Source organism: Myxocyprinus asiaticus, chromosome 22, assembly GCF_019703515.2.
Source record: "Myxocyprinus asiaticus isolate MX2 ecotype Aquarium Trade chromosome 22, UBuf_Myxa_2, whole genome shotgun sequence".
NCBI classification, from domain to species: Eukaryota; Metazoa; Chordata; class Actinopteri; order Cypriniformes; family Catostomidae; genus Myxocyprinus; species Myxocyprinus asiaticus.
In genome coordinates, this window is record NC_059365.1 from 13,424,436 (window position 1) to 13,568,614 (window position 144,179).

At 36.5% G+C, this 144,179-nt stretch overlaps 5 protein-coding genes across 9 annotated transcripts; 2 read left to right on the forward strand and 3 right to left on the reverse strand.

The window, feature by feature from the left end:
- Positions 1-13,602: 13,602 nt before the first annotated feature.
- On the reverse strand, positions 13,603-25,543 carry LOC127413286 (sulfate transporter-like). Its single transcript, XM_051650290.1, has 4 exons — positions 25,394-25,543; positions 19,241-19,846; positions 18,319-19,058; positions 13,603-17,889 (listed from the first exon to the last, which is right to left on the reverse strand). The coding sequence occupies exons 2-4, from the start codon at positions 19,826-19,828 to the stop codon at positions 17,121-17,123; spliced, it is 2,097 nt and encodes a 698-aa protein (XP_051506250.1). The 5' UTR covers positions 19,829-19,846; positions 25,394-25,543; the 3' UTR covers positions 13,603-17,120.
- Positions 25,544-32,845: 7,302 nt separating this feature from the next.
- Positions 32,846-57,694, forward strand: LOC127412950 (shootin-1-like). Of its 4 annotated transcripts, none has more exons than XM_051649682.1 (18): positions 32,846-32,892; positions 33,034-33,092; positions 34,680-34,740; positions 42,761-42,855; positions 43,102-43,264; positions 43,398-43,495; positions 43,766-43,847; positions 44,506-44,600; positions 45,051-45,197; positions 47,227-47,380; positions 48,565-48,724; positions 48,902-48,972; positions 49,079-49,182; positions 49,848-49,862; positions 50,506-50,571; positions 51,797-51,917; positions 53,347-53,623; positions 55,612-57,694. In XM_051649682.1, exons 1-18 carry the CDS (start codon positions 32,862-32,864, stop codon positions 55,748-55,750), a joined length of 1,938 nt encoding a protein of 645 aa, XP_051505642.1. In that variant the 5' UTR covers positions 32,846-32,861; the 3' UTR covers positions 55,751-57,694. The 4 variants fall into 4 exon arrangements, with proteins under 4 accessions (XP_051505642.1, XP_051505641.1, XP_051505643.1 ...); XM_051649681.1 differs by having other exon boundaries at positions 32,855-32,892; positions 33,031-33,092; XM_051649683.1 differs by having other exon boundaries at positions 32,855-32,892; positions 33,031-33,092; positions 50,509-50,571.
- Positions 57,695-61,196: 3,502 nt separating this feature from the next.
- LOC127413299 (THO complex subunit 3) lies at positions 61,197-66,186 on the forward strand. Its single transcript, XM_051650307.1, has 6 exons — positions 61,197-61,397; positions 61,753-61,909; positions 62,010-62,214; positions 64,549-64,710; positions 65,037-65,137; positions 65,329-66,186. Exons 1-6 carry the CDS (start codon positions 61,218-61,220, stop codon positions 65,490-65,492), a joined length of 969 nt encoding a protein of 322 aa, XP_051506267.1. The 5' UTR covers positions 61,197-61,217; the 3' UTR covers positions 65,493-66,186.
- A 9,942-nt stretch (positions 66,187-76,128) lies between these two features.
- On the reverse strand, positions 76,129-108,803 carry LOC127412961 (complexin-2-like). 2 transcript variants are annotated; one of them, XM_051649698.1, is made up of 4 exons: positions 108,680-108,803; positions 86,925-87,080; positions 78,218-78,393; positions 76,129-77,237 (listed from the first exon to the last, which is right to left on the reverse strand). In XM_051649698.1, the coding sequence occupies exons 2-4, from the start codon at positions 86,953-86,955 to the stop codon at positions 77,040-77,042; spliced, it is 405 nt and encodes a 134-aa protein (XP_051505658.1). In that variant the 5' UTR covers positions 86,956-87,080; positions 108,680-108,803; the 3' UTR covers positions 76,129-77,039. The 2 variants fall into 2 exon arrangements, with proteins under 2 accessions (XP_051505658.1, XP_051505659.1); XM_051649699.1 differs by lacking the exon at positions 108,680-108,803 and adding an exon at positions 108,533-108,542.
- Positions 108,804-115,793: 6,990 nt separating this feature from the next.
- Positions 115,794-121,747, reverse strand: LOC127413293 (solute carrier family 25 member 48). The gene is made up of 7 exons (XM_051650300.1): positions 121,416-121,747; positions 120,627-120,670; positions 120,393-120,464; positions 119,375-119,627; positions 118,865-119,140; positions 117,598-117,731; positions 115,794-117,104 (listed from the first exon to the last, which is right to left on the reverse strand). Exons 1-7 carry the CDS (start codon positions 121,459-121,461, stop codon positions 117,000-117,002), a joined length of 930 nt encoding a protein of 309 aa, XP_051506260.1. The 5' UTR covers positions 121,462-121,747; the 3' UTR covers positions 115,794-116,999.
- Between the last annotated feature and the right edge of the window lie 22,432 nt (positions 121,748-144,179).

A 144,179-nucleotide genomic window follows, 5' to 3' on the forward strand; every position in this document is an offset into this window, starting at 1 on the left:
GCTCTGGGATGGTCGAGGCTACAGGCGCTGGCTCTGGGATGGCCGAGGCTACAGGTGCTGGCTCGTGGACCATGACAGGCGTGGGTGCTGGCTCATGGACCGTGGCAGGCGCGGGCGCAGGCTCGTGGACCGTGGCAGGCGCGGGCGCAGGCTTGTGGACCATGGCAGGTGCGGGTGCAGGCTCGTGGCAGACGCCAGCACTGGCTTGTGGACCGTGGCAGACACAGGCTCGTGGACCATGGCAAACACAGAAAAACACAGAAACAATACAAAAACAAAACTCAGGAACAGAACAAACATCATATCCATGAAGGGTAAAAGGAACAACAACTGACAAAGACTGAGCAAACACAAGGACATTATGTACACTGGGGCAAACAAGGTAAACGAGACACAACTGGGAACAATCAGGGCAGGAACCAAGAACAGAGACACAAGAAGGTAAACACAAAACTTCAAACTAAAAGTCACTAAACTCCTAGCGACCTCTGGTGGCCGCTAGGGCAAAAGTCTCAGGTGTTACAATATGACTAGTTGCACTATACTATTAGCATTTAGCATTGTTTTTTCCACTTGATGCTAACAGAACATACCTGCAATGCATTTTGGGGTTGCAACCCACCTTTAAAGAACCAATATATTAGAGTACTTGTATATCTCAATATTGGAGGTAATGATTTTAAACTGAGCACTTGAACAAGCAAATAGAAGAGATTTGAGTCATTGTTTTCTTTGTTCTTGATCTGACTCTTTGCTTTGTTCTTTACTTGATGGATGACTTTAGGTAGAACTTTAAATGGATATTACCACAAAGTGTGAAGGGAAATCTAGAGGCTGCCCAGCTGTACATACCAAAGGACAGTCGTGCACAGTAAAACTTGAATAGGAATGACAACATTTAATTAACAGAACTCATTTTGTCGTGTACGCCAAGCTGTTTATACTGAATAAACCTGTATTACAGGCCATGTCAAGTGCTCTTACCGACCTGCTCCTTGTGGGGTTTTTATGCAATCATATTAGAAAGGACTAAACCAGACATCTGTTCCAGCCTGGTATGGATGTATCTATCATCAGAGACTCACCACAGAGAGTCTCTGATCCTGTGACGGCACTGTGCTTCTGGAGGACTCAGATATGAACAAGGTGATGAATCATCTACAAATTATTTCCCTTCACCAAATACCAGCAAATTGCTTGAGAAGAAACCTGTAGGTCAAAATACACTTGACAGTAAACAGCAGAGATATGTGATTGAATAGCCAACTCTTTTGGGAGGGAATTTGATGAAACCCTGTTGTTTCCACACCCCTCCACCCACCCCCTAACAAGGCCATTGTGGACAAGAATGCCTACCCTCGCCTGCCGAATACCTAAATTGATGTAATCTGGCCCTTTAGTATGATGTTTCACCAGGATGTTTTTCTTATAATCAATCCTTTGTTGTCCTGGAGACAAACTAAACCATCACTGCCCAAAAAGTGTCATGAAGCAAAGGCAATTTTGCTGTGTTTACCCTCGCCTTGCAGAGCCAAGGACAATATGACACATTAAAGTGATGGCTCACAACTCTGAGAAAAGATCAGAATAAACAGTAAATTGTGTGGCATAAAACCAGACCGAAAGCTCCCCAGTGCCTAAGGAATAGACTGAGCTCATTTAAAAGGTTTGTATAGTTGTTTCTCAGACCTACATGGTTCAAATTTATTTAAGTAATGAAAATCTCACTGCTTTATCATACCAAACATTCTTTTCAGCCTAGTACGCTACTTCATTTTCCCCATAGAGGCAGTTCGATACACATACCAATGTGATAACATGCATTCTTCTACTTAGCGATAATTACATGCACCAAGTGGAAGGATTATGCTAAATTTAAATTCCATCATGTCCCAAGATTGATTGCACCCAGTGCATATGATCTTCCCAGAAATGTATCCTTGATTGCAACACTGACAAATCATAATCATTCTGAAGACAAGTGGGAGGACAGAGCGTGTTTTCAGACGGAAATTTTGATGGAGATCTCCATGGTCCTGATATTCTTAATCCTAAAGAAAATCATGGTCCAGAGTTTTGAAGGATGGTGAAATGTAATAGAGCTGATCTCTGTAATAGAGAGCCACTTCAACCTGAAACCAGTCTTAGAAAGTAATAAGACCGCTTGAAGTTGACTGCTAATGAGCACTGTGGACTTTCCATTTGAGTTTTAACTAGACGTAAAAGAGCCCTCACCAGCCAATTCGCACAAAGTTCTAGAGGATAAGCCTTGTGATACAGAATACTGGCAACAGCTCTGGCAATTCGCTAGATAACTTAAGAGGTGACATGCCCGTTTTGCAAGGAGGAAATTGCATCACAACAGGAACAGATTCCCCCACATTTAGCACGTAACAGTCTATTTGTTCTCAGAGTGGACGGAGTAAACTTTGGACACTGTCCATAAATCATAGTAAACTTTCAAGGAAAGTGGAGCATACTGACTTTTTGGAGAAATAGCACAACACAAACCCTCACAATGTTTCCCTACATCGTTAAAAGAATAGTTCACCCAAAACTGAAATTCTGTCGTAATTTACTCACCCTCATGTCTTTAAAAACCCAAATGACTTTTTAATATGTGGAACACAAAGGATATGATTTAGCACTAAGAACAGCTCAAGTTCTTTGGTGAACATGCATGCGACAGATAATTAGCTTCTTTCATTGAGCTCAAGAACACCCAATGGACGTCAAGAAATTTTACTGAAAAATTACTTACATTTCAGGTTATCACCAAAACCTTAAAATCAGATGCTTTCAGAATACTTGAAGTATGACTCACAAGTCACATGGACTACTTTAATGATAATTTTAGGTCCTTTTTTAAGCTTTAAAGTGACTCACAATTAGGGTTGCCAGCTGTCCCATATTAGCCGGGACGTTCCGTATTTTGATGGAAATAAAGATGTCCATACGGGAAGCCTATTGTCCTGTATTTCAGCAGGAAGACGCTTGAGCGGGACCCCAATCAGATGGCGAAATGCCCTGTATTGAATCAACAAAATGTTCAAAGGGGCTCAAGCGTCCTGTATTCGTGTGACAAAAAGTTGGCAACCCTACTCACAATCAACAACCATTGTATTTAAAAGATGGACAGCAATAGTCATTTAAACATCTCCCTTTATGTTTCATAAGAAAGAAAGTTATACAGGTTTACAATGAAATACAGTACAGTAAGGGTAAGTAAATTATGACAGAAATTACATTTTTGGGTGAAATGTTCTTATAGCTCCTTCCTGAGATAAAGTTCCTCAAAGAATCTCAAATTATTTCTAAACAGCATGATTTCCATTGTACTACAAGTGAAATATGCCTTTAGTATCCTTCTGGAACAAGAGCAAAGGTTACATTTACAACTTCCTTGATGACTGATTCTCTCCACTACAGTTAATCTAATTAAAATGTCAGGTGGGGAATTATGTTGTGTAATGGGGCCTCATTGTCGATAAGCAGACCTGCAGTCAACTGAGAATATACAGTAGAGCCGCTTGAAATACACATCTGCAATGGCAATCAGGGCAGTTACCTTGTATTGGAAACAACCACACGGTCCTTTTGCTCTTAAGACATCTGAGCTCTGTAGGCCACTTTTGTAGCTTTAATTTTGCTTTGATTCTCTAAGGTTATGAAATTATAAATAATGTAATGTGCTTAATTTTATTTAATCAACAATTGCTTTTGAGATTATTTTTTTATCTGATATTTTTTCAAAGACATTCATATTTAAATGTTAAATCAGAGCTACAAGAATGGAAGCAAAACGTACCCACGAGGATGAAATGAACACAATTCGTGTAGTCAGATTTTTTTGTGATTAACCTCAGCGTTAACCCACTGTAACATCGTTTATAGACTACAGTGTGCTTAGTCATTGGTACCAGAATAATTTTTCTCATTACTGCAGAGCAGAAAAGAGTCTGACACAAATTTACCTGATATAAAAGTTTTGGAAAAGCCTTCAATATGACCTGTGAAAACTGAACTTTTTGAAATCATTATAAGTGAGACTTCATGATACTGAAGACACTTAATATCATGCTTCATACACGCAAGAAATAGATAGTTATTTCTAAAGGGACATGAGAATGTAATGTGTGAAATGGTTCTTCTTAAGTACAGTACTGCTGAGCAGATGCTTTGGGTTTCAGCTAAGCAAAATCATTGATAATTAGCTTTTGGATTCAGACTGCCATAGTGCCTTGACCTATTTGGACAGGACTAGTTTTTCCCGAAGAGGTTAAGTAAATTCGTGTTTCAAGTTTCGGCACAGTTTGTGATTTTCATCCCATCTTCATTGAGTATGCCTATATTATCCTTAGAAATGTTTTGAAGCAAATCCTGTATACTGTTTTACTCTTATTTACTTTGAGAAATTTTTGTCTCACCTGGATAGAAATCTCTGTGATTGCAGAATTGTATTTTATAATATATTTTAGCTATAATTTCCTCTTGCGCTGCATAAGGTAACTTCATTATTAATTTAGACCTTTTTGCCAACTTTTTGGGTAAAATAACAGTTGGTGGTTCAGTTGCTGCCTGCTGGCATTCCATACAACATAAAAAGAAAAATCAACAAGAATCCCGGAAACTGCTCAAAATGGCCAATGTAGTTGCAGAGTCAGGTATGATCATCACCTTAATTAATTCCTTTCCTTAATTGCATTACTATAATGAAAGCAGCACTTGCCCTCACTTCAAATCACTGTATTAAACTGAACGTGCTGTGACAGATCTGGCTTGGACTGTACGGATTAAATCAGTCTCACTGAGGGGATGGAATGGGTGATTTGTCATCCCATTATTTAGGCATCATCTTAGTTCTCAGAGGCACAAAGCATGTTTTGCAGTTGTACGGGGATCAAAGCTAGAGGCTGCTGGCTGCTTTTACAGCATGTAAAGAGAGCCTCCAATCTGGCGGCTCAGACCACCTGTTAAGGTTAGGGATTCATTTCACAGGATGTGACTTTTATGAGCCACTGAGAAACTTCATGAGACTGAATAATGATGTTATACAGCAGAGCTCTGGCAGTCTAATGGACAGTGATGTGAATCACACAACAACATAAGTGGTGAGTGTCAGAAACTTTGACCAAGGGAACAGCAATTCAACCACTTAATATGTCATAGCTTTTCATTTTTATTTTCATGACCCTGAGGTCTCCCACACAGCAAACAGATCTGTGGACAATTGCTTTTAAAGCTGATGATGTTTATGCACTAATCTATAAATGAGGGAAATTTGCCAGAATCATCCAGTCCATAACCATCATATGCAAAGGCTGTAAACAAGTTTAAATGCACAAGATTGGAGAAACAGGGATGGCTACTTTAGACAGATTTTTATGTAAACATTCTTTACATAAAAACCAAGACCATATACCTTGGCGAGTTTCAAAAGGGCAAATTCAACATGTTAGGATTTGTTATCCCGAAGTGGTGAAACAAGTATCTCATGACTGCAACTTTGACCGCTAGTACCAGTAAATGGTCAGAAACTTGATGATGATAAACTGTCCAACAGCTGCTATAGAGCACAGAGCTCAAAACATCTTTACCCAACTGTTAATGGCAAAAACATTGAGGCTTCCTCAGCCAATGACCACATTCTTGCCCAAAAAGTAACCTGTGTGGATATGCGTGGATGACTTTTCCAGGAAAACTTGTGACGTGCAAAGCTGCTGGATCACAACCGCTCTAATAAAATCAATTTCTCATCCTGATATGAGATTGGCCACTGCCTTTCAGACCCACTGAACTGCAGAGAGAGCTCACTCTGGATTTTCCTACATCTAGATAATTCAAAATACTCCTGAGTCAGAGACCAAAATACAACTGCGTGTGCCTTTTCGTTTGTTTAATAGTGACACATTTTCTCTTCCCTTCAATCAAACTTCAAAATTATTTTTTTCTTCATCATTTTACTTTATTTGTATATGACTCTCTTCACTCATCCTGTCTCCACTCTCAGCAGCTGTTGCACTCAACCCAGTGCCAAAAGCATGCCAGCTGAAGACCTTGATGGACACATGAGACCCACGGCACTAGTCCTTCTACTGCTGCTGGGTCATTCCTGTTATGCAGTTCTATATTTTAGCTCTGTAACTTTGAAAAAAGGAATATGACTATATTTTAATTTAAGGAAGTATTTCAATAAAAGGTTACAGCAGACTTTTAGAAATATGCTCTGGTCAAGCTCAGGCACTTTATTAATTCTAACTTTATTATTTAAACAATGGCAAGAAAATTAACAGGATTTCTAACATAGATGGAGAAAAAATTGCTAAAGTTAGCATCGCTCAGTGTGTAATTGAGAGTTAGCTTACATAACAGATTATTTTCAATAATCTTTTGAAAAGTTGATAATGTACTGTATCTAATAGAATAGGGTAGATTTGTTTTACAATAAATAACCAACTAATACCACAAAACATCACACAATGCATTAAATCCATTGCTAATACTTACTTGTGTTTATGCTGTTGTTTTTTCCCACCAAAATGATCACACGGGAAGTTGACATATTGTTTTCAAGAGTTTCAGTACCCTAGGATCGGCCATATTATGCTGACTCACTGACAAGCAGCCAATTTTATTTACCTTCCCTTGTGGCATGACCGGAAGTGCATTGCACCAGCAGCGTGGGAGGCCTGGAATTGGATCCTGAGTAGAAACCAGGAAGTCATCAATTTAGCATAATCAGTAACAAGTACAATCAAGAGGTTGCGTTTTTCCTTTTAACATTAATTTTGTTATTCCACTAATGGTTAGGTTTAGGTTTGGGCTTTGGGTTGGGGTGTAAAGTGTATAAAATATGCATTCCTCATCAATGTATTACAACCTGAACAGCTAAAAACAACTTGCTTTTGGCGCCCCTCCGTGGAAATTACACACATAAAATGGAGCTCACTCATGACCATAAGCCCAACAAGACTTACCGCTTCGGCCACTGGGTGCAGTGTTTTGAATTTCGGTAAACACAGGCCCATTTTTGCCACAAAAAAAAAAAAAAAAAAAAAAAAAAAAAAAAAAAAACTGTGAGATCAGTCTGTTTGAACTTGAAGTCTAGTTAAACATCCGCTCATTTAAAGTAGTCAGATTTGGCCATATTGAACTCTGAGGTCCTTACATAGACAGATGTATGGAGATTCCATTGGGGAGATGGAATAGTTGGCCTTGCACTGGCCAACCAAAACTAGTTAATCAGCTGGCCCTTACTGACAAGATAAATAGAATAATTGGCACAGGGGTGGTCACTTGTCATATGCCACCATGAGCTCACACAGACTGTTGGCCAGGCTGCATACAGAGAGAACGGTTTTATCTAAAATTGCTCTAGAGGGAGCAGACCAGATTATAGATACAGTATTTGTGCCAATGGAACAGAGGTGCTAAAAGAAACTCAGCACTAAGTCTCTGCACCACAGTTCATGCCATTACAATATTCTGAGCACGACTTGCTAAAAGCCTCGCTGACACTTTTTACGTAGATTACAAAGAATAACAGTGGAGTCCAAAAGTCTGAGACCACTAGTCAAAATGCTTCTATTTTCTGCCTGATCTCATGAAAATTTTAATGCGACTGTGATTACATATTTGCAAAATGATATTACATGATTCCTTACTTGTATCACGACAGTTCCGAGGTGTAATGTCCACTGAGGAGCGCTAAAAGTGAGTTCAATTCTCTCCCATACAGATAAGGTTTTTAAAGGGATACTTCACCCAAAAATGAAAATTCTCTCATCGTTTACTCACCCTCATGCCATCTCAGAAGTGAAGGACTTTCCTTCTTCTGCAGAACACAAATAAAGATTTTTAGAAGAATATCTCAGATCTGTTGGTTTTTACAATGCAAGTGAATGGGTACCAAAATTTTGAAGGTCCAGAAAGCACACAATGGCAGAGTAAAAGTAATCCATATCTTCAGAAGCTATATGATAAGTGTGGGTGTGAAACTGATTCATATTTAAGTCCTTTATTATGATAAATCTCCACTTTCACTTCCTCATTCTTCTTCTTTTGATTTTGGCAATTTGCATGCTTTGTGCACATCGCCACCAACTGGGCAGGGAGGAGAATTTATAGTGATGAATAAATTAAATATTTATCTGTTTTCACCCACAGCTATTATATTGCTTCAGGAGATATAGAAGATACCTGTATATTTAACCACTGCAGTCTTATGGGTTACTTTTACACTGCCTTTATGTGCTTTTTGGAGTTTCAAAATGTTGGTACCCATTCACTTGCATTGTGAGGATTTACAGAGCTGAAATATTCTTCTAAAAAACTCTCTAGAGAGTTTTAAATCAACAAAACATAAATCAACAAAATCCAACCTTATTCAAGGTGGATTATGCAGATACAGCATTTCACAAAGGAAGATGAATGGAGATGCCAATAAGCCTTGCTTATGTCAACAACCTCCTTCAGAGGTTAATTTCTACTTAAAGCTATTTACACTAGCAAAGCATACAGAATCACAAAGCGAGATCCCTACATTTAGTCCTAGAAGAATTGTCTAGTGCTGAGTTTAAAACTGCTTTATACTTTACCTTTTGTTGTTTAGTATTGTAAGAAAGTTTTTTATTTATTTATTTATTTATTTATTTATTTTTATTGGAGGCAATGAGGCATAGACAAGAGCTTTCATATAAGTAGATTGCAGATGCTCAGGGGCGGATCAAAGACTTTACCCTCAATTGTGAGAACTTCAAAGGGCTGAAAGGTGTGGGGCTCAAAAAAAGTGTTCATTTAGTCATTTTTTGGGAAATTCTGTTTGGAACGACCCTACAGCTTGGCTACCATTATTCTTCTTCCATTGAAAAGCCCTGAGAAGGCATCATTTAAGCCTTTTCAAAGTGTCCAAAAAGTCCTCTAGACTACATTACATTGATCGAATGTTTAAATGAGCTATGAGTCTGTTTTTGAATGTTCAAAAATGTTTCAAACTTCAGCTGTCAAAACTTCCACACAAGACCTTTAATCTGCTTTAAGATGCTTTCTTTCTTTCTTTCTTTCTTTCTTTAAAACCTGTACAAATTTCTAACTTCAAGCATTTAAAACTATTTTAAACTTTCAGACAAGGTTTTGTCAGATCAACATTATAGTTTGTCTCAACAAACTTTACATATGTAGTTTAATCAATAGTTCTGAACCACACAAAGTAAAATAACAATATTTTCTTTTCCCCAACCACCTAAGCCTTTTATAACGCAGAGCCATCACGCAGTTATAGCAATGAATAGTGTAATAAATGTTTTTGTTCAACAGCCCTTTTATACAAAGAATAAAGCTTAATTATATAAAGCCAACTTCCACCACTAGTTTTTCTGTATGTGAAATGCTAAAAATGTGATAGCCTTTATGTAGACTCAGAGTTTATATATGTGCATTAACCTCAGGCTGTCAGTATTGGTTCCATAAGCTCTGGGTGAGTGCAAATGTGTTTTAAATCTTTTTTTTATTAATGCATATTGTTAATTTCATTTATTTATTTATTTATTTTTTCAAAAAGAAAAGCATAGTTTGTTGATGTTAGCTTATTTTTTAAACTGTTCTTGGTAACGTTTTTGAATACAACAAAATATAAATTTCCTGTATGTGTCATACTTGTTATTTTTACCATCTATTTTAATTTACGAGTAATCATTTTTTGTGGATTAGAGTACTCAACTACAGAATTACTCGAAAATGACAAATATTTTATATAGGTTCATTAGGTGTAATGGAATCTGCATATTACAATGCATACAGAAATACAGTGAAAACACTTTTGTCCAATACAAAAGATTTGCATTTTGCATTTTGACACAGGTTGTGTGTATTCAGAGCCCTCGTCTATCACTGTCAGAATCCAGATGCAAGAATAGACAGCTGCTATCTCCTCTGCCATCTCAACACCTGCCAATGTCATTGAGATGCACAGTGTCTTTGAGACATCCTTTCTCTCTGGCTGCCTTGGAGAGATGTGACAAAAATAAAATATTTTTGACAGGAGACAAACTGGCCATAGAATCGAAAGGCGTCATAAACTACAGATGTGCTGCCGCCCGCCACGCATAGTTCTCATGCCAAACTTCCAGAGCGGTCAGTGTTTCCAATAAATAAGACCTGTCAGCAGCTTCATAAAACTCTGGAATTTTGGTGCATTTTCAATCTGTATTACACTATAAATTTCGTGTCATGTCTCGGTACTGATATGTCAGCTGACTTGAAACGTTAGAGACGGGATGTACAATAACATGATATGCATTAGGTCAATGCTATCCTCTGGTGGTAGCTTAAAGTTAAAGCACCTTTATTGGAAGGCATTCACCAAACAACAGCGACATACACTGTTGCCAAATAAGGGTTAGGTTGGGTCTGTCTGTGAGGGATTTTTCTGGGTTAACCAATGTGTAAACCAATGGTGAAGAACTTAGGGGCACTCTTTGACAACTCTCTTAACTTTGACAAACAGATTAGTTCTTAAATGAAGAACACTGGCCTAAGTTAAGCCTTTTCTTTGTTCTGGCGATTTTGAAAGTGTGATGCATGGCTTTGTTTCTTCAATTCTGGACTATTGTAATTCTGGGCAGGATGTAGGCATGGGCAGGGTTGGGCTGAGCCCACCCAAACCTGAGTATTGCCCACCCAATCATACCAGTAACTGCATTTTCACACTGTTTTCTCTGAAAATCAGCATATGAGCCAAACTCGTCTGTCACAGGACAGATCATAGTCGGATACCTGTTTTCTGTCATTACTCAATTTTGCATTTGACTTTTGTAGGGCTTTTTTACTTTCTATTTAACCAATTAATCAGAATAGTCAAAGAGAAAGAACCGTCATCATTTAATATTATATTTTTACTTCTTTAAGCAGTTCATATTTTAGGTTCTTAATCATATATGATATTGATCTCTCCATCTAATATATTTCCTTCTATTCCATTCTTGTATCCACCTGCTCTCAGAGTGATTCATTCCACACAGACCCAGTCACATTTATCCTTGATATTTTTTCTCTCCACTCCATCCTTGCATTTGTGGGGACTTTGTAATTTGCTTTAAGGCTGCAATTGTAATTTCTCTGAAAGTGTATTTTTATTATTTGTTTCTTAGTAATGGGGATAGTATACCAAGAATAAAGCTGTCTGGGCCCACTTCAATCTTATGATTATATACAATGTTATTTTTTTAATTTTTTTATTTAAATATTTTTTAAGATGGGGAATAAGTGTAAAATATAGTTATAATGGGCCTTCAGATCTTAACAACTACGCCATTGTTATGCCAATTAAAGATATTAAATAAGAAGCCTGAGTACATCCACCCCCCAAACACAATCCCAAATGCCCACCTATGATAACCCCCAGCCCACCCTAGCATAGCATAGCATAGCCATTCATCTTTGTCCCAACTGAAAATGGTATTGTATCTCTACAATATTAACCTTTATTTATTGGCTGCCGGTCCATTATATAATTGATTTTTTGATTTTATTGTTTGTTTTTAAATCATTAAATGGTTTAGCGCTGTCCTATTTTTCTGAACTTCTGCATATACACAAGCCCCTTAGATCTCTTAGGTCCTCTGATTTGAGGATTTTTACTAAACCTAGGTCCAGGCTCAAGCTAGAGGGTGACCAGGTAGCCCCGAAGCTTTGGAACAGTTTATTAAAACAGCTCCAATGTTATCTTTACATCTTAAAAAAATTCTTTTCTCACAGGCTTTTGGTTAAACTGATTTGTCTTTTCTTTTGTTTATTTATGCATTTTCACTTATGTTTGTTATATTTTTTTGTCTTTTAAATTCTTTATTATTGTACAGCACATTGGTCAACAGTCCATTGTTTTTAATTGTACTTTATAAATAAATTGCCTTGTCTTGCCTTGCCTAACTCTCATGGTGGAGAAACAGTTTGCAGAGAATATTACTGAGCAAGTAAGTTAATGTCAATATATTTATAGCCACTTGCCTGAATAATAACACATCCAGTTAAGTGGCACAGACATTTAAAGATGCACTCAGTAAGTTTTTGTTGACGTTGACACTGGCGTGGGTGCAGCATCATTCAAACACAATAGATTTCAATTACTAATGTCTTTGAAGAAATTCACTATTCACAGCCAGCCAGGATTCATAAAATCCCTGAGTGAAAGTGTCCAATAACAGCTGTTGCTGAGATTAAGCAAGTGTTATCTGGCTGGTCATGTGATCCTTACATGGCAGCCTTTACAAGGGGGACCCTCTCCATGTAGAATAAAACTGATTTGATAAGGTTACTGATATGACTGGAGTCTTCATCTCATGTAAGTAGTCATGATTTTAGATGTTTCAAAATTACAATTAGTTTCTGTTCATGTTGCATATAGTATGTTTCGACCTTTATACTTTCTCTAGTGATTAAGGTGCAGAGGCTAGACTTTTTCAGCCACATTTTTGACGGAAGCAAGTGACATTGTATTATTACTGTACATTTTGATTGCTCAGTTTATTAATGAGTGTATGCTGTGTATATCAGCTTCTGATATGCATGCAATTAAAACTCGCCTTGGACAATGTACATGACAAAAAAAAAAAACTTTTTACAATATGTAAATCATGCACATTGGTAGGCATACTGAGTAAAACAACTGTTTTACTTGTATTTTTCTATTGTATTGCTTTACAGTGTGTTGTTGTTTCAATTAATTTTTAAATTTTTAAATTTTTTTTGAGGAGGCTCAGCCACCTCTGATGGACCGCAACCATAGACTATTTAGCAGAGACGGGCCACTTCTATTTAAATGAATGGGAGAAATTGGAACGCCCAATCAAGAAGCTCTAGTGCCCAACGGTCAACAGCTGTACAAAGGAAGTTCCGCCTTACAGGTAAAAGAGTCAATCACCTTTTAGATACAGACATCGCCTGTCAGTCATCCCGAGAACATGCACGCCCATTAGCTATACAAACCGGGAAAATTGCGTGTTTTAGTGTAATATGAGGTAAAGAAGCGCAATTTATGATTCCAATATTATCAAATTGTATTGCTGTTTTGAAATATATTCTTTGATCGTAATATTGAACAATAGTTTTTTGAGATTTCAGTATTCCCCCCATTCAAGTAGATGGGAGCTGCACTGGCATGATTGGAAATAGCCTCCCGAGAGCGTTCCAAAGATGGCTGACAGTGGACTGACTTACTAGAAATACTTAAGCCGCAGCTGAGTCCAAACAGTGAGTCAGCCTTACCCCTTACATTGAATTTAAGTATTTTTGACCAGCCAACAGCCAATCATCTGCAAGTCAAAACAGGTAAGATGGGTAATAAAACTGTGTGGTTATGATTACAGTACAGTACATTTACAGGTAAAATAGTGTGTCAGCAGAAGAAGAAAAAAAAAAAAACTATTGGTAAAAGGTCTACATTTGAAGTAACGCCAGCACAGTACTGCATGCATTTATATTATCTGAGCAACCCTCTAGCCTATCCTGCCTCAGTTGAAATGTATTGATTATGTTACTTTGTAAATGATATATTACATCTTACAATACATAGTAAATTAAGTTAGTTTCCAAAGACAAGCTGGAGCAGCAACTGGTTTATTTTGTATTTATTATAAGACAAATTATATTTCTGTGCTAGAACTAAGTCACATTTTTACAGTATATATAAAGATACCCATGTTTTCCTGTCAATATCCATGATTATAAACATTCAATATATAGTCATACTCTTATGATATAAGAATAACTGAATTTGTATGTAGATAATTTAAGAATACAAAATACATCTGTAACAATCATAAAAGTAGAGCCACTGAGACAATTCCAGTAATATTATATTAAAACAGAGTAATTAAGATGCACAGAAAAAGCAAAAAGCATGAACTTAAGACTATTAGAAAAGTTTCAATAAATATGAAATTCAACCTTGAAGTTCCACCTTAGTCACCATGAAGGCTAATATTAACAATACAAGTAGTTCCCAATTCTCACTACAAAGGCATAAAATATATTCAAATACACACATAATATTGTATTTTTTTCTTACTTTCTATCAGAAATAATATCTGGCACTATGTCCAGCACTGGTATTCATAACCATGCTCTAGTTCAGCCAACAGGAGGACAGACTGTATTCATTTCTCTGAGCAATGATATTCAGTTACTGTTGGACACCTCCCTCCCTCCTGAACATCCTGCTATGTATCCTACTCCATCAGACCTGTTCAACCGGTCAAACATGAATGCCATTTACAAACTCTACCTGAGCCCTCTTTGCTCTCTACACAGAATGAAAAAAATGAAAATAAAATAAAACTCTACAGAGTCAAAAAAATCCTTACCAAACTTATTATTTTGCCCCTTGAGAAAAGCCTTTAGTTAAAAAGATGCTGTTTCCAATCTGATTTCTTTTTTCAATGAAACACAAAGGGAGATTGTTAGGCAGAACTTCAGGGACTGACAGGTTATATATATACACACACACACACACACACACACATACATACATACATACTAAATTATATATATATATATATACACACAAACACACACACACATACAGTTGAAGTCAGAAGTTTACATACACTTAGGTTGAAATAATTAAAACTAATTTTTTAACCACTCCACAGATTTTATATTAGCAAACTATAGTTTTGGCAAGTCATTTAGGACATCTATCTACTTAATGCGCGACACAAGACATTTTTCCAACTATTTTTTTTTTACAGACAGATTGTTTCACTTTTAATTGACTATATCACAATTCCAGTGGGTCAGAAGTTTACATACACTAAGTTAACTGTGCCTTTAAGCAGCTTGGAAAATTCCAAAAAATTATGTCAAGCCTAATTTAGCTTCTAACTGGCTAATTGGAGTCAATTGGAGGTGTAACTATGGATGTATTTTAAGGCTCAGTGCCTCTTTGCTTGACATCATGGGAAAATAAAAAGAAATCAGCCAAGACCTCAGATGAACCAGACCTCCACAAGTCTGGTTCATCATTGGGAGCAATTTCCAAAAAGCCAGACTACAGTTTGCAAGTGCACATGAGGACAAAAATCTTAATTTTTCAAGAAATGTCCTGTGGTCTGATGAAACAAAAATTGAACCGTTTGGCCATAATGACCATCGTTATGTTTGAAGGAAAAAGGGTGAGGCTTGCAAGCCAAAGAACACCATCCCAACCATGAAGCATGGGGGTGGCAGCATCATGTTGTGGGGGTGCTTTGCTCTATGAGGGACTGGTGCACTTCACAAAATAGATGGCATCATGAGGAAGGAAAATGATGTGGATATATTGAAGCAACATCTCAAAACATCAGCCAGGAATTTAAAGCTCGGTCGCAAATGGATCTTCCAAATGGACAATGACCCCGAGCATACCTCCAAAGTTGTAGCAAAATGGCTTGAAGGTAAACAAAGTCAAGGTATTGGAGTGGCCATCACAAAGCCCTGACCTCAATTCGATAGAAAATTTGTGGGCAGAACTGAAAAAGTGTGTGCGAGCAAGGAGGCCTACAAACCTGAATCAGTTACACAAGTTCTATCTGGAGGAATGGGTCAAAATTTCAGCAACTTATTGTGAGAAGCTTGTGGAAGGCTACCCAAAACGTTTGATCCAAGTTAAACAATTTAAAGACAATGCTACTAAATACTAACACTGTATGTTCTGACCCACTGGGAATATGATGAAAGAAATAAAAGCTGAAAGAAATCATTCTCTCTATTATTATTCTGACATTTCACATTCTTAAAATAAAGTAGTGATCCTAACTGACCTAAGACAGGGAATTAATCCTATGATTAAATGTCAGGAATTGTGAAAAACTGTTTGAGTTTAAAATGTATTTGCCCAAGGTGTATGTAAATTTCTGACTTCAACTGTATACAAATATATTATATATACACACTACCAGTCAAATGTTTTGAAACACTTGACTGAAATGTTTCTCATGATCTTAAAAATCTTTTGATCTGAAGGCATACGCTTAAATGTTTTAAATTAGTTTTGTAGACAAAAAATATAATTGTGCCACCATATTAATTTATTTCATTATTAAACTAAAATTTAATAAAAATAAAAATGAAGTTTTTGAAATTGATGACTTGGACCAAATAATAAAGAAAAGCAGCCAATAAGTGCTCTTGAGACCTCAAGATGTCGGTTGAGAAAATGTCAAGAGTACATGTCTGCAAATTCTAAGCAAAGGGTGACTACTTTGAAGATGCTAAAATATAACACAGTTTTGATTTATTTTGGATTTTGTTTAGTCACAACATAATTCCCATAGTTCCATTTATGTTATTCCATAGTTTTGATGACTTTACTATTATTCTAAAATGTGAAGAAGAAAAAAATTAGAATAAAAAATAAGTGTTTCAAAACTTTTGACCGGTAGTGTGTGTGTGTGTGTGTGTGTGTATATATATATATATAAAAATGAAGGCTGCACTTTTTCAAAAGCTACTTTGTGATAGCAACATCACAGTGACAAGGCACAGCAGCAAACTTTCCGGTGCAAATGAGGTAAACATCTTGTGACTGGGTGAAAGAGTTCAACTTTTACTCACCCAACAACAATCTTTGTGTATCCAGACTTTATGGTAATTTCAACATTCACAACTAGCCATAAAGTTGGGTAAATGTCACAAATTATATTAAATAACATAATTCTGACTGAATATGCATAGCAAACTAGAATGGAATGGAGATCATATAAAGTAAATATATAAGCTAGATCTTGTCTAGCATAACATTTCTGTTCATGTAGAAAAGGGATTAAACCCTTAAATACTCTTGTACATAATACAACTATTTTAAGACCAGTACGCTTCTTGCGTTTTTGCTGGCCTTAAGACTAGAGAAAGGTCCTGAGATACACAAAGGATTGAAAAGTTATGGATTAACTAGTTTTAAAGTACTGCAAAATATAAACATAAAACACGTAAATTTTTTGGTTTTCAATAGCAATTATGCTGTAAACAGATGATTGTCCATTCATATTATAGAGATCTTAAAGAGCGAGTCAATTATATAATTTTGAAATTCAATTTCATCAATTGAAAAAGGCAAGTTTGTTCATAAATCAATACATTGCAGAGCATTACACAACAGTGTCACAATCACCATTCTGCGACATCAAGCTTTGGGCAAAAGAGATGGCATCACCAACATTGTGAAACTGTATTTCTTTGGTACCAGTCTTTGGGTCATAGTAACCTCCCCTCCGCAAGGTATCAATGACAGAGGTGCTGCATTGCGCCAAAAGTACACACACTCCCAACTCTTTGTAGTCCTTGTATACTTCTTTCAAAGCATTGACTCCTGCAGTGTCCAGAAACAGCACTGGACTGCAGTCTACGACCAGCGTATGGACGGTGGTATGCTGTAGCAGAAACACATTGGTGGACACTTCCATCTCTTGCTTATTCTCTTCTCCACCCTGCTGCTGCTGCTTCATCAGTTTCTTGCGCCTGGCCTTCTCTTTGAGTGGATCCAGGCCCACATTGCGGTACAGTGACTTCTTGAATAGAGCTTGGTTGGCGTAGTAGATGGGAGCCTCATAGCGGAAAACAGCTACCCCTGGATGGGTTTGAAGGCCCTTGTATGATGCAATGTCTTCAAAGATCTCGCGGTCCCCTGCTTGGCCAAGCTGGAGGACCTGGACACACTGAGTTTGGCCTAGCACACAGAATGCTGACACCAAAACTCCAACGAGCAGGCCTAGCTCTGTGTTCACCAATGCTGAGGTAGCCATGGTTACCAGCCAGATGATAGTGTCAATATGGTTCACATGCCACATTTTCGGAATGTCTGCAAACTTCCACAGTGCACCACGGAGGTTGACGACAATGATGACAGCCAATACACATCTGCAGAGATGAAGTGTACACAATTAACACTATTCAAAAAAAGAAAGACACAATTTCAGCATTAAAATCTCAACATAGTATGAAAACCAAGAAAGCACTTTACTGACATTACTTTACAAGTACATTTCCCAAACAAACTGTTCCAAATTATTTCATAAGTCAAGGTCTTAGGAATAATTCTAACATTGTCAGTGTAATGATACTAAGACCATGTCCATACTAATACATTTTCCATTTCCTAAGGTCTCCCAAAGTATGCGGATTCGAAAGTGCTTACGAAAAGTCACCATATTTGGTGGAGGCAAACGCTGTTCTAGTGTGGATGAGAGGCGTAAACGTAGCAAAAATCAATGTGTTTCCAACTGAAAATGTATTAGTGTGGAAATGGCCTAGGTTCATGCAAGTAAAATGGACATAATTCATACATACTTCTGCAATGAGTAGAAAAGTGGGGCAATAACAAGTAGGACAAGCAGCAGCACTAGAGCAGTCACCAACCCAGAGAGCTGAGTCTGGCAACCAGTTGACTCCTTCACAAGAGTCTTGGTCAAGGCGGCACTGGTCGTGAAACAACGGAAAAATGATGGAATGATATTGCAGAACCCAAGGGCATACATCTCCTGGTTAGGGTCCACCACATAACCATGCTTCTTAGCAAACATCTCAGATAAAGACACTGTAATGGCAAAACCAACAATAGCTATTGAGAAGGCATCAACTGCGATATTGGGTATAAGAGACCAGTTTGGTAGTTGTGGTGGCATGAAGCCTGTTGGAATGTCCCCAGCTACATCTGAGCCATATTTTTCATTGAAATGGCCAAAGTGGGAAGCCAGAGTAGCAGCAATGACCACAAAGAGCTCAAAGGGAATAGGGGCCTTGAGCTTTGTCTTGAGACGGTTGTTAAGCTCCTTGGTGGGTACAAGTACAAGAAAGCAGAGAATACTGGTTATGAGGTCACATATGTTGGTATGGCCCAGATTCTTCAGCAGACTTATCCAGGTTTTTATAAGCGAGCCCCAGCCTTGGACACGAGGAAGGTGAAGCCCCAGAAAGTACTTGATTTGGGATGTTAGGATGGTGAGAGAGGCACCAGTAGCGAAACCACTCAACAGAGAGTCAGAGAGGTAAACTGAGACAAATCCAACTTGTAGGAGACCCATCAACACCTGCAACCCAAGAGCAAAATATTATTACATTAGGATATTTTAAAGAATTAAATCAGTTGGGATAAAATAAGTTTTAAACAATTTTGCAGTTACGAGATAAATTTCTCGCTAGAAATTAGCCTCATAACTAAGATGCAAATGCATTCTGGCAGGTCTTTCATATCCTTACATCACAGACTAACCTGGTAGACCCCTGCTGTAAAAGTTAGTGTTGCTCCCACCATGATTGCATAGCAGCTTCGGTCACAGATCGGAACAGTGCTGTTGTCGATGTTCCCCAGAGCAGTCTGATTGGTTTCTGAGGGGTAGCCAGCCAGAGTAAGCTCCCTGTCTACCACCTGCCCCACCAGCAAACACAATACCCCAAACATCCCCACTGAGATGTGCTTGGAGGTGCCTAGCAGGGTGTAGATAATGCTGGCAAAGAAAGATGTATAGATTCCATAAATAGGGTCTTGTTCTGCCAGTAAAGAATAGGCGATGGACTGGGGAACCAACAGGATACCCACAATTAGACCTGACATGGCATCCCCAATGATCCAGTCTTTGAAGTGATAGCGTGGCAGCCACTTCAGAATTGGAAGGGAATCTACAAGCAGGGATTTGGCACAAGTTGCACTGCAGGAACACTTTTTCACCACCTTCCTTTTCAACACTGACTTCCAGGGCTCCTTGTCTTTCTCACGCACTTCCAAAAGGAAGGGAATATCTGGCCCCGTCTTTGAATCATCCTCTACGGAAACACGGTCACAGACCTCTTCAGCTGGCATAATGTCCAGAGGTTCTCACTGAAACGGGCAACAAAACACATTAAGCCTAAAAGAATGCAGTGAGACTTGATTTTATAGTTCATACCTGATATTAAGGAGAAAAAAGCTAGCTTGGCTTTTGGAAAGCTTTAAGCTGAAGTATGTCATTTCTGCGACACTATCGCCACTGAATGGAATTGCAAAAATAAACAATGTTTCCAAAACAGCTTTCTGAATACACACATCATCTGCTGTTGTTAAAAAAAAAAAAAAAAGTCCGATAGTCCCGCCCCCAGCTCATGCCATTGGTTAAGTTACGTTGCCTAAGCGGGTTGCTCAAAACAAACACAGGAATTTGTATCCACCTTTTTCCTGGGGGTCTTACCAGGGAAAAGAATGTGAGCACGACTTCCACCGGAAGTCATTCTATAGCATTCGCTAGCTCAGGGACAACGTGTAGTTTGTAGAAATGAAATTCCATATTGTCTTCATTAAGTTCTGTCAGGCTTTGCTTCCACATATAGATGTATAAATGAATGTCTAAGACCGCAACAAAAGGATGAATGGATATATGATGCATTAACAACTGTGTTGTTTACTTAACAGAAGTAATGCCCATATTTGACGCAAAGCATCACAGGGTGTAGGAAAAAGGTGGATAGTGCCACAGAGACACAGTTTTTGAGAAAAAAAAAAAAAATCTATGAATGGCTTACTTATAGTTGTCTTTGCATAATAAGCTAGGATAGGAGAAAAGTTTACTTTTTTTATATATGCACACAATACACAACCATAAAGCTGAAGCAAATTTTAGAGAAGAACATGAGTGCTGGAATGTAAAAAAAGACTATCAGGGCTTATGCAAAGTACTTTCCCCACACGTAATAATTTAAATTAGATGATTAAATCAGCAAAAAAGGAGAACATACATATAAATAACACTAGACAGAATTTGTGAACTACTCTTTTAAAAATAAGTGTCCTCAGTGTCAGTGAACTTAATACCAACTTCAACTAGCCACTTCTTGCTTCATCAGAGCAAGACTGTCTGGCTCAGTCTAGCTACTTAGCAAACAGAGCAAATGGATTCAAAGTACTTTCAAACTACCTTGAAACTACTGCTTTGTTGTTCTCATCAATTTGAGATCAATGTTGCTACTCTAATTTTATTTGACAGTGTGAATTGTTACACAATTCTATGTGTTAATTTCAAATTCACTTTGTAGTAACATACCTTCATAAAATGACCACAAAGGATTAATGATTACATACAGCAGTAAAACACTGCACTTTGATTTTATTGTGAACTTAGCAGTACAGAAAATGATGTGCCGGTAAAAATCTATGATGTCAATAGAACCCTAAGATTAGACTTAATTTGCAAACACTCAGTTCAATCAAGCAGAAAGAGCTGATTAATTGCTATCAATCAGATCCATTGGAATGCGGCTGACCATGCATGACCAATCAAAACCTCTCTTTAAGATTCTTTATGTTCCTACCAAGTCATATTAGAGCTCTTCATGTCTGAGTCAAATAAATAAATACATTTAGCAGAAAAAGAAAATAAAGCCTATTTTTGCATCAAGATATTTTGTATTGTGACATTTTCACAACCAGTATTTTGGTAGTATATGCTTCACTGCTTTTAATTTATGCTGATTTAAAAATTAAAAATTAAAATCATGGTTTCCGGACAGGATGATTTTCATCCCTTTTAATTTTGGTGTGAAATATGACCCAAACCTTCCCCCAGCATCCCAATGTAAGAGGAGTCCAGTCCAAATGCCATCAGGCCTCAGAACAATAAAAAAATTACATTGCCCCATTGTACCAATACCCAACATTAATTAGTGTCAGAACTTAATTTAGATTACTAAAGAACATGACTAGCTGAGGGAAAATGAAGAGATGCTGGCATTATGGTCACACCAACAAACCCAGCAAGGCACCGTTTGAAGGCAACCTGTAAGACTCGTAAGAGCTCAATGAGAAAAATCAGTCAATGAAAACTCTTGCCAACTAATGAGGTTCTGTACTTGAATCAGCAAGCAGGCCGCAGTCAAACACTGGTAAAGGTCACCAAAGTGATCTTGCGTAATGGAGAGCAAACACTAGAGACTTACCATTCTGGAAGAAAGCTCAGAACAAACAATCCATCTTCAAGTTTGTCAGATCCCTAGGCCGAGCACTGGATCAGGCATGAGAACCAGAACCATTTTAGTGGAAAACAATAAAATGTTCTGCATATTAGTTAGGACTGGCAGAATAAAGCTAAAAACAAAACAAGCTGTGAAAACCCAGATGCTGAGTAAGTTTAACTGACAGTAGAATGTTACAGTAACCTGGCTGCTGGTTTATCTGTGCCTGACGGGATAAAACTGGCTCAGTTTGTCTTCTGTATCCTGTCCTGAGAGAAAGCTTCCTGGGGGGAATTTTGTTGAAAGAAATTAATGGGATATTTTTTTCCTTGCCACTCTTGCCTTTGGCTTTGTGTTTAGCTTTGGCTAAAGCTGCTTTGAAACAAACTGTATTGTAAAAAGTGTTAAATTAATAAAACTGACTTGACTGGACTGTTGTTTGACTGTTGTTTTGCTCTGTCACATTAACTTATTAAGATGGGCGCAAGTACCCCAACTACATGCAAACATGCCATCACTGGGAGACAACCTGCATCATCGCTGTACACAGTGATTTCAGTCCTGGGCTACAAATAGCACTCAACGCAATATGGACAGGATTAGAGGGTGCAAATACAGGATGCATTCTTGCGAAATAGGTAGACAGAATAGAGCAACTGAATGGAAAAGAGCACATGGTTTTGAGAAGTGTTTAAAAGTTGTTTTTTTTATTTTGTTAATTTGACGCATTCTCTTAAAAATGCAACACTCATGCTGCTACACAAAGTGTAATTCTCGGTAGGTTTATTCAAGTTCGATGTTAAATAAGAGATAATGTACAGTCAGCCGGTTGTTATTGCAAAATAAACCCAGACATTGTGATCTTGTAACAACCTGAAGGGGTTTATTTTATTAACAACTGGCTGACTGTACATTATGCTGCTTATTACACTGCAAATAATCGAATAAATAAATAAATGGACATGAAGCATTGAAATTATGTAATTATGTGAGAAGAAAGAAATCACTGAACAGCTGAATTCCACCTCCGGTTTGCATCAGCGATCTGTTGGTGTAAATTTTGTAAATAATGACCATCTGACTGCTCAATATTCAGCTTATTACAAGAGTTGAAATCATTTTATTAGCTTACTTGTAGAGATTGCACAGTGATCCAAGAAGCAGAAAAGATGTCTCGCAATGCCCGGATGACTGGTCTGATATTTCTTAATCCCTGGATGTGCGGTTGTTACTCAGAAATGTCACAATGCAAGATGGCGCCATTTACTAGGCCTGTCACGATAATTATGTTATCGACTTATCATATGATATATGGATATGACCACGATCATTTTTGCTTACCTCGATATTGCCCATTGTGCTTACATGCATGTTTGTTTACATAAGAATGAATGTCAACAACATTTTAGCCAGTCGCGCTGCTTCTGTCCTCTTGTCTGCTCTCTGTGTCGGAGGCTGGGCTCAGGCAGCTCCACACACACAGAGCGGACAGCGACAGGTGAAGATTACGTGTACTCAAGGCTAAAAGGTGTTTTAAAAGATTGGAAAAATAAGTCCAAATGGACTTGGTTTCAAAGCCGCATTCCACAGCTCCGGTGTGGGGACATTTAGGCTTTAAACCGAATGAGAGTGGAGAGCCCATTAACGTGAACGAGCCGGTATGTCGACTTTGTTTAAAAACAACCTAAAAGCTCGTAAAACATAACCATCCCATCCAGTTTTCCGAGCTGGGAACAAAAACCGTAGTTGGAGATGGAGAGGGGTCTTCCCGATTAAAATTGTTTTTGACATTCCAATTCCAATGGCTGAATATTCTTAAGAATTAAAAGCTCAATGCTCTTTGAAAGGGTGTACTTGCATTATTATGCTATTATATTATATTATAGTGGCATAAAATGGTCTTAAAATGACAATAATATCATTTATTGCAATTATTTCTGGGACAATATATCATCCAACAAATGTAGTTATCGTGGCAGACCTACCATTGACCAATCAGAATCGAGTATTTCAGAGACCCATGTAATAATCTTTTATAATACAATGGGGTTCAAAAGTATTAGACTTTTATTTTTCTCAATCTAAAATAGTAATTAAACGTTTTATAAATGGCATTTACACATGAAGTCCACACACACACACACACACACACACATATACATACATACATACATACATACATATATATATATATATATCCCCCTTTTGGTTTAATGACAGTATGTACTCAAGCTTGTATGGACTTATCAAGTTTGTGCAAAACCTGATGATCCCTGTTATCCCAGCATGACATTCTAAAGAGCATCTTCCCTGATAGCACACTTACATCACCCACACATCAACCACAAGTCTGTTTTATGTGTGCGTTTACATCTGGAAGACGTATTTTTTACATTGTTCACTCATCTGCAATGCATTTATAAGATATACTCTATGTCAATAAGTAAGCTAGGCTATGCCTTGGATGTCAATAAGACATTCAGCAAATGTCTTTGAGATCTAAATCTGATCATTTTAAGATGTTTAGCAGATGTTAATTATATTGCGATGTTATATGGGTTGTGGGCTTGTGTGGAAGCAAGGAAACCTGACCTTTTGTTCAAAGGGTTTGATGTCCCTAAATTTGATTAGTTACCTAAACAGTAGGCTACATATTTATGTTTGCATTTGTTTTCAATTATTCAAAAAATTATTTTCAATGCGGTCACTCTTAGATTAATGGACCCCACTGTAAATATGGGCAATATACTGTATATATAGCCAAATATTTACAGACTTTGCTGTAAGACTAATTTTATTAGGTAAAACGTGACCAGTATTTTAGTAGATATGAGCTAAGGTTTTGGTTAAACGTGCAACCTTCTTTCCTGCGTTAGTAAACCCAACATATGTTCAGTGCAACATTTACCCAGCGTTGGGTTGTCATTTGGGTAAACTGAATTCAAGATACTGTCAAACAAATGACTTGTAAACTTTATACACTTTATCTTTATTTTTTGCTTATATTCCTTGACATTCAAATGCTGTCATCAGGTAATAAAAGCAAAGTTTTGTTTAGCACTACACAGAAAAGACACATTCCAGCAATCAGGTCTGTTTACTGTTCATTGCTTCAATCAGATGAGTGTTAGTCATTTCAACAGATGATAGGACAGCATAATCAGTATTCATGCACAAATAGCTTATTACAAAATAAAGCCAATATTTTCCAAACCCAAATCATATAAAGTTTCAAACGATTTCAATTATGATATACTGAAAGAATAATAATAGAACAATCGCCTAAAATAAATCAAGAAAATAAGCCATGCTATGTCATAAATACTGGAGTACTCTGGTTTTATGAATGGCACTATTGAAAACAAGACTGGCAAACTGCAACGTGTACAACTGAGTTAAGTATCCGCTTTAGGAAAACCGCATTTAAAAGTTGCTCAATATTTACCTCAGACCGGGTGCGCAATAGGATCGTCTTATTCAGTCATGATGACCACTCGGGAAGAGATAATCACCCAAAAGTTTCGACTTGGTGCATGTCCAAATCTGTAAGTAAGAATCTGTTCCGTGACATATGAAGCCATGCTCAGTTTGTATAATCACGTGGACAGCGAAAAACACTGGTCACGTGGCTGGGGCTGAAACTCTGATGGGATGAAACCTGAAAAAGTCCACTATATGAAAGGCATCAGGACACATTCCTGTGTGTTCAGGATGCAAAATTGCGAACACTAATAGCGAAGGCATTAATTCTTTAATATTTATCAAATTCGCGCAATGGGTCTTCCTGATTGGCTAAAATTCTAATGAATATTAATTAAGGGCTTCCAAGCAACGTTTGTATCTCCTAATTCATATTTATAAAGTAAACCTTCGCAATAGTAGGATTCATAAATTTGCGTGATTCCGTGTTACTGCTGCTGTTGAGTGACTTTATTGTTCTTCACATTTAAACTACTTCATTTATTGCAATCAAGGACTTGGCTGTATGAATTATAAATTCATCTTAACTCCCTCAAAGTTAAGGTGAGTTAAGGTTAAGTGACTTTGATTTAGGCCAACTTTTGATTTAACTGTCTGAGGAGTTGAATTAGGGTTAATGTTTAAAATGTTGATTGCTTAATGAGTTTTATTTTCTTTCTTGATCTTACATTTTATGACACCTCTTTCACAACACCACAGTTGAGAGCTTGGCTTCCTTCCCATTACAGATGAAGACCTTACTCTATTTGTTAAGTTATTTGTTAAACATATATATGCCTATATTTATTCTGTATCATATAATTATAACACATGATAACAGATAAAAATGTCTAGCATGATAAATCTGCACATGCTGTTGGAAATATATGCATATGTTTATAATGCTACACATTTGATATCATATGTGATTTTGTCAAATTATATTGTGTTTTAAAGAAGGCAGATGTAAGCATGGGAGAAGGCAGGCATGAGAGAGATTTGCCCATGCAGCCAAAACAAGAAATTTAAGAAATTTCCAGTTTAAGGCAGCTCTGTAACTAATCTCATCAAACACTCAAAATAATGCTTTGTTGTGACTTTTGAGAGGGCATATAACAAAACCAGATCCACTTTTATGTAATAGGCTACTACATGGGTCTGGAAAGTCTCCCTCTCTCTAAAACCTTGATTTTGAAACCAACCTGTAACAGGAACCCTTGAACCAACTTGCAACCCAGACAAAGTGAGACATTAATGCAAATCAGCAGGGATGCAATAGCATTCACACACACACACATATATTAGCTCCGGGTGAAAAAAAAAAAAACATAATAAAGGAAATGTCTAAAAACACTTCAAAAAGGCAATATTAACAAGTCATTTTCTAAACTGTACTCCATCTCTAATAAAAAGCCTTTCAACTAAAAAGCCAATAAACTATGATAGGTCTAACCACTTAAAATCCTTTCTCCACGCAGACTGACCTGGTAGAACCCTACTGTAAAAGTTAGTGTTAGTGGAAGTGCTCCCACCATGACTTCATAGTGCAAGCCATGTCAGAAAAGGGATGAAATCTACAAGCAGGGCTTGTTTGAGCAGGACTGAAGGAACACTTTTCAATATTGACTTCCAGGGGCCCTTCTCTTTCTCACATGCAGGCCCTGTCAGCATTATCCTCTGCTGAAATACAGACCTCTTCAACCAGCATAAGTTTTTCCAGAAGAGGGACAAAAACAAAAAACAAAACAAAAAAAAACAACAAATTAATTAGGCTAAAAAGGAAAGCAAGATTGGATTTTATATAATGACCGAAATCAAGAAACAGAATGATTTTTTTTTTTTTTAACTTAAGGTTACTAGTGAATTGTTGAAATACTAGTGAAAATTTTTGCTCCAAGGTGCAATCAAAGAATCACCAATCAAGCAACAACAACATTTGTGAAAAGGATAAAAAAAAAAAAAAAAAAAAAAATACTCACAGCTGAGTAAAACAGGAGGGATTATCAAGACGTTAATCCATCAATGTCAGTATCAGCGGAACAATGAAAGGGCATTATTTCACAATGGATTGAGGCCTTGTCTCTGGCTGGGCATCCTGATAATTATCGTCTTAACTTACATTGATATAATACACAGTATTATAAGATGGAGCAAAGCCAGCATGTAGACCACTCTTTATAAAATGGAACTTAAGTGCATTGTTACGGGAGCTGTTCATGGGTGCTGAATTACGGCTGAAACTTTCCCAGATGTCTTTTGGAAAGTCTCCCCTAACATGAAAATACTGGCAAACAAGGGTATTTCATAAAATGTAACTTATTAAACACTAAATCTAGTAAGATAAATTATTGTTCTGCTGAGACAGCATTTCAGAAATGCAATTTATTACTTATGAGTGGTCAGAAACTCTTGTTATGATTGTTTTTATTTACATCCTAATGTCTTTGAGAAATATGTCTTTAGAGATTAAAGGTGTTGTAAGCAATACCAGTCGCTTTGCTAACTTATGCCATTTTGCTAACTTCAAACCCGATGTCAGCAAATTTCAACATGCTTACAGTACATGTTGTTTAATACAAGAAGCCTTGCAATTTACTAGAAAGATTTACTGAGCACCTAAATTAGAAATGTGTTTATGTTCTATAGGGTAAAGTAGACCCTGTGGATCAGGTAACCACTGAAGAAAAACAAGTGCGCTACTGCTGGTAGACCACAGGTTTTAATCCATGAAGCCTTCAAATTCTACTCAGGCTTGTGGAAATTCAGCCGCACTCCTGCGAAGAAACAAAGAACACAGTGTATGAAAGTTCCTAGAACACAGGGAGGGATTTGATACTGTAGATTCTTGTGTAATCTTTCCATTCCTGAACATTTCGTGACAATAATTTGTGCACTGTTTTCATCAGCATGTCATTCTTAATTAATTTCAGATAAATACCACATTCATGTATGTATATGCCTATAGAACAGCGGAAGCAGAATTTGACTGTATATTTTTGTTAGCTTTTCATCTCTGGATATCCTTGTTCCTGCTAATTGTTCCATTACCATGTACCCTAGTAACCATAGTTTCTGCTAAAAGGACATTTTACTGGATAGTCAACAAATAAAATTCCTAACATCAAGATTTTAGGATGAAATTACATACAGTATAATTATAGGGTAATTATATTTTAAACTTGCTGGTCACTGTTTCTTTTTAAGAATTTTACAGTTTTCAATCAACTTTTAGTTTTGGAATCTCCTTCAAACAGCGTATACGCTTTCAGAATTTTTCTGCTTTTTATTTGACTTTTTTCTCTCTCTCTCTCATTTTTGATGGTGGTGACTAAAGCCAGGAAAGGGTACCATAATTGTAAGGGTTATGTTGGCATCGTTTTTTATTCTAAATTCATTAAAAATCACAACATTCATTAACCAAGTTGTTTGAATGAAAGATATTGTCAAGATAAGTTGTAACTTTATACACCTATTATCTCATTTGTAAAGAACCAAATGATATCCTCAAATGATTAGCACAATGATGAATCAAATAACAAAGGTTTGGTGTGCTCTTAACAGAAAACACCCATTTCAGCAGTCAGGGCTGTATCATGTCATTGCTTTCAGTCAGATGAGTGTTAGTTGTTTCAACAGATGATAGAAAAGCTATTTTAACATTTTTCAATCACAAATCAAGATCCAAAACTATTCAAATAACTTGAAATGTGACATATTAAAATAAAGATGGGATGTCAATCTAACAGTTAAATGGCCTAATTCAGTGGCATGTGGTGAACTGAAATGAAGAGGCAAAGTCCTCTCTCTTTTATTTTTAGTCCAATGTAAACTCATGTTCCAACTGAAGTTTATACAGTTTATGGGTTAAAGGCATATGGAATACTGTTTATCTTACAATTGGGACTACTGACAAGCAGCAACCAATACCATAATATTTTTGTCTGTTTATTAACATAGCAAACCAAAAGTAATTCCAAAGTTTCAAAGTTAATGTGTTTTTATTTTAATTATTTATTTATATTACATTGCTTAAAAAAAAAAAAAAAAAACTACAATAATGCAGTAATAAGGAGTGTATTTTGTATTTGTTGTTCGGCTATTATTACTATTATTAGTATTATTAATATTGCTAGTATTGGTCAATTTCTTTTCAGACCATTAGCAACAAATTCGCTGTAAACACCATGAGTGAAATGATAGTCACACTCGCAACCATGGAGGTGCAGCTTTAAATTAACCAAGCTGGTTTGACCCATTCAGAGCAATATGCTAACTGGTTGTGAACATGATATTCCAGCAGGGCCTTATTCCATTTACAGGGTAAACAGCCAGTCACAGAGCTGATCTATGAGGCACCATCACCTCTCACCTGAATATTTGCCTGTATTTCGTTGTTATAGATTGCAACAGTGCCTGCCCACTTTTTCAGCCGTCTTGGTTCCGGAAGTGAAAATGTATTTGAAAATCTGACAAAAAAACAAAGCTACAAAATGAGGGAATGAACTACAGCTACAATGGAAAAAATATAACTATTGAGTTAAAGTTGTTGATTAAAAGTATAGAATCAATATATTTAAAGTGTATTGCAAAATATTCAGATATATACAAATACATAAGTTGTTTGAGGGTAGACTCCACTGTGTCATTTGTAGTGCATCATGGAATGGGGAGTTGCAGCTGGGCTTTTCTGTCCTGATTCTCTGATTGGTGGATTTCCCCCATCATGATCATGGGTAGCGTAGTTCTTCACCAGGAATTCCACAATTATTTTATTTTTATTTTTTATTTAATAAACATTTTTAAAATTGAAAATTGAAGGGGGCCTGGGTAGCTCAGAGAGTATTGATGCTGACTACCACCCCTGGAGTCACGAATTCGAATCCAGAGTGTGCTTAGCCAGGTCTCCTAAGCAGCCAAATTGGCCCGGTTGCTAGGGAGGGTAGAGTCACATGGGGTAACCTCCTCATGGTCGCAATTAGTGGTTCTTGCTCTCAGTGCGGCGCATGGTAAGTTGTGCGTGGATTGCAGAGAGTAGCATGAGCCTCCACATGTGGAGTCTCCGGGGTGTCATGCGCGACGAGCCACGTGATAAGATGCACGGATTGGCAGTCTCAGAAGCGGAGGCAACTGAGACTTGTCCTCCGCCACCTGGATTGAAGTGAGTAACTGTGCCACCATGAGGATCTATTAAGTAATGGGAATTGGGAATTCCAAATTGGGAGACAATACTGTTGATTATTGTCTCATTTCCTTTTTTGCCTCCTCAGAGAAAACACCTCTGGCATGGTTCATGCAATGCTGGGCCGCATTAAAATAACCTGGTGCTCAGTCTCACGAAGCGAGACCTTTGACTAAAAAAGCAGAAGTGTTTAGTTCACAGACTGTGGGCTGTCTGTAGGTGGCACACTATATCTGAAGCTGAGACTTGCAGGCCCTGGCTGCCTGCATTGCTCTGACTTTATGAATGGCACTATTGAAAACATGACTTGCGAACTGCAACGTGTAGCTACAACAGAGTCAATGTAACCGGTTAAGACATAGCTGCATTCCATCTAAACCGATTCACTAAAACAAATCAGATTTTTCAGTGACCCACATGATAGAAAGAGGGTATGAGAGGATTTATTAGAAGAGCACATTTGCTTTTTGCCTCAGCTCACTTGGTTCTAAAGCTGCATGCAAAATAGCCTACAATGTGACACAAAATAACAATGTAGTTTTTTTCTCACTTCCCTACTTGTAGCCAACAGCTGTTCTAAAATCACCGCCCAGATAACACTCCCACATCTCCAAGATGTCTTTTTTAGATCTTTTTATCACAAAAGCATCAAAATCTAATGAACATCTGCCAAACATCTTAAAAAGATCAGATTTACAAACATTCTAAATCATAACCTTCTCAAATACATCTGCTGAATGTCTTGTTGAGATCCAAGACTTTTGGATACTTATTGACATACGTCTTATAGGCATGTTGTAGATAAGCAAACAATGTTAACAGTACGTCTTCCAGATATAAACACACACATCAAATAGATGTCGTGGTTGTGTACGAGTGCTATCAGGGCAGTTTGCCTTATACATTTTTTGGAGCTTGAACTAGACCTACAACTCAAGTTGTCAGAACAGTGCATTAACAAGGTTTTTGAGTTCTTTGAACTACACCTACTGACTTACTTACTGTGTAGGAGATAGGCCTACTTGGTAAAGAAAAATGTGCCATAAGAAGGGTCAAGGTTCCCACTCTTTTCAAGGCACAATTTTCCAGGACATTATCAAGACATTTTATGTCCCCAACAGGTGTAATATTTAAGCAAAAAGCACATGAGAGGTCATGATGTATATTGTGGTTATTGAATAGTTAATTTCTCTGAATTCATTTCACACATTCATTTTGAAGCGCACAGCACATTCAGATTATATATCTATTTAATTAAATCGCAGCCTTTTGCAGTTTAATAATCACACTAGGACATATCACAATTTAAATTTGATTATTTGTGTATTCAAACATTCTTTTTCGTCCCAAATATGTCAAATTCTGTACATTCCACGTTTTATAGCTAATGCCATTTTTATGACTGGATTGATGGATTCCATCCCTTCTTTTATTCTTGACATCACCAGCAATGACAAAACTATAAGAATTTGTGAATTTGACACCTATCCTGAGTCCCAGTCGTACAATGTTTTTGTACATGTAACAAAAATGTTAGCCACACAGTCATACAGTTTTATTATACCTAAATATTTTCCAGGACAAATTATTATTTTCACGGACACTTATGTATTTTTCTCATTTTCCATTGCATTTACATGACTAGGAAAATGCATTGCAAAATTCCAGATTTTCCAGGTTTTCCAATTCCAGGACGGGTAGGAACCTTGAAAGTGTTCAGTAGGTGGCACTATTGGATAAGCATGTGAGTGGTGGTGGTGGTGGTACCCTGAGTAGTTTCCCATCATTAAAATAATTTTAATAAAAACTCCAGCTTAACAACTTCCTGAAAAATTTGCTAAATGGTCCAAATTTATTATTCCTTTTTTTTTTTTTTTTTTTTTTTTTACATTATTTGTTGGTTGTCTGGCAGTCCAAGTGATTTAAGCATATTCTTTTTTTGGATGTTACAAATGAATCCAAGAGAGGTTTGTTTTTTCCATATAATGTTAAAAATCTTGACGGAGGAACCTTTAGTCCTGGATGAGAATATTAATTAGCTGATGTTGACGTATTCCCTCAACCTTCAACTAGCGTCCCACCATTTGACGTAAATTAATATTCTATTACAAATGAAGTAAGCATGCCTATTGGGCGAACATCGCGTACATGTATTAATATTCAAGATCCTTACCTTCACCATAGTGGGATTGGTAATTTGGGTAAGGAGGAGGAGGGAGCTCTTAGAGACACCCGGGTGGTCCTACACTCTCTGAGTCTGCCGTGAGGAGGAGAGATGGATGCGGGGCGACTATCTACCGGCTGTGGTACTGATTTTTTTAGCTCTACAAATTAGCTTAGCATTTTGAATGACAACGATTTTACTAGGGGAAAAAACATATATAGAGGGGTTTTTTTTATTTTTAATTTATTGTTGTATAAATGACTACCTTGTTCATTGTAAGCAGTGAGTGAGATGGAGGCCGGTGGAGATGAAGAGGGAGAGGCTCTGGAAGAGAGCGCCGAGGTGAGAGATGATGCATGCATGCTTAAAAGAATAAACCTCCACTGCATTCAGATCGCTTTATTATAACGCCCTCTATTCATGAACAGAAATGTTGAGAAAAAGAAATAAATAAGGCATTTCAAGATGCGACTGTGTGAGTTAATCGGCATTTTCATTTATTCGGAGGTTGACACCCAAACTGACAGCGTCTCAGCATCTTTTGTGTTTCGCATGAGAGTTTAACCAGTTCATTCAGGTGATGACCTTAAAATAAAGATGAACATTTACGCAATTCATTTATGGTCTCAGAAACATCACGCCCAGACAGAAACTATTGTGGCTAAAATTCATATTTGTTATTCATGAATGAGACCTTTTTCCAAATGAACTGGGTTTGTTTTTACATACAAATATAATTTTATTGTGGCTTTGAAAGGTCAAGTTCCAGTTAAGCACTGCAAATATTGTGTCAATTCAACACTGTTTGAATGCATTTGCGATAAAAAAAATAAAAAAATAAAAAATAAAAAAAGATCAAAATTACTTGACTTTGTGGGTCTAAGGAAAATAAATGACTTGTTGTCAACATAAGAGTTGTCTTCATTGGCTTTGGAGCAGGGTAGGCCCTAAGACAAGCCTGTTAGTTTTGAGCCACATAAAGATCCAGAATGACAGACAGATAGATATCCAGAATAAACTAGCGGGAACTAGTACATATACCATCACATCCACAGAATTCTGGTTTAGTGATTAAACCTTAAGCAAATGGCAGAGGAACCTGCAATGAACACTTTAAAAGGGATAGTTCACCCCAAAATAAAAGTTTTGTCATATTTATATAAATTTTTGTGTAAATTAGTTTAAAAATTGTGCCTTCAGAGGCATCATGGCAGGTTTGACATCACTGACGCCAAACACCACTGGTTTTCACAATTCGTGACCAATAGCAAGTCATATGGACCACTTTCTTTATGATACTTTTTTGTCATTTGTAGAGCTTGGCAGTATACATCACCATTAACTCTCATGATAAACAGAAGCTTGGACATTCTGCCTATAATGTCTCCTTTAGTGTTTCACAGAAGAAGCTAGTAAATGATGACAAAATTTTAATTTTTGGATGGACTATTCCTTTAAGAGAACCACTACACTGCTGGTTCTGTCATTTTCAGGTTGGAATGCAAATATGAAATGTTAAATGTTGTTTTCGCCACATCATCAGTCTGAAATCAGTGCCATTAAAGGAATATTCCAGGTTCAATACAAGTTAAGCTCAGTCGACAGCATTTGTGGCATGATGTTGATAACCACAAAAATAAATTTCGACTCGTCCCTCCTTTTCTTTAAAAAAAGCAAAAATCACAGTTACAGCGAGGCACCTACAATGGAAGTAACCATGCCATTCAGAATGGTTAACTTTTTAAAGAAAAGGAGGGATGAGTTGAAATAAATTTTTTTGGTTATCACAAAATTGTTCTTAACTTGTATTCAACCCGGAATATTCCTTTAAGCTTCTGTTGGTAATTACTTTTCTCTCGAAATGTGTGATTTGTCATATAATCCCAACTTTTACCTACCCTGTTTGTTAATGCCTGCTCTGTTATTTAGTGCCAGAGACTCGCTGCAGAGAGAGATGAGGCTGAAAGGCAACTCAAGCACATTAAACGAGGTAAGATAAAAAAAAAATCCTGACTGTGGTGAAAAATGAAAAATCGGCATCTGCTATGTTACAGATTTCTGTTGTTTTGAAATGATTGTCAATCATAATTATTGAAAGAAAGGATCATATCACAATGTGCAGAGTATACTGTGTTAAAATGTGTGGTCCACTGGTCACTTGGATGTGTTTAGAGGTATTGCAAAAATCCTCCCATTTTTTTAATCTTCTGTATAGACCAGTGGTCACACTAATCAGTGGCCCACAGCACATACCCAGATTCAGAATTGGGTCTACCTGGCCCGTGAATAAATTCTCATTAATTAATGCAATTATAAACATAGTATTTTTCTCAATACTGAACTGTTAGGCCATTTTACACTTCAAAATTGACACAAAAGCACCATCTGAAGTGGCATATATACCATTTCTTAATGTGGCACAGCACATATTGTGTTTGGGTGGTTTACTTGGACATTTATTTGGGTTACAAACTGGTAATTACAAGGGTATTATGCTATAAATGTGGTTAATGAATATATTTCTAGTGTCCCCATAATTTTAATCGCTTAAAAAACATACCAAACTGTGTATTTTTGAAAATGTTAAAATGAAGAAAGGTTTCTGTAAGGGTTAGGTTTAGGGGTAGAGTTAGGGGATAGAATCTATAGTTTGTACAGTGTAAAAATAATTATGTCTATGGAGAGTCCTTATTAGGATAGCTGTACCAATGTGTGTCTGTGTGTGTGTGTGTGTGTGTGTGTGTGTGTGTGTGTGTGTGTGTGTGTGTGTGTGTGTGTGTGTGATTATAGGCCTACTGGAAAAAGCAGCAGCCTTAAAAAGACTATTTTGACTATTTAGGACTTATTGTTTCTTCCTTTTTCAAGGAAGGTAATTATGGCTACCAACTTGAAAGTTTACAGTAAATATTAATTAATTTGCTTTTTTGGTTTAATATCCAAACTAACTGGATCCTGAAACAGTGTAAGTTATGATTGTTCGGACCTTTGCAGGGAAGGAATGATCAAGTTAGTTACTAAGTAAGTGAGAGTGTTCTAACAGTCATAGATTGTGCCCTCAACAATTTTCTATGTATCTTCTGATTTATTATTATTAGCTTTAAAATTTGTGAGTATAATTTTGTGTTGGTGTCCAACAAACTTAACTCCATTAATCTTAACTCCACATCACTTTTTTTTACACATAAACGAAGAGGTGAAGATGACCTCACTTGGCTCATCCCACTAAATGGTGTTGTCTTATCTCATTTCCTGTCACCTCACCCTCACCCATATCATCATGACATTACCTGGGGGCTCTTCTGAATGGTTGCTAGGTGTTAGCAGCTATTTCAGTCTCCATGGCTACTGGGAGCCAATCATGGAGATGCATTAGTGTTATGGTGACCTTACCTGCTTCCACTTTGTGATACGTAAGGAAACCCAGCCTGAGTTAATAATTGGTTAGCATCTTGACAACACGGCTGCCAGGCTTAGGAACAGAATCTGGACATTTTTCTAAGGTGAGAAAATGTTGATTAACTTCTGTAAGATCAAAAATAGGGTTTACTTCTGGAGCTGTTTGAAGTGTGTATGATCTTTTAGTATGTATTGGTGTAGTATCAGAATCATAATGAGCTTTACTGCCAAGTGTTCACACGTACACAAGGTTTTTTTTTTGGTGATAGGAGAAATAAGTGCACACAGAACATTACAGTGAGACACAGAATATAAAACAAGGTAAGAGTATAAATAGACATACCAATAATAGGACATATAACAGAATGGCATATGTACATGTGCAAGTGGTAATGTAGTGCAAGGTAGGGGTATGTACAGTTATTGAATTAAATATGTGAATTTACATGTGTACATAAGATATGTATTTACATTATTGCACTATGGGGGAGTCCTGAGGCAGTTTTATTGTTAATGTGGAAAATGGCCTGAGGGTAAAAACTGTACTTGTGCCTCGACGTCCTGGTGCTCAGTGCTCTGTAGTGCCAGCCAGATGACAACAGTTCAAAGAGGGAGTGGACAGGATGTGTGGGGTCCAGAGTGATTCTACCTGCACGTTTCCTCACTCTGGAGATGTACAGGTCTTGGAGGGTGGGCAGGGGGACACCAATAATCCTCTCAGCAGTCCTGACTGTCTGTTGTAGTTTCCTTCTGTCTGATTTGGTGGCTGAACCAAACCAGACAGTTATAGATTCCTTCGCCAGCTGAGGAAGTTCAACCTGCCACTGGAGCTGTAGACACATTTCTACTCGGCCATCAATGAGTCTGTCCTGTGTACTATAACTGTCTGGTTATGTATATATATATACATATATATATATATATATATATATATATATATATATATATATATATATATATATATATATATATATATATATATATTATTTCTGTGGAATAGCATGTTTTTTTTGTGTTCTGACTTTTGTACAGTCATTATATTTCATAGTGAACTAATACATGTAGGCCTATGCAGATGTGAGTTTATTTTCTGGAATATGAGAAAAAATATATATATTACATGAATTTGTGTACTTGAAAGTAGTGGAGATACACTTCATCCTAAATTCTTACAAGGTGTGCTGTATTAAGTGATAAAGTGTTCTTTGATTTTGAATTCTACATAAACACAGTATTTAAAACAACCATATTATGTTCTAGATTGGTTTAACTTTTTTCTGATGTGTAAAAAGATCCTTGCTGCTTTTAGGTTATGTGTGCACTCCTTTTTATTGGTGTCCTGGAATTGTCAGACATTCCCTAGGGAGCCAATGTAGACCATGCTGCATTCAGCTCTCAACACAGTCTTGTTATTTAACTAAATTATTGAAAATGTCTAATTATGAATAATTTATCAGTAGAAAATGAATAGGTGGCTGCTTTTCAATCTTCTGTTGTAGTTTATGCCAAACATCTCATGCACTCCCATATCATTTCTCAAATGAAAGCTAGTTTAAATTTCATATATTGTCATTTCATCATGAATTGCTATATATATATATATATATATATATATATATATATATATATATATATATATATATATATATATATATATTTGCCCGTTTTCAATTTACAAAAATGCATAATATTTCACATTTACTTTATTGATATTTTGCCAGTTTTTGACTTTTGCAACCCTGTGTTTTCTGTTTTGTTTGAATGGCAATACATTTTTAAATAACCACACTATAAGGCACACAGTTGGCTAACATGACACAGCAAATGTCACTGTTGTTTGGCCTAGTTGCTGACATACAGGACAATAGTCTTGTGCTGGTGCACGTGATTGGTTGGTGTTCTATTTGATGATTGGCTGCTTCAGGGGAACTGCTGTTTAGTATCTGGGAGGTACTGGATCTGTGTCTGGCAAAGCAGCTGTCTCCCACCTCCTCTTTGGGATGCCTGAGTGAGCTTCATTAAGAATACCCTCTGCACTTATGCACATTATAACACAGACAGTGTATTAAGCTGTCAGCCCCATTACTCGGCTTATTTACTCTTATGTTTTACATATCTTTGGGTTTACGTGTAGAATTTATTTATTTATTTATTTTTTGCATGTGAATAACATGCACTGCAGAAAATCATTTTTAATTGATATTTACATTTTTAATCATGCTTTTCAGTAAAAAATGCATCCTTTAAACTAGATACATTTACTTAAGAAGCAAATTTGTGATAAGATAAAAATACTTGTTTTCAGAAAATATGTCTTGAATTAAGGTTATATTTCTTACCCCATTGGGAAATTGCTTTTACTTGTTTAATTGTAAACCTTCCTAATTTGGTTATATTTATGCGTAAAACAAGAATACATACACTACCAGTCAAAAGTTTTGAAACACTTGACTGAAATGTTTCTCATGATCTTCAAACATTCAGACTTTTAAGTCTTTTGATTTGAAGGCGTATGATTAAATGTTTGAAATTAGTTTTGTAGACAAAAATATAATTGTGCCAACATATTAATTTATTTCATTATAAAACTAAAATGTAATAAAAAATAAAAGTTTTTGAAATTGTTGACTTGGACCAAATAATAAAGAAAAGCAGCCTATAAGTGCCTAACATAGATGGGAACTCCTTCAATACTGTTTAAAAAGCATCCCAGGGTGATACATCAAGAAGTTGGTTGAGAAAATGTCAAGAGTACATGTCTGCAAATTCTAGGCAAAGGGTGACTATTATGAAGATGCTAAAATATAACACAGTTTTGATTTTTTTGGATTTTGTTTAGTCACAACATAATTCCCATAGTTCCATTGATGTTATTCCATAGTTTTGATGACTTTACTATTATTCTAAAATGTAAAAAAATAATAATAATAATAATAAAGAATGAGTAAGTGTTTCAAAACTTTTGACCGGTAGCGTAAATAAATAAATAAAGTTAATTAAAAAATCTTATGCAATTTTTCTTCTCAATTAAATGTATTTTATAGGTATGTTTAGCTAGTTCAGCTGGAAAAAGAAGACAAAAATACTGTTTAAAAAATATTGTTTTTGCAGTGTGAAAGCTAACTTTTCTGCTGTTTGCATTTTAATGGCATCTTCACATTCTCCCTTGGTTTAGAGTAGATTATGGGTTGCAAGCACAGGCACAATTAGTACCGGAGTTGAAACAAAAATTGCCAGGTGATTAAATGTGAACCGTTAACATTTATTAAAAGAGCTTTGCAGAGGATGCTACAGCATTACTTTCAGCTTTGTCTTTGTTCAACTGATTCTGCAGAGCCATATTTTTACTAAACACAGCGTACTTGCTGACCTAGAATCTGCACACAGAAAAAAAGCCCAGAAGCAGCCCTTTCCCGGTCAATCGTTACAAGCCAAATGAGTTGAACAGATGAGATAGTAATGATGTGAGGGCACTAGAGAGCCACACCCCTTTCATTGTCCTGCTTTATTTTCATGGAAAGCACATGCATGCTTGCACACCCTGACTCATCTCTTGACAGTTTATGAATGACTCAGTCTTGCTTAGCTTAAATCAATCAGTCATTTTACTTTTAATTTTAACTCTCAAATTCACAAGTGCTAGTTTTGGTTACAGTATTTATTACTTGGTGTAACATATGCTTGAAGAATATAGTAAACAGTATGGATAATAGGATGAAACATGACTCAGTAATCTAGAAAATAGATTCAGTGCTCTACACTGAACCACATAGAATGCATTTTTATCATAGATTGTATTGTATGCACTGTATATTAACTTTAATTTATAAAATTAACAAATGATCAGCTATAAATTAAAAATCTATTTAACACACTAACCACATTTTGAAATAGAGATTTTATTTTGAGAATTTCTGTATGTTTTATATAATATATCAGTCCACCACGGGCACCCTGCAGTATGTTGGGCCACCATGAAATCTCTGGGTCTACTCAGTCCTAATTTGGATCCAAAAGGGAACTCTGATTTTGATGAGTGCTAGTGATCTTCTTGTCAGTATGTTCACACTTCCCTTTCAGGTCATTCTCTCATTGGCTTTGGTGCAGAGCTGCCCACTGCCGCAGAGCTGTCCACCCTGAATTTAGAGTATCTTAATCCTGCTGCATTTGGATTATCAAGTAGGATAATGCATCTTTGACACTTTTTATGGTGTAAAGCCTCATTTTTGATTATGCTCAGATTTTATTAAATTGAATGAATATGAATAATGTATTATTATTCTTTTTTGTCTGTTATATTAACATTAAGGAGACCTCTGCTGTTTTAACAGTTTGTTTTGTTTCTGATCATTTCTTTTAGTCAGGTTTTGCACATCAATTTTGCATGTTTGCTTTGTGCGCAGTGTCAAATGTGTCAAATCTTTTGAGGTGATATCAGAACCTCTTTCCTTGAATAATGGATTACAGTGAGGCCATGTATTTACAATCTCCTGCTTTCCATTCACACAATGTACAGTATGTCGCACCATTAAAATAAAATAGGGAGGAATATTTATGCCAGGAAGGGACTCCAGGGCAGACTGATGATGTACTCCACTGTGACTACATGCTGAGAGACGCATCATTCCTGAATAATTCAACACCCTTTTATATAAACGTATTCCCTTGCTCAGTTCCAAGAAAAACAGAACTACAAATGAGTCATTTACCAATATTTTATTGGGATATTTAATTCAAAATGAAAACTATTTTATCATTTACCCACCTTCATGTTGTTTCAAACCCTTTTTACTTTCTTTCTTTGGGCAGTATGTTACTCTCAATCACCTTTAACTTTCATTGTATGACATAAAGGTGCTATGAAAGCGAATGGTGTCTCAGACTAAAATACTGTCAACATCTTGTTTCTATGGAAGAAAGAAAGTCAGACATGAGGGTGAGCAAATAATGACAAACATTTCATTTGTGGGTGAACTATCCCTTTAAAGTAATTGTATACCCAAAAATTAAAATTTTCTCATCATTTACTCACTCTTATTCCATCTCTGATGTGTATGACTTCCTTTCTTCAACAGAACATAAATGAAGATTTTTTGAATAATTTCTTAGTTCTTTTGGTCCATACAATGCAAGTGAATGGGTGCCAAAATGTTTAAGCTCCAAAAATGACATAGGTCAACATAAAAATAATCCATACGACTCCAGTGGTTAAATTAATGTCTTCATAAACATTTAATAGGTGTGGGTGAAGAACAGATATTTTAGTAAATTTTTGCTATAAATTCTATTTCCTGCTCAGTCAATCTCCACTTTAAATTTCACATTCTTCTTCTTGTGTTTTTTGGTTATTCACATTCTTCATGCATATGCCCCCTACTGGGCATGGAGAAGAATTTCTAGCAAAAATGGATGTAAGTATTGATCTGTTTCTCACCCACATCTATCACATCGCTTCTGAAGATATTGATTTAACCATTGGGGTTTTATGGATTATTTTTATGATGCCTTTATGTGCTTATTGGAGCATCAAAATTTTGGCATCCATTCACTTGTATTGTATGGACCAAATGAGCTGAAATATTCTTCTAAAAATATTAATTTGTGTTCTGTAGGATAAAGAAAGTCATACACATCTGGAAGGACATGAGGGTGAGTAAATGATGAGAGAATTTTCATTTTTGGGTGAACTATCACTTTATGGCCTGTCACATACTGTACAGAAATACTCTTAATCTCCAGAGTGTTTCAGTCATGTTTGATTAAACAGTACTTAATTTTATTTTACCACTCCATAAAACACTCTGCTGCTTTTAATGTTTATTTAATTCTTTCTTTTTTTTATTTTTATTTTTTATTCAGTGCTTATACTGTAGAATGATGCTGTTTGTGATGCATGTTTTCTTTGAAAATAGTGCAGCACACTAAATCTAAGTGGCTTGTTTAGGAGATACTTTGATGTGAGCAGCTCTGACATTGCTATGACATCCAATCCTCTATTGGAGAGGCCAGTGTGGTGTCTAGAGTTACCGTGCTGGTGCTTTGAAACAACAATGCATCAATGGTACCCAAATAGTTGGAAAATGGCCCCCATTGTGAACATGTAACAGATAACTCTGACTCTCATCTAACTCTAAAATAGTTTTACATTTGATATAGCTGTAATTGTTATAATCTTGATTTTATATGCTCTTTAATAATATATACCTCATTTCTGCATAGCTTTCTTTGCATATATAAAATTGGCTGGATCATACAGCATTATTTCTTTCTTTAAAAATATATGCTGTACACTCCTATCTAAACAGTACTGTTTGTGAATAATTTCTGTGCATCGCAAGTTGAGAGATTCCCTCACTGAACTGTGTGGGAGGTAGTGTAGTATTCAGTACAAGAAATGCTGTAAAGAATATAGAGGGAATCATGATTATACTCCCACTATTATTGCCACGAACTTGTTATTATATATCTGCCTCAATGCTTGAAACCTGTATCTCTTATATACAGGACTGTAGATTTGAGTAGAGGACAAAAAGTTACTGCAAGAAGATTGGGTTGTAAATATGACCTTCTGTGCTTTCATCTACTCATTAAATTATCTTATGTATTTTATGTAGTTTCCCAAATGGTGATCGAGGAGGTGAACTTACTGCAGACTCAGCTTGAGATTGAGAAGTCTTGCCGGGAAAATGCAGAGGCTCTGGCAACCAAGGTGTTTGCCCACTCATACTGTATATGCATACTGTATATGCCTATTTTAACAGAAAACCTCAATGATTTTATTCATTTATCTATGTTTGATGACATCTTGTTTACTACTTAGCAATGTAAGCATTAACATTTCTTGAGACAGCATGGTGTCAATTGTTAAACATTATTTAATTGTTGTACACTGTTTAAAGATATTTGGCCTCTATATGTTGTATTAATAATTTTCTTGATTTTTGCTTTGTCTTAGTTGAACTGTGAGAACAGGAAGCTGAAGTATTTGAGTCTGTCATCACGGCCCTGTCTGGACGAGCTGTTGCCCAGTATTTCTGACTGCATTTCCCTAGAAGAGGAGACTGACACACAAGATCACAGCCCTGACCCATTTTCTCAGTACAAACAGCAGGTCAAAGGTACTTTAAATACCACAAAACTTTCTTATCTTTAACATAGATCTGCATTCCTTTACAAAGAATCTGTTATTATCGTCATCAACTTGGAACCACAGAGGCACGTCCACTGCAACACTTCAGATTTTTTCCACAGATCTCCAAGAAACAGTTAGTTCATTACTGGAGGAGAAGAAGCAGTTGGCTTGTCAGCTTCAAGAGCAGCAGAGACAGATAGAAGAGTTGACAGCAATTGTGAGTAGCAAAGCAACACTTTTACTTTTTTTGACAGAGTGAAAAAACACGCTCAAACAAGGTTGACAGCTGTGGATGGGGACCTGGACTACAAAGTGTCTCATAGTATTTAAACCTGTTTATGAATAATAAATGAGCTTGTAATGAAGCCTTAGTAACCTGTGGTATTGCTGATCCTAAAAGGATATCCGAGTAACAATGCCTAATTGAGTTCCTTTGCTGACATTTTCTCAAAAGCTCATATAATATATTTCTCATGCTACTTTGTAGACTGAAAAGGAGCAGGCCGAGATGAAGGAGTTTTATAAAACCATCGAGCAGCAAAGCAAGACCATTAAGAGGTTTAACAGGGGTGAGTATGGAGTTTATGAATGCAGACACTAACATTCAAATGCATGAGGCTGATGATGTAACGGTAGCCAGCTGGTACATGCTGTGCAGTGTGTGTAAACATCACTGCCCTGGCTTTAAGAGGCACACTAGCGATTGATGCTAGAGGCTGTAGCGTCCCATGCCAGAGACGCCGGTTCGAATCCCGCTCAGAGTGTGTCGAGCAGGACCGGTTACAATGACATCATCTCAGATGGCCTGCAGTGCATCTGTGCATCTGCCTCACAGGAAGATTAATGTTCCTCTCCAGCCCACTCACTACCGGCCTCCTGTCAAAGTCCCTGATCAAATAATCTGTATAAGATGCACCACAGGAAATCCATCTGTTCCAGCTGAGGGTGATGCTCTTTGGTTTGACCTACTCCCAGGTCCCTTGCTCATTTGTGTTATTGCTCTGACTGTAAAATATTGGAAACAGCATTGACTTAGGTCATATACAGCATTTACTAAAGCTGAACTGTTAAGCTGAGCGTGCTCAACATAGTTGGTTTAAATGTTCTTTATAAAATGAAATGTGATCGGAGTAGCAATGTTCTAAAATAGCCGATAACATTTAGTGTTTCAAGTCAGCTGTTCACTGATGACGATAAAATGCACCTGATGATGTTGTGTCTCCTTAGTGTCTATGATGGCCACTTATGAGTATGAACACATGAAGGAGCAGCTGGATTTTGAGCAGAGCCTCAGGCAGAAAGCAGAGACCTATGCACATGAGGTACAGCATAAACCCTCAAGTAAATTTACTACAATAAACAAAATTAAACAGGTTAAAAATTAGTTCTCTGCTCTGTCAGACTGTGTTCTTGGAAGTTCCTGGTCTTATTGTAACCAATTAATTGGTGCACTTTATTCCAAATATTCTGTAACTGGAAGACAGTGCAATGCAAACAGGAATTCACATTGACTTGAAAACATTTTGGAATATCAGCAACAAGCCGATGCTGCTAATTAAATGCATTTGCTGTTGTTATCTTTGTGTGCCGTTTATTATTCCTGGTTACCTCAAAATCCAATCCAAAGACAATAAAAATGTATTGATGGATTACTAAAGTGTTATGAACTCTCAATCATTTCTGAAGTAGTTTGGTTCCTATTCCTTGGTGGCTGGAGAAGGGAAATCATCTGAAAATGGAAGTGATTGTGTCATGTTCATTTTCTCCTGTAGATGCTTGTCAAGCAAAAAGAAGCAAACAGACAGAGCATGATTCTAATGCAGCAGGCAGATCCCAGCATTCAACTGCTCAAAGCTTTAGAAGATGTGACCAATGTGACCAAAACATTGGAAGAAGAGAGAATACAGCACCAAGAGAAGGTAGGCAACTTCAGAGTCTTCAAAAACATAAGCTATTTAAATACATATATCATTTCAAAATATATAGAACAGTGAAATTGTAATCTCATGCACGGACACGAATCTTGATTGGTAATACTGGATTACATGATAGGATTAGAAAATGGAATTAAACTGACTAAACCTCTATTCAGTGACTTAAATACTGTTAGCAAGAGCTTTTCATGGACAGTTAAGGCCCCAGCACATTTACGGAGAAATTATTTTTCGTTCTTCGTTCAGAGGTAAAAAGAAGTTCGAAACAGCTGAACGATTACACACTGTTTGCAAACATTCAGAAACCAGCCATGCTGCTGAGGGAGGTGTTTAGAGGACCATTTGAATATGAGGACACACTAGACTACAGTACCTGTAAAACATCAACTAATGTGACATTGAAATGTGGTATCAATTACTTCAAGCCTCATTCTATGAGTTCACATTAGATCAGTAAAAGAAGGTTTTTTTATCTACTTGATGATTTAAAGTAATATACTGTATATATGCAGTAGATATTGTGTAATTTGTCTTGTTTACATTCTGAATTCATGACGCTAATGCGCTAACACGCTATACACGGCCATAATATGCGCCGATTACACTCTGTTATTGTAATTATTAATGACACTGATTCTATTGCAAAGATGGCTGTATAAAGGAGTGTTCATGGGCAGAATAAAGAAAAAAGAATGATGGTAGGCATACCTTACTATGGGTAGATCTGTGAATGGCTTTCGGCTGCAGATGGCATGAGTGAATAGGACACTTAAGAGTATTTGAGTAGATTTGATTCCTTTTTTAGACTAATTAAACAAAAATAATCGCATGACATGGTCTTGGAAAATGTCTCTACACGAACGATCGTCCAGATGTAGGTACGTTTGCACCAGCTCGATAATAACTTTGCACACCAGTGTGTTCATGTTGACTGATCTTAACTGACTGAACGAGAATTAGTTGTCGGCATTAAAGTAGGCGGAGCTCCAGGTCACACCTACCGATGACCTGGACCAACAGCAGTAGGAAGGTGTTTAGCAGCCGATAAGAAGTTTTCCTTAAAGTTCACCCAGGCGAACAGTTACGAACCACCAAAACAAACTCAAAAACACCTTTTGGGCCAGATTTTGTTCTAAATTATGTCACACTCATTCATTCTTCGATTTCGTAGGAAGTATGCAGAGGCCTTTAACATAAAATCCTCTAATATTAGTTATGTTGAGCTGTGGTGTAAACAGCATGATCTCTCATTTGGAAACATACTGCATTTTCATCCGGGGTCTCCTTTGAAAAGTCTGTTCTAAATGTGCAGCCTCAGCAGTTACATGAAATACTTCTCAAACTACATTAAACAACTGCAACTACGTACAGTATATCAAACCAACTACAACGCAGATGCATCAAAGAATACAGCTGGAGGCTTGACAGCTCTCATGATAACATAGGAAATCATTCAGTAGCCATTAGTCATATATTAGCTGTGATAGCAATGAAGAACTCCCATCATCGGATACATTTTACATGTGACTGTAACCGCAGGGCATTCTCAGTGTTTGTGGTCTTCACATCTGAACTCTGCTGAGGTTGACCAACCAATTACAGCATCATTTGTAAAACTGCTTTTGGCGGCACATGGAGTTGAGTGTTGGTGAATTAGTAGGATTGTTGCGTAAACAGTCAATAAACAGCCGTGACCAACAACTGAAATATTGAGAGCCTGTATCCTAACTTCAGACGTCATGTAATCAAAATAGACTATGTTGGCAAAGTTTTGGTTACAAGTCATACCCTGCAAGGATAAGCTAATTTTTAACTTTTTAACTTTTTTAATGTCAGTAGATTATTTAATATACATAAATGTGCAAACATACACTGTAAGGTGCCTGAATGTACCTCAGATATCCTACTGAGTGCTCAAGAATGACAGATTTCCATATGAATAAATAATTTACTGTAGAACAGAGTTATACTAATTTTCACTGGTATTTTGGGGGTTATAACTTTTTTTCTGCAGGTAAAAGCTCTGGAGGCTGAACTGGAAGAATGTGCTTTGCATAAGCAGCTAGTTCAGCTACAGAGGCAACTAGAGATATTAGATGAGGAAAAGAAAGAGACAGAGGGAAGACTGCAGGAGGAAGAGAAGAAAAACAGCATTTTGGAAAATAAAGGTATGCCCAAGCAGTGCGGGACAGTTTCGTACATAGCTTATCTTAGATAAACATGTTATACTATATAGGGTAGCAAGATAATGACATTCCTGTTCAGCCATACTGTATATGCCATTTACAAAAAACGAATTCTTGCGTTCTATTCACGTTATTTTACAGCTCATTCGAGTCCGATATAAGACCGAGACCAGAAGAAGCTTAGACTGAGACAAGACTCATAAAGGCCTTATGCAATTTTAATGAATTTGTTAAATGTACAGTGTAAACACCTGTAAACATTGTGTCTTAAAGCTTGTAAACTCCTCAGGTACATCTGTATATTACTCTTTGTTTCAGTGGATAGACCAAGTCAATACCAAAATCTCACCAAGACAGGCCTTTTGACCATTCTCACACACAGCCGCAACAGCGAGTCGCAAGCTCTGATTTGTTTTCCTTCACCTTCTTTTTATTTATTTATTTAATTATTTTTTGATGGACTCAACCAGTCTCAGAAAAAAGTCAGAATCCACGCTTGTTCGAGTCTGAGTCAAGACCGAGACCGGAAAGGGTCGAGTCCATGACAGGACAAAGACATAAAAATATGCTATGGAGACTGAGGACAAGACCGAGTCCCGTCTCGAGTGCTACACCACTGTAGTTAACCTAAAAAGAAAGATTGTGTCATTTACTCCCAGCAATGTCAATTTTCAGTGAATAACTACTTAAATTCCGTTTCTCACACAAAGCTAGCAGAACACTTCTGCTATGGCAGAAGACTTATAGAATATAGTGCACACATCATATGGACTGCTTTTATGGTTCCCTTTTGTCGTCTTTGGTCCTTTTTTGGAGCTTGACAGACAAGGTCACCATGAATGGTCTTTGTATAGAAAAAATCTGCATGCAGATTATTTTTTGTGCTTCATGGAATAGCAGCTTAAGGGTTTAAAACAACATGTATATTAGTAAATAATAACAGAAACTTTTTTCTGGTGGGGTGGGGGAAGCACCTATTACATGCATTTAGTTCCGTTGTGTTCAATTGTATGACAGTTGAACTAAATGCTGTGTCAACACTCCACCAGGTAATACAGTATAGCCTATATATAAACTTGTGAATGAATCCTTGTAACTGTAAGAATTTAGACACAAACCACAGTGACCCACATAACATCCTCGCATCCTCTTGTCATTTGTCACAGTTAAAGAGCTGCAGGAGGCGAGGCAAAGCTGTGATTCAGCATCAGGCCCCTCTCCTGGGACGGCTCCTCCCCCTGCCCCTCTTCCTCAACCGCCTCCACCTCCCCCACCACCACCTCCTCCTCCTCCCCCACCTCCTACCTCCCGCTGCAACCCCCTCAGGTAACGCTCCACTTTACTCCACAAAAACCATGCTGTACTTGGCCTTAAATAAAGTCAAATGTTTAAGGGCTTTGTCTTCTTTTCCATTTAAAATGTGATTGTTCTTTTCTCAATAGTTGTTTCATAATAAAAGCATCTCTACATCTATAACTCCTCTAATAACATCTATTTCTGTAGCTCCTTAATTGCAATTATGAGGAAATCTTCCAAGGGAGGTAAAGGATCCCTGAAACTAGAGCAAGCCCCAGGTGAGATTCCCCTTTTCCCTACAATAAGAACAGTGCATTATATTCTGCCCTATTATAAGTACCTCTGTTGACCGTACCTGACAAATACAATTTCACCTTGGTGCAGCAAATGAAGCAGTGGATGATGTTAAAGTGAAAGCTGTCAATGAAATGATGGAGAGAATTAAACATGGGGTAGTTCTCAGGCCTGTGAAGGGTCAGGACACTAAGGTGAGACAAATGCAGCATATTTTAAACTGTACCAGGCTTTGGCAAATTTCTGAATCTAAGATGTGACTCCCTTTTAATTAATGAGTTGGAAATGCAGTTTAATTGGCCACACCCCACATGATCTTTATTTGGAATTTGAATTGGAATGACAGGAAGAGGAATTTACAGAATTGCAATTCAAAGTAATTCAACAGTCACAGATGAATTTCATTAGTCCAGCACAAGCGACAAATTAATTAAATATTTCTATATGTGGCATTTCAAAGTGATCATTAAATATCATCTAATGTTTCCGGAAATACCCAATATTTTGTGTGTATTATAACATGTTTCTGGTGAGTTCTTACTGAAAAATTGAATGTTTTATTAAAAACAAAACATACAGCAGTTATATTAATTTCTTTGAATTTCATTCCATTTTGATTCTACTTCTTTATATTTAAATTACAGTTACATTTCCTCATCCTGTCTGTTTCCTTAATTCGTAAATTTGAAATGTAAAAGTCATTCTGAATTTAATTCTTCCTGAATTCAGTTCTGACCTGTACTACTCTCAAGTGTCTTACATTGGTTATGGATATGTTATGTATCTTGTGTGCACTGTTTTTTTGGTTTGTAATGTTTTCTCTGTTCTGTACTGTCACCTGCTGATGACATCGTTGCAGAGATTTGGTACAAAGGTATGCCTACTCACTTTTTTTCAAATTACACATATTTTAAAAACAAAAGTAGAAGATAATTCACACTAGATCATGATTTCATGAGCCCTAGTGTTAAGCTGTTCAGATTACTCCATTACAATCAAAGAAAATCCTGTATTTTGCAACTAAGTATCATTTTGTCGATACAGAAACCCTCTAAGCATTGGCTCTAAGCATCTGATCATCCTCCCTGAGGAATGGTCTGGTCATTAAAGCATTTTGCACATAGACAGTTCATAGGGACAAACGGAATCCATCCTATTTAAGTTATTGATGAACCAAAACCACCATGATTATTCTAAAGCTCAAAGGGGCTGTATAACTTCACATCAATAGCTTTCCCCTATATTCATGATTTTAGAGATTGCCTGCTTCTTAATATGCTGTATAGGCAGAAAATGCTTTGTTTTTCTCTTACAGATATTACTCGTCTATAATGTAGATGAGTAAATTGAAGAAAAAATAAAACAACACATGCTGTTGTTGTTAGAGTTAGTAACCTCTTCAATCTGCCATAAAGAAATGATTTTATGTTCGGATAACCTATATCAGTTAATATTGTCTTTATTATATCTTGATACGAACTGATCATATAATACAACTTATTGTTCCTGTTTCACAGCAGCCGAGGCCAGTAGCAGAGGAAAAGCAGCAGGAGAGTGCAATGGAAGAGCTAAAAGGCATTCTGGTATGTTTTCTGATTAACAACTGCATGTCATTCAATCAATATCTACCCATGTGGGGTGTGATACTCACTTATTAGGTCATACATTGCCACAAGCAGTGTTTGCTATCTGACAGATTGGAGAAATTCATCCCATTAGCTGTTTGTGTACTAAAATAATAATGTGATGAGCATGGTGTTCAGTAGTGGTTGTAATATAAACATGTGTACAGCTACATGGGACTGCCTAAAGGAGAGGAAAATACAGTTGAGATCTCTTTAATATCTCAAATGGACTCAAATTGAGACTTTTGCTTAAAGGAATAGTTCACCCCCCCAAATAATAATAATAATAATAATACAAAAATTCTCTCATCATTTACCCACCCTTATGCCATTCTAGATGTGTGACTTTCTTTCTTCTGCTGAAAACAAATGAAGATTTTTAGAAGAATATTTCAGCTTTGAAGGTCCTCACAATGCAAGTGAATGGGTACCAAAAATCTGAAGCTGCAAAAGGAAATAAAGGCAGCATTAAAGTAATCCATAAGACTCCAGAGGTTAAATCCATATCTTCAGAAGCAATATTGTAAGTGTGGGTGAGAAACAGATAAATATTTAAGTCATTTTATACTATCAGTCTCGACTTTCACGTTCACGTTTTTCTTCTTTTGTTTTTGGCGATTCGCATTCTTCATGCATATCGCCACCTACTGGACATGGAGAACACTTTATAGTAAAAAAGGACTTAAAAATGTATCTCCTTCTCACCCACACCTATCATATCGCTTCTGAAGATATAGATTGAACCACTGGAATCTTGTGGATTACTTTTATGCTGCCTGTATGTGCTTTTGGGAGCTTCAAAGTTTTGGTACCCATTCACTTGCATTGTGAGGACCTACAGAGCTGAAATATTCTTCTAAAAATCTTTGTTTGTGTTCAGCAGAAGAAAGAAAGTTACACACTTCTGGGATGCCATGAGGGTGAGTAAATTAAATTTTTGGGTGAACTATCCCTTTAAGACTCTCTTCCTCATATTTTTCTCCTGATAAAAAAAGACATTAATCTCACATGTTTCCTCTAGAATTTCAAAAGAGATCTTAACTTTGTCAAAAACTGTGAGAAAAAGTCAGAGATTTAAAGTCAATCATTTCAATATGAACTCAAACATTTCGAACCTCCGAGCAGTACAATGTTCCTCTGAGTAGTAAGTGGAAATCACTGTGTTCTCTTTCTGACTGTGTAGGAGACAGTGAAGAAGAGTCCCAGTCGTGGATTCCAGGAAACCGTCCATGCTAAAAAAGACAGTGAACTGGAAGTGATTCTAAGGAGGAGACGCAAACAGGCCTTTGATCCGCACACAGAAGGTAAGACAAACACAATGCTTACACTGTTCATTTGTTAGCATTCTTTGACTATGTTCAGAAAGGCATGCTTCCTTACTAGTCATACTATTGCTTCAGTATATCTAGAATGTATACTGTGCACAGTATGTGAATTGTCTGTATGCATGGAATTCCTGGATGATTTACTACATTTGTTGAAATATGCATTATCAAAAGTGCTTACCTTTCCTAAAATTGCTTGAACTGGAAGTAAAATCAGCCAATTTTTAACATCTCTTTCTTGACTCATAATTTGATCAAATCAGACTGCCAAATATGATTCAAAATGAAAAAGAACCATTTTACAGTATTTCCAAGTCATGTGACAAATGTAGTGAGATCATGTGACAACAATGTAGCATACAACTGTTTTATGTCATTATGTTCATTTAAAATGTTTTGAATGTTTATTGTGGAATAATCTACTGTTTCACTTGCTATTTTTAATAAAATAGAAGGCAATAGATAGTGTATATTGTGCAGTATTTAGTAACTATGTAATAAGCTATTTTTCCATTCCAAACATAGCCACTTACTTTAAAGCTGAAGAATGTAACTTTTTCACTGTTAAAATACTTCCTTTTATCCCAGCTTAATATGCAGAAGCAACTATAGGTAAGCCATTCATAGGTTAATTTTCTCAAAAACTGTAAACACTGTGTCTCCGTGACACTATAAAAATTCCTGTGTTTGTTTTGAGTGACCTGCTTAGACCCGCCCCAACAATGTTACTCAACCAATGGTGTGAGTTGGGGGTGGGACTATCTGACTGTTTGAACAACAGCAGACAAGGGGAGTATTTGGAAAGCTATTTTGAAAACATTTTTTATTTTTGCAATTCCGTTTGGTGGCGCATGTGTCACAAAAATTACATCAGCTTTAAAGCGTAAGGTGGTAGATTCACTTAAAGTTATTAAATGGACTAACTTTTTAGGCCACATCCACACAAATTTGTTTTTATTTGAAAACGCATTGATTTTGCTACATTTACGCATCTTATCCATACTGGAATTACGTTTTCCTCTACCAAAAACAGAGAGTTTCGGAAACACTCTCTAGAACTGCATACTTCGGAAAATGATGTCATTAGTAAACTGAAATGGAGTTTTCAAACAAAAACGGATTAGTGTAGATGTGCCATAGGTTTTCAAATATCTAATTCCTAAACAAATTGATTAGCAGGACCTGTAAAGCTAGTGCAACAGTTCCAAAGTGATATTAGTAGTGCATGATGTCTATGGAAGATATGTTTAACGTAAAATTCACTGAAATGAAATGAGTCCTCTGGTTGGTAACCTTCTAAAATTGATTGTTAGACTAAATAAATAATGTTTGGGTTTAGGTTGAAAATGTCTGGACACATTAAATAACTTGTGCCAGTTATCATGTACATTTACCTGTTGCTATGCAGATGGTGGGCAGCTGAGTAAATTCTCCTCATCAAACAGCCTGAATGGTCGGCACAGTTCTGACTCAGGCAAAGACACAGAAGGGCCGGGCAGCAGTTCTCTCTCAGGCAGTGAGCGTGGATCGAGAACCAGCTCAGACTCTGGCCGAGAGCCAGCTATAGCCCGTCAAAGCTCAGATTCGGGCACAGAGTTCAAAGGAACCTGTCAGGCAGACACTGTTTGCAGATCTCTCTCTGAGAAAGAGTCCTCTGAGCCTGTCACCAACGGATGCTGTTCAAGGTAGGTTACACTCACATAACTTGTTTGTTCAGCAGAGAATCACTATGGATCGATTAAGAGATTGAGCACAGGGTAGTAACACTATGTTTTTGTTTTTTTTTTCACACTCCTCTTTTTCATGGCCTTCTTGAATATTTTTTATGATATTTTAAAATGACATAAGACATTAATTTACACAGTGGCCCTAAAAAGTATTTGGACACTTAAGACACACTTGAAAAATTGTCTTTGCGTTAGATATTAAAATATGAAATCAAGTGGTGTTTACTGTAAAGAAAGATAGCACAAACACAGTTTTTAAGTAAAACATTTGACCCAAAAAAGGTTTGTCAAGTTTTAAATAATAAAATAATAGGTATGCTGTTCAAAATGAAGCAAACAGTATTTGGACATTTTCTGGTTGTCAAACTTACTCTGAAAGGACACCTGTGTGAACCTCAAGGGGACTTGACTTCATACATTCACTACAAAACACTTTGTGACTATTTGGTTAAAAGTAGTCACAAAAAATGGTTAGTTCTGAGAAACGGTCTAGCATCATTTGTTGGTTTGTTATCTTATCCAATTAAAGGTGCTTTAAATGATTTTAGCCGTACTACTTCCACAAGACCAAGCCGTTGAATTAGCCACACCTCCTCTTTCCAAAACCCTGCACATCAAATATACCATTGAGGTTGTAGCAATATTATTGCATAGCCTACATTTAAAATTACATTCAGGGCTACAGTCTAAACAATTGAAGCCCCGGAAAAATGCCCTGGCGATGCCGATGGCTTCAGCAGTGTTAGGTGTAATCTGACTACAAAGTATTCTAATCTGATAATTTTTTTTGGTCAAAAAGTAGTGTCACTCATTACATATTTAAATAAGATTATAAGAAAATTACAGGCTTTCTTTTAAGGTAATTACTTTTAAATACATTACTTGTGTTACACATATTTCTAGAATATTATTTATGTATAATAGATTAAAAATATAAATTGAAAATTGACATTATTTGAATTTGTTGAGCGAAAAACAAACTTTTCTGTGAAAAGTGTTTTAGAAAGTAACTTAAAAGTAAATTAGTAATTTCATTACTTTTTTGGTTAAGTAATCAGTAAAGGAATCTTATTACAAATTAATTCGTAATTTGTAGTGGATTGCTTTTTTGAGTAAATGAATTTAAATTTCTAAATACTTTTTTGGGCAATTGTAAGTGTTATGGTGTGTGTTTGTTCACTGTAAAAAAAAATTTGAGTTTACAGTAAATTCCTGGCTACTAGTTTCACAGTATATTTTACAGTAGTATTTCTACAATTTATTACAATTAAAAGACAACTGTATACTGTGACTTTACAGTGAACAGGTCCAATAAATTACTGTAATGTAGCAGTGCTGTGTTGTAGAATCTAGTGTTTGTTAATTGTCACCATCATTGAGTTTTGTATGCTGAGCGTTGATATCTTGCGTGCCTGATAGACAACTCATGATAAAAAGTTAATGAGCATAAAATCAACCATATTATAGCCTAGCTTTGCAAACATTCGTTCATTGTTGTTCATTTAAAATGATACTATTTCTTTCATTTCAAATGCATCATATGGTGTAGTTTATTATATCATGGGCTGACATGAAGGCAATCACTAAATTGACCTTTTTCTCCATACATCATAGTACAATAAATTGTGTTCTTAAACACAATTGTACTGACTGAAAGAAATGTAATTAGAAATAAACAAGATAAGGTCCCATCCAAAGGGAACACTAAACACCATAATGGTGACTTCAAATGAAACATAATTTTCCCATAATGCAGTGTGATGTTCATATTTATTTTTTCACAGTAATTTGTTGTGTTGTGACAGAAAATGACCTAGCCTGCGTTGATTTTACAGTGAAATACTGAATACAGTTTTTTATCGTAAGCAATTACTGTTAAAACTTGTAAAATCCTGGCAATTTTTACAATGTTTATTTAATACAATTATATGTACTTATATACACAGTGAAGTGAAGTATGGAGATCCAGATAAGTGGGTGGGGCCCACTGGTCATACAGCTGCAAGTGATGACCTGCATACCACAATCAGCTCCTCTGCACAAAGCTCCAATGCAGCAAACAGTAGCACAGATGCCGAGTGTTAACAGCAAGAGGCCCTGCAAGCACAGCTGCATTATTTGCACAAAACCATGCTTTCAGAATTTATTTATTCCAAATAAAAAAAATAAAAAACAAATCAATTCATATTTTAAATGAAAACAAACAGATCATTTCACCATTTGCAAATTGCAGTTTTTTGAAAACCGAAGTTCCTTAACAATGGCACATTTAACAGATAAAGTGAAATCTGAAAACATTTACCGTATCTGCTTTTTGCTCCTTTACAAGTAAACAGGGTGTTAAGACATTAGGGACATCTGTCATATACTTTTCTACTTAAATTAAATTCATTCCACATGATAGTTGCTATGATTTTGGAATCATCTTGCCTTGGATTCATATTTTTAACAACTGAGTCACATTTCCTTAAAAATGCAAGTAAGGAAACTTTAACACAATGCAGCAAAACAATCCTGAAATCACTGCACTTCATATCATGGCGTCTTTGCTGTTACAAACTAGGCTCTATCCAAATTAATCTAAAAATGTATTTATAAGCCATGTGAGTGTTTCTTCTTAAGGATATACCGTAAAGAGGAATGATGGTGGTCTGTTCTACCTCTTAAACACACTCACCTCTTGAGGATTTGAAATTGTACAGATCCTACAGTATATGAAAATACCATCAAACAATGGAGGGCTAACCACCAATGTCTTCCTGTTTCCAAACTTTGCACTGCAAGAATGCACTAAAAGAGCATTTTGGCATTTCTTAATTAGAATTGTGCTCACTACTCAGCAATTTCATTGCAATATCATCGGCAAATTGTAATGTTGTGCAGGATGAGGCTGCCTTTAATAACTGCAAATATATGCCTTGTGACTCCTCTTGACTCTAATAAGTGGATCATGTTAATGTCAATGATCATGGTAATGTGGTCAACATTATGGCCTTCTCAGTTGTCTTGTTTTTGCTTCTGCTGAAATCGTCAGCTTTGGTACAGCATACTGGATTGGTTTGATATTTTGATATCAAGCTGAAGTAGGGCAGGTCAGCTTTTTGACTACTGAAATAATATTTGACATGGCCAGTAACTTTAAATGCTGAATGACTTGTGGTTGCGAATATGCATCACTTGTCAAAAAATTGGAAATCTCAAATATTTTATGATAAAAAAAATTGGTCTTCACACTTTCATCACAAAATATAATTTTTTTTTACACCACTGGAAAACAAACAACCCACGTTTCTGTGACACATTTACAATTTTTTTTTTTTAAATTCAGGAGACATCTTGATGAACTTAAAAATGCTCCTTAATTTCTCACCACCTCTGGAATGTGTTTTGGTCTTTGTATGCAACATTTCTTCCTTTTTGGCCTTTTGGAGTGTAGGCTTGATTTTTTATAGTGAATCTGAGAGGTGACTGATCTGACTTGTGATCTTAAAATGAGTGTTTTGAAGCTTGAAAACTGAGTGTACCTGTTTTTATTCAAATAAAATCTCCCTCTTCAACATACCTTTTAAACTCAACTGAACAAATAAACTCTCCATCTGTAGTAATATTTGTTTCCTTTTTTTAAACAAATGCATGTCAGCACCCCATTTCGACTACTGGTTGTATTATGAACCTGCATTTAACAGCACACAGTTGTACAGTACCTTAGTGTTAAATAACAAGCTCAAAACTTGCTTAATTTTTTTAAGCAGATTCCAAAAAGTACTTTGAGTCCAGTTAAACAGTGCAGTTAAACAAAAGAGAGTGTAAAACATTACAAAGAGTGCAATGAAATATATATGAAGGCATTAGCAGGTAATGCAACTGGATCTGCCAGTGCCAGTGAGAAACAGAACCTTGCAGTGTCAAGAATAGTGTGAAAGGGAACTGAAAGAAGTGACAGAAGAGGGAAAGGAGATGTCTCAATGTCTCTGTCATTGAATTTCATGATTTCTATCATTCTGCTTGAATTTATTTTAGCTTGATTAGTCTGTTGCAAATGGCAAAAGAATAAACAAGATTTTTAATATTATATTAAAGTATTTTTTATGAGTTGTCACAATTAAAAACTTTCAAGTCAAGTTAACATGTTAAGTTGTCATCAATGTATAAATTTGTATACTTAAGTTGAATGAACACCTTTCTTGTCAAGTCCACATTACTTAAATGAAATGGTTTTGTCAATTGTTATCTGTTGCCTCAACAAGACTTTTTATGTTACAAAATGTATATATTTTTTTATCAATATAACTTGAGTCAAAGCAGAAAGATAAACACAACTAACTTAAGTTGAGTCAATGCAATTTTTTACCTCAGAAAAATGTACTTATTTGGGGCAACGAGTGTCCATTCATTTTTTAGTTAAATGAACTTGTCCAGGCTTACGGTGCTTGCGGAAGGCTGTCCCTTAAAGAGTCTAAATTATGAGTTTTTCATTCTAGTGAGGCTAGAGTGAGATAACAGAACTGGTCAGAGAATTGGCCTTCCTCAGTTTGCTAGCTCAAGCACTTGGATTCTCCTGAGATGAAATTGCTCCCCCAACAGGGCACAACATGATGATCTCTGGGAACATCTGTAGATGCTTTCTACGTTGATGTAATATAGAAGTATAATGAAATATAATATAATATAATATAATATAATATAATATAATATAATATAATATAATTCTGCAGTATAAAGCATATACATCAAAATAATAAATATACAGTAGCCTCAAAATGTATTTGGACAGTGGGGCCGTTTACACGACAACGATGTACTAAAAACGGAAAAGTTTTTCCTTTGCATTTTTGAAAAGTTTCGCGTACAGACGACAACGTTGTCAAAACGATGCCCGTTCACACGAATCCGCGAAAATGACTAAAACCGCTGTATTATGCATGCCAGGCCAATAGTTGGCGATGTCACTTTGTAAAGAAACACTACGCGCGTGCGCACATAAACATTTTTCCACAGAGCGATAAATACAAACAATGAAGATTCCATAAATGTAAATTTATCAGCGTAAAACCCAACTTTATGGTTTTGCTGAATGAAATCAAGATTTACATTAACAATATTAGATACTCTTTCAATAAGAAAGCATTAAAAACTATGATTATTTGCGAACATCACAATATATTTATTTAAATTTCTTATGACACTTTTATGTTTAGTTTTCTTTCATCCCTGGCTTTTTTCTGTTCAGTTATTCACTTCTTTTTTGTTGTTGTTTCCTTTTTTATATACTTCAGTATATTTGTATTGTAAAATGCATATCTTATTGTATAATATTTATTGTTATATTTACACAGTTGTAAATGTTACTGTTTACTAATCAAAAAGATGGCGAGATCATCGAGCAATTTTGTTTGGACGGACGATGAGGTTGCTTTATTACTGCAATTACTTTGCTGGAGAAGCACAAACACAATCCTGTAGTCCGCCATTGTAGTTTTGAAGTACTCGCGCGCATGCCTATAGACTGAATGCCTATTATTAAATAAACTCCGCTCATTTTTACCATCTCCTGACTCTTCTGTATTCCCCCTGCTGCCTCTTGGGCTGGTAGGAGAGTAAGTTAACATAACAAGCTGTTGATGTTGACTGGTTTTGGATATCAGACAGAACTCTGATATATGGATATCTTCTGACAGAGAGAGAGGTCTTGTGTACACTGGATCTAACATGCATTTTCACTGCCTCATGTTTTCATATTCTAAACATATCACTGAATATGGTAAATGGCATCACATCTCTGTCTATAGGCTATATAAGCGGCGAATGAATGAATTGCAGGGTAAAGGTACATCAAATAAAGTAAATAAATAACATTTAAAATACAAATACATTTAACCCATCTGAATCTACACATTAATTTCAAGATTTTCAAATTGCAGGTTCTGCCTACTGTACAATGTTCACACTCCATACAAAACACTCCAAATTAATAAACTGTTGATTATTGTTATTTGCACAGACACCAGTATTCATATTGATAATTATACATCTCAAATTGATGCCTATCAATCCATCATTCTTTATATAACACGTAATACGCGTGCGCATGACGGCATCGTTTTCAAAAACTTGCACTTTGAAACCCGTTTTCAAAAGTTTGCGTTTTCAGGCCCCAGACTGCCGTTGTCGTGTAAACGAACAGCTAAAACGCACAAAAAGATTTCCGTTTTTAGTTGAAAACGTTGTCATGTAAACGTACCCTAAGTCACCCTTAAAAATGTATGAATGTCATTGCATTGCATAGCAAGTGGCATCAGCAAATAAATGATGCCAGACATTTTTAACTTGTCTTAACAGTTATTAATTGTAATTTTAGTGGATGTAAAAAGTCAGTTCTTCTCAGGTTCACACAGGTGTCCTAGCAGAGTAACCAATGGTATCGTTCAGCACACTGACTATGTACGTTTCATTTAAAACCTAACTTATTTAGGCACCATTTTCAAACAACCTAACAAGCTTGAAAGGTGTTCCAGTGCTTTGTTTCTGTTAAATAAATGCCATTTGGTTTGATATTTTGCAATCTAATGTAATTTATTCTTAAAAACATTGTTACATTTGGCTTACATACCCACATACATTTTGGGGCCAGTGTATTAAAGGAATAGTTCAACCAAAATTAAAATTCTGTCATCATTTACTTACCCTCATGCAATCCTAGATGTGTATGAATTTCTTTCTTCTGCTGAACACAAACAAAGATTTTTAGAAGAATACCTCAGCTCTGTAGGTCCGTACAATGCAAGTATGAATGATGGCTAGAACTTTGAAGGTCCAAAAAGCATATAAAGGCACCATAAAAGTAATCCAGATGACTCCAGTGGTTAAATCTATATATTCAGAAGTGATATGATAGGTGTGGGTAAGAAACAAATCAATATTTAAGTTCTTTTTACTATAAATCTCCACTTTCACTTATACATTCTTCTTCTTTTGTTTTTGGCGATTCACATTCTTTGTGCATATCGCCACTTACTGGGTAGGGAGGAGATTTTATAGTCAAATAGGACTTAAATATTGATCTGTTTCTCACCCACACCTATCATATCACTTCTGACTCCACTGGAGTCATTTGGATTTCTTTTATGATGCCTTTATTTGCTTTTTGGACCTTCAAAGTTCTGGCCACCAGTCACTTGCATTGTATGGATCTACAGAGCTGTGATATTTTTCTACAAATGTTTTGTTTGTGTTCAGCAGAAGAAAGAAGGTCATACACATCTGGGATGTCATGAGGGTGAGTAGATTTTTGGGTGAACTATCCCTTTAAGTACACATGATGCAGGCATTCACTTTTAATATCCCACATTTGACAACACGTTAACACAGAAATACAGAGCATTTCATTATTCAATAAATGACATAACCAAAGTTGTAAAGTTGGATGATGTTTTTAGAGATACTAATCAGTACAGAGGTACTGCTAAAGTAATTTCACTCCCGCACACTAGGTGGCGCAAGTAACCTTAAACGGCAATGGAACTGATAAATATACGACAAAGTAACAGCAAGCATGGCGTCCTCGTACTATCAGGAGATGCAGGATATTTTCAGGAATAACAATAAAAGCAGAGAGTTCCCGGCGCATAGCGCTAAAGTGCATTCAGTAGCCTGGAGCTGCGATGGGAAAAGACTGGCGTCCGGATCATTTGATAAAACCGCCAGTGTGTTTGTCCTGGAAAAGGATCGTCTAGTAAGAGCATATATGGTTTCGATCAGCCACCTGAACTACATTGTCAATGATAAATATGATAATGATTGTTTATTATTATTTATATTATGATTCTATATTTTTTTTCCACAGCAATTATCTTAGTTCATAATACCTGTAAAAACCGCTGGATTGTATAATGTTTACTTGGTCCCTTACAAAAATTCACCATGGTCAGACAAAATAGTCAAAAGTTTGGACACACCCACTCATTCTGGAGTAGTTATGATTCTTTGCCTGAAACTGTGGTTACTTTGGTAGTTTTTTCTAAGGGATGTGTTTGTCTTTATTGGAAATTACCTTGCACACCCTTGAACCTATACTGCATGTGAACCAGGTGAAGGAAAACAACTACAGAGGGCACGGAGACAGTGTGGATCAGCTGTGTTGGCATCCCACCAACCCTGATCTGTTCGTCACTGCATCAGGAGACAAAACCATACGCATCTGGGATGTGCGGACCACCAAATGCATGGCCACAGTCAGCACAAAAGGTACACAATAAACCTACATTATTTTCTTATATCATCTGATCAGTTTGCAATATGTTGATGATCTGATCTTATTTGACGAGTGAAATCTTTTGTCTTTTAGGGGAGAATATCAACATATGTTGGAGTCCAGATGGTCAAACCATTGCTGTAGGGAATAAGGATGATGTTGTAACTTTCATTGATGCTAAGACACACCGTGCACGTGGTGAGGAGCAGTTCAAGTTTGAGGTCAATGAGATCTCCTGGAATAATGACAATGACATGTTCTTTCTGACAAACGGCAATGGCTGCATCAACATATTGAGGTATCTTTTATTTTCAGTTTTTATAGGCTGTTGTGGGTAGAAAGTTGCACTTCATGAATAGTGTAATAGATGTACTAAAAGAACAGTTTTAAAAATGAATGCTATTCTTTGTCACTCAATTTATCTTTTGATTTGATGATTGCTAAACTTAAAGAATTATTACTGGTTCAATACAAGTTAAGCTCAATTGACAGCATTTGTGGCATAATATTGATTACCACAAATTATTTGGACTTGTCCCTCCTTTCTTAAAAAATAAATACAAGCAAAAATCTGGGTTACAGTTTGGCACTTACAGTGCATTCAGAAAGTATTCAGACCCCTTTATTTTTTCACATTTTGTTGTTGCAACCTGATGCTAAAATGCTTTAAATATTTTCCACTCTACACTCCATAATGACAAAGCAAAAACCAGATTTTTGATAACTTTGCAAAATTTATTAAAAAGAAAACACTGAAATCTCACATTGGCATAAGTATTCAGACCCTTAACTCAGTACTTAGTTGAAGCACCTTTGGCAGTGATTACAGCCTCAAGTCTTTTTGGGTATGATGTGACAAGCTTTGCACACCTGAATTTGGGGATTTTCTGCCATTCTTCTCTGTAGATCCTCTCAAGCTCTGTCAGGTTAGATGGGGACCGTCGGTGGACAGGCATTTGCAGGTCTCTGCAGAGATGTTAGATTGGGTTCAAGTCTGGGCTCTGACTGGGCCACTAAAGGACATTCACATAGTTGTCCCTAAGCCACTCTTGTGTTGTCTTGGCTATGTGCTTGGGGTCATTGTCCTGCTGAAAGGTGAACCTTCTGCCCAGTCTGATGTCCTGAGCACTCTGGACTAGGCTTTCATTAAAGATATCTCTGTATTTTGCAGCATTCAGCTTTCCTTCAACCCTGACCAGTCCCTGCCACTGAAAAACACCCCACAGCATGATGCTACCACCACCATGCTTCACTGTTGGGATGGTATTGCACAGGTGATGAGCGGTGCCTGGTTTCCTCCAGACATGATGCTTGGAATTGAGGCCTAACAGTTCAATCTTCCTTTCGTCAGACCAGAGAATCTTGTTTCTCACAGTCTGAGAGTCCTTTAGGTGCTTTTTTGCAAATTCCAAGCAGGCTTTCATGTGTCATGCACTGAGGAGAGTCCTCCGTCTGGCTACTCTGCCATAAATCCCAGATCGGTGGAGTGTTGGAGTGATGGTTGTCCTTCTTCAAGTTTCTCCCATCTCCACACATGATCTCTTGAGCACAACCAGAGTGACCATCAGGTTCTTGGTCACCTCTCTTACCAAGGCCTTTCTCCCCGATTGCTCAGTTTGGCCAGCTCTAGGAAGAGTCCTGGTTGTTCCAAACTTCTTCCATTTAAGAATTATGGAGGCTACTGTGCTCTTGGGGACCCTCAAATGAGCTGAAATTGTTTTGTAGCCTTCCCGAGATCTGCATTGATATGCATATCTGATATGCATTTTCAGCTGTGAGACCTTATATAGACAGGTGTGTGCCTTTCTAAATCATGCCTAATCAATTGAATTTGCCACAGGTGCACTCCAATCAAAGTGTAGAAACATCTCAAAGATGATCCAGAGAAATGGGATACACCTGAGCTAAATTTCAAGTGTCATAGCAAAGGGTCTGAATACTTATGTCAATGTGATATTTCAGTTTTTTCTTTTTAATAAATGTGCAAAGTTATCAAAAATCTGTTTTTTGCTTTGTCATTATGGGGTATGGAGTGTAGACTGATGTGAAAAAATAAAAATAATTTAAAGCATTTTAGCATAAACAAAATGTGAAAAAAATGAAAGGGTCTGAATACTTTCTGAATGCACTTACAGTGGAAGTGAATGGGGCCAATCCGTAAACATTAAAATACTAATTTTTTTAAAAGTATAGCCACAAGACATAAACAATTTGTGTGCCAACATGATTTAAGCTTACTAACCTTTTCTGTGTAAAGTTAAAACCAATTTTACAACTTCGTTGCCATGACGATGTAAGGTCAACAAACCCTAAAATGACGATTTAAACAATTTTACAGCTCAAATAACACACAAGTTTTAACAGAAGAATTAATGGAAGTGAATTTATAAAATTATAAGCTTCACATTTCCGCCTTTAAACCATCTAAAAATTGGCCCTGTTCACTTTCATTGTAAGTGCCTCACTGTAACTTCGATTTTTACTTTTTTAAAGAAAAGGAGGGACGAGTTGAAAATATTTTTTGTGGTAATCAACATTATGCCACAAATGCTGTCGATTGAGCTTAACTTGTATTGAACCCGGAATATTCCTTTAAAGCAAACGTCATGATGTTTTTGATGATCTTTTTCAGCTACCCTGATCTCAAACTCATTCAGTCCATAAATGCCCATCCATCCAACTGTATCTGCATTAAGTTTGATCCCACTGGAAAGTATTTTGCCACAGGAAGTGCAGATGCCCTGGTCAGTCTGTGGGATGTGGAAGAGCTGGTGTGTGTCCGCTGCTTCTCAAGGTCAGTTAATATTAAAGCTTATGCATATGAATTCATATTAATTAACTGTAAGAAACGGAGAATACACACACCACCATTATATCAAACCTGTATGACTTTAAGCCAGATCATTACACCTAATGTACCCATATTGTGTTTGTCACTTTCACTTGCTTTTACAGAAAGCATATTCCATTTAATAAATATTTAGTTGTCAGTAAAGAAGGATACTATAATATTCAATCTAGAATAATTATGTCGACATTTTAAATATTGCATATTATGTTACAATATATATATATATATATATATATGTTTTTTTTTTTCATGTTTCATGAATCCCACAGACTTGACTGGCCCGTGCGAACACTTAGTTTTAGTCATGATGGTAAAATGCTGGCGTCGGCGTCCGAGGATCATTTTATTGATATTGCAGAAGTGGAGACAGGTAAGCAAAGTTTACATTTATGCATTTAGCAGATGGTTTTATCTGAAGTGACTTCTACTGTGCTTTCAAGGTTTACAAACATATTTTGTCAGTTCATTCATCGTGTTCTCTGGAAATGGTCTACCAGGAACTACTTGGATTGTGTATTTTACTAACCGTTTTACATTTGTTTGTGCTTGTTATTCCTGTAGGTGAGAAACTCTGGGAGATTCAGTGCGAGTCTCCAACCTTTACTGTAGCATGGCATCCAAAGAGACCACTGTTGGCATATGCCTGCGATGACAAAGAGGGGAAATATGACAGTAACCGAGAGGCAGGAACCGTCAAGCTCTTTGGACTTCCTAATGACTCTTGAGGACCAGTATTACCATGTGCTTTGTGAAGAAGCCTCATTTGGAGGTGAAATTAACAGTTAATCAGTTGGACTTACTCATATTAGATTACTAATAAATGTTGTATATAATAGTTAAAATATCTTTTGATGTTCAGCTCACATATTATTTGAAGAGTACCACACATGACAAACATTTGTAAAAATGTAAATGTAAAACACATTTTAAAATTAAATTGCAGTTCATATGATGATTTCCTCTTATCAGATGCAAAATACAGCTCCTCTCGTATACTTTAGAATTATGTTCTTATTTCTTCCTTTAAAATTGGATGGTGCATTAACGTTAAACGCAATCTAGTCAGAGTGACATTACCATGTCTGTGTAGTAGAAGACTTGAGAATCATTTAGGCTAAGGAGAATTTTGTTGCTGTTTCTTATTGACTGTTGCCTTTCTGGAGATGAAAAATATATGGATTATGTCTTTGTTCAATCTCCTGTAAATCCAGTTTTAGAAATCACCAGAAGAGGGCAGCACAAGCTATTTTACTCAAAAGAGAATGCTGGACAAACAATTGTTGATGTAAAATCCACTTACAAATGTGGCCTGCTTAATCATTTTTTAGTTACTTTGAAAGTAAAAAGGAAAGTGTCAATTACATTTCTGCTCTAAACTATTGCTGAGATATAATCAATTAAATGTTGATAGAGACTATTTTTCTTCAGTGCATTAAACTCTAAATGTGTTTCTGGGTCAAAGCAACCAAAAATGATGGAGTAGATCACTAATTCTCATCAAATCTTCATACAAGTGGCACTGTCAAGCTGAGAAAAAACCTAAGCTGATTTTGTTATCAGTTCATTCAGATGATTTCAAAGAGATTTACATTTTTATTGAAAAGAAACAGGAAATGTACTGTTTTAATGTTGATCTGGGCCTTTGCTGGTAAGTCAAATTTTAAAGTAGGAATCTTTTTTTTTTTTTTTTTTTTTAAATAAACATTTCTTGGTTATGTGCAGAAACGTAGTAAAAGACAAATTTATCTGAACTTTTACTTTGGGAATTTATTTCCAATTCCCACTGGGAATGCTTATAAAACCAGCTGTGGTTTCACAAGCTGATGCTTATTAAGTTACAGTTAGTGTGGACTAAATGCCAGCATGCAGTCATATTATCTATGCCGTACAATGGTGCCAACTTTAATTTATTTGTTGGTATTAAGCGAAATATTTAGCCTGTGTCTAAACTTATTGCACGCTGGAAAAGGAATGTGCCTTGAATATAAAGATACCGAAGAAGTTTATAGCATCTTAAATCTTACAGAAATATTAGAAAATCAGTACGAATAGATTTATGAATCTGGAGAATCCTTTCTGTTCTTTAAATCTAATACATGCCTATGCCAACATTTACCATATTGTATAGTGTTTTTCTGAGATGTAGTGTAGTAAATGGTCTTTGTTGGTGGAGCAAACAGCAGTAGCCTGTAGACCTGGAGCAGTCTATAGTCAGCAGGGAATAGTTCGTAACCGAGATTAGATCCAGCACCATCCTTAATCTTTCTCAGTTGTGACAGACTTGCACAGCACGAGCATTTTCCGTGCCCACTTCAGAAGCCTCTAGCCTGGCTGGGTGCAGCTGTCCTCACCCTTCTCTGGTGATTCACCCCAGCAAGCTCCAGGATGTCTCACTTTGCCACTTCCTACATATTAAATGAGCTACAGGCATCCTTCGAATGCTCCTTAATTACATTTAATTTAGCAAAACCCATTTGTCTCCTGTTGTCCAGTAGGGGTTTGGTTAATCACCCCTTTCCCTCCTCTTGTTTAAGGTTGAGGATTAAACCTAGTTCCTCATTTATTATGTTTTTGTTGTTGTTGTTGTTTGTTTGTTTGTAAGTTATTTTGCATTCATGTTTACATTTCTTCCCTATATGTACAAATTCATACACGCATTCTCTGTCATGTAGTGTACAGACCTGCGATGTACAGGCCTATAACGATTTTTAAAACTGATTTAGAAAAGAGGAACTTAAAGAGGAACTTTACATGATAGGGAGAATGAAAATATAATGTAATAGGTTAATAAGTAATATAATGTATAATAAATGGTCAAAGGTACCCAAATGCACATATCACCAAAAATAATAATAATTTTTGTTCAAGCTCTGATGTTAACAATTATACTACTATTCACAATTACATTTCCCCTTTTCTGCTTACTCTAGTCTAGATAGATACTGTTTACAGACAGATTCATTGTGTCTGTTGGGTCTATGATGCAGATCCATGATTGTAATTATATCTTTATTGTAGCATGTCTGATGCAGATATTTTGGTTAAGGTCACATAGTCAAGCACCCTGTGACCTGGTGCACGATGACTAATAATTCTATTTGGAGGGTCCCATATGTAGGGTATTGATTAAATCCAACCTTTCCCACATTTTGCAGTCAAAGTTTCTATGCTAATGCAGCCACCTCAATATCTGGTAACTGTAGTATTGCTTTAAAAGAGTATGCCGGATTTGTGTGGCACTGATTTTATTATTAGCACTTAAGTACAAAGGATAATACAAATCATAACTATATAAAGGGAAGAAAAGTAATCAAATATTGCAAAACAAACAATGCTATTGATTGTGTTAGAGGGCTTTGAGGACTTATACAGGCACACAATACTGTATCTTTTATATTGCTAAATATGTTTGGCCTAGTTTAAAGTTCTTAAGTTTTGATACTGCATTTTACATACTGTATTCTGCTTAACCAAATTGTAGCTGTGATGTTATCCCTACTAGTTCTAACATTATCATTACATCATTATATTGTCTTATGCATGTTGTATAAGAATGATCAGGCCTTTGAAGCTCCAAAAAGCAGATAAAGTCAGCATAAACATGATCCACCAGACTCCCGTGGTTTAATCAATGCCTTCTGAAGTGATCCAGTTGGTTTTGGTTGAGAACAGACCAAAATGTAACTCCTTTTTCACTGTGCATCTTGACAGCAGTCTCCTCGGGGATCTTGATTTCAAGCTCAATTACACTTCCTATAGCGCCATCTAGTGCTTTGCGCATGCGACAAGCACTAGGAAGTGTAACCGAGTTTGAAATCATGATCTTGCCTAGAGACTGCAATGTCAAGATGTACAGTGAAAAAAATTTATATGTTGGTCTGTTCTCACCCAAAACTTCAGAAGACATTGATTAAACCATTGGAGTCTGATGGATTACTTTTATGCTGACTTCATCTCCTTTTTGGAGCTTCAAATGCCTGATCACCATTCACTTGTTTTGTATGCATATGGACCTGAAGAACTGAGATGTTCTTCCAAAAATCTTAATTTGTGTTCAGCAGAAGAAAGTCATACACATCTTAGATGGCATTAGGGTAAGTAAATGATAGAATTGTCATTTTTGGATGAACTATCCCTTTAAGATTTTAATTTTATATTTGTAGAGTTGCTAAATGTCTTTTATTGTGTCTTTATTTATTTCCTTTTCTTTTTTCATTGATCAAGTTTTCATAACTGTGTAATTTAATTTAATTAGTCCTATACGTCCAAATAATAAAAGGACATAATTTAGGTTAAACCACACACACAACTGAAAAAGAGAGACATGAAATACCATCTGCGGCTCTCAGTTAAGATGACATGACAATTTTGTATCTCTCCTAATTTCCATTTCAATAGATAGAGCTTCCAGGTCCCTTATGAGACTCTGTCAGTCCCTCAGGTCTTAATGGATTAGTTTTTCCACCATCCATATTATTGGCTTTCTCTACTCTTCCAATTTGTCTTTCTATCTTTGCTCTAGTAATTTATGGGACTTGATTTGAAACAAAACTTTTTTGACATGCAATTTATTAGCACCCGACAGTAACCTCTGGTATTCTAAAAGTCAAGCTCTGTGAACAATGTACTGAATCTTTTCAGTTAATATAATTTGCAATTCACAAGCTGGAGCAATATGTTATGCTTGGCCACTTTCCTGCACCCTTTGTGTTCAAATATTCGTATTTGAATATTTCTCGGCGTACTGTACTTATGTATAAAATGTAACTGGTTAGTCACCACTTTGGGTGTTTAGATTTCGAAATGTTCATATGTGTTTGCTCTGTCAGTTATCTAAACTGGAAATATTCCAATGATGGCTTAGTTATTATAGCAGTTAAAGGAGTGAATTTTAATTGAATTTAAGTTTTAACATATTAAATCAGGCTGTCAAAGTGACATCGTTAGTGTGATTAATAGTTCTAATCCCCCGAAAAAGTTACAATCCATTAAAGGGTATGTTCAGATATTTTTTTGCTTTTGAGACCAGAGGTATGGGTAAATAATGGTTTCAGGTGAAAACATTTCAGGAAATCAGTGGGAGATTTACTGTCAGTAAAATGAGTTTTAAGGTGGAGATATGAGACAAATCATTTGCTGATACTCCTGTCTATCGGTGGTAGGAAGAGTAGCCTTGTTAGCTTTGGTTACACTTAAGAGATATAATTTATTCTAAGACAAAAAAAGGCAAACTAGTGCATACAGTAGCTCATTTTTGTTTTAATGAGTTGCTCATTAAAATTTTTAAACATTTAAAAAAAACATTTTTTATTTGTTTTCCAAAAATGGTAGTTTAGGTAATTTATTTTCATTAAATGTAACAGATTTACAGTGACTTGGTTTGACAGATGTATTACATGACATGCAATAAAAGAAACACACACTATTAAATCTCCACACTTTAACCCTGGATCAGAAACCTTAATTGGCCAATAACTCTTATTTTCTGATATCATAGCCTTTCAACTTTTCATAGTTACATATGAAATACATACATTTATGTAATAATGCAATGAAAAGGAATTAGAGTACATAGCAGAGAGGCAGGCAAAACAGACATTTAAGTCATGTAAAAATGTATGTAGAGGCAAACCTAGTGCAACTTTAATACATTTGGAATGAAAAGAAATGCTATTGCTTGATACTGGCAGTATTACACACTCATTGACTTCATGAGCACATTTGAGTGACAGTTTATGAATTGTAGTATGTAATATTGTTAGCTATAAATAACAAACGCAATGAGCATCCAGTATTGTGCCTTGGGATTAACTGTGAGGAAAGTACACTTTTCCCCCATTCAAACTAATTACACAGTCAAGAGGGCTTTTTTTGAAGAAACACTCATGCAAAAATATCTGTGCGCATTCTTGCCTCGCCTTTTCTCAATTTCAGTTTTATGAGACATAACCAAACACTAGGTAAAGTTGAAAGTTCGCAGTGACGTTTATGCTCAAACTACTGTATCAAGTTTGTTTTTAATGATTTACTTTTTTTTTATTTTTTTTTTATTAGAGTAGCTATTTTATTTATTCTGACCCAGAGTTCATCATAACAGATGCAGTAAACAGTAAATCGTTCTACTAACATAACATTTCCATCTATGGTTTGTAATTGCTTTAAAAGAAGTAACATTCTAAAGTTGTTTTTAGAAACCAAGCTTAAAAACAGAGAAAGAGGATAGCAGTTAGTCTTATACTACATCATATTTACCAGTAATTTACAGATGTTTAGGAAACTATTTGAAATTGAGATTATTTGTTTTCAAATTCTTTTCAGGTCCCTGAAAACAGAAACTTATTCAGTTGAATAGCTAAACAACTGCATTCATTATTTCATTCTGTACTGTCATAAAATTGTGTCAACAACTAAACAACTATGAATATTTTCAAAACTGATACAGGATGTTAAAACATGCATATCCAAAACCTAAATGGCATATGTATAGCTTTATGTGTTGGCATTTGCTAGCCGATTAATTCATGACATTTTGTTGTGCTGAAACAAAAAGACGAATCATGACCTGCAGTTTGACAGTTCCCTTACTAGCAGTGTTAAAAATTGATGCTGAACTATGAAATGTCTTGATTTTGTTGTGATAAGCTTCTTAACTCCCCTGTGCAGTTGGTCGATATCACAATAAATGAATGTTTCATTTCATTTTTAAACTCACTGAGCACTTTATTAGAAACACCTGTACACCTGCTTATTCATGTGATTATTTAATCAGCCAATTGTGTGGCAGCAGTGCAATGCATAGAATCAAGCAGATACAGGTCAGGAGCTTCAGTTAATGTTCACATCAACCATCAGAATGGGGAAAAAATGTGATCTCAGTGATTTCAACCGCACCATGATTGTTGGTGCCAGACGGGCTGGTTTGAGTATTTCTGTAACTGCTGATCTCTTGGGATTTTCACACTCAACAGTCTCTAGAGTTTACACAAAATGGTGCCAAAAACAAAAAACATCCAGTGAGCAGCAGTTCTGCAGAGAGAAACACCTTATTGATGAGAAAGGTCAATGGAGAAAGGCCAGACTGGTTCGAGCTGACAGAAAGGCTATGGTAACTCAGATAACCACTCTGTACAACTGTAGTGAGCAGAATGCACAACATGTCAAACCTTGAGGCGGATGGGCTACAACAGCAGAAGACCACGTCGGGCACTTTATTAGGACCATAGTGTTCCTAATAAAGTGCTCAGTGAGTGTATAAGCCCATAAAAAAGGAATCAAACCTTTTTAAAAATGTTTTAAAAGTACCATGCATTCACAGTCAATAAATGAAAACAAATAGCTCATTTCTCCCTACTCCTGAAAAAATTTAAAGATGCAAGTGTTCACTCCAACCCCAAGGAAGACAGTAACTTAGACATAATGGAAATCAAAGGCATAGCCCTTACCACAGACCCTTTTACTGTTTGTCTCCAGACATGAAAAGAGAGCATGTAAATCAGAAATCATTTTTATATATTGGGTTATGAAAATTCTCAAAATTGAAAACAACATTTAAGCACATAACCTGATATACAGTATACTGATCATATTTCAGACCCTTACAAAGTCCAAAAACTGATTGACAGCCCCTATTCTAAAAAGCATCTAAACTAGATCTAAGCAATGGCACCTTGATGTTCAAGAGAAATATTTGCACTGGATGATTTTCAATGTGCATCTACGTTCATTAAAGGTGAAGTGTGTAATTTTTAGGTAATTTACAGATATGATCAACTAATGGAAAGACACATGCTCAAGGTCTTTAATATACTAACATATAAATATACCATTTCATAAATAAACAAATAAATATAAATTTAATTTAATTCTACTAGTAATCTGCATTTCAATAGCATCCTAAATATTAAGAGAATCACCAATACAGTCAAGCCCCTTTACCCTGTTGTTTATTATGTAATGCTCATGTAATAAAACATTATATGAAATTAAAGCTCCAAATGTTACACATATGAAAAGATGGAAGTATAAAGGGAGAATTGGCACCTAAAGTGTTCTGATTCTGAGGAAATCAACCAATTACACAGTGGCCCCAAAAACAAATGGTTGTAGGTTTAAAATGAACTAAAGTGGATTTAAGTAGCCAAAAAGCTACTATTAGGGGCCACTGTACGTTTTAATGTTATCATGAAGGGATGTGTTGTGTTCCAAGACACACTGCATGAATGTAATTTATGTCAAGAGGTATATTGGAAATTAAACTACAGTCGTGCTCAAACGTTTGCATACTCTGGCTGAAATTGTGAAATTTTGGCATTGATTTTGAAAATATGACTGATCATGCAAAAAAAACTGTCTTTTATTTAAGGATAGTGATCATATGAAGCCATTTATTATCACATAGTTGTTTGGCTCCTTTTTAAATCATAATGGTAACAGAAATCACCCAAATGGCCCTGATCAAAAGTTTACATACCCTTGAATGTTTGGCCTTCTTACAGACAGGTGACACACACACAGGTTTAAATGGCAATTAAAGGTTAATTTCCCACACCTGTGGCTTTTTAAATTGCAATTAGTGTCTGTGTATAAATAGTCGATGAGTTTGTTAGCTCTCATGTGGATGCACTGAGCAGGCTAGATACTGAGCCATTGGGAGCAGAAAAGAACTGTCAAAAGACCTGCGTAACAAGGTAATGGAACTTTATAAAGATGGAAAAGGATATAAAAAGATATCCAAATCCTTGCAAATGCCAGTCAGTACTGTTCAATCACTTATTAAAAAGTGGAAAATTCGGGGATCTCTTGATACCAAGCCAAGGTCAGGTAGACCAAGAAAGCTTTCAGCCACAACTGCCAGAAGAATTGTTCGGGATACAAAGAAAAACCCACAGGTAACCTCAGGAGAAATACAGGCTGCTCTGGAAAAAGATGGTGTGGTTGTTTCAAAGAGCACCTGACCTACCTGACCTTGGTTTGGTGTCAAGAGATCCCCAAATTTTCCACTTCTTAATAATTAATAAAAAAATATATATTTTTATATCCTTTTCCATCTTTATAAAGTTCCATTACCTTGTTACGCAGGTCTTTTGACAGTTCTTTTCTGCTCCCCATGGCTCAGTATCTAGCCTGCTCATTGCATCCACGTGAGAGCTAACAAACTCATTGACTATTTATATAAAGACAAAGGTGTGGGAAATTAACCTTTAATTGACATTTAAACCTGTGTGTCACCTTGTGTGTCTGTAACAAGGCCAAACATTCAAGGGTGTGTAAACTTTTGATCAGGGCCATTTGGGTGATTTCTGTTACCATTATGATTTAAAAAGGAGCCAAACAACTATGTGATAATAAATGGCTTCATATGATCACTATCCTTAAATAAAAAACAGTTTTTTGCATGATCAGTCATATTTTCAAAATCAATGCCAAAATTTCAAAATTTCTGCCAGGGTATGCAAACTTTTCAGCACAACTGTATGTAATATTTTACTTTTTTTTTTTTCTTTTTTTTTTTTTAAAGATCAGTTGCAAATAATAAACAACTAGAAATTACCCTAGTTTAGCAGTGCCATCTGATTTTAAATGATCACTCAGTTCTGTTAGTAACCAACCACCTGAAGACAAGCCTGATAAATTCATGAACCAAGCCCTGGAGCCCTGGATAAAAGATGCAGCTTCTGTTCAAGGAACAGTAATACATAAACAGGTGACAACCTAATGTTCTGTTTTGGTATTTAATGCAAAGTTCATCTGCATGCATACATGAACATTAGAACTCCCACAACCCGATTCCACCGTCTCCATGACAGCGGGCACAGCCTGCTCTGAGTGTGCAATTTAAGAGACATGAACAGGTACAACATGAAATAACATGTTTAACAGCACAAACGAGTATACAGACACACATAATTACACAGTAAAATTGGGAACATAGAGAGTACACAGAGAAGACAGTAGAAATCTTTTTAAAAGATTCTCTTTCTATGGAAATGTCTGTATCTATACCTCTGTATAACACCTTCTGACATGAACTATGAAGCATTTAAAGACAGATTAAATAGATATCAACATATTTTTCATTACTTATTGCAGTCTAACAATATGGCTTTGACTAGAAAATTAAAAAAGTTAATCTCATTCTTTCTTTATAATTAAAAAAAAAACACAACAACAAAAAAATTACTTCTGTACTGCTAAAATTAACATTAAACTAGCATGTGTTATTATAACTAAGATTTTTTAAATGAATTTTACAATCTTGAGAGCATTTTGATCACAGAACATCCAGCCTAATGGGTATGGATACATTCCTGTAGTTATATCATATCAGAGTTTAAAAAGGGACACATTTTTAATTGGATTGTTTGGAAAACATACTAACTACTAACTCTGTGTAATCTATAAAGTGAATTCTCACCAATAGGTTTGTATTTTTCATCATGCAATACAATACCCAGTTGGGCATTACTTTACAAAATGAGCTTGTCTCTTTACCCCAGTACTAATAAACAGTTAGGTAAACATTTAACTCCCCCACCCCCCCACCCCAAGTGTCCAATATGTTTATCAAATGGCAGTGTTTACTCAATGCTTAAAAACATGAAAACATTAATAATTCAAATAAAAAAAGCCTTAAGTGATCGTATTTGCAATCCCACATCAGACTTTACCAGCACTAAGATGGATATTTTGGACCAAAACTTATTAAAATGTTCATAGTTCGTTTTGTTTCACAGCATGCAAGAATGATTGTTGTTGATTGTATGTAAGAAAGTGTTGGGAAAAATAATTCTGCATGCTTGTTTTCAACTTCAGCATTGTAAATATATCTCTAACTTTTACTAGATGTGTCATCAGAAATTTTCTCTCTTTGGTATGTTTTTACTATTGTGATTGAAGCTCATGCATCTTTCTTTTCTTAATTATTCTTTGTGACATAAAATGTGCTAAAACAATGACTAACATTTTGCAATAAACCAGATTCATTATTTTACATTTAGGCTTGTATTTTGTTTGTTTTTTACATACATTTTTACATTTAAAGTTACCTACTTTTTACTAAAAGCACATTAAAGGTCATGTCTGATTTTTAACAATTCTGCTAAGGTAGGACTTCTCATATGGTGAAACATTTAACAATATCCAAAGTTTTAAGTCCATATGCATGAAATAACATTTCAGATTGATCAATTATCAGCACCAAAATCAAACAACAAATATATTATATATATATATATATATATATATATATATATATATATATATATATATATATATATATATATATATATATATATATATATATATATATATATATATATATATATATATATATTTTTTTTTTTTTTTTTTAATGAAAGTGGCTGTATTATTATTTATTATATCCAAGATTTACAATGCTTGATTCTGAATGTCATTTGTGAGTAATCAAACATCAGATCATCTGTGAATCAGTGATTGACTTCTGAAAATAAATTTCTCTAGATTCTTGTAATTTCTTGTCTTTGAGACCCTGAATCATCCTGAATGACCCTTAACTGTAAAAGTGATTTGGTCCAGTTTGTTAAAAGATAAAGCTAAACAACATTACATCAACAGATACATGAGAACTGCTAGGCTGCAAACCATTTGAGCATTCAAGTGGTCTAAAATGGCACAACTAAGACAGTATATCAGCGTCTCTCATCTCATTGCTTTCAGCAAAATAAAACCCACTTATTTCCACATGTAGTAGAATCTTGACCTGATGCACACATTAAAAAGCATTACGGCTGCATACTGCACTTCACTGATACATTAAAAAACTTTTATCAAGCTGTTTTTTTTATTAAATGCCACTAAACAACTCATCAGATTTCTCATCAGAGAGTATACAGACTGGAAAAAAAAAAAAGATAGATAAATAAAGAAATATATTACTTAATCAAAAGAACCGTCATATTCACAGTGCCAAAGCTCAGTATAAACATCTTGGAATGTGTTGTAATAGTGTGGGGCTTATCGTTGAGTACCTAAGGCAGATAACTTACAAAGTATCAGAGACCCTGGTGATGCTTTAGTAAACAAATAGAAAGATCTATAGAAAGTGTAAACAATTTGAACCTGAATGGCAGTGAAAAGACCAAACGTTTTTTTGGGTTATGATTTGCGTTTCTATCCGTAGAAAGGTAAAAATAAAATTCCGTCAACTTACGTCAAGGCAGTGAAAAGCCTTTCACCTGTTTGGCAAAAATCCCCCCCTCACCCATCTTCCTTCAGAAACAGCTTTGTGTCTGTTACTTTTTAAACATGTCTTGCAGAGGTCCAGGTAGGAATTTGAGAACGGTGTCTAGAATGCTCTCCTCGTCTTCGTCATCGTCTGCACCGCAGCCGGCTGGAATGGCCTTTTTGGGGCGGGTAAGGGAGCCCTCACACGCTTGCTCCATAGCCGCTTTCTCCTCTGCTTCTTTCTCTTCTTTCTTCTTTAGTCCATACTATATAAACAAAGGAAGTCCAACAAGAGGAGAAGAGGGATATCACAATGATGCTATTTCTAGTAGCTCTATATACCTTGCTTATGGAAAGAAATGGATCTGATATACTGTATAATTTTATATACAGGAATACACTACACTGGATTATAACTAATATAATATAATATAATATAATATAATACAATATAATATTAGAATACAATAGAAAAGAATAGAATAGAATCATGTTCTATTCTAATAGAAAAAATATTCAATATAATACAACTACCAGAACAGACTGGCAATGCCAGCCTTATTTTGACTGAATCAGATGGTAGGGACTCTTATTATTTTCTGCTCTATTAATTAATTTAGTTAGTTTTGATTTCTTCTAAAAAGTTTATCAAAACCATTTCTGTGTTTCAAGATCTACAGTCCATAAACAAATGTTTTTTTTATATATTTCATATTCATAAATTCCTTCTATACTGTACATTACTGTGCATTTTGTATAATGCAAGCACACCAATGCAAAAAGACTCAGATACCATCATACCGGCCTCAAAGTCACCTGGGACTAATCAGTTTCTCTGGCACTCATGATAGAAGGTTCTAGGATGTGTCCAGATGTTGTCGTTATGCTTCTTATAGCTACAGTTGGGACTATTTATGACCCTATAATTGCCTGATACTCTGGATAACATTAAAGCATGCGCAGGAAAACTGTGCATGAAGCCGTTTCTTCCTGTTCAATTGCTGTAATTAGCTGGCATTGGCCTCCTGCAAATGTGACATTTCATTAAAAGGGTAATGGAGATTCTTATTAGATTGTTATTTTCAAACACATATTAATCATTATGTCCTGTCATGATGGAATAATGGCTTCATCCTGTTTTAGTTCAATATGGATTAGCAATTAGCAGGGTCCCATGTTTACAAATTCTTATAATTTGGCTTAGTCTAAATAGAATAATTAGTCAAAGGAAATGTGAAAAGCTTACCTTATCTCGAATTGCCTGTCTAACCTTTTCCCTCTCCACCTCCATGCGGGCATGTTTGGCCTTCCGCTCCTCCTCTTGTTGTTTCAGTGCCTCCTGCCTCTCTTCCTCCTTTTTTTGGGCATCTGGGTCCTTCTCCTCTTCTCCACCTAACATCTTCCCCATGTCTTTGGTGGCTCCTGTACACAGAACAAAGTCATCTTATTATCATCATGGTTTTTAATGAATCTTTTCCAAAAACTGGCTAGTGGGCCTTGCATTTTTAGTGGTTGACCGATATGGGTTTTCAATGGCTGATACTGTTATCTCGAGGACAATGTCGCCGATGGCCCATATAATGCACCATAGTTGATGCATAACATGTCCATTGCCTTTTTTATTTTTTTTCATAATCATTATTTTAGGTTAATATATATATATATATATATATATATATATATATATATATATATATATATATATATATATATATATATATATATATATGAATATATAAGGGAAAGTGTATAACCTAGGTCCTTTAACTGGTCATCATTTCTTGTAAGATTTTCACTAGTTTTAATCGTTTTTTTGTTTTCACTAGTTAATTTTAAATAGTCCTGTGGTGTGACAAACAAATCATTCTATGTACTCTCTCCATTAATACAAGCTGCAAGTACAATAATAAATGTAAAAGAATTACCAAAATGTTGTTTAACCGACCCAGCGTCCATATGTGTGGACAAAACGTTTTGGCTTCACTACAGGCTAAGCATAATTTAATTTATACCGACTGATCTCAATTCAGGAGACTGTAGGCTGTCATTAAAGGATTAAACTTTCTATGTACCTAGCCATATGACAAAACAACATTGTGCCGAACTCAGCAGAGTTTGTCTTTGGGAGTAAAAGCAACATAACTACATCTGGTAAGAACTCTCATTAAGTTTTTACATTAAAACCTGTATGAGTCAAAAGAGTACAGTCTGTAGTTTCATCAGACATGCCATTTTAAGAATTTTATCTATTTATCGCGAAATGGCATGCTGTTAAACACAATGACCATGAACGTGGACTATAGGCTAATTTTCCTTAAAATATCCTATATTCACTGTGCATTATAACACTGAGAATCAATGGATGCATCCAAAAGCTGGAAAATGTTGCTTTTAGAGGCTGTATATTGAGTTAGGCTGAAAATAAAATGCATTTCAAACTGTTCTGAGACCAGTGCAGACAGACAGCACACTGGAGGATAAGTCATACCCTAATTAGGGAACAAGGTAGCAAGGAGCATCATATAGCTTTCCTATGTAGCCAAGTGCATTCACTCCTAACATTCAGTCAAAAGTTCAGTTTCAGGAAGCAGATGATGTTTGGACCACTCAACATGTTTGGCAGACATGGAGCAATGGAAAACTATTTTGTCTAAATGTATACATATATATATATATATATACACTACCGGTCAAAATTTTTGAAACACTTGACTGAAATGTTTCTCATGATCTTAAAAATCTTTTGATCTGAAGGCGTACGCTTAAATGTTTGAAATTATTTTGGTAGACAAAAATATAATTGTGCCACCATATTAATTTATTTCATTATAAAACTAAAATGTTATATATATATATATATTTAAAAAAAAAAAGTTTTTGAAATTGATGACTTGGACCAAATAATAAAGAAAAGCAGCCAATAAGTGCCCAACATAGATGGGAACTCCTTCAATACTGTTTAAAAATCATCCCAGGGTGATACATCAAGAAGTTGGTTGAGAAAATGTCAAGAGTACATGTCTGCAAATTCTAAGCAAAGGGTGACTACTTTGAAGATGCTAAAATATAACATATTTATTTTGGATTTTGTTTAGTCACAACATAATTCCCATAGTTCCATTGATGTTATTCCATAGTTTTGATGAGTTTACTATTATTCTAAAATGTGATTTATTTTTTTACAAAGAATAAGTAAGTGTTTCAAAAGTTTTGACCGGTAGTGAATATATATTGCATGTTTCTTAGAGGCTACTAGTTACAAATCAAAAAGGGGAATGGAAAAAGCACACAGCAGTCACGCTCGGGTCTCAGGAGGTTTAAATGTTTTTTGATGGAGTAATAGTTTGTCTCACTACAGGACATGTTAACAACACAAAAGTATCATGTCAACTACCAATATACTGTACATAATAACATTTTATGGCAAATGATATTTACTATTTATATTTACTCAATAAACACAAAGAAAATTGGCCAATGTCAATAATCTCGAAATAACCAAATATCGGTCAATTAATTAGCATATATCACTAGACTGAAAAAAACAACAACAACAACAACAACAAAAAAACTTTTTTTTTTTTTTTGCTTCATGTGGTAACATTAAAATTAACTGGTCTGATTCAAGTCTAAAATATTATTTAACATCACTGATTCAACCTGAACACATTAGGCTACACCAACAAAACTAATTTTAAGGGTTAGATCAGGTAGAAATAGCTCAACAATTGCAGGTACTCACTTTACAGTATACTTCCCTACAGGTAAAATGACTGCAAACTTTTAGTTTTCATGAAAACTCCCAAGCCTTCAACAAGATGTATCAGGAATTAAGCGGTTCAATTAAATACAGTCAACTGGATCGCCTTCCTTCATGGACATTTTGGTTAATTACCAACCCTGTGTACATTAAGCTCTTTGCACAAAAATATGGCACACTGCAGAAAATCATATTCCAAATGAACATCTTTCTTGTTTTCCAGTAAAAAATATCCTAACATCCCTAAAACAAGATCATTTCACTTGATAAGCAAAATCTGATATGCAATTATTTAGACCTGTCAGTGTCTTTTGTCAATTTTTTCACAAAGACAGAGATGCTCTTTAAGAATAAGATTTATTGCAGCGTGATTGGCTCGATATGTGAAATTTTAAGAGATGGCAGACAGTTTGATTTTTGTTTCCACTGTGTGATATACTTATATGTTCATATACTGGAGCCAAAATGATCAAGCCAAACAGAGCCACCAGAATATTGCATCTGCCACTTCTCTCACTGCCATCTGCTTCATTGGTGTAGCTCAACCTCTCATGCTGTGTATTCTACATCATATAGCTGCTTGTTTTGGGCTCAGCAAACAACTGCCACAACCAGCAGGTTTTTATGAGTTGTGCAGCAATAAACGCTTTCAAGCAAAGACACTGTTTGCATATACCTCAATGTTCATTTCAACCATATGTTTAAAAACAGAAAACACAGCTCTGTTTGAGGCTCAGTAAAGATGCATCAACCAAAGTGAATGTCGCAGCTCCAAACAGCAGGTCGGCAACATGCAGAAATTTGTGGTTGAAAAATTATGTACTATTGCTTTAAGTCATAAATCAACTGCATACTGGCTGTGTGCAATGTGTCTAGTGCAGAGGTGCCCAAACTAGGGCCCTGCAGGCCAAAGTTGGCCCGTGGTGACCTTTGATTTGGCCCGTCTTGCCGTAGATGACAAGAGGAAAAAAATAGAAGAAAAAAAATATGGCATTGATGCAGCTCTTCATTTTTAATTAATCTTTGTTTTAACATTTGTTGTTTATTTTTGCATTACAAAAACTATAGCTTATTTGAAAAGTAGAGAGTATAAGTGATTTAATTTTTTTTAAATGTATATGTGTACTTCTATGACCTTTAAATAAGTGCTGTCTGAAAGTTTGCTCCATTGGCCATCCCAGGTGCCACCCCAAAATCTTCACTATGATTGGCCAGCTCCAAAGTCTGAGGTGGGCATTCAATACCGCCAGACAGAACCTAGTTGGTTTAAAACGGAGCAGGAACTGAAACTGTGTCTAGAAATGACAGGTAATTAGGCGGACTCACGAAACAGTGCGTACAGTCATCCAAAATGAAAATTAAATGAACGTGCACTATATGTTGTGCAGCATTTCATATCCGTGTGAACGTGACCACTGAAGTGCACCCATGAAGCTGACTTGATAAAGTCAGGTGAGGGAGCATAGGTCTATGATAAGAAATATCTTTAATATCTTCTTTGTCACAAAACAAAACAATATCCTACTTGATAGTATTGCGTCATGCCATTGTATCTTCATCTCTCCAAAACTGCACAGAACTACCATGTGTTCAATGTGAGATGCGCTGTTCTTAAAGAGACAGTAACCATGTTTTAAGACACACTTACATTCAGTTGTTTAGCAGACATTTTATCCAGAGTGACTCACAAATGAGAAAGAGACACAACATAAATAAAAATTATATTGAAATCAATTATGTGCATTGTGCAAGTATAGGACCCTTGATTATTTTAATTTTAGAGTTCTGTGTGTTTTTAAGTATTAATATTTAATTTTAAAATAATACAATTTGATATATGCAACATTTACTTTTGGCCCACTGCCCTCAATCAAGTTTGATTTTTGGCCCATCATAGGAAAAAGTTTGGGCACCTCTGGTCTAGTGTCTCTACAAGCAAATGAAAGACCTACACTAATTTATTATTAATGGCGCTCATTTATTATGCATGAGTGTGCATTTGAAATCCACTGTCAAAGTCTACACACTACCTTCACCTGTGTTTAATTCTACCACATAACACTCGGGGCATTCAAGGGGAGACGTGTGGGGGTGTACATTTTAAGTGGCCTTTAACTGTATGTATTTGCATTTGCTTGTGTCTATGTGTGTCAGGCACCTTGAGCAAATACATTAGCACTCACTAAATATGTCTTCGGGTCATTCAAACTCTACCCCACACCCTTTGGTTTGATATTATCTAATTCCATGACATTCATACCTTTTTAAAATTTAGCTTTGGTTTTCAAATTCTTTTAAGAGGCACATATTTCGCATTTATCAGCTGTTCTTGGCACCTTCTAATGTTTTAAGTCTTAAGAGAGCAGAAGACACATACAAGGTTTATTTTTAAATAAACTGATCATTCTAAGCCAAGCTTCAATGACCACATTTACATGCACTTAATATTCCTGGTTCAATACAAGTTAAGCTAAATAGACAACATTTGTGGCATAATGTTGATTACCACAAAAATTAATTTAGACTCGTTCCTACTTTTCTTTAAAAAAAAAGAAAAGAAAAATCAAGGATACAATGAGGCACTTACAATGGAAGTGAATGGGGACAATAAATGTGAACGTGGTCAATTTTTGGGTGGTTTAAACACAGAAATGTTTAAAAAAGCATTTGAATTAATTCTTCTGTTAAAACTTGTGTATTATTTGAGATGTAAAGTTCTTTAAATTTTCATTTTTACAGTCATTTTAGGGTTTGTTGACTACATTGTCATGGTAACAAAGTTGTAGAATTGGCAATAACTTTACACAGAAAAGGTTATTAAGTGATTTTATCACACTAAAATCATGTTTAGACACATATCCTTTATGTCTTGTGGTTATACTTTTGAAAAAGTTAGCATTTTAACGTAAAAAAAAACGGCCCCCATTCACTTCCATTGTAAGTGCCTCACTGGAACCTCGATTTTTGCTTTTTTTTTAAAGAACAGGAGGAACCAGTCTAAACTGATTTTTGTGGTAATCAACATTATGCCACAAATGCTGTCGATTGAGCTTAAATTGTATTAAACCCGGAACATTCCTTTAAAAAGAAAATGGTTTATATACCAGGGTTTTTGCAGTAAGTGCCATTCTGTAATGTCAAGTAAACAAGAACGCTGATTTCCTTACGCCGTTAAAGGGATTAAGAGAAAGCGGTTTAACACACCCAGGTTTCTCCCAGAGAAAGTGGCCATGTAAACACAAGTTTCTGAGAAGTGCACATGTGCGTGAAAAGACCGGATAAAAAAATGACATAGGATGGAGCCCAACAACAAGACAACAAAGCGGAAAGAATTCAATGTTTCTGGGAGTACAGTGGGAAAAGCACATACACTATAAAATATACCCATTTATACACACCAATGTAAAATATCGACTGTCCCTCACGTTTGCATATATGCTCATACACTGGGGGAATTTTTACGTAAGAGGGAAACCCCACTATTGCAGTGCAATTCCTCTGCAGGTCGTAATAGAAAGTTTAGTAAACAAACACAGTAACAACTCTGGAATATCTGGAAATAAAGTGAAGCAACGGGGAATAAAATAGTGAAGTCTTCATCAGATGCCATGTTTTCTGCATCCTTATACAGCATATGTAAACCGGAAAACACATCCACTGCCATCTGTACGAATTACAAATTTAAGACAAACATTTGTCACATTTTTATGATGAATTGCCACACTAATTGTTCTACAAACACAATGCTCCTGAGAGCTTAAAGCAAAGATGTAGGCCACCAAATTGAGCCCTGCTGTCATGTTTAAAGCCACACAGAGGATGGTTAACATAACAAAAGAATTGCCTCCCTCTATCAGATTCTCCATGGCTTTACATCAAAGCAATCTGCACAAACAGCAATGATGATATGGATGGAGGATCAAATCTGGGCTATGCTTAATGATGGCATGGTGGCTGGAACTGTATTCCAATATCTCAGGAAAAGCCCTAATTCCTAATGATATGTGAATTATCAGAGCTTAGCAAATTAGCATATTAATTAAATTCATTCATAACAGTTAAGTTGTAGTAGTAAAATAGGTCACTTGCATTTCATAATACCAGCACTGCCTTTAAAGGAATAGTCCAGGTTCAATACAAGTTAAGATCAATCAATAGCATTTGTGGCATGATATTGACAACCACAAAAATAATTTTGATTGGTCCTTTGTTTATTTAAAAAAAAAAAAAGTAAAAGTTATGGTTACAGCAAGGGACTTACAGTACCATTAAAGTGAATGGGCCAGTTCATAAATATTAAAATATGCAATGTTTCAAAAGTATAGCCACAAGATGTAAACATTAAACAGGTTTACAAAAATTTTCTGGGAAATGATCGCTTGCGAATTTTGTCTGTATAAAGTTTTATCCAATATTACAACTTTGTTGTCATGACAATGCAGCACAAGCAGATCTGTATTATGGTAAATACCTGATTTTATTATACTAAAATCATGTTAACATGTATAATGTTTACGTCTTGTGGCTATACTTTTGAAGCAATATGTATTTTAGCATTTATAAACTGGCCCCATTCACTTCAATTGTAAGTACCTCACTGCAACTGTGATTTTTTTTTTAATTAACGAGGGACAAGTTGAAGTTCCTTTTAGTGGTAATCAACATTATGCAACAAATGCTGTCAATTGAGCTGAACGTTGGCAGTCCCAAAATCAAATATTTAAAACAAAATATCTGGAGATATTTTGTGTACTTTTTGTTTATTGTGTGATGAAAGATCACAAGAACTGACACCTGTCTATCTGTGGCTAGACTGACATTAACACACAGGGCTATCCTGGAACACATTCTTTAACACATTTTTATAAAAAAAAAAAAAAAAAAAAATTGTCTTTGTATGTTTTTTGGCTATCTTTAATTAAACTTGCTCACATGAAAACACCATAGTTGTTTTTCACAGTCTGCTGAACTGGGAGTGACTGGGGTGACTTCTCTGTGTGAGCTTGAAAAATGCTTCCGAATAATTTGCAAGGGTTGAGGAAATCTGCCTACTTTAAGTCTATTCAATAATGGATGATTTTCATGGGTAAATCATGCTCCATTGCCTCAAAGCTAAAATTAGCAGAATTTAAGCTATGTCTGTCTGTTTCAATATGGATTGGCTCCAAACACAATAAGAAATAAAAAAATAAACATTTGAAGAAAATTTGTAGACTATGAGATCAAATTTAAGGTATATTTAAGGTAAATTTATTTATGGTAAATTTAAGGCATATTTACTGATTTAAGTTTTTTATTTTAATATGTATACTATACTCCATCTAACACTATTTCAAACAGCATTTTGCTAATTATTTTATAATTTTTATGCATGCAGCTTTCAACACCTCATATGAATTGAGAGACAACACATATGGAATATTTGTACTTTTAAAAATTCATGTCACACTGCAGGACCATTTCAAATTAAATATAATAAAAAGTTATAAAAAAAATGTCAAAAGATTTTAAAGTAGTGGACATGTTGTGACCAGTTATAGCACCTAAAGTTTCCCTTATGCATTACTATACATTTTATAAAACCTAAAATCTCGATGTTGATAAAAAAAAAAAAGTCTATACTATCAACAACCCCTTTCATATTTCTAATTCACAGTTCATAGACACAATCTGACATCTTGGTCTTATCCTTGCAGAACATCAAAGGAGCTATGTAAAATATGACGTGCAGTGAAATCACAATCTATGATGTTTGAAGACACCTCACATAGAAGGTCATCATGTGGTCGCAGCAGCCTTCCAGAAGGCTATCAGATACATCTGGCCCACTCAAGAGAATTGACGGGGGAGAAATACATTTCGTTTTAGTACCCATAGTCACTCAGCTGATAAAACCAAATCATGAATTTGATTGAAGGGCTTACTGACCTTTAGACAACACGTTCATGGGACTGAGCAAATCAATTACCTATTGTCCTGATATATATATAAAATAAAGTGAAACTATATCCAAATCAATAAACGCTTTGTTTTGTCCCTGTAAGCTAGCAAGGTTGGCAAAGTGACATTTGAATCAAGACTTACACACTGCTCACTCACTTCAATACAGTATCTTTGTGGAAACAGCACCATTTGTAATGTCAAAATGTCTATCATGCATGTCTCTCAGAAATGGTGATAGCATGACACTTACCACCAAATGCTTGCTTCATTACAAAATCCATGATTCACTCAGATATCTGTTCCTCTTGAAGCTTAAGAAAATGTTGCATTTAGTCTAGTTGTGATCTTGATTATGTTGGTCCACCACAGTGTTTATATCTTGTGTGTCCTGATGTATCTTTCACACCTATTGGGAAAAAAGGGGGAAAGATGATCAGCATGTAAAATATAGAAATACTGATATTTTATTTATATAATACTGATCACTACATAGCAATACAACCTCATCCATCGGTATTTGAGCTGGAATTAAAAAATGCATGCCAGGTCAAGAAATCTCGAAAATGAAAGATAATCAAAGTGCACTAAATGTCACAACTAGCCCTAGTCTCCCCTATCAGCAAACAAATAAAGCACATTTATGTTATTCTGGAAATCACATAGCAGATCACATTCAGTAATGAAAACTCAAAAAAGTCGAACTAATTATTGCTTAAAGGAATATTCGGGGTTAAATACAAGTTGAGCTCAATCAACAACATTTGTGGCATAATGTTGATTACCACAAAAAAAATTATTTTGACTCATCCATCCATTTCTTTAAAAAAATAAATAAAAATAAGCAAAAATCGATGTCACAGTGAGGCACTTACAATGGAAATGAATGGGGCCAATTTTTGGAGGGTTTAAAAGGCAGAAATGTGAAGCTTATAATTTGATAAATGCACTTACATAAATATTTCTGTAAAAAACTCGTGTATTATTTGAGCCCTAAAGTTGAAGTCATAATTTTTACAGTCATTTTAGGGTTTGCTGACATTACATCATCATTGCAACAAAGATATAAACAATTTTACAACTTTACACAGAAAAGGTTGGTAAGTAATTTTATCACACTAAAATCTTACGATAACAAGCCTATTATTTATGTCTTATGGCTACACTTTTGAAACAGTGACTATTTTAACGGTTACTGACTGACCCCCATTCACTTCCATTGTATGTAGAGGCAGACCAATATATCGGTTTTACTGATTAATTGGTGCATATAGTTGCTTTTTGGGAACTATCAGTTATTGGCAAAAATCTCTACGGATAGTTGCAGATCATTTTTTTCTTTTTCTTTTTTTTTTTTTTATTTTCTCCCATTTTCTCCCCAATTTGGAAAGCCCAATTCCCAATGCGCTCTAAGTCCTCGTGGTGGCGTAGTGACTCGCCTCAATCCGGGTGGCGGAGGACGAATCTCAGCGTCTGAGACAGTCAATCTGCGCATCTTATCATGTGGCTTGTTGAGCGCGTTACCGCGGAGACATAGTGCGTGTGGAGGCTTTGCGCTATTCTCTGCTGTGTCCATGCACAACTCACCATGCGCCCCACCGAGAGTGAGAACCATACATTATAGCAACCATGAGGAGGTTACCCCATGTGACTCTACCCTCCCTAGCAACTGGGCCAATTTTGTTGCTTAGGAGACCTGGCTGGAGTCACTCAGCACGCCCTGGATTCGAACTTGTGACTCCAGGGCTACCCAGGCCCCAGTTTTTTTCTTTTTAATCCTCATCAGTTAACATCATCTTGTGAAATACATATATATATATATATATATACATATAACATTTACTTATACTGTATATACAAAACTCTTCATCTGGTGAATATATAGGCTATAAAAAGCTTCATTTGGTAATTACTAACATGTAGAGCATTGTAACGGAGCCAAGTCCCTGGTGTATTTCGGGATTGTTTATAGTTAAATAAACAAGTCCAGCGTTATGTACCAAATCTTAATTTTTCTGGTTATTATAGGGTTTATTTTTTGGGTTTATTTTCTGTTTTTTTGTGTGGATTTTATTCATTTTGGACTCTTGTAGCCTCAGTGTCTGTGCTTGTCATAGTAAGGAAAGACTAAGAAATGATGAAAGACTTCATCATTCTATAAACAGATTTTAATTAATCGGTTATCGGTCTTTTCTGCCACTTTGGTTATCGTTATCGGCAAAATCCACTGTTGGTCGACCTCTAATTGTAAGTGCCTCACTGTTACCAAGATTTTTGCTTTTTTGAAAGAAAAGGAGGGGCAAGTCAAAATTAATCAATATTATGCCATAAATGCTGTCGATTGAGCTTAACTTGTATCGAACCCGGAATATTCATTTAAGGTAACAATTTCAGTACAATTTATAGTGTATTTGTAGCTTAACTGTTGTTGTTTTTACAAAATTATAAATTTTCTATTCAACCTACTGTATGTCATGTTAATAATTTATGCACTTCTTTGTAATATTAATAAATGTCATTTGTTTTTTATTTTAAGGACATTTTTGTTTACCTTAGAACAATAAACAAGTTTGGGTCAACACTAAAGTAACATCTTGATCCTAATGCAAAACCAATTGAGAACCACTGAACTGTCTGGTTACATGATGCTACTACTGATCTTCCTTTCTAAAGGGGGGTTCCGGTTTGATAACATACGCTATGCATGATTAGCATAACACATAGAGCCCTTCTCTGACCTTGAGGTGGGTTTTGTATGCCATAGTCCAGTTATGTTCAACCTGGCTCCAGTACAACCAGTGCTACCAAGCCAACATAACAGTCTGCTTTATTATAATGTACCATTGATGCAGCAAACCCGAGTCTTGATGGTATTTTGTAAATCTTTGCTTCCATGAAACTGGGTTCAGATGGAATATGGAGTTTTCACTTGCATAATAAATTGTCTGGCTGAGAATAGATGTGGCGCAATACAAATAAATCTCGCATCAGTAGATATTCATAACACTTAACCATTTGCTTTGACTGTTTTGCATTATCAGTCATTGCTTTGCATCTAATTTCAAATGAGCAACACCTTTTTCTGTGATCTCTTATAAAACCATTATATATCCGGTTCAGCGTCTGTCCTGGTGAATGCATCGAAATTGCTATCCTGACATCCGAACATGCAGGATTTGTAAAACTAAGACAGAAATTGGATGTGTGTGTGTGTTCTGAGAGCTCACAATGTACTATAAATGGTAGGAAGATGACAAGGAGAAAGAACATTCTGATTGACTGGTGCATCTATTCCATCTTTGAGAATCTAGAACGAAAGGGCTGGGCATTCCAAACACAAAATGATATAATGGGATTAGAATAAAAGCTTCAAGGTTACAGCAGCAGTGTAGTCTAGGGCATATGCAGGCATACGCCATATGCCCACCTATCTTTCTTAAGATTTTGCGTATGCCCACCTAAAATAACGATTAGGCTTTTGACCTGGAACTTTCAGTCTACTAACATGATGCCACAGTACCATTGAGTGAATTACATATTTTATTTATTTATTTATTTATTTAAGTGTACAGAGATTCTCTCTAATCGCGCACTTGGCTGCAGGAGGCTGGAGCGCAACTGATGGCACTAGCAAGACAGACAGTCCGACTAAGCTGATCCACCAATCAGGACGTTCATTTCAGATGCGACTGAATATTTTCTAACCAATCATATTTTCTATTTCAGTAAGGGGCGGAAGCCTAATGCTGATGCACAAGCATCCCAGGAGTAACCATAATTTGTGCTGTAAATGTATTTCCCTGCTAAACTTAATACTTATATATTCCGCCACCTTGGTTATCGTTATCGGCAAAATCTACTGTCGTTCGACCTCTAATTGTAAGTGCCTCACTGTTCCCAAGATTTTAGCTTTTTTGAAAGAAAAGGAGGGGCAAGTCAAAATGAATTTTAGTGGTAATCAATATTATATTTAAATGTAACTTATGCAAATTAAATTTTGTGAAAATACTAGTTTTTGATTGTCTTCACAGATGCAGGACAACTGTGTCCCATAATTATTACATCAAATGTCTCTTTTCTTTTTTGTTTTGTTTTTTCCTTTTACTACTGTTGGTGGTGCCTTTTTCTCGTGATATCAAATCATTTTAATTTATATTTCTAAGTAGGAAAACAATTTCACTATACAGAGAAAAGCACATAATAGTGCACAAATAAAACAAATAACCATTCATTCTTATGTAGGCTATATATGTTAATACTAGATAACTTGTTAACATGAACATTATTACACTCATATTAGCTATAAAATGCTTTTAACAGTTTATTCCGTATTATGTATGTATTAGTTTATTAATTAGAGTAATGATAAAGTATTAACAATTTCCATAGTAGCCTTATGAAAGCAACATTAATGACACCTATTAATTTAAATACATATTTAACATCAAGTTACCATACCATGGTTCTTAGTAGTGTACTGTACACCATTCCAGCAAGAAACTTACCATGATGTACATTTTGTAAGTTCATGTGGGACTATAATTACAACACCCAATTTTTGAAAAAAAAAAAAAAATTATGGAAAAAATATATTCCTTACACATTTAACATATGTACTGTATATAAATGTTAATATATGAATTTTAGAGATCGGGTACGTGTTTTATTTGGGGGGTCCTTCATAAATTCACAGTATGCCCACCTCTTCAGACACTACTACACCACTGGGTTACAATAATAAACATTTTGCTCGAGCCAACTGAAAGAAAATGAAACCCTGGCCTGCAGCGTGTTGACTGCTAATGGGCACAAAGCATGACTGAACAGTATAATAGTACAGATGTATATCATATAGAGAAAATGTAAGAAGAGGGGACCATTTAATTTCAATAGCTATAGTGGATTCTGTTAGTGGATCCTTACGTAAGCTTCTACTTAAGTGGCAATCTATGCGATCACTGCAGGTCTTTTTTTCTGAAACGTTTTGATGTATACACAAAATAATGTAGTTAATAATGTGACAATTAATTTAAAATGCTTACTGCTACTAAAATATTGTGAAGGATTTTTGAAATCAGTGGTCTCAGGGAAACAACATAACTGCTTAAAGCATGTATGGAGCTGGCAGGGACTTTGCCCAGTCAGGCATGAAATTATTACTCTTCCTATTAAAGACCATTTACACAGTTACGCAACCCAATAATGAATGAATAAAAACATGGGTTTTGCACATGTACAGGGAACCTCTACAAAGAGGTTATTACTTTAGCTTTGATAACAAAAATAAATGCTTTCTTAGGGCTTTGTTGGGACACCTTAAGCTTTGATTATGGCATGTATTCATCGTGCATTTTTTCGACAACCTTATGCAACATCACAACATTTATTTCCATCCAGAATTGCATTTTTGGCCGAGATCTTGTATTGATGACAGGAGAGTCGAACCACTCCGTAAAGTCTTCTCCAGCACATCCCAAAGACTTTCAATGTGGTTAAGGTCAGGACTCTTTGGTGGCCAATTCATGTGTGAAAATGATTCCTCATGCTCCCTGAACCACTCTTTCACAATATGAGCCTGATGAATCTTGGCATTGTCTTCCTGGAATATGCCCGTGCCATCAGGAAAGAAAAAATCCATTGATGGGATAACCTGGTCATTCAGTACATTCAGGTAGTCAGCTGACTTCATTTTATTGCCGCATAACGTTGTTAAGCCTAGACCTGCCAACTGAAGCAACCCCAGATTATAACACTGCCTCCTGAGGCTTGTACAGTGGGCACTATATGCGCTTCCCTTCTTACCCTGACGTGCCCATCGCTTTGGAATAGGGTAAATCTGGACTCATCAGACCACATGACCTTTTTCCATTTCTCCACAGTCCAATCTTTATGCCCCCTAGGAAATTGAAGTAGTTTTTTTTCCCAATTAGCCTCTCTAACAAGTGGCTTTCTTGTGGCCACACAGCTGTTTAGTCCCAATCCTGTAAGTTCTCGTTATATTGGGCATGTGTAAATGCTCTTACTTTCACTATCAAACAGCTGTGAGTTCTACTGTCGATTTTTTACGATGTGACTTCAAGTGTTTTAGTGATCTCTAATCACGATCATTCAAGATTTTTTTCCGACCACATTTCTTCCGCCAAGCTGACGGTTCACCACAATCCTTCCAGGTTTATATAATGCGTCGGACAGTTCTTCGAATCATAGTCTCTTAAGTATCTGCTTATTTAAATCCAAACGGTGACTTTTTGTTTTGGCCAGGCAGTGTATTACTTTAAACCCAGTGTAAACACTATCATGCATTATTTGCAATAATAACATATTGTTATCGAATCGTATGAATAAAATAGTATTATAATGTTGGTAGGTACTCTTATCATTACAAGGACTTTCCATTGGTGCAATAGTTTTTATACTGAGTTACTGATATTTTCTATCCCCTAAACCTAACACACTCACAGAAACCTTTTTGGATTTTTACATTTTCATTCAAACATATTTTAATATGTTTAGTAAGCCACATTGTGTGGTCAGGTCTATTAACACCTGGTGCAATTAGTGACTCTGTAAATTTAAACAGCAATAATATGACTAAAAATCTAAATAGTGATTATAACAGACTACTCTCACATGCATTTAGAAAACACTTCAGATTGACCACAGTGTATCTGTTTTCACATACATACTGTCACAAATTGATCTGCACATGAACAAGTGAATCTCAACGACTTATTGTTACATAAAGTAAATAGCAAATGTGTCACTTCAAGCATGTTCCTCCAAGGCAGTGGAATAATGACTCCAGTGAGGATTAGTTCTCCTTTATTTTGTCCACATCCTCTTATCTTCTTACAGATCCTTTCAAGGACAGCCATTTAGGAGTGATACACATGGTCTCTGATTGCATCCATTAAGCCTATAGCAGGCTACCTTCAGCCACAACATAATGACTCAGGTAAAAGAGGCCTGGAGGCAGTTAAAATCAATAGATATGGACAAGGAAGGATTCCTGACTTTCCCGACAACCCTGGAGCTTGATGCTTTAAGGCAGTACACTGTAATACAACTCTAAAACACATTAAAACTCTAAAACCTTTCTGCCAGGTAGCTTCTTATCAACAAGGATGCCTTGATAGAAAAGGGAACCTTGAAGAAATATCAGCGTCCTCAGTCATTCTCAGCATACACAGAAATGCCCTGGCAAGATGAACAATAACTTGTAAATTTCTCAGAAAAAAACAAAAAAAAAAAACATGTGAAAATAAATTAAATATTACAGCTAAGGTTGAGTGCTTTCAGGCTCCAACCCTTAGACAGCCATTATAGACCGGTATTATTTATGCATATAGTGAAATGAAATCGATAAATTGCAGGCTAGCTGGGGGCAACTCTGTTCTGACTTCGGTTCAACTGAATTTTTGAATTCAATTTTTCAAATGAAATGAAAAATAACCCAGAAAGAGGGCACCAAATCTTAGGCTTGTAACAAATTAGTGAGATGTAGCACAAACTATTTTTGTTACATAAATTCTAAGCCTTTAAATGGAACCTTTTTCTATGTCTTGTTTAGGAGGACTCAATTCTACTAGGTCACATAAAGAGAATAATTGGTGAGGAGTCTGTCCCTTTTATTCCCATTTATTTCCTATTGAGGATGTTTTCATAATGTTTTCACAACTGAAACAATGTCTCACTTTTTCTTTTTTTCTAAATAAAAAAAAAGCTGCAACAATGGCATTAACCTGAAGGCAATACACAAAGCTGCTGACATTTACAAAGAAATTATTTTAGGCTTACACAATGACAAATAACCAATGCCGTTTCAAACTTAAATGCATTTTTAGATGTGGATGAAATAAATTTATCCAAATGGTTGAATAAAAAGTAATAAAAGTAAATGATAAAGCAAAAATGGCCATATAAGATGGTAAGCCATAAACTTAGATTTTACATTTATTCTGTGGCATTTCTGTAGAGTTTGCCAAGCTAGTTTGTGCTTCAATTATTACTTGATTAAAAAAAAATATTTACTATGCAGTCAGTCGATCATTATTGCAAATAGTGATCAGGTCTTGTATCATCCTGCTGAAGGTCTTTATTTTGTGATAATGACCAGCTGAATCCACATTCTCCCAATTACTACATGGCTTCATACCAAATAAATAAATAACTGGACATGAAAGATTGATATGAGTAAAGATTATTTTATTATGCCAGAAGAAAGAGACTACAGAGTACTACCAGAGACTATTTAGCCGGAGATGGTTATGGGAGAAATTGACCATTTGCTAAGCTCCGTCCCCCCCTTGGTCACTGCTGCTCATTCTGACGAGCTTTGCAGAACTTCCCATTAGAATGAATGGGAGAGTGCTGTGAACTTCACGGTTTTTGGCTAAATATTCTCATAAACTGAATTGATAATATTCTAATGTGGGCTGGAATTAAGTGACATTTTAAAACATATAAATCTGATATTTTTTGTCAAATACATTTTTAACTTTTAAATTTTTAAAGTGTAATTTAGTAGCGATTACACACCTGATAACATTAGTGTAAGTGAACAGAACTGCTCATGAGGTCTCATAACACATCCACTATGATGCTGTGAACTATTTATTTACTATCGCCTTTACTATGACTTGAATTAATACATAAATTAATTAATGTTATTAGCTTTAATTTACCTTGGAGCAAATGTAGGTATCCTTGCTGATGTAATACATTTTCATAGGGCTGACACAGTTTAACCTATAGCACGCTATTCTCGAGATTTGTTTAAAGATTATTTAAAAAAAACAAAAAACAGTGTGTATCGTCTTTAGGTACTTCATGTCACTATTACAAGCAGAGACTATTTAGCAGAGATGGGCCATTTCTATTAAAATGAATGGGAGAAATTGGAATGCCCAAAGGTTAACAGATGTAGAAAGAAAGTTCCGCCTTTCAGGTAAAAGTGCCAATCACCTTTTAGAAACAGACATCGCTTTTCAATCAACTTGAGATCGTGCAGGCGTATTAGCTATACAAGCCGGGAAAATTGATTTTTTTAGTGTAATCTGAGTTAAAGAAGCACAATTTATTATTTCAGTGTTGTAAGACTTTACTGATGATTTGAAATATGTTCTTTGATCGTAATCTTGACCAACTGTTATTGATATTTCGGTGTTCCCCCATTCAAGTAGATAGAAGCTGCACATTCATGACTGGAAATACCTTTGTGAGAGCACTCCAAAGATGGCCACCAGTGTCATTTGCTAGAAAGACTTTGTTACAAGTGACCCAGCAACAGCGTTTTTTTTTTTTTTTACATTTTTTGGATCATTTCAAAATTTGGCATACAACTACTCACACATTACTCCTGTAGATTCTCGTTGGAAAAAAAAACAAGGGCTTGTCAGAGAAATGCCGGATGGCAACAGTTGTTAAGATTGGATTGGTCAGAAACGCTTTGAAGGTAGGGCTTAACGAAAGGTCAGTTGGAATGCCCATGGCGGATATAGAAAAGGAAGTCCCGCTTTACAAGTAAAAGAGCCAAATTACCTTTTAGATAAAGACATCGCCTGTCATTCAACTCAAGAAATAACATGTGCATTAAATGGCCAGCCTGACAAATAGTGTTTTTTTTAGCATGATCTGAGATAAAGTAGCACAATTTATAATATCATTGTTGTCAGATTTTACTGCTGATTTGAAATATGTTCTTTGATTGTAATCCTTTTTGGAGATTTCGCTCTTTCCCCATTCAAGTACTGTAGATAGGTGCTGTCCTTTCATGCTGCTTGTCTCCATTCAAAATAGATGGCTGTTCCCAAGATGGCCGCCGAGTGGACTGACTTGTCTTGAAAGGGACTTTGGTATGGAAAAATGCAACCTCCAAATCGCACTCATCACTGATTATTATGTGAACGCGATTACTTCTTGGTTTCAACGCAGGATCCGAACCCGGTTCTACCACGTTGCTAATGCAACTCACTTCCGGAAGGTAAACACGCTGGAGCAGATACAAAAATGTCTGACAGGAGATGCCACTTGTCAGTGTCTGCAAAATGTGGCCAACCCTAGGGTACCGGAACTTTTGGAAACAACATGCTGACTTCACGTGATTATGTGCACAGTGATATATATATATATATATACACTATGGCCAAAACTTTGTGGACACCATATGTGCTTGATGAACATTTGATTTCAAAACCTTAGGCATCAATTTCCCCCTTTGCTGTAATAACAGCTTCCACACTTTTGGGAAGGCTTTCCACTATACTGTATGTAGTAACATGGCTGCAGATATTTGCTCTCATTCAGACACAAGGCTATCAGTGAGGTCTGGAACTGATGTTGGTCAATGGGGCTTGACTTACAGTTGCTGTTCCAGTTCACCCCAAAAGTGATCAGTGGGTTTCAGGTCTGGGCTTTGTGCAAGCCAGTCAATTTCTTCCACGCCAGACACAGTAAACCATTTCTTTATGGACCTCACTTTGTTCACAGGGGCATTGTCATGCTGGAACAGGAAAGGGCTATCCCCAAACAGTTGCCACAAATTTGGAAGCACACAAATCCCAAGCCATTACATAAAGAAACATTAGGATTTTTCTTTACTGGATTTAATGGAGTAACCAAATTCTTTAATTAGAAGGGGGTGTCCACAAACTTTTGGCCATAAAGTATATATATATATAGTGAAATAGCACAGTGTTGGAGATATATACTTAACTGTCAAATATACAGTTTAGTGGTTGTTATATGAAAACCTTTAACTGCAGAATGCTATAATAATTGACCAATCAGAATCAAGAATTCCAGAGATCCATGGACATTTTTGAAGACATATGCCAATCATAACTTTAATTCTCATAAAAGTTAAAAGCATAATTGATTATAAGTGAACAACTTGAAATGATTTCAGCCCATTCTGTATATATGGCTGGACAATAAATAAGGAACTGGTACACTGCCAGCACAAGGGAAGAAGTGGGAGGTTGTGGGAAGGATGCAAGAAGGCAGGGCATGAAGGGTAATTAGGTTAAACTCAGAGCAGCTCTGCCTAGTTTACAATGTGATTCTGACAACAAAGCCCCATTGATGATTAGATTAAATATGCGGCATGGGGCCTGGCTAGAATACTATAAAGATCTATCCCAACACACAGGCGCAGAAAGCAATCTGTTCATAGTACAAAGTAACTTAATAAAAAGCATTATTTACTGACTTATTTTTGAAACCCCAGTGGAACATTGCATAATACTAAATTATTACTGTGGGACACGTCAGGTTTTATTATTATAATATAATGCCTTGATTATAATTATTATTCTGATGATTAGATTTGCGTCATACAAAAGTAATATATTTCTGTCCTGTTTACTTCACCTCTATCTGGGGCTTTTATTTTGACACCAAAAGTGCTGTCGTATTTACTTCAACTTCACAAGGAGCTTTTATTGTGACACAGACAAGGCAATGTGTATTTGACAGTTTACAATGTTCCTCATTTCCTAAAATGCTGTAATATTTTCTGTTATTCTGTGCCGCGTTTGAAGATTTCTATAATAACGTGTAACTGTTACTAATGTTTGGAATTGCGTGAACGCTTGAACCTGCATTACTTTGATTTCACAATGTACGTAAACTGATCTGAGAGAGCCGCCCTGCGCGTGCACACAGATCAACGAGTCACTGGTTTGTTCCAAATCACACACAGACCATGTTTATCTGTCTTTAAATCACAGCCTTTTGCGGATTAATAATCACATATGACCAACTTGCCATTTTGATACTTATTTTGTTTAATTGTGCAGCCCTGAAGGATCGTGAAATTAGTCTACTGATGCGCTCTTTATGAAACTTAACGGCCAAATTAAAGCATATAAAATCATCGCGATATTCACGATATTTGTCCATTTTACCTCGTCAGCAAAATTAGCTCAAATATATTGTTAATATTCTACATATCGCCCAGCCCTACTGTAATGAGAAGTGAATATATTTTTGCTGAATAAAGAAGCTTTTAGGACTAAAGTCTTTCTTCTAATAAACATAAGAAAGAGGGACTAATCAGTGTGAGAATAGAAAGCCAGGCTAATACACATTGATCATACACATACTGTACTTCAAGCTCTGCTCTTGATGCACCTGAGTGCAGTCTACCTGCGTTTCTCACAAACTGCCTACAACATATTAAGTGGCAATATAGAAAGGGGTGTGTGGAACTGTAACCAGAGAAACAGCTTCTTGTGTGAAATGTCAACCAAGGGTGCATCTCAATAAGCTCCCTTTGTCGTGAATCAGTATATCGGGAACACAAATTCGTGCACTGGCAAGGGTGTTCATCCACTAAGCATTAGGACACTTATGACTCAATCACCGGTGAGACGGTTATGAGCTCATGCATTAAAACACTGTTATTAATCAACAACATCACTGCATAAATGACACTGTCGTGCATTTTTGTTGTAGATATTCAAACATATAGTGTTATATAAAAGATCACTGACAAAGAAAAAATATAAGGGACTGTATTTTTAACCTAACAACTCTAATATTTAAAAGGTAATTTTCCTTTCATGGTCATTATATGGATGAAAGACATTACAAACAACATATTTTAAGAGAAAATAAGGATTTGACTTCATAGTTTTACATTTGTGCTTGTCTTCAAACAACTTGAAGGACTTCCGAACACATGACAATGTTTCTGGTGAGGGAACACATAGTGAGCAACGATGCTCCCTGATTTTTATGGTGGATTCTTGCAATTTTTAGGGAGCGAACATTTCAGTGAACTGGAACAATATTGCAGCCGTAGAAATGGCAGACTCCCTGATCACTGCCCTGACTACTGAACTAGAAGGCTGACTGAGACGCACCCCAAGAGAGGAGCAGAATAAGGTGCAGTGTGAAGTACACTGGCTGCAGGGAATTCAGTGCATGAGCTCTTCATTACTGTGACTGCTTCAAGACTTTTCTGGCCAGGCCAAAAAAAAGCTCTGCCTTTGACTTCTGAGAGCTTGCTGCCGAGTGAAGGAGAAGCCAATGGGAATTTGAAAGGTGTTTTGTCAGGCTTTCTAATAAGTATTTTTGGATAGCACTCCTGAGGTTCTACCCACATTCATTTTTTTCTTTTATAAATTATTCTTGTCAGGCGTATTGGTCTTTTCTAGGCAATTTGTCTGCAACGTTGCAGGTGACTGAAGCTAGAAGTGTAAAAAACACTACACAGATCATTTCTGTTATGCAATACCTTTTGAACTCAGTAACGTTTTAAAAATGAATATGTTGTAATTTAAGAAATTATTTCTTCAAAAGGGTACTCCACACTTTCAGAAATATGTTCTGGTTAAACTCCAGGTGATTAAATGTTCATTTTCTTGTAATTGTGTAAATAATCAAGTTTATATCAACTATAATCTATAATTAACTATAACTAAAGTTTATTAGTTAAAACTTGATTATTTACAATTATTTAAAATGAACAGGATGCCTAATAGGAAATAAAGCGCTAAAGTTAGCCATTGCAATGTGATGGATTGCGAGTTAGCTAATGAGGGTGTCAGCTTGAAGTTAATTTGAATTTTTTTTAACTGACTTCAGACATTTTGATATTATCATAACAATTTCTATAATAGTATCAAGCAGGAGGATAGTGATGGGAAGATCAGATCATTTTACTGACTTGGATCTTTGAGTCTCGTTCAGCAAAATCAACGAATCTTTATTCAAGTCATTTCATTCATTTGAGCAGAATTAAATTAAAATATTACATTTTCAATAGCCAAATCCCCCTAACACGTCTACTTATGCAAACGTTGATTATAGTCCCAATAAAGGAAAAAATTATAATGCAGCCAAGGACAAATGATGAGAAACAGAAAGATTAGTTCACCTCTGGAAACTTCTTGTCCGAGTGGACAAGAAGACTCAGAGGTGAACTAATCATTTCTGTTTCCTGAGTGAGCAATGCATAGCCTAACGGCTGTCACTTGACAAAGAACGAATGACTCGGACCAAAAGAGTTGAAAGGTGAACTAATCATTTATGTTTCCTGTACAGCGCCTATGCGGTTTTCACATAACAAACGAACGGAGGTTGCGCAATGCGCATGCACGGCCAACACAAAATGAACGAATCACTCTCTGAGACTACTCGTTCTTCTGAGTCACATAAATAAATTTTTTCAAAATGAACTAATCATTCAGGAACGACCCATCACTAGAGGAGGAAATGGTTTAGAGTGAGACAAACCAACCAAAAAAACCATCACAATTTAATAATGCAATACATTGCTAATACTGGATTTACTTATGTTTAAGCTGTTTTTTTCCCCCACCAAAATGATGCCACTTCCTACAAGATGTAATTAAGGCTTTCGTCAGTTTAAGGAATATTACAAAAGCCTTATAATGTAGTGACATTGTGGACAAAGGAAAAACCTGTACATTGACTACAGTTAAAACAATAGGCCTATTTCTTAGAAAACATGTTTTGTTTGAAAAAAATAAATAAATAAAAAAATAAATAAGAAATGAGGAAACACCTGGAATATTGCCAGTTTTTCATTTTAGAAATTAGTTCATAGCACACTGAGATATTAACTAACATGGGGGGAAATTATTGTAAATCCATGTTTACTTAAAGGAATAGTTCATCCAAAAATAAATATTCTCTCATCATTTACTCATCCCAGATGTGTGACTTTATTTCTTCTCAGTAACACAAATTAAGAATTTTTGAAGAATTTCTCAGCTCTGTTGGTCCATACAATTCAATTGAATGGGTACCAAAACACTGAAGGTCCAAAAGCACATACAGTCAACAAAAAATTATCCCATATGACTCTAGTGGTTAAATCCATATCTTCAGAAGAGATATGATAAGTGTGGGTGAGAAACAGATCAATATTTAAATCCTTTTTTCATTCATCATTCTTTTTATGATTTTGGCAATTCTAATTCTTTGCTCATATCGCCACCTATAAGGCATGGAGGAGAATTTACAGTAAAAAAAGACAAATATTGTTCCGTTTCTCACCCACACATATCATATCGCTTCGCATATTGGGTCGTATGGATTACTTTTATGCTGCCTTTATATGCTTTTTGGAGCTTTACATTTTTGGTAACCATTTACTTGCATTGTGAGGACCAACAGAGCTAAAATATTCTTCTAAAAATCTTTGTGTTCAGCAGAAGGAAGAAAGTCATGCACATCGGCATGAGGGTGAGTAAATGATCAGAGAATTTTCATTTTTGGGTGAATTATCCCTTTAATTGTGATACTGTGATAAAAGATAAACTAATATGATTCCAGTTTAATATTTATCCAATATATTAAGACATATATGATAGGAAAATTAATATGTACTGCATAACAGAAATTACCCTTCACTGTCAATTAATATTTTGAGTATAGCAAAAAACAAAACAAAAACAAAAAACATTCAAGCTATGAATAAATCATAAAACTCCATGATATTTGATCACAATAAGTCAGCACTGACCCACTTAGGCCAGCATATGAATATTACACCCTTTTCTGTGTGAGCGCAGTTGAGGACACTTGATTTCAGGATGGGGGTCTGAATATATTTGTACTGACCTCCTGCTATGTAATTGTCAAAGCCTATCACTGAATGCTGGGCTGGGCTCACACAAGAGGTCATGGGAACCCCTTTCTCCAGCGGGGGCCAATTAGCTTCTGTCACATTCAAGTTTATATGTTACACATTCCTGCAGTGTTGCTGACTGCACTGATTAACACCACATTAACAGTTTCTGTTTTGCTATATTCAAATAGGGGTGCATTACAAACAATGGGCCTGACTGTGTGAAAAACGAGCATTTGTGCTGAATACGCACAATATTTTCATGTGCAATCATTTGGGCACTTTGTAAATAATACAACAAAATATGCAGACTATATTGAAAATTTAAAGGTATAATAACATAGCCACTGTGCGCCATCTAGTCCTAACCAGATGCAATGGGCTAAAGTGACAACCAATCTATTTGATGCAAGTCTTAGTTTTTGTCCTAGATGCAACCATAACAAGCAACGAGCAACAGGACATTTTGGTCTGTGGTGTTGCACCAAGTGGCCCCGCCTACTGTGAAATTTCTTTGGTCATAAATATCTTATGATTGGCTGTGAATGTCACGTCCTGCAGCATTTTCGTGTTCAATGTGGACAGACAAATTGCTTGTCACTCATACTCAAGCTACTCTGATTTTTTTGGTGTAGTCAAGCTATGGTGTTCACCTGTCTGACAAAGTATTCATGACGCAATGCGTAATGGAATATTTGCAGGAAGGACGCCAAATATAGGTCTGTTGGTCCGACTTTGCAAAAATCTGTCTGGTACGATTTCAGTCTGTTTAAAGAGTTCCACGGCATGGCCGCCAAGCCAGAGTTCCATGCCATGGCCGCCGAGCCAGAGTTCCACGCCATGGCCGCCGAGCCAGAGTTCCACGCCATGGCCGCCGAGCCAGAGTTACATGTCATGGCCGCTGAGCTAGCGCCATCTTTTGCCCCGGAGCCTGCTCTATGCCATGTCACAGCAACGCCTGAGCCTGCTCAATGCCATGTCACAGCAACGCCTGAGCCTGCTCAATGCCATGTCACAGCAACACCTGAGCCTGCTCAATGCCATGTCACAGCCACACCTGAGCCTGTTCCATGGCATGTCATAGCCACCTCTGAGCTACTGGACCTGGAGATGGTTCCCACCCTTGTACCCACCCTATGGACGCTTCCTCAGGATCAGACAAGGGGAACTTCCGATCCTCCGAATTCGCCTAGACCCTCCGAGCCATGGACACCGCCTTGGTTCTCCGAGCCCTCAGTTTCACCTTGGCTCTATATCCCTTCAGCTCCACCATGGTCCTTCGGCCAATCTGCATCTCCGGGGTCCCTCCAGCTCCACCTTGGTCAGCCAGTCACCTGGCTCTGCCTGAACTCTCCAATCCCACAGCTATCCTTCGTCAATCCGAGCCTGCAGCTCCACCAGGGACCTCCTTCCCTACGGCTCCGCCTCTGTCCTCTGATCCCCCAGCTCCACCTCGGTCCTCCGAGCTTTGGGCACTACCTCGGTTCTCTGAACCTCCGGCTCCACCATGGTCCTTCGAGCCGTCGGCTACTCTCCGGGCACCAAGTTCCCCTCAATTCTCTCACGGCCCACTTTCCACGGCTCTGCCCCTTGAGCCTCTCAGGGCCCTACATTCCACTGACTCTGCCAGGACCCCCATCTGATTTCATGTTTCCCTCCATGTTCATGTGTCTTGTTTTCATTGGTTGATTGTCATGTTATCTTGTTTAGAGTTCTTTGTGTTTATTGGTTATCCTTGTCATGTGTTCTCCATGTTCATGTATTTAACCCTCATGTTTTCCATTGTCCATTGTCGGGTATTGTTGTATGTAACTTTGGTTGTGAATTCAAGTTTATGTCAAGTCAAGTTTAAATCAAGTTTGTTTATGTTTCATTCATGTTTGTAGTTAGAGTTTTGGATATCACGAGTTGGAATATATTTGCACTTGGGCTCTTTACTTCATCGTCATCGTCTTTGTCATTGCCAGTGTCAGCAACATCGTTACATGTATACAGTACCTTGAATGCACCATAAGATGCTTTGGAAAAAAATCTGCTATATGCATTAATGTAATGTGATGGAAACCAACAGGCATCATGTCTGGTTAAGACACTGTGTAACCCTTAAGATTCCATCCAGACCATTTCTCTTGTTGTATCCCTTGTATTTTAATAGTCATTTTGTGACCTTTAAGATTTGTGTAAATCTGCAGCACTTCTCAAACTCAATTCATTATTGTATTATTCTAGTCACAAGCTCTCAGACTTTCAGCTCACACATAAATACTGGTCTTGCACTCCAAAAATAAAAAAAAAAATAAAAAAATGCATATCTGTTGACCTGTACATTGTCACTTTAAGCTAGCTCAAGCCTCTCCTTTGTATCTGAAGTGTGCACAGTGTTCGTATGCGTCTGCCCAGTGGCTAAGCACTCAGTGGGAGAAGAAATCTGGGGATGAGAGATAAGCTTTCAGTTGAAATGCTGGCTGCAAGCATTTCATCCAAAGAGTATTATCTTCAGACCATTTAGTTTGATTAAGGTTCTTTTCAATTTTAATCAACCTCTCTAAAATCTTTCCATGGCTTGACATGGCAACATTTATATCTAGTTTGCAAAAGCTCCCAATAAAATCAGATGAAGCCAAACCTTGATTCATTGAGGAGGTATTAGAAGACACATACAAAGATATCATACCTGAATATATTCCAGCATTATTTAAGCCAATATATTTTTGTTAGTTTTATTTGATGTTTTTATCACATCCAAACCTTCTGACTTGGAATAAACATAGGCCTATCTTTCAAACTGCACACAACAGCCACTGAATTCTTTAATTCAAGGGTTCTCTATTGGTGAGCAAAAGTTTATCAACTTTTAAAAAGGAGAACAACATGCTTTCCATATCTTTGTTGTTGGCTTCAAAGGCATTGGCACAAATCAATATCTATGAATTTTGGAGCAAATTCATCTGTTACTCGGTAGAAGCTAGCCAAATTTGGCAGATGCCAACATGGACAAACCTATGCAAAGTAAACAAACATTTGATCGAGACTACATTAAATACGGGTTCATTTGCAAAACCAGTTGAGAATCACTGATCTAATCTAGAGTTTCTCAAGAGTGGATAGAAAAAAAGGAAATAATCACAAAAAAAGACAAAAGCTTTTCTCACAACACTTCCAGTAACCTGTCACCACCAGACTTTAGTGGCCGCTTTGTGGTGTTATAACTCAGCAGCTGCTTTATCACAAGTCAAAGAAATTTAGGGCATTTCAATGGGGACAATAGAACCATAGCTTACAAAAAGGAATATAATCATAAAATCTCACAAAGAGATTTGATGGAGGCTGAAAACAGCTATAAATAATTCATCACTTGATTTCTCCCCTGCAGCTAGACCTCCACTGACTACTCTTAGCACCAAACACATAGTGGAGGCTTCAAAACTGCCACATGAATCATAACTCATATACTTTTTTGGTATAAAAAACATTTTGAAACTCTAGTTGTTACTAGATCTCTAGCAAATTATACAATTACATGTTCTGGGTTAAATAAATTGATTATTTGTCTGTGTGCTGAACATGCACGTGTTCCGAAAAAACCTGAACGGTTTACAATACATTTCAAAATTCCTCCAAAATGCCCGTCTTGGTGAGGTATTCATGTAAACACAGAGAGTGCTGTCTAAAGTGAACGTAAATGTAAGCTAATAGACCTGCTGCCATCTAGTGTGTCATTATAATAATCAAACAGGTATTGAAGCTGGTATTGAGAATCGTCAAATTTCACTACTGACTACTGAAGTTTTGGTATTGTGATAATGTATAGCCTTTATTGTACATGCTGCAATAACATGATGAAAAAGTAGATCTCATTCCATAGAAGTGTGAGCACCACTACTGTAAATTATGGCGATGCAGGCTTTCCTTTATTTGACTATCTACGTAACAAAATAATTGTCATATGACAATACCCTCTTCCCCTACCCAGTGCAGTTTGCATTTCAAGTTCAAAGAAATCCACTGTTAAAAAGACAAAAAAAAACAAAAAACTTTTTTTTATTCAATAAATGCATAATGTTTCCAAAGTCAGTGAGTAATTGTGTTAAATAATCATGATCTCAATATTGACCATAATAATCGTGATTATGATTTTTGCCATAATCGAGCAGCCCTACATCCTGACCAGCCAAACACAGCACCACTGGCTGAACCAATGGTGTGAGTTTGGGGCAGGACTTTGTCTAGCCAATTGAAGACGGGAGAACAATCATTATTTTTTGCAGTTCTGATGGGTGATGCTAGTGGCGCACTTTACCATTTGATTTACCATTTGAAAGTACAAGAATGTACACTCACTTAGCACTTTATTAGAAACACTATGGCCCTAATAAAGTTCAAGATGTAGTCTTCTGCTGTTGTAGCCCATCCGCCTCAAGATTTGACGTATTCTGAGATGCTATTTTGCTCACTACAATTGTACAGAGTGGTTATCTGAGTTACCGTAACCTTTCTGTCAGCTCGAACCAGTCTCGCCATTCTCTGTTGACCTCTCTCATCAACAAGGCAATTCCATCCACAGACCTCCCGCTCACTGGATGTTTTTTGTTTTCAGTACCATTCTGAGTACATTTTAGAGACTGTTGTGCATGAAAATCCAGCAGTTACAGAAATACTCAAACCAGCCCGTCTGGCACCGATCATGCCATGGTTGAAATCACTGAGATCAAATTTTTTCCCCATTCTGATGGTTGATGTGAACAATAACTAAAGCTCCAGACCTGTATCTGAATGATGTTATGCACTGCACTGCTGCCACACGATTGGCTGATTAGATAATCACATGAATAAGTAGGTGTACAGGTGATCCTAATAAAGTGCTCAGTGAGTGTATGTACAGTATATTCTATTCTATAGTCTTTTTGTTTGGTTTCATTGCCATGTGTCTTAATGTGTTTACAAAACCTGTGCCTTTTAACAAGCACTAACAAATGAAACTGTACATTTTAAAGTCCATTTCTTTATCTGTACCACTTCCGTCCTGCTATTGCAACCTTTAAAGATCAATAAATTAGATGGAGTAAATTATCTGTATATATAATACAGTACAGTGTAATGCTGTTTCATCTGCTACACACAAATTGGTTGAATGAATATTGTTCAGAATAGTCACACTTATACAAACATGCACTTACAAACAAATAAAAAGCATAATACAAATAACAAATGGTGGGAACACTGTGCTTTTTCTTTTGTAAAGTTACATTTTGAGAAAAGCAACAATGTGGATATGCAGTCAACATAAAACACAGCCAACCGAATCAAGTTCCTTCACATTTTTTTCTGCGTACAAACACGTGATTTCATGTGTTCCAGTAATATACAATATAATTTCATGCATCCCTTCTCTCTTTCACTCCTTCTATGTCAACCCCCCTCTCTCTTTCAGAAACAGCACATGAATAATGGTCAAGGGTTAGGCATAATACCCATTCTTGCCTGGGGCCAAAAGTATAAAAGAGTAATGTGCATTTGCTGTGCCCAATCAGGAGGAATACTTTGAAAGCAAGTATTACTCACTCGCTTAAAGTAGGCACAACTCCCTTGCAATGGATTGCATTAAAAAAAAATTACGGAACCCTTTTACGTCTGTCACTAAACAGAGTATGCACTAATTTATTTCTAGCTCTAAACATCTATGGCATTTATAAACCATAATCCAAAAATTACCCATAATATTCATTCAAACAGAACAGCACAGTTTGATATTTTAGACAAAAGAACTGCTTCCAAATACATTTGCAAAATTACAAAATAAATATAATGGCACAGAAAGACTGTCAGGAGCTGTCCTATATACAGTACAGTAGGCAACTATGCAATGCTATATCCTGAAGCTCAAGGCAATTCTAGTATCAGATACTGGCTTCTCATACACCCACTCACTGAAACACTGTTCACCAGTAGAGATCTCTAGAGCTTGAAGCCCACTATGAAAAAAAGATCAACAACAAGATAATGCATCCCATTCAATTGCTTTTCGGCCTTTTCCTCCACCGGTATACAATGAAATCATGCAGTATATCAGCTGACAGATTCATCAATTGCTGCACCTGCGCATTTTGTCCTCACTCTTTCATCAAATGTGCACGTCGCGCGCACTTCTGCCTCTAACTCTTCTACCTGAAAACACACAACGCATCTCAAATCACCTGACGACACATTTCACTTGCCCCTTTCTTACACCATGGAGCTGAAACTGGCATTTCACGCCTTACCCTGCGTACCCAATCCTCTCCATCGCTGAGTTTGCACCATGGCAGCGTTCAGCACCAGTAACATGCAGCGTTCAATGGCAATAACGCGCTGAGTCTGATCAAACGAATGGTGAAAAGAGAGCATGCGAGGAGCGAACATTTACAAACCTCCGCGATGTGTGTGTGTGTGTGTGTAAGAGAGAGCAAGGTGGCAGCTCTGTGGTCCTGACTGCTTTGAATTCAGCGTCTGGTGTGTGTGGTGCTCCGTATCGAATCGCCTCCTCCCTCTTTTCTCAGATTCTCCCTCTACCGCCACCCTCTCCCGATCACACCCTACCACTTACTGCTTTGGAAAGCTGCCATAAAGAATTGTTCCTACAAACAAGATAGTTTTTCCCAATCAAACGCACTTTGTTTTCTTTAGACAGTGAGTTAATTATAATGCCGACACTTGGCTACATATTGGAATCTAATGATAAACGAGACATAGGCTATACGAAATTGCTGAAATTAATTATTTATACAATTTATTGAGGAAAAAGTTTTTTATTGCACATATGAATAATACAAACTGCCCATTGAGCAAGTTTACATGCACGGTTACCGATATGCGTGTAAGCCGAATGTGTAAGGTCATGTACAAGCCTCAAACACTTTTCCTTTATTTGTGTCATAAACGGTTTAAAGGGAAAGTTCACCCAAAAATGAAAATTCTCTCTCTCTTTATCATTTACTCACCCTCATGCCATCTAAGATGTGTATGACTTTCTTAAACGTGCTAATCACAAACAAAGATTTTTAGAAGAATATCTCAGCTCTGTATAGGTCCATAATGCAAGTGAATGGTGATCAGGCCGTTGAAGTTCCAAAAAGGAGATAAAGTCTGGATAAAAGTAATCCATAAGACTCCAGTTGTTTATTCAGAGTCTTATGTAGCGATCCAGTTGGTTTTGGGTGAGAACAGACCAAAATAAAACAGTTTTTTTCCACTGTACAACTTGACAGCAGTCTCCTTGATGATAATAATTTCAAGCTTGATTACACTTCCTATTGCGCCATCTAGCACTCTGCATGCGTCAAGCACTAGGATGTGTAATCGAGCTTGAAATCATGATCGTGCCTAGAGACTGCAATGGCAAGAATGTACAGTGAAAAAGGAGTTATATTTTAGTCTGTTCTCACCCAGAACCAACTGAATTGCTTCAGAAGACATTGATTAAACTTCTGGAGTCTGATGGATCATGTTTATGCTGACCTGATCAGCATTTACTTGCATTGTAAGGACCTACAGAGCTGAGATATTCTTTTTAAAATCTTTGTGTTCAGCAGAAGAAAGAAAGCCATACACATCTGGGATGGCATGAGGGTGAGTAAATGATGAAAGAATTTTTTTTTTTGGGTGAACTATTCCTTTTAGCTTAAACCAATCAGCACACGAACAGTTTTACCCATTACCCCGATTTCACTTTTCAGGTAAACACCATTATGGGTGTTCTTAACGGCTTATGCTGCATTCCATTCAACTCGGAAAGTTGTATTTTCCAAATTCTTACTAGGAAAAGTGCAATGTAACGCCACTTGAAGTCAGAATTCCAACTTGGAAACTCGTGCAGAAATTTTCAACTCCAATTTCGCCGAGATGCAGGTGCGTGACATCACACAAACATGTCGGCACCCAGGGAGATGATGTGATAAACGTTCACTTTTCTTAAATAATATTGATAAATGAGTCAAAGTTACTATATGACATGATATCAAAGCTTGTTTAACAAATGTTTGTAGAGACTGGTGTACAAAATTATACTTTTTTTGATAATCGTACACCTGAGGCGTAAATGCTAGCACTGCAGAATTGTTTATCAATTGGGTTGCTAGGAGACGTCTCTGGTGACAGACGAATCCCTGCTAAGCTAACGAGAGAGTTACAGTTTTGTCTTCTTAAACGTCATCTAATGAGCATCTGACAATGAAATGCCTTTATGGTCGGAGATCAGAGATATCAAGTAGAAATATCCCACATCCGACTTGAATGGAACGCAGCATTATGCTATGTGTGCAAAAGTTTTGTGCACGCCTGTTTACATTTTGACATCAAAAGTAGAAAATAACCAAATAATTTCAAGTCTCAGGTAAAAGCGTTTTCTTGCATTGTCTTGCATTACCCTGATTTATGCATTGCATGTGAACCAGACTGATCTCTGTGAATTCGGAGACAGCAGGTTGAAAGTTCTATAGCTGAACTTGGTCTGTGGTTAACGAATTCAAACTACTGCCCACAGTGGCCGAAGCGGGAAGTGTTTTTGAAAAAAATGGGTACTCCAGTTTTAGGGTGAAATGTCCACAGAGGGGTGCCAAAAGCAAGTTGGTTTTAGTTGTAACAGATGTAATATGGTGAAGAGGAATGCATATTTATTAACTGAAAATATTTTCCTTTATGGCAGCTCTAAATCTCATTACCCAATTCTGGATATTACATTTAGTTACGACACATGCAAGAACCAATGTCATTTGATGTCAATGTTGGCAAAATGGCTTTTAAAGCACCATTTTTAAATCGGAAGGTAAATTAAAGTTCTTAAAGATTCTCCAAAAATTTTACTATTGTGCTCCACAGAAATAATAATAATAACAAAATTAAATACATAAAAAAAACAGCATATACTGTAGGTTTATAATAGAAATAATGACCTATGTGAACTATTCCTTTAAATACCTTTTTCATGAACTGTTAGGTGCAGAATATCATAGTCCTCTGTATTACACACCAAGTATACCCAACATAGATCTGTTTTGTGTCCTGTACAGGGATAGTAGTCGAGGACATAAATCTCATTTAAACTTAGTGGAAGAAATAAAAAGGAAATTCTTTACAATATGTATTTTGGAATATATATATATATATAAAATTGTTTTCCAAAATGTTCCTCTGGGTTTTACACCACTGACCTGCCCTCTTAGTCAGGTAAGACCTGGAGACACACAGTCATAAAGGTGCTGAAATTGTATTGGACATTACTGTAATGACAAATAATAATGTTTAGTGACACTATCTGTCAGCAACGTGGCATTATATGCTTGTAGCCATATTAGTCTTTACACCAGAGTGTTTTTTCTTTCTGAAGGTCAGCAGGATCTTGTTATATAAAAGTGCTGTGTACATTGATCACTGATCCCTCATTACCTCTGCTAAATATTAGACCTGAACAAATATTCCTGACAGATGCTCAGGCTTATACTGAGCAACACAATCAGTTCAAACAAAGCAGAACATGAACAAGGTCTTCACAGTACAAAATATGCATGGGGTCTGAGTGGTGGTGGCGTAGTGGGCTAAAGCACATAACTGGTATGTTGCCAGTTGCCAGTTCGATCCCCACAGCCACTGCCATTGTGTCCTTTAGCAAGGCACTTAACTCCAGGTTGCTCCAGGGGGATTGTCCCTGTAATAAGTGCACTGTAATTCATTTTGGATAAAAGCATCTGCCAAATGCATAAATCTAAATGTAAATGTCTGATTTCAATGAGCTGCAGAGTTTAAGACTAGTTTTACCCCTAAGACATCTCATCTGGAATGAGAGAAAAATGCAGTTTATGCAGCTGTAATTGGAGCCACAATGAAATCATAAGCTAACGTCACTGAGCAAGCCATGAGGGAAACTTATTGATCCTCCAAAGATAAAAATCTATGTTGTAGGTCACTCAGCCAATTTCACATAAATGGATTGATTTCAATGTCAAAAAATTTGTGCATGATCTTTTTTGGAAATGTGTCAAAAAGACCATAATCAGGTATTATAAGAATTCCATGATCAGTCACTAGTAGAAAGTCCAGGTGTTACATGACATTGTATGGTGTATGCAAAATATCCTAAATTAAAGTACATGTTCTATGTATGGAAGTATTTGCTGAAGCCCTCAGCCAATCAGTTTTGACATAATGCAATAGTTAACCTGAACTAACAATTAACAGTATTTTTTAAGTATTTATTAATCTTAGTTAATGGTAATTTCAACATATAGTAATATGTGTTAAAGAAAAAAAATCAAAAGTTGCATCTGTTAACATTAGTTAATGCACTATGAACTAACATGAACTTACAATGAATGGACAATAGTATTTTTATTAACTAACATTAACAAAGATTAATAAATGATGTAAAAAAATACATTGTTAATTTTTAGTTCATGATACCTAATGCATTAACTTATGTTAACAAATCGAACCTTATTGCAGTGTTACCTATACACTAATAATGTGCAATGTAAGGCACTCCACATGTTGTTTGTGAGTCTGAATGTATCTTTGCTGTTCAAAAACACAACGCAATGCGATTTAATTAGGCTGAAGAGAAACTGGATTAAGCAGGCTATTCAAATGTCTGCAGAGAAATTCCATTTCTTATTTGGACAAATTAACGTCTTGTGTGCACTTGGCCGCCAACAAACCCATGTCAGTTTGAGTGTAGAGCTCCAGGTTACAGCTTGTGGATCACTGGACAAATGTTCTGAGACCAATCTAAATGCTGTTTCCATCCAGCAAAGGGAATGTAAGTTTATCATGCATGAAAGAGTCATTTTCTTTTTACTGTATATTACTCACATATTAGCATACACTACTTTCAACACTTTGAGATGTTTTTTGAACTGTACATACCACAACTGTACATAATAATAATTATGTCACAACACCTAAAATATACTTTATCTTATAGATTAATATACAATTTTACCTAAAATATTAATGTTGATAAACAAAAGTTCATGGATATGTATGTTATGCGTCAACTACCCAGTAATAATATAATAATAATGAATGCAGAAAAATGCGGATGAGGACAGCGGTTAAGTATGTTTGTGTGTCGCATCCTTTCAGAATGTTACAGCCTTTTAATTTGCCAACAAAGAAGAGCAGCTGGCATGCATACCTCAACAATAAATGGGCAATGAAACATTGTTCATGACACACAAGAACAGCTAGAGAAAACGCAAGCAGCATATCTCACCAAGGATGCTGTCAATATCATGCAAAATATTGCTAGATCTGGACTTTGTGTGATTACAAATAATATTGCTATCACACCATGGACTGATATTACTCAGGAGCACACATCACTTTTTTAAAAATGTTTTTTTCTTTCTTTCTTTCTTTTTTTTTTTTTTTACAAAGGCCTGGAAAAATAATGATTATTAGTGAACTGATTGGCAGGAGAGGGACATCCATCTTAATTAGAACTGTTCTTGCAGCAGTCTGGATTTAGTGACGTGTACATATCAATATTCATGCCTGTAAATAAGTTAACGAGACAAACAATACAAATACATTATACCCTATATCTTTTTTTAATTATTATTCTAGCATTATACATTTCATAATTGTCTACTCTAGGTTTCTCTAGTTGTGCGTTTACACAGTGTTACAATTTAAATGAATTGATTAAATTGAAGTATTTTACATTATTTGATGATTCTAAGTTTCAAAGTAAAATATGTGAGTGATCTATCAATCTTGTTTGCATGCCCAAACACTCAGATGCCACTTCAGCTGAGTATGTCCAGAAACCAAGCAGCTGGGTATAGAGCCACCACATCAGTTAGAAAGATGCTGTTCCAAATATGGGAATATTTTAACACAAATGATGGGTCACCACCTTTCTAGAGGTGGATCATTGATATTCTTAAACAGTGGCTTACTTAAGATTCCTTAAATAAAAAAATAAATAAAAAAAATTGTGCTTCTTATTAATCACCAATATTATTGTTATCATATCTTTGGGGGATGTTTAACAGAGTAGCAACATTTAAGTATTATGTACACTGCAAAAAGTGGTTTCATTTTCTCTTTTAGAGTGCATACCTAAAGCCAAGCCATGAACATTGGATGAACACGGATGGCTTGATGGATTTTTCCTGAAATAATCTTTAGTAAAGGCATCATTTAAAAAAAGAGAATGTAAATTAAGGTCCATCAATGCAGTCTACAGCATACAGTATAATTAGTAAAGCAGCAATAAAAGGGATTTTGGCAGCATCTTTATGGCTTTATTGACTTGGGACTTAAGCTGTTTTGCTTGTGGCTTGTGGGAAACCCAGCATCGGTTAGTGGAGGGAGGTTGTGTTTGGCAAAGGCCATTCAGCTACAGTGAGACAGATACAATGCAGGTGCTTTAGATGCTGTCTGTATCCTCAGCTATTTTCACTTAAAGCTCATCTATTACTCCACTGGCTGTACATAAAATGAGGCAGTCGTAAATACTATCTTTCACTGTATCTATGTGAAATTTAGGAGTGTGCTCGAAAGGTCAGATCATGTTTAAAGAAAACTGTTTAAGTGTGAATGAAAAGGTCAGAAACAGTTTAGGTCAATGTATTTAAAATTAAACTGATCAACTGAGATTTTAGAATTAACTGTATATCTGAGACTTAAGGAATATTTTCCTGCAGTTCTATCCACATTGTGACACATTTCCTGAGAAGGTCATATTTTTCTGAACCAGGGATTTAATTTTCTATTAATACTTATGGCACCTTAAACATACGTGGAAAAGATTGGTTTCTCACCTTTGTTTTAGATAGTGTCACCATCTAATGGAAACCATTTTTTCGACATTTGTCTAAGATGTTGCCAATTTTCCTGACAAATAGTGGAACAGCACCACCTAGTGATTCAGATCCTCTATTAAGCAGATAGGTCTAGTCTAAACCAGGATTTTATAGATCTTGTAAACATTCATGATACATTTCAAGGACATTTTGGATGCATTTATGTCTCTGTCCTTGACGTGATATCCCCCTTTATAATTACATGAATCCACATAAAATTAAGAGTTTGAAGAGGTACGGAAGCCCTGAACCGCAAGGTAAAAAAAAAAAAAAATTTACTAGCTTAAGTTTTTTTATGTGTCTTAGTGCCTTCCCACAACGGTGTTTTAGTGTCACGTCAAAATAAGAAAATAAAAAAATATATATATGATTTTAAGTATAAAGTCATAGCATTGCGAGAATAAAGTCGAAATGTTTTGAGAGTAAGTCGTAAGGAAAGTAGCATCAAAGTGATGTGGTGGACAGCAGCAAAGTGCAGTGTCTGAGTCTTTTGATACAGTAAACACCACTAAACAGGGAGCTATAATTGGTTATGCAACTTTGTTGCATAGGTGACAGAATGTGTTGAAGGTCATCAAACAATCAGTAATAACTCATGTTGTCACACCTGACAATGAACGCCATATGAAACATATTTAACTTGAGATATATTCATTTAATTGCGGGATTTCATGTATTAGAAATCTCCCTAGCATTATGTTCTTTTTATTACGATTTGCAAAACATTTTTGTTATTGTATTATACCATAACTATAAATATATAAATGAACAGATAAAGAACCACAGACATCTTGTCGCCTTGTCAGCATAAGATTTCATGCTTACTGATAGTGGCACCTGGTGGCTGAGGTTGGTACCACATGTTTATTGTTAACTAGCAGGAAACAATATTCTCGTGTCCCCCTTGGGAAAAAAACAACAACACACATTTAGAGAAAAAAAAACCCATTGAGATGAGAAACATTTCAGAGAAAAAAAATCACAGAACCAAAAAAATTCAAAGAGAGAGAACGAGGGAGAAAAAAACATTCAGAGGGGGAAACTTTTTGAAAGAGAGAGACAAAGGGAGAAAAGCAAATGTCAGCGGGGGAACTTTTTGAAAAAGAGAGAGAAAAAAAAATTCAGAGGGGAAACTTTTTGAAAATTTTGGCAGAGAATTTTTTTCTTCATTTTGCGTAATCAGGACTCAAAGAGGACATGAAATAATCAAAATATTTTAAAGGACATCTACTCTTTTGACAACAGTGCTTTCAATAAAAACTTTTTGACATACCCCAGCAAAGATACTGTATAATCCCATTCAAACTTTCACTAATTCTTCAGTATTAGCACTGGAATAGTGTGAAACATTCAAACACAGATACTTTATTTGACTAGTTTACAATATAATTTAAATCATTTACATATTTGCATCATATTACATCAGAAAATAGATAATCGTTTTAAAGGCACTTTGAGAGCCTGTTAAACATATCTTAAAAATGATATATTGTTAAAAATTGTTAAAAACTTATTCAAGCACAGGCTAATAAAATGCTAGGTGCTCTATAGTGGCCATGCAGTATACGTTTAAATGTATCATAAGCAAATAAATCTGTGCAAAATCAAATTTTGTACAGCATACACATGCAGATGACGCATAATCATATATTAAAATATTTGAGTAAAACAATGTTCAAAATATTCACCTATTTACCACAATTTTCTTAATATAAGAAATGCCTCAAATCTTCACTGATATTCTTCCGTGTATCAACAACAAACTCACATCAATGTAAGTCACATGTAAGTCTATACATGCCATTTAAATCATGAATACTCTAAAATTATTTGCAGGAGTATATTATTTAAATGTGTATTCAAAATTTTAAGAAACAGACTGGCAGTGTTAAAAACTTCGGAAAAACTGGAGGGAAAGTTCATAACATAGAAACATGGTAGCACTCATTGGAAATCCTCTGATAGCATTCACTGTCGCCCCACGGAAGAAAACCTGATTGGACAATCAGAACGTAAGACAAAAGCATCAACATTTTATTCATATTTCACAAAACTGAATGTTCAAATGACACACGAACAACCAACGGAAATGAACTTATATCAAGTCTTTAGTTATCTATTAATGTGTCTGTCGCTTAAGATCAGTTTATTTGTTTTTAATCAGAAATCATTTTACATTTAGAGGTATTTCATAACATCCACATTAATATGATGGGTCCCTTGTCAAATTAGTAAAAAATCTTAATAATGTACGTTTTAAATAAATCGATTCTTGGTATACCCTTCATATTCCTTAAATTCCCCCAATTTCTAGGTTATCCAGTTCACGAACTTGCCACAGAGGATCACATTCTACCCATTTACACAAGCTTAATTTTTTATTGTTTAACAGCCATTCATTTCCTGTATGCCTGGCAATAAAATTGTTTTAAACATTTTACAGCTTTGAAATTGCATTACATCGAGCAACAGTGAGATAAACTTACATGTATTCCCTCTGTTTTGTAATTTTGCATGATGCAGTGCAGAATACCCTTATATTTCCTCTGTTGCATGGCATCTGCCTGCAACCGACTTTTTACCACGTCAGCTGGTGTGGCTGTGACCCATGAGATGGATCCTGTAAAACAACAGCAAAATCAAAAGTTTGATATCATGACGTGGAACATACTGGAGAATTCTGTGTCCTTAAATTGCTTGTCGCTGAACCACTAGGATCATTATTAGGTTTAAACCAGGCCTTCCCTGACATAGCAATAGGAGGGAAAGTCTTAATGTGAGGTACAGTGAAATATTTTTAAACAATCCACCCTCCTGCTATCCTTAGCCAAGACATATGCTTGTTAATTTGTGCATGACTGCTGAGAAGTGGTTGGTGTCATACAGAGTCTCTGACTCACAACCTTTTTAACTCAGTTGAACCAAGAGAGAAATAAGTCAACACTTGTTCAAATACACTCAAAATAAAAACACAACAAGTGCATCTGGTGTTTCTTTAGGTCAGTGTCACACTTTTGCAAGAAAAGAAAAGACACTATTGTATGTTAATTCAGTTTTCCCAGCTGTTTTGGCTTAATGCTCTGTTCCAAAACCTAGTGAGCTGACTATGTAGGCAGCATTTTAAGGCATCATAAGCACGCTTCCGCGCTAAGGCTTTTCCAAAAGGCAGGCAGCATAATTATAGCGTTTTTTCTTTTTTTCTTTCTATTTTACCCAATGTTTGTGTCTGCTATGCATTTTTATTCTTATTAGAGTATCACGTTATTTGCTTAGCAACACCAAACTATTGAAATCAATTGTAAGTTGAGTCTCCCTGCTATTCCTGCCTAAGTAGAAGTAAAGGGCTCTGGGGAACAATAATGGAAGTTTCCCAATCTGTGGGTGTTTTCAAACTGGAATGGGCATTTTTTAACTATCCAATGAAAGTAGGGAATCTCAATGTAGAAACCAATGGGCGTTTCCAAACCAGGATGGGCGTTTCTCAACTATCCAATAAAAGTAGGGAATCTCAATGTAGTAATCAGTAGGCGTTTCTAAACCAGGATGGGTTTTTCTCAAGTATCCAATGAAAGTAGAGAATCTCAATGTAGTGGGCAAATCATGTAAAGCAGTTTGAAAACGCCCACTGAGTGGGAAACTTCCATTTTTGTTTTGCAGAGACACGTCTCCCTAAACACAGCATTCCAAAGCATTCCCTTATGAGGCTCCATTTCAGTTAGGAGGCTGCCTTTGTGGAAATAATGTCTCATTTACCTGCTAAACCTCCTGCAAGCCATATAGAGCAGAGATGGGGGGAGCCATTGACATCAGGATTCAGCCAGCCACAGAATAATGTGTACGGGATGAAGTAAAGAGCATAACCAGGTACATCTCGCATTATCATGGCTCCCGCTCCTCTGTAAAGCCCTTGGATGCCCTCATTCTGCAGTATGGTACTAATGCAGTGGAGTGGTCCTCTGTACATAGATTGGGCCTGAATTCCCATTGAACGAAGAGGGACACTACCATTTCCGGCAAGGTTAAAATTCTCTGTGTGGGAACAGCTTACATTTTTGTGATCTTGATAGATCTGATTTAAGTTGTTCATTGACTTGTTTTGTTGTTCATTTACAAAAGATTTAATCACATGAAACTTCTGTGAGTCAGAAGCTTTCAGTAATGATTACACAGGAAGGATTTTAATCCACTTCCGTCACATAAATAGCTCCAGAAGTGCTAAAGTTCTGCCTTTGCCTTGGAACAATACCCAAGCCTCAAGCTTACCTGAGAGAACAGGTTGGGTTTGCATCTGGAGCCTAATTTTTACAAGGTCAACAGGAGCACCCACCCCCACCGAAACCAGGCCAGTCAACATGCTTGCTATAGTTAAATCAAGCATGCTGGATGGGTGTCTAACATCACCATAGCGATATCTGCTAATGAGTCGTTGTGTGTTACTGAAGAAGCCAAAGACCACAGAATTATAAAGGGTGATGCTTGCCAGTGGAAAGGAAAGTCCTTTGAAAAAGCCTGTAACCTAACACAAGACAAAAGAAAAGGTTACCATGCATTTTCTACTTTTGTGTCCAAGGGAAAGAAAACACAGTTTACACCTAAACGCTGTCATAAAAAGGCAACCAGCACTGGCCATTTGATTTCACATGTTCACTGGTTCATACAGTCCAGGAGTGTATTAATGTGAATGGGTTTGGCATGCTGTCCATAACAGAGGGGCTTGAGCAAGGAACTGGGTGCCAAAATGCACATAAAGGCAGCATAAAAGTAATCCATAAAACTCTATTGGTCAAATCGATATATTCAGAAGCGATATTATAGATGTGGATGAGAAACTGATCAATATTTAAGTCCTTTACTTGTATGTGGCGATATGCACGAAGAATGCGAATCGCCAAACACAAAAGAAAAAGAATGTGAAAGTGGAGATTGGTAGTAAAAAAGGACTTAAATATTGATCTGTTTCTTACAGACACATGTCATATTGCTTCTGAAGACATGGATTTAACCACTGGAGTTATATGGATTAATTGTATGCTGCTTTTATCTGCTTTTTGGACTTTCACATTTCTGGCAACCATTCACTTGCTTTGTATGAACCTATAGAGCTTAAATATTCTTCTGAAAATCTTTGTTTGTGTTCAGCAGAACAAAGAAAGTCATAAACATCTGGGATGGCATCAGGATGAGTAAATGATGAGAGAATTTTCATTTTTGGGTGAACTATCCCTTTAAGTATTTTAATTAATTACTCAAGATACCACCCATCGATGTTGTAAAGACTTACAGTTTCCTTTTTGTAGATCGTTACAACACAGTGTAGAGTGTTCTTGTATCCTTTGCCTGCTTGTAAACGAGTCTGTAAAAGAGCAAGAAGGAATCTAGTCAAACGAATTCTTTGGGCATGGAACTTTATCCCTATTAGAATACATTTAGATTAGACTAAAGGATACAGGGAACAAAGATGGCTTAGTTATTTGTACAACGTGAATCATAAAACAAGCATTGTCTGTCAAGATACCTTAACTGTGTCAAGAGGATGTCCAACAACCACACTGGAGGCTCCTGAAACAAATACAAATTGTGCAATATGTTGCAATTAAAGTGTACAAAACAACTTTTTAATGGACATGTGATGAAGATGATAAATTCCAAATTGCATAGCTTTGTAGGAGGCTATCCTTGCGGAACATTGTGTCCACATTCATGAATAAGAGACATTGTTTTGAACATTTCATGGTGGGTGCACATGCACATTAGGGCCTTGGTTTCTAGATAAATTTTCGTTTCAAAAGAGAACACTATTCCCTCATCTTCTGAACTCGTTTTAAGCGTCAAGGCAGAGAAATGTCGACCAGTCCACGGTGCAAACAAACATGAAATCAGCACTGTTTGCAAAAAAAATAAAAAAATAAATAAATAAAAAAATAAAATAAAAAAATGCGATGGAGAAAAGTATCTGTGACTGTCACAAACATCTAACACAAATTTCATAAACGATCATAAATGTCTTTAACTTTAAGAAAAGGTTTATTTTTCTGTCAAGAGAAAGTCACAAAGAGTGATAAACATAAACAGAGACGCAACGACCCCCGTCGCGGTTTTACCTCTCAAACCAATACGCTATTTTTCGTGATTTTATCTTTACAGTTTTCCTCAAACTTTTCCCTTTTCGTTGTAGTTTAGGGGGGAAACTTATGAAAAATCTGATCGTATCGTTTAAGTTTGCATATAAGTGGCGAAAAGATATTTTTTGTAATGTTAAACACGTTTCAAAGCTTTAACGACATGCCAACCACACAAAACTTACCTCCAATCCATCCGGCTAAGAAGTCATCCAAATGAAATACTGTCATTGTAAAGCAGAATGAATTCACCCTGACGTTCTCTAAATAAGTGCCGCCGGCTTGGATCTGTTCAACTGTTATCGCAAAACATCCTTAACCTTAACTTAACAGTTGGTCGGATCAATAAAAGCAGCCCCAACCAAACATTTAAACCGCAACACATCGGTGAGGGGGGAGTATGGGGGCGTTACAGTAAAACGAAAATAGATCTGTTCACAGATAAACATTTGTAAAGTACTAAGTATAATAATAGAATGCAGGGACATTTCACTTCTGAATGGTATAAGAGAGTTCTTTTTCATTTAACACTTAATGTGGCTGCCGTTCCTCTATAGGCTGAGGAATGCATGGAATGGGGTGGTTTCCATAGCTCATATCAGATTAAAACCATAAAAATATGCGTTTAACAAGCCAACCATTCTCTTGTATATAATGTTTTAACCACTGCTAATGGTCTCCTTCATTGCCATTTCTTTATGCTCCAATCCTCAACATCACTCCTTGCCATGAAATTGCACTGTATATCCATAGCTTTAGATGTAAACAAACATTCTTTACTTGAAGTGTAAAGTACCAATAGTGTTGAAACCCAAGTTCTGACACTGTATACACCTATATCCTGCATGCATGGCACTTCCTATAACCAACTCTTTCAAGATATACAACTATAAAGCTTACAAAACACTAATAAAGAATTGTGCATTACAGATAACAATACACCAGTAGGCTATAGAATATACATTACTATATTAAGCCAGTAAAGTTTGGACTTTTTCAAAATATTCTGCTTCTGTGCATTATGCTGTAAGGGATTGGCCGTGTGCGTTTGCAGCTAAATAGTTAATAAATATGAAGGTCTCTACAAGATGTGGGTGTCTGTATTGGGAATGTTAATAATTGTTATTTATGATTCCAGTTATAGGGGTTTTATATCTGTTTGTAGCTCTGTTTAGTGTTAATTGTGTGCTGGTATGTTAAATTATGATTTTATCTTTATTGAGATTTGTGTTGAATGCCCCGTGACCCTCTTTAAGGTTAGTGTACGTCTCTCTTACTGATTGTGAGTTTTTGCAGTATCTAGAGAATATACTACCAATGGCTCACCATGCATGTGATCATTACTTCTCATTAACACCCAACTCTCCAATACATTTTGAAATAATGTGTCAAGTGGACTGATATCATATGGCTAATGTATCATGTTGGATAATGGTAATGTATATCCAGAAGATATGGAATCTGAAATCTTTTCTTGGCATAAACAATCTGGAAACAATCTGCCTTAATTGTGAAATAATCTTTGACTCATACTCTTTGGTTTTGGCACAAGTTGTGATTCTCAGACAAAAGCCTCCAGATCCATACTGAACTGTTAATCCCTTTAAACTAGTTGTGAAAAATCAGAAATGGTAGATTCTTATCCTTTGATAAATTTACATAACAAACACAATGGAGAGGTTGCCTCAGGGTTTTTAGTGGAACAAAAAATAATTAATTGTACAAGGATTCAATGCTTTACTACAAGATATACAGTATACATGAATAAAAAAAGATGTATGGCGATTGTTGTAGAGAACTTGCCTCATTCAGGTTATGTCATAATGGTGCAGTCTAAAGAGCAGAAAATCTGGTTTAATGTTCTCAGTTATTTAAGCCTATTTTGACTTATCATTAACTCACAGCTAGTAATAAAGTCATATCGTATGGGTCATTTGTCCTTTATCATCTGACCTGAGATGGAAAAGGCCATGAAGCAATCCAATCATGTATTGCAGCAATCAAGTAAATGTTCTCACTCCTTTGAATGGCAAGTTTGCTAAACAAAATATTTTAAAGCATATTAACAAGGCTGATTCAGGTCTTTGATTAGTATCTCACAAGCACGGCTATTGTTGTGATATTTAATCAATATTTAACAACAAAAACAACAATCTTATCACTGCATCCTGGATAGCAAATGAGGTACAGAATGCTCCATCTGTCTATGCAAATAACAGACTAGGCAACTCAAATGTACTTGTATTTGTTGTCATGCACTTCAAGGGATCTCCTGTGGATCTGCATAGACCCGACTACTGATGAGGATTTGCTTGGGTGTTAGGAAGTGTCTTGGCTACAATTTCTGTCAAACGTCAGCAGAATAAATTAAAACCACAATATTGCATGAACAAAACAAAGTACAGTGGTGTGAAAAAGTGTTTGCCCCCTTCCTGATTTCTTATTTTTTTGCATGTTTGTCACACTTAAATGTTTCAGATCATCAAACAAGTTTAAATATTAGTCAAAGATAACACAAGTAAACACAAAATGCAGTTTTTAAATGAAGGTTGTTATTATTAAGGGAAAACAAAATCCAAACCTACATGGCCCTGTGTGAAAAACATAACTTAACTGTGGTTTATCACACCTGAGTTCAATTTCTCTAGCCACACCCAGGCCTGATTACTGCCACACCTGTTCTCAATCAAGAAATCACTTAAATAGGACCTGCCTGACAAAGTTAAGTAGACCAAAAGATCTTCAAAAGCTAGACATCATGCCGAGATCCAAAGAAATTCAGGAACAAATGAGAAAGAAAGTAATTGAGATCTATCAGTCTGGAAAAGGTTATAAAGCCATTTCTAAAGCTTTGGGACTCCAGAGAACCACAGTGAGAGCCATTATCCACAAATGCGAAAACATGGAACAGTGGTGAACCTTCCCAGGAGTGGCCGGCCGACCAAAATTACCCCAAGAGCGCAGCGTCGACTCATCCAAGAGGTCACAAAAGACCCCACAACAACATCCAAAGAACTGCAGGCCTCACTTGCCTCAGTTAAGGTCAGTGTTCATGACTCCACCATAAGAAAGAGACTGGGCAAAAATGACCTGCATGGCAGAGTTCCAAGATGAAAACCACTGCTGAGCAAAAAGAACATTAAGGCTCATCTCATTTTTGCCAGAAAACATCTTGATGATCCCCAAGACTTTTGGGAAAATACTCAGTGGACTGACGAGACAAAAGTTGAACTTATTGGAAGGTGTGTGTCCCATTACATCTGGTGTAAAAGTAACACCGCATTTCAGAAAAAGAACATCATACCAACAGTAAAATATGGTGGTGGTAGTGTGATGGTCTGGGGCTGTTTTGCTGCTTCAGGACCTGGAAGACTTGCTGTGATAAATGGAACCATGAATTCTGCTGTCTACCAAAAAATCCTGAAGGAGAATGTCCGGCCATCTGTTCGTGACCTCAAGCTGAAGTGAATTTGGGTTCTGCAGCAGGACAATGATCCAAAACACACCAGCAATTCCACCTCTGAATGGCTGAAGAAAAACAAAATGAAGACTTTGGAGTGGCCTAGTCAATCCTATTGAGATGCTGTGGCATGACCTTAAAAAGGCAGTTCATGCTCGAAAACCCTCCAATGTGGCTGAATTACAACAATTCTGCAAAGATGAGTTGGCCAAAATTCCTCCACAGTGCTGTAAAAGACTCATTGCAAGTTATCGCAAACGCTTGATTGCAGTTGTTGCTGCTAAGGGTGGCCCAACCAGTTATTAGGTTTAGGGGGCAAACACTTTTTCACACAGGGCCATGTAGGTTTGGATTTTGTTTTCCCTTAATAATAACAACCTTCATTTAAAAACTGCATTTTGTGTTTACTTGTGTTATCTTTGACTAATATTTAAACTTGTTTGATGATCTGAAACATTTAAGTGTGACAAACATGCAAAAAAATAAGAAATCAGGAAGGGGGCAAACACTTTTTCACACCACTGTATTTGTTACTGACACAGAATAAGTAATCTGTGCCTCTGAAAGCTGGACAGTTTTAAGCCTTCAGATGGCTCTTTTTAAACTTTCAATTTTGGGTAGAAAAGGTCTGAGTTGAGGGACAGAGAGCAAACCTACAAACAGAAGTGCTTTTCCTTTGAACTGGTCTGAAAATTGCATGTACTTATAATTAATTTCAGCTGACTAAATTAAGAAGCCAGAGCATTCATGCTTCTCAGGTTTATCCAGGACCTGAGAATGCAAAGTTTGTGAGGTCAAGATATCTGGTTTCATTGCACTTGAAATATGGTGTCTTTTTAACCACCTCATGGGCACCCACTTGACATACTGACACAATATTCCCAGAATTAGACTGAAAATGTAAAAAAGGGAAATATATTAACATTTTGTGTTTATTGTTCTGACCAATATTTTAGCCCTACACTGAAAGTATATTTATGGGACAGTCTGTTCTGATCTATCACTACAACAGTTCAAGTTGGGTCAGGCACCTGACCAAACATGTTTTTGACCCGATTTATGGGCATTGTTGACAGAGATCACAGCGGATCATCACCAGAAGTCAGTAACCTTTGTTTTTCCATGACATTTCAGCCAACTTCTGAAATTATGACAGAATAAACATTTATAAGAAAAAATGAACTAATCACATATTTGGCTTCTTATTTTATATTACATTAGTTACTATTAATAATAATGCAATAATAACACTAAATTAGTTTAGTCTAAACAAACATAATTTTCTTTAGCAATAAAGTCTATATTCTTACTTTTCTAGAATTCCTCTCCAGTTCTGATTAGAGTACTGTACATTTGACCCCCAAAACTTATCAGTTTTTATAAATTCGTGGAGTGTAAATAAAATGAAATAAACTGAATAAACTAGACCACTAGACTAGACGTTTAACACAGTGTGTGTTAAAACTGTGAGTTCCCATTGGCCCTCAGAGCATATTTGGGATAGAAGCCAATGAAACAACACAACTTTAGCATGATTTAGTCCTGAAAAGTTTCAAGAGTCCACATGATCTGCAGTCATTTTTGCCAAAATCTAAATGGTAACACATTTTGTTGTGCCCTAATCACCTGCTGTACACCTTTGCATCTAAATAGCTTGCTTACAGCTTCACTGCAAAAAGTGGTACAGTAGATCAATGACTGTAAACAATAACAAGCACAACAGGTTTTTTAATGAGTAAAGTATAAAGAAAGTTTTAAGGATACAAGTGGAAAATATACTAAACCAAAATATAATTTTTACATTTTTATATGTAGGCCTATTTATGCCATTACATACTTGCTTATCACACATGCTGTTTTGTCTTCTTGTCAGTTGGTTTGTAACACATGGTTTATTCCCTTTGTCTACATCTAACTGTACATTTACATAAGGCTGCATGGAATCTATGACTGCAGAATTTCCGAGAAAGCTCTGCCACAGATCTAAAACAGCCATCATTAACTAATTTCTACACATCCCCAACTTCTTGCTGCATATTAGTGTAGTGTACAACAGGGCTAAAGGCCCCCCAGGGTAAAAGGCACTTTTGATTTTATTCTCTCCCAAACACTAAACAGCAACAAAAGCGACCACATCACTTTCCTTTACACCTGTTTGTCACTATACACTGCAAAAAAATATTCTTGGTCCATGAGGTCATTGTGTGCAATGTCTTAAGTTTGATTTTGAGATCATTTGATTTAATATTTAATAATACTGAAAATTTTGCACATGTAATCCCTGAAATTATCACATTTATTTTGAGAGAAAATACTTATTTGTCATTTTCAGTTTTGTTCAAGGTGATTAATTCAAAAGTTTTTAAATAATTGCCCAAAAAGTGAAAGGATAGTATTTGGGGTAAAAAGCTCCCCCGTGGCAGGGGCTAAAGGCCCCATAAAACACATTGGTTTTCTTATTTGGGGCAAAGAGATTTGTTATGAAAAATGTTAAAAGTGGACTCGCATTGACTTATTTAATCATCACAATGGAGATTAATTTGATTATAGAATAACTGACATGTTATGAAATGCCAAATGTGAAAAAAAAAAACAACAAAAAAACAGAAAATGGTTATCCCTGTTCTGAAGTGGTTATTTTTAATAAGCATTATCGTAATTTAGTACTCAAAAAAGTACTGCTGTCTTAAATGTATTTGCATAAGTTGACATATTTTGCCCTATAACTATTGTCCCTATATTTACAGATATCACTATAACCCCCCTGAGTGCCTTTTACCCCAAATATGGAGGCCTTTTACCCTAAGTGTGGGCTCCCTCACTTTTTTAAGAATTTTAATCAAAACAACTTTCCGTTATTATTTCCTTTCACACAAATGATGTTGCACCATCAATATTCAATCATTTTAAATCTGGATACACTTTGTGACCATAAAAAAAAAGCAAATTTTCCTTAAGGTGTGCCTTTGGCCCTATTGTACCCTATTAAATATTTTAGCTAATCTGATAATACCTTCAGTTACCAACAAAGGTGTAATAGCCTACCCCCATCTCCATATTGGGTCGCAGGTAGTGCTGAAGCCTAACCCAGCCTTTTCGGACTGAAGGAGGGGAACATCCTTCATTTCGAGAACAAATCATTTCCAGACCGTTTCTGAGAACCGAATCAACCGATTCATTGAAAAGAACCGACTTAACAGAATGATTAGTTCACGAACCAGACAATAGCTGGGTTTCCACCCAACAATTTTTATGTCCATTTTCAAATTGCACATTAGAAGTTCTAAATGGAGATGCTTGATATGCTAATAAACTCTCAAGATTCGCATAAAATGTTATGCGCTAGGAGGAGGTGGATTTTCCAGAGTTTTGCATTAGTTAATATGCACATTAAAGTTATGGAAACAGTTTATTTGCAAAATGATTAAGTGTTTGGACAATTCGTTCACATGTTATAAGTGTGCGATAGCTTGATGGGACTGGCCCAACGAAAGATCCTACCTTGGTACACAGTTCTTCATGGATAGCCCTTGGCATTCGGCAGTGTTTAACCCACAGCTGATCGTTGAAATAGGTCCTCACAATCCGCCAAAACAGTTGAGAGCGGACGCTCTTATATTTGCGGAGGCTGGCGGCGTATGGGCATCACATCCATTTCAGCCTTCATTATATCAGATATCACACTTATTCTGTGGCCTCTCCTGACAGCATTTAATAAAACTAGGTATAATTGTTCCAATCCTGCAAATAAAACTCTCCCTGTAGCAAGGAGGTAATTCAGTTGCTCCATCAAGGCAAGGCGGCTCCCTCAAGATAAGACGCATGACGTAGTGGATGGAAACGCGCAATCATACTTTATTTAGAAATGCACTTAAAAAATGCAAACCATTTAGATGGAAACCCAGCTATAGTTTATTCTTTCATAAACTCTCGCGAACGCGGCAAGTAAATAACAACTCTTTCGATCAAATTTCGATCTGTTTCTCACACAAAAACATCGTATGGCTTCAGAGGACATGAGGGTGAGTAAATGATGACATAATGGACCCTTTTCACAGACTGTGATGATGCGTTTCCACTTCATTTAGCAGCGTAAATCTAGCACTTTAAAACTTTTTTATTTTTTTTAACAGTTTATTGCACCTCAGGGGAGGGAGGGGAGTAGGATTTATGCATTTAATTGCCTGTGGGAAGAAACTGTTCTTTAATCTATTGGTTTTGGTCCTGAATAATCTGTATCTCTTCCCAGAGGGCAGAGGGGAGAACAGGTGATGTCCGGGGTGAATATGGTCCACTGCAATGCAACTGGCTTTATTTTGGAGTTGGCCAGTGTAAATGTCTCTGAGGGGAGGTAGTGCAGTACCAATTACATGCTCTGCTGCCCTTACCACCTGCAGCAGGTGCTTCCTATTCTCCTTTGTGCAGCTGGTGAACCACACTGTGCAGCAGTAGGTTAGGAGGCTCTCTATAGCTGCTCGATAGAAGTTGGTCAGCAGGTTATGATGGAGGTGAATGTGTTTTAACTTCCTAAGGATGTAAAGCCTCTGTTGGGCCTTCCTCACCTGATGAGAGATATGTGTGGTCCAGGTGAGGTCAGCCGAGATGTGCACACCAAGGAACTTAAAGCTCTTTACCCTCTCCACCTCCTCCCCATGTATATAGAGGGCAGAGTGCTCAGTGCGCTTAGATTTTTCTGAAGTCCACTATCAATTCCTTGGTTTTTGTAATGTTTAAGTCCAGGTTATTGAAAGAACACCATTCTATCATATGCTGAACCTCCTCCCTGTAGGCCGTCTCACTGTTTTCCAATATCAGCCCTACTATGGTGGTATCATCAGCAAATTTGACTATGGTGTTAGTAGAATGAATGGGTGAGCAGTCATGGGTAAAGAGGGAGTAGAGGAGGGAGCTGAGGACACACCCCTGTGGTGTGCCATTGTTCAGGGTGAGAGTAGATGATGTGTGATCTCCCACCCTGACGTTCTGGGGTCTGTTACTGAGAAAGTCCAGAATCCATGTGCACAGTGAACTGCCTAAGCCTAAGTTGCTCAGTTTTTGAACCAGTTTATGGAGAATAACTGTATTAAAAGCTGAACTGAAATCCACAAACAGCATTCTTACATAGGTGTTTTCCTGGTCCAGGTGTGTAAGGGCTGTATGGAGAGCTATGATGACTGCATCCTCTGTCGATCTGTTTACTTGATATGCAAACTGATGTTGGTCAAGGTCAGCAGGGATGGCAGCTTTAATATGAGAAAGGATGAGTCTCTCAAAACATTTGGTGATAATGGGAGTTAGAGCAACTGGGTGATAGTCATTAAGGCAGTTCACTGTTCTTTTCTTTGGTATCGGAATAATTGTAGCTGACTTAAGGCAGGTGGGAACTTCAGACTTTAGTAGCGAGAGGTTTAAAATGGTAGTAAATACCTCTGCTAACTGGTCTGCACAGGCCTTGAGGATCCTTCCGGTAACTCCATCTGGACCAGCTGCTTTCCTCGCATTGACTCTGTGCAGGGTAGATCTGACCTGATGTTGGTGCAGCTGAATGGGATTGTCCTTTCCTGGTAGTACAGGATGAATGCCGGCCTCTCTGTCCCGGCGGTTGAAACGAGAGAAAAAAAGGTTCAGAGTGTCTGTTAGTGTGCTGTCTGTGGAATTTGTGACTGTGTAGCTGTCCTTGTAGCCAGTGAGAGACTTTATCCCCTGCCACATACATCTGTAGTTATTACTAGTAAAGTGTTCCTCTGTGCTCTTCTTGTACCTGTGCTTGGCCTCTCTGATGCCCCTCCTCAGGCTTCTCTGTGCCTCTTTATAGGCTTGCAGGTCCCCAGATTTAAATGCTGAATCCCATGCTCTGGTTAGGGCATACTTTAACAGCTTTCATTTCAGACACATTCTCAGCACAAAAGTTTATATATGACAGGACAGCTGATGTGTGCCCCTCCAGGTCTGTCCCTTCAGCAAAAATCCCCCAGTCTGTGTCTTCGAAGCAGTCCTGTAGGGCTGAGGTGGCTTCCTTAGTACATATTTTGACTGTCTTTATGACTGGTTGCTGTCTGCAGCTGAGTGGTACATATGCTGGAATCAGGGACAGAGGCAGATGATCTGAGAGCCCCAGATATGGCAGAGGGCTGGCTTTATAGGCATGTGAAATGTTGCAGTAGACTTGATCTAACGTGTTCTTTTCTCTTGTCGGGAAGTTTACAAACTTATGGAATCTGGGCAGAACAGAGTTCAAGTTGGCATGATTAAAGTCCCCTGCTACTATAAAAATGCTGTCTGGTTGTGCCGACAGATACTGGCTAATTGAGTGGTGTAGCTTCTCCATGGCTAACCTAGCGTTAGCTTGCGCTGGTATGTAGACAGCTTTTATAGCAACCAAAGTAAACTCCATAGGCAAGTAGAAAGGTCTGCACTGTAACATCAGGTACTCAATATCCAGGAAGCAGTGACTATCTTTGATTATTGCATCTACACACCAGCTGTTGTTTGTGTAAATACAAAGTCCCCCTCCTCTGCTCTTACCAGAATGATTAGTCCTATCTTCTCTGAAGAGGGCAGGACCCACCAGCTCGATAGCAGCATCTGGGGTGTTCTGATCCAGCCAAGTCTCTGCTATGATCATCGCACAGTAATCCAAACTAAGCTAAGTAATCCGTTGTCGTAACTCATCCATTTTGTTGTGAAGCGACCGGGTGTTGGCGAAGAAAAGACTTGGAATGGCCGGTTTGTAGGGGTTAGCCTTTAGCTTAGCTTGTAACCCCCCTCTCTTGCCCCTCTTCTGTTTTTTGTGCCTCCGCTGTCTGTGCCATCTCAGTGGGGGGATTGTGAGCTCTCCGCTCACGGGAGAACGCCGGATCTCCGGCGGGATAAAGTCCCAGTTATTATTGTCCAAGTGCGGTGATTGTGATCTACAACTATTAATAGTTCAGCTCTACTGTACTGTACGTATACGGCTACTAATACACATGCAAAAACACACAAAAAAACACTGTAATCCCAAAATAGCTGCCAAAACTTGAGGAGCGCTGGGCCGCTGTGTCTGAATGCGCCGGCCATCATCATGGGTAGGATTTCCAAATGGGTAGGAATGGGGGAGGAATGTCAATACCATGGTTTTGTCAGATCCCTGAAATTGTATACGAATTGATACTCCAGATCTGGTAGCTTGTGTAGGTTTAAAATGTTGTATACTGTTTCAGTCTGGTTCCACTGATGAGACAACTCGTTTTTGATCATTTTAATAAGTGATCAGATACGAGCAGACAGTGAGCAACAGACAGGGAAGCAGCAGACAACTGCACTGCAGCCATCGACTTTGCAGCAGCCAACTACAGTGCAGAGGGAAATGATGACCAGGTTATTTATATTTGGGAAAGTTATTGTAGTAATTGTCATTTAATCTGTAGTTTAGGGAGTGTATAAACAAGCTTTATTTTGTCTTGACAGTCTTGACAGCTAATGTACAAGCACATTCTTGTTTGTTAGTGTTATGTGTTGTCAGGCTATTATCTTAAAACTTATGAATCACAAAAGGTTTTGTGCCAGATGGGCTGGTTTGAGTATTTCTGTAACTGCTGATCTCCTGGAATTTTCACACACAACAGTCTCTAAAATGTACTCAAAATGGTGCCAGAAACAAAAAACATCCAGTGAGCAGCAGTTCTGTGGACGCAAATGCCATGTTGATGAGAGAGGTCAACAGTGAATGGCCAGACTAGTTTGAACTGACAAAGTCTACGGTAACTCAAATAACTGCTTTGTACAATTGTGGTGAGAAGAAAATCATCTGAGATGCGGGGTGGCGATGTTTTGGCGGCACGAGGGGGACCTACACAATATTAGGCAGGTGGTTTTAATGTTGTGGCTGATCGGTGTATAAATATAGTTGTCTGTAATTGAAATTTTTGGACTCAAGATGGCGCCGAGTATGGCTGCTGCGTTGCGAGCTCCGACACAACATGGTAGTGTTTTGTTTGTTTTGTTTACAATTCTTATGTTTTTTGTCTTGGATGTTGTCTGCCTTATTGTCTACGACAGACAAACACTTTTGGACATTGGTTCAGCAATTACACACCATAAACCGGACTTCAGATTCCTCAATGCCGACCCGCTGTTTACAAACACGCAAGCGGAGCCCTTTGTTTTATGATCAACAAATCCTGGTGTGATCAGAGGAACGTATATTCTATCAAGTCTTTCTGCTCTCCTGATCTGGAATTTCTCATGCTTCAGTGTCGACCATTCTGGCTACCGAGGGAATTCACAGCGGTCATTATCACTGCTGTGTACATCCTGCCACAAGCCGACACAGACTGGGCACTCAAGGAACTGTATGGGATTATAAACAAGCAGGAAACCGCACACCCTGAGGCCGCGTTCATTGTGACCGGGGACTTTAATAAAGCCAGTTTCAAATCAGTCGCACCAAAATACCACCAGCACATTAGTTTCAACACTCGAGGGGACCGGGTTTTGGACCATTGCTACTCTCCCTTCCGGGATGTCTACAAACCCCTCCCCCGCCCACCATTTGGCAAATCGGACCACTCTTCCATTCTGCTTCTGCCCGCTTACAGGCAGAAACTGAAACAGGAAGCACCCACCCTTAGAATGATCCAGTGCTGGTCGGACCAATCAGACTCTACGCTACAAGACTGTTTTGACCACACGGACTGGGAGATGTTCCGGTCGGCCTCTGATGACGACATTGAGCTTTACGCTGATAGCGTAATGTGTTTCAACAGAAAGTGCGTAGAGGACGTCGTTCCGACCAGAACAACACGGATCTATCCGAACCAGAAGCCATGGATTAATAGCGATGTTCGCTTGGCACTTAATGTGCGGACCTCCGCTTTTAATTCCGGGAGCGCGGAGGAGCATAAACAAGCCAGTTATGCCCTCCGAAAAATTTTATTGTAAATTGGTATATGTCTCATCACTGTCACGACTGCTATGTTGATCGGAACTGCACCCAAGAATTTCACACACCATTGCACTTGTGTATATGGCTGTGTGACAATAAAAGTGATTTGATTTGATTTGAAATGTATACACTTGGGGCCAATAGTTTGGAATAATGTATAGATTTAGCTGTTTTGGAAGGAAATTGGTACTTTAATTCACCAAAGTGGCATTCAACTGATCACAAAGTCAGGACATTACTGATGTAAAAAACAGCACCATCACAATTTGAAAAAAGTTATTTTGATCAAATCTAGACAGGCCCCATTTCCAGCAGCCATCACTCCAACATCTTATCTTTGAGTAATCATGCTAAATTGCTAATTTGGTACTAGAAAATCACTTGCCATTATATCAAACACAGTTGAAAGCTATTTGGTTTGTTAAATGAAGCTTAACATTGTCTTTGTGTTTGTTTTTGAGTTGCCACAGTATGTAATAGACTGGCACTTAAGGTCAGCAAAAAATGGCAAAAAAGAAACTTTCTCTAGAAACATGTCAGTCAATCATTGTTTTGAGAAATGAAGGCTATACAATGCTATACAATCGCCAAAAAACTGAAGATTTCATACAAAGGTGTACACTATAGTTTTCAAAGACAAAGGACAACTGGCTCTAACAAGGACAGGAAGAGATGTGGAAGGCCAGATGTACAACTAAACAAGAGGATAAGTACATCAGAGTCTCTAGTTTGAGAAATAGATGCCTCACATGTCCTCAGCTGACAGCTTCATGGAATTCTACCTGCTCAACACCAGTTTCATGTACAACAGAGAAGACTCAGGTGTGCAAACCTTATGGGAAGAATTGCAAAGAAAAAGCCACTTTTGAAACAGAAAAACAAAAAGGAAAGGTTAGAGTGGGCAAAGAAATACAGACATTGGACAGCAGATAATTGGAAAAGAGTATTATGGATCTTAACACCATTGAGCTTTTGTGGGATCAACTAAACTGTAAGGTGCGTGAGAATTGCCAGACAAGACAGCCACATCTATGGCAAGTGCTACAGGAAACGTGAGGTGAAATGTCACCTGAGTATCTGGACAAACTGACAGCTAGAATGCCAAGGTTCTGCAAAGCTGTCATTGCTGCACGTGGAGGATTTTTTTTTATGTGAACTCTTTGAAATAGTTTAAGAGTGAAGATTTTTTTTAAAGTGTAATAGTAAATTTTCATGTTATTAAAGTCCTAACTATACATTGTGATCAGTTGAATGCCACTTTGGTGAATAAAAGTACCAATTTCTTTCCATTAGAGCAAAATCTGTACATTATTCCAAACGTTTGGCCACTAGTGTATGTGTTAATATGTTGTGTTAGTATATTGTTATTATTTGACAACTATTCAGAACCTCAGAAGTATTTTGTTATAACCCCATTTGTCATTTATCTGATTTGTTGTCTTCAAAAGTGGATCAGGACAGAGAAAACATATGGTTGTCCCTCCAGAGGCTGACGGTTACAATACTCAGTATTTATGATCTGTGAGTGGAGGTGGAAAGATCACAATGTTCATAGTTGCTCTCCAGGAGGAACTAGACATATTGCCTCTACCTGCAGATGCACATGAATTACGAAAGATGCCTAAAGCAGCCTGACAAGTCTGTGGATTGTCTCTGCCCCTGCAAGTCTCGGCTGTACAAACCAATTTTTGAAGCCAGCAGTAGTACTAATAAATCAAGCACTGAGGTATCAAATTAACAATAAAGCCTTTAACAACATCTACTACCCAGCACTAATAGCACTCACAGATCTTTGATCAATGTAAAAATTTACATTGATTTCAGACAGCTTTTTCAAACACTTTCCCTGTCTGCCATTGATAAAAAAAATAGACAGTCATGCCCATATACTGTATAGCCTCATAGTCTCGCCATTGGTTACACACTTTAGCTTTAAATAATGTTATTTTATGACTTTTCTGCAGTATTGTTATGATGTGATATTGTGTTTTTTTTGTGTTCCATTCAGGCTCCATGTCCACTATGTCTAACCAATTTTCCCATAAATGATTTAGAAATTCATGCCAGCTTTTGTGGAGAATGGTATCTAAACACCTATCAATATTTAATCAATATGGAAATTGTAGGTAAAACTGAAAATTCATTTTAATTAAAACATTACTGACTAAATGGATTTAGATTATTCTTTTTAAATTCCATATTTTAATCAGTTGTAAATGTGTTACAGCATTTTGGAGAATTCAAAGACACCAGTTTTTGATGTGGATATCTCTGAACCTTTCAACTGTGGAATTAAAAGGTGTGACCATATTTTTAATAGAATAGTTTAAGATAAATAAATAGTTTAAGAGTAAATTTTCTTGTTCATTCCTGCCTAGCCTTGATGATGTTCTCAAAACAATTAGTGCTGCAGTAATCACAGAAGGCAAAAACATCACTGTATCATTACATAATATGTTGGAGAGGGGTCTCATTTAATGGCAGAAACAGAAAAAGTAATCTCCAACAAACCATCTGAAAGTTGTCTTTTTAAGCGAGGCTGGAAAAGACACAGAGGCACTCTGCAAATAGTTTCTGACAGGTATAATTGCTTTCATCAGTTGTGTAGATGTAATATTGTAATAATTGTTTAGTAGTCATGCAGAATTGTAATGGTGATAATTTTTTTGTTTGAAGAAATGGTTGGAGGCATCGAAAAGCGGGGGGAAGGGAAGACAAGGTAGGAGGCCAAAGTGTTCCCTGTCTGATTTGGACAAAGGTCACTTCAAGTATGTTTTATACCCTACAAGACAATAATTTTCCAGATATTAAGTCGTCATTTTTATTTGTATAGCGCCTATCACAACACACATAGTTTCAAAGCAGCTTTACAGAAAATCATGCATTAACAGAAAATGAAAATGTAATATCTATAATGTCTTAGAGTCATCATTGTGTAGTTTGATAAAATACAATTGTGAACTGTGTTGAAAAATAATTAAATAATAACTGTATTTATAACCCCAGTGAGCAAGCCGAAGGTGACTGTGGCAAGGAACACAAAACTCCATAAGATGTTGGTTAATGGAGAAAAATAACCCTGGGAGAAACCAGGCTCACTGTGGATGCCAGTACACTCTGGCTAACATCATGAATATAATGCCAGTGTTACTTAATTATGTATAGTGCAAGTCATTGTTTAAAATTGTTAAACTAAGTAAGTGTTAAGGGTCAGTGTTTAAACAAAGATTTTGTAAGAACTGTAAGATTAATGACTAATGTCTTTGAAGTTCATCCTGGATTAACTGCAGAAGTTCACATAGATGCAATTGTCCTTGTTAGTTGGCTGATGAAGGGTTTAGTTGGCAATTAATTGATAGTCTATGTATTCCATTTAAAGAGTGTAGTCCATCATTAGACCGAGGTGATGTAAGCAGAGATCAGTTAGGTGCATCGCAGTTCAACCGGCCGATAATTTCGGTGAGGTCTATCCTAAGTCCAAGGTTCAGGCAATGGCATATGATGTATCCCATGTCTTATGATTGGAGTTGACATCAGTTCATCCTCTGAAGTCCATCGTAATAGACTGAAGTGATGTTTGGCTGGCACCGGCTGCATTTAGTCGTCATCACTCAGAGACACGTAGCAGTGGAATCCAACACGAAGCAGGAATGGAGCTGGATCCAGCCGGTTCTGGTGACCTCAGGATAGGAGTCCCGAGGTTGAGACAGGGATTCAAATAGAATAATATTAGCATAGATGCCATTCAATTTATTGCAGAGTTATAGATCATGATCAGTGTTTCTGGTTTCTGGTTCCGGCAGACCTAACTAAAGCAGCCTAATTGTGAGTTAAGGATAAATTAGGTGTATGCCTGGCTAAATAGATGAGTCTTTAGTCTAGACTTAAACTCAGTGAGTGTGTCTGCATCCTGAACAGTGTTAGGGAGACTACTCCATAGTTTAGGAGCCAAATATGGAAAGGATCTACCTCCTTTTGTGGATTTTGATATTCTAGGAACAATTAACAGGCCAGAATTTTGTGATCGTAATGAACGTAAACGAAGCTTTGTACGTAGTTAAGAGAATTTTAAAATGAATATTACATTTAACAGGTAGCCAATATAATGACAATAAAATGGGGCTAATATGATCATATTTCTTGGTTCTAGTCAGCACTCTGACTGCTGCATTTTGAACCAACTGAAGTTTATTTATTGATCTTGCTGGACATCCTTCCAGTAATGCATTACAATAATCTAGTCTTGAGGTCATTATGCAGATGTATAATTTGTCAACATTATGAAAAATTTTGAACAGCACACTATATAGTAAATGTGAACTCAAATAAGCAAAGTAAACAGGTTTTATAGGTGCTGTATGCAATCTCAGCTGTGTTGCCAGCTTCATCTATACTTGAATTAAACCAACCCATCTGTTCAACCACTCGCCATTGCTCGCTGATGGACAGTTTGACATTGACAATTACAGTAAGTACACTGTACTTAAAGCAACATGATTGCTGGTGTTCATTAAAAACTCATTGGAAAATATTAGAATGTGTTGCCATCTCTGTTAAATATCAACAAACAAAGCACAACAGATATAGCATTTATGCGCACTTACACAATTTATCAGTGAAAAATATTAAGGCATCGAACATAGATGTCTTGACCATGCGAGTTTGATATAGCTGTAGGGTCCACAGCAGCCTGGAGGTTTCTCATGTTTTGCTCATTTAGGGAGGTAGGGAGTTCTGGGACCACAACTCCACATTCTGTTAATGATTCCTCATGCAAAATGGCACTCTCCCAGTCTATGTCATGGCCCTCTACATCCTAGGGATTCATAAAATATAATCATTACAAATCACATGTCAAAAAAACAACCTCTCTGTGCCTGATAGTGTGTTAGAAATGAGAGAAATTAAACCCATGACATACCTCTAAATTATCAGGCTCAGCTATACTATTCAGCAGAAGCTGTGTCATATGAGAAAACCCCCAACTGCATCTACTTTGTGCATAGATGCCCTCAATCTGCTCCACTGTATCCTGTGACCTAAAGATCACAGGCTCCCCATCATCAATCTATAGCCCACATGAGGCATTTGAGACTTTATGTTGGACACTAACATATCAAGCTCAGTACAGGCAGCTGAGTGTCTAGCAAGGACTTGAGCTTCTCTTTTTCAATTATGAATTTTGGTCGTCTCATAACTCCGGCAACTGCCTCCAACTGTATCTGAGACGTTTCATTTTCTACCTGTCCTCTCACCATGGAACAGCTCTCAGAAATGAGTTCACAATACATTCTGGCATAACATTTTGCTCTGTAAGTGCATCAATTAGTATCATGTATGCAAATGAAATGGAGATAATCCAGATCAAGTCCTGAGGCAGAATGGCTAACAACATACTGCAGTTTATTTAACCACCTGTCCAAAACAAGTTAAACAAGTTGCCTAAGCAAGATCTGTGGAAAGAAAAAAAGGAGAGTTATAGGGTACAATGAGGATTATGGCACACCTTAAGGAAAATATTATTTTTTCTGGTCACTATGTGTATTAAGATTGAACAAATAAATTTTTTTTTTTATTGAACATTCACACATAATTTGTTTGATTTTGTTTTATTAATAAAAAAAATAATTAAAAAAAAGATAGCAAAAGGGGTTTTAGTGATTTTGTGTAGATATAGGGGTAATAGTTATAGTGCAAAATTTGTCAACTTATGCAAATACTTTTGAGACAGCAAGATGCTTTCTGAGTAACAAATTAAGATCATGATTATTAAAAATAACCACTTCAGAAAAGTGTGTCATTTCCTGTTTAATTCAATCAAATTTGACATCTCAAGTATTCTATAATCAAATTAACCTCTATTGTGACAAATCTGTCAATGTGAAGATACTTGAACATTTTGTATTCCCCCAATAAGAACAACAAAGTGTTTTATGCATGGCTTTAGCACCTGCACAAGGGGGACTATATATACCCTATATTATATTATATTATATTATTATATTATATTATATATTCTATATTACCCTAGATACTATACTTTCAGTTGTTGGACAGTTATAAAAATAAAAAATAAATAAAAAAAATACATTAAAATCACCATAATTTAATCACCATGAACAAAGCTGAATATGACAAATAATTTGTGGGAATATTTTGTCTCAAAATAAATAATAATATTAGTAATTTTCATTAGCTACATAAATGTGCAACATTTAAAAAAAAAAAAAAAAAAGATGAAATATTGATTAAATTACCTCAAAATTAACCTTTGCACTTTACACACAATAATCACATGGATACTGACAAACAGGTGTTTAGGAAAGTACTGTGGTAGTTTTTGTTGCTATGTTGTGTTTTGGGAGAAAATAAATCAAATGTGCCTCTTACCCTGGATGGGCTTTACCCCGTTGTACCCTACAGGTTATACAGTACATATTTTAAATTAGTTGTTTAGACATCTAATGTAACAATGTTAAAAACTGCATTTCTTACAGTGGATAACAATTACTCAAGAACTAGTTGTAATGTAGCTACTCATAATCAAACTGTCTCAAGATGCTTCAGCCCCACATGGAAAGAAATAAAACACATGCTTGAGGCAAATTCCCCCAATTCTTAAAAAGTGGAGACAAAAATACCACCATAGTGAATTTCTATATATACTTTACTGTATATAAATATGGGTTTTGTTTTACCTGTAATGCTTGTACAATGTGATGGTGCAGTTAAAAAGATTAAGTAATTATGCGTGCAAATCATCCAAATGGCCCATGTATGAGGTGGCATTTTAATTGGTCAGTCGTGGAAGGCTATTCTGATTGGTTGCTAACCTTTGACAATGTTTAATCCAAGAGCAAAGAGAATGAAATCCTACAGCAAAATAGGGATGGGCGATACAACTTATTTTCTTTTCAATCCGATACCAATCTTTTCAAGTCCAATATCATCGATGCCAATACCAATACCAATACCGATACTTCTATTAAATAGTTTTTTTTTTCTTCCGATTTCTTGGGATAAAATGGGTAATTTACAATATTATTTTTAGTCATAATTCAAGTCATTATTATTATTTTATTTTTTGTTACATTTGTGAGCCTAAACTGAAAATTATTAGACTTCTGTTTTGTTTACCCTTACAAAAATTAACCATAGTTTCACTACAGTCACTATAGTTTAACCATGATATTTAGTTAAACCATAGTTACCACACAATTAACCATGGTTACTGCTACAAAATTACTGTAGTAAAACCATCGTTTCATCCAAAATAATTAAATAAAAACAAACAAACATGTTACTCCAGTATTACTTTAGTAAAACAATGGTTAACTATTTTTTTTAATTTTTTTTTTTATTATTACTTATTAACAACAATTACACTCAAACTCATTAGAAATGTCACCTCTAGATATGTTTTTTATTTTAGCGTGAATTTACTCCTGAAGCGGTTTGTCTGATTTTCTGTCATTACCTCTACAAAGCACTGATCCCTCTTGTTTGAACAAGTCTTGTGATGGCGGAAGCGCTTGTCTGCTCTTGTCTTTCAGCATTTAAACGTTAAGATGAGCGGAAGAAGAAATAGTTCCCATCCTGCACAAGTATGTGCTAATATTATTTTACTTTGAAGCTTATGATTATTGTTCATGTTCATTGTAACCAAATTAATAATATCCCTAGTTAAAAAAAAAAAAAAAATCCATATTTTTGTGTGAGGATCGATATTTTTGATACAACATCAGTATCGGAAGTATCGATACTTAAGGATCGATCCATCCATCTCTACAGCAAAAGCACGGAGAGATTCGCGAATGACCGGGACACAGTTTGAGCGCCAAAACGCAAACTCTGAGCGAGAGCAGATCCGAGAACAGAGAGATTAGCAGGTGCACCAGCCATATTTTGAGAGAGCACACGCACTCTCCGACCGAGAGCGGGAAGAATTCATTAGAGAGCATCATGTACTTGAGCCCGCGCGTCCAGTTTTGAGTTTTTAAAATAACGCCATACCACCCACCTTCATCAACTGTCATTTGATTCACCTGACACCGGAACTGAGCGGCCACAGCTTCAGATCGCGTACTTCCGGGGATCCTACCTGCAGAGCATGGCCATAGAGATGAACTATCTCCAGGTATAGTAGAACTCCTTGTGTCATGAAGAGACAGGTGTGATTTCTCAGTACACATATTTAATTAATATCTGTCAGGTAATATGGGTATTTTTTGCGTGGTATTGGAGAAAAAGGGAAAAACAAACAACAACAACAACAACATACATATTTTTAGTCTTGCTCTTGAGAAAAAGAGAAATGAGATATTGCGAACATGTGTTGGTTTGCATTTCATTTACTAGTTGATTTTTAGATGCTTTTATCTGAAATGCCTTTCAGCACATTTATTTCGTTGAGATCACGCACAACAATTTTAGAGGTTTGTGCCGTAGATTCAGAATGTTTCTCTTGTAGTGGCACTAGGGGGCAGAATAGAATAATGTATTCATTTGCAGTCCCTAAAAATGTTGGGTTTTACAAGGTTTTGTGCTTTAATTACTACTGACCTTTCCTCTCTTACTATGGATTCTTATCACGAAGCACGAGGCTTGGACCAATCTACAGTTCAGTTCAGTAGAAATGTGGAGAGGTCAAATTTCCAATAAATCTTTCCACCACACTTTTTCTTTGCCCTTAAGTGCACATGGATGGAACGGAATACTCATTGGCTCCTTAATAATTATGTCCTTTTCCCACCTTTTCCTTCTTCTTTCTATATATATAAATTTTCAATTTTGTGTTCATTGACGTAAGCATATTATCACTGCACACTTAAATATAAGTATATTTTTATGAATTTACAGTCTGATACTGATATCAGGGGTATGCAAAGAAACCTGAACAATAATAGAAGTGTACCCTTATTGTGGGGGGGGGTTGGGGTGGTCTAGGGTGGTCTAGGGTCATGCACCACCTGGATAATTTGGTTTGGAAAAACAATACCCAAGCTTCAATTTTGGTGACTTTGAGATAATGTTTTTATATTATCTTCAGTATGTATTCTAACATTTTGGTAATAATTCGCTACAAAGCATTTCTAAAGTACTTGTTCACGTGACATGGCACTAGTTGAAGTTTCTCAGAGTTACCTCTCAAAATGTTTTATTTTCTTTAAATTAATTGAGGATACATTTTTTAAGTATATAGCCTACATTATCGCCCTTCTCTTCAGTCACTTGTTTCCCAGCAAGACGTAATGCCATCATGAATTTATTTCTTCTGTTTAGCACAAAAGATGTTGGGCAGAATGTCAAAGTCACCATTCACTTTCACTACAGCATTTTTCCCATAAAATGGAAGTGAATACTGAGACTAACATTCTGCCTAACATCTCCTTTTGAGTTCCAGAGAAGAAAAAAATTCAAGGGTTTGCAAAAAACGTGAAAATGTGAAGTGATGACAGATTTTTTATTTTGGGTGAACTATCCCTTTAATAGTCAATGCTTACAAGTTTAAAGTAGATAAAATGCACATGTTAATATGAACATGTTAACAGATGAAATCCTAAAAGAGGGGACCTTGTTGCTAAATAAGTTATGATGTTTACTGAAAGATAATAACATGTATATTACTGTATTTAGATTATTATTATTACTACTATTACTGGTAGGCTACATATGGCCTACTTATATTATTAAACTTTACTAAATCAGAAGGCAGAGAATACCTGTATAGTCAACATCAGATGATGGAGATGAGGTATGTAACAGGGGTTTTGCAGGATGATGAATTCTGTTTGAAGCGTTTCTCTTCACTCTGAGTAGTTCTGGTTGCATTACACACAAAGCATGTTTTGCTATTTCTGCCTTTTTTGTCAAAAATGCTTATTATGAGGGACCGCCACGATGTGACGAAACAAAACCAGATTGCTCTAACGTTGCACGCTTGCACTGCATATTAAACAGGAGTGATTGTTTTATCACGTCGCTTGCTTGCAGTAACGTGGTATAACGTCATTTCATGTCGAATTAACAGGTTTATATATCACCTTAATAATAATTAATAATAATTGTATTTATTTATCACATGCTATACATTTGCACATACACAGTGAAATTCTTTTTTTTTTCACATATCCCAGCTAAGCTGGGGTTAGAGTGCAGGGTCAGCCATGATACGGCACCCCTGGAGCAGATGGGGTCAAGGGCCTTGCTCAAGGGCCCAACGGTGGCATCGTGGCGGTGTTGGGGCAGTGTTGGGGCTTGAACCCCTGACCATCTAGTCATTAACCCAGAGCCTTAACCGCCAAGCCACCACTGCCCCTTATACACCAGAGAAACTAGCGCGCAGCCATCTTGAAAATTTTGTCTCGGAACTTCCGTACTAGCAGAACGTTTAAGGTATTTCACTTGTAAAAATTGTCCAAAAACATGCTGATACTTCACAGAGTCAAGATAACTATAAACAGTGTTATAAACTGTTTTATAAACAGTGCCTCTCCTGAGTGTGTAGATGACATAAAGAGATGGTCCGTCTTTAGTTACGTTGATATCATGAATTATTCTGAG

Coding starts and splice junctions, on each gene's coding strand:
- LOC127412961 (XM_051649698.1), bottom strand. CDS start 86,955: ATGGATTTTGTAATGAAGCAAGCATTTGGTG. Junction 78,394..86,924: donor AATGAAGCAAGCATTTGGTG/GTAAGTGTCATG, acceptor TTCTGTGTACAG/GAGCCACCAAAGACATGGGG. Junction 77,238..78,217: donor GACAGGCAATTCGAGATAAG/GTAAGCTTTTCA, acceptor TTGTTTATATAG/TATGGACTAAAGAAGAAAGA.
- LOC127413286 (XM_051650290.1), bottom strand. CDS start 19,828: ATGCCAGCTGAAGAGGTCTGTGACCGTGTTTCCGTAGAGGATGATTCA. Junction 19,059..19,240: donor TTACAGCAGGGGTCTACCAG/GTTAGTCTGTGA, acceptor CTTGGGTTGCAG/GTGTTGATGGGTCTCCTACA. Junction 17,890..18,318: donor CTTTTCTACTCATTGCAGAA/GTATGTATGAAT, acceptor TCATCTCTGCAG/ATGTGTATTGGCTGTCATCA.
- LOC127413293 (XM_051650300.1), bottom strand. CDS start 121,461: ATGACAGTATTTCATTTGGATGACTTCTTAGCCGGATGGATTGGAG. Junction 119,141..119,374: donor AACCCAACCTGTTCTCTCAG/GTAAGCTTGAGG, acceptor GTTCCCACACAG/AGAATTTTAACCTTGCCGGA. Junction 117,105..117,597: donor ACAAAACAGAGGGAATACAT/GTAAGTTTATCT, acceptor TTGTCCAATCAG/GTTTTCTTCCGTGGGGCGAC.
- LOC127412950 (XM_051649681.1), top strand. CDS start 32,862: ATGGATGCGGGGCGACTATCTACCGGCTGTG. Junction 43,496..43,765: donor TAGAAGAGTTGACAGCAATT/GTGAGTAGCAAA, acceptor GCTACTTTGTAG/ACTGAAAAGGAGCAGGCCGA. Junction 47,381..48,564: donor CAGCATTTTGGAAAATAAAG/GTATGCCCAAGC, acceptor CATTTGTCACAG/TTAAAGAGCTGCAGGAGGCG.
- LOC127413299 (XM_051650307.1), top strand. CDS start 61,218: ATGGCGTCCTCGTACTATCAGGAGATGCAGGATATTTTCAGGAATAAC. Junction 64,711..65,036: donor TGTGTCCGCTGCTTCTCAAG/GTCAGTTAATAT, acceptor TGAATCCCACAG/ACTTGACTGGCCCGTGCGAA. Junction 65,138..65,328: donor TATTGCAGAAGTGGAGACAG/GTAAGCAAAGTT, acceptor TTATTCCTGTAG/GTGAGAAACTCTGGGAGATT.